Genomic DNA, 120169 nt, shown 5'->3' on the forward strand with positions numbered 1-120169 from the left:
TGATGTTACTAGACTCCCATCTCCCATCAGCCTCAGTCAGCACAGCAATTGGCCAGGGATGATGGGCGTTGAGTCCCAACAACATAGATGGCAACACATTCCCACCTCCTGCTTCTTCTGAAGCACCAAATGTATTTTTAGTTAGATGGCTTTGGTGCCCAGGACCTGGGTTTGGGGTGATGGTTGCATTTTCCAGTTAAGAAATATTGAAGCTTGTACATAATTTTATTCCAAGCAGAACAATAAAAGGCTTTTTTATTAAACAACCCCAAAGTGTTTTGAGCCCTTTATAGTACAAAATAAGGGTGTGGATGGTGTGGGATATAATTTATATAAAGAATTTTCATTTGTTTAGAAACGCTTTAATACACAAAACTACACAGTAAAAAACAAAGAAAATGACAAAGCTAAAAGTAGAAAAATACATTGTAACACAATTATATTTTTTCCTAGACACTTCATAATATAGTCAACCTTTTTTTCTACTAAACATTGTAACAGCTTGTGGCATTTTATAGAACAGAAAAACAGAGCTGGGAGCAAAACCGTTTCTTTTGGAGTAGCCTATTATTGATTTGCTTTATAACTAATCATGATCCCAACAATCTAAGATAGTCTTTACTTGGAACACTTGATATGCTGTTGAATTGTAGCATTTTAGACTCCAGGGACAATAAAATAAAATAACACTCTAGCTTAGGAAATCAGTATGTACCAAGAGGAACCAGCTTTCATTATTAAAGACTCTGGATTCAAGTTAATTCTAAACAGTAAGACAAATTTAGGCTGCAATCCTAACCAAATCTTTTCAGAAGCAAGTCCCATTAAATTCAGTGGGGCTTACTCCCAGATAAGTGGAGTTAGGATTACAGCCTTAGATGAGTTTCTTGTGGTGACAGAGAATGCAGTCCAAAGCAATCTTATTATTTATTTGCAAATTCAGTACTGTTATCAATATAAAAAAGTGAAACCAACAGTCACTAAAATTTGAGTATTTGTCTAATAAATATTTTAGCATTAAAAAGAGAACACATATCCTGATGGTGCATCAATTAAACCAACCTCCATGCTGCCTGTTGTTGTTTTTTCACATCATATGAAGACAGTTTATTCCAACAGTACTACAAGTCACCAGCAGGTGGTGCTGATCAAAAAGAAATTATGGCAACAATGTGATGCTATCCCACTTTAAAAATATACATATAAAACACAAAATCATTTGGTCAAAGTTTTGTTCCAAAAATAAAAAAAAAAAAACAAATGCAGCATTCCCTCAACGCTATTTCCAGGATAGAAAGTTGTTCAGTTAGCCCTTTCCAGATTTAGGGGCAAGACAAGTAAATTTTCTGTGTAAACAAACTAGGAAGCAGTATATAATGGCAGAAAGTAAAATTTCAAAATTTAAACACATTGCATTGTATCCAATTGTGCTATTCAGCTGATGGTAAGGCTTTGGTCAGTATACTGGAGTGGTCAGCTATTATTTCCCCTTCCTAAATCTGCTCCAGAAAACTCAGGAACCCCCCCAGAGCAGATTTTTTTTGGGGGGGGGGGCGTTGCAGAGGAAGTGGGAATAAGGATTTCCCTGTTTGGCTGACAGAAATCTGACTGAGCAACCCTGTTGGATGCAATCCTTAATAGTAGTTTTCCCCTCAAAGACTAATTTATGAATGCCCATTCCATGTTTACTGTATCTGTTGTTATTAATCATCAAAATATATACAATTTACATGTATATATTGCAGAGTATATCCATACATGCAGCAGACATACTTTCATAGATGGGATTCTTTTTAAAAATGCAGCAATCTTTACTTTCCCTCATTCTGACCCTAGGAGCAGAAACCATATTTACAATTTTTCATGGGTTGCAATAGGCAGCACTTTTATGTATAATCCTGAATACCACCATGTCCGGAAAGCAACACGGGTGTCACACCTCAGAAGGTCTAAGAGAATTAAGATTCCCTCTCTTCGGGATGTGTATAGATTTGTTCCAGTTGGCACTTCAGACAAGAAACACACACACACACACACACACACACACACACGGAAGCACCCACTAAAGTGTGATCACCGTTCCGTCCTCCTCAATGCCTCCTTTGGGAATAACCAAGCTATGACGAGGATCAGTTTTTAAGGAACTCAGAATTTTGTGAATATTGCCGTTGCTTTCTCGTCCCAAGCTGTTGTTGAGTACCAGGTCCCTCTGTAGTCTTTGGCTAAGACTGCTGCCGTTAATTCGGGAAAGGCTACCAGAAGGAAGGCTGTGCGATTTCGGAATGGGCTGTGGCTCCAGACAGCCCTCAATTACAATGTCAGCATCCTCGTCACTCTCCATTTCATCAGGGTGGAAGTTCTGCAGGACATGAGAAGAAGGCAAACTGTGATGACTTGCAGTGCTGTCTGTAGACTGGCCAGAACTCCCAGACATCCGACTGCTTCTGATAATATTGTTCCTTTGGTTTGCTGGCTTGACTGTGATGATAAGATTATGGCTATTGGCGATCATCATGTCCGTTACCTGATCAAGAGTTTTCCCGGCCACTTCTATGCCATTCACTTCCAGGACTTCATCGTTGACAGCCAACAAGCCTGTACTCTCAGCTAAACCACCAGGAACCATCCGAGAGATGAAAATGCCAGGTACCTTTTCCAGCCCATGAGGAGTTACTCTGACACTGGTCCCATCACGAATGTAGAACCCTAGTGGCTTCTCACACCCATGTCGATACAATCTCACTCTCCTATGAGTTTCAGGTAGGATGTCTACATCAATGATGGAAGACACGGGTCTAAAATCCTGAGGCATGCTGATATTAACGTGGGGGCGTCTGCGAAGGTTGTCATTCCGGAGGGTCACCAGAGCTTTCTTTTTCCTGGTTAAGGTGTTTGAACCAAAGTTACCGTAATCTGCTTCATCTGAGAAGAGAGGAGAAGAAGAGTTGAATTTCACATGCCACTTGAGCCATAAACTCTTTCCAGCAAGCAATGGAATTTCATTTCCAGCATTTATAAAATGTAGTCATTTGCCCATGCTGCAAACTGTTCTTGCTTTGAACATCTTTCTCCTCCCCACCCAACATTTCAGGGATTTCAACTTCCATCAGTCCCAGCCAGCATAAACTGTTGCTAGCAACAAACCATAATTTATAAGAGTTTTTATGAGATTGGAGGAGAACGTGGGCTGCTGCTGTGCAATGCAGAAGCAGCCCTTGTTGTGTGTTATCTGTAGATAAGAACAGTTAATGAATTTTTACATCAGGTTATGTTGCAAATACACCTACGAAGAAATCTGTCAGGCAGAAATTCCCAAAATTAAATAGGATTTCTCAGATGAGAGATGAATACAGTGGTATCTCGGGTTAAGAACTTAATTCGTTCTGGAGGTCTGTTCTTAACCTGAAACCGTTCTTAAGCTGAGATACCACTTTAGCTAATAGGGCCTCCCGCTGCTGCCGCTGCACAATTTCTGTTCTCATCCTGAAGCAAAATTCTTAACCCGAGGTACTATTTCTGGGTTAGCAGAGTCTGTAACCTAATCGTCTGTAACCCGAGGTACCACTGTTACTTTGCAGACGCATCATGGAGGGACATTTGTTATTATTAAATATATTTTACAGACTTCTTTCTCAAGTGGACCTAAGGCAACATAGCAACATACAACAGTATACAAATATACATTATATGAAAAAAAAATAAGGAAGAAAGTCGCATCCATATAATATGCCAAAGCTATTTAAGTTGGGTATATATGCTGAGCAAACCAATTGCCAGGCCTTTGGGAGGGGCTGGAGAGTGCGATGAGCTATTTAGCTGTGATTATTCACAGCCTGATATGTTGCTTGATTTTGTTTATTTTAATAAAGATTTTAATAGCATGTGTACTTGAGCTTGTTTTTATTGCACTGTTCTAATTATCTTGTTTATGTTCTACCCTGGGACTATTTGGTGATGGGCAGATTACAAAATCCCATCAGTAAGAACTGGTGGGAGCTCAGGTTTTCCTGGCAAAGGGAGATATTTCTCCTCCCATAAATATCTCTTCGAAAAGACACCTAATGGTGACAACCTGGGCATCTCGCCAAGCACATCTTTAAGGAAGCAAATATCCTATTTCCCATGCCGCCTAGGAGGAGGATTGGCAGAAATTGCAGAAAGGGATAAAGGTATATAGAACCAGGAGCAGGGGATGGCAATGGCTACTTTTCTGTGCCCAGTGGTTTGTTAGTTCAGGGTAGGAGAGTGAATCAATAAACCCAGGCTACTTGGAACCCACACTATACCAATCATGCCCCAGAGCAGCTCATTGGCAAGGTTGGTGGTATCAGAAGCAACAGTGTGGCTACTATGTGTCAGGGACTGGCTGGACTTGGGAGTGGTGGGTGGCACCAACAGGGAAATCTCCAAGTGAAATGCCAGAGGAAGAAGGCTCAGAGCCAGGGGATTGGTAGTGAGACACTGAGGAGAGGTTAAAGGAAGCAGTCAGTGAGCGGGAAGAGCCAGTGATAGAGAGCAGTTCAGAATCTGAAGCTAAGGCAGAGGAGAGGCGGGGCAAGAGGCTGCTGAAGAATCTAGGGAGCCTCCCTCTCCTGCTGCGACAAGCTCCCCTCCTCCTTGGTCTCCAAGAACATGCAGAATAATGAGGAAGGCTGAACAGAGACCAGAAGTGTGCAGGTGCAGTTTGAGACTGCTTGGGAAATATCTGGGAGAGGAGGAGCCTTAGAAAGAGTGGAAGGCAGGGACCTTCAGTCCTGGCAACTGCTCCACAGGGGCAAGGCATGCTGGGAAGTGTTGTATGCCGTTTCCTGGAATAAAGAGTTAACTTCACTGACAACGGAGCCTTGTGTTTCTCATGCTGACCTGCATCTGACTCCTGCCCTGACACTCTGAACCCAGTTCTGCCTTCACTCAAGTTAATCGGAAGGTGGTCTTCAGAAGAAAAATGGGAGTTATGCAAACAGGAGAAGACTTGTGGACTATGTAAGCATGGTTTAGGAAACCATGATTTAAAACAATTCAATCAGAGCTAAGCAAGAATGGAAAGTGGTGGCGAAAATTCTACAGCATAGCTCACACACTCCGCGGTCTTAAATACGGTTCTGGAAAGCCCAGGAAATTGGGCAAGCATGAGGCTAAGCAGGAAGACACCACTTGTGTTTTCAATTTCTAAAAGGTACAGTATGTTATTAGACGTGCAGGCAAAAAGTAATCAAAGTCTTTCAACCAGGGCAGAGCTAAGAAAACTGGGGCCCCCTCCCCAGGAGCCTGGCATCAAAAAGTATGTCAAGCACAAGGCAGCATGGGCAGGCATTTCCTGTTACTGCTCCCTAGTTTCCTTGATGCCAAAAATGAGCCATGAGTGCCAGGACAAGTTATAGCAACTGGTTGTGTGGGTGGAGTTGATGAATTGATGACTACTTGCAAAGCTGCTTTGATTTATGGCTCCAGTTAAGCAACCATGAGGTTGGGACACGTCTGTGCCGCCTCCTGTGTGTGGTCGGAATAGCCAATGCAAGTTACTGTTTTATCTCTACAGCGTTTGGAAAAGAAAAAGCTATTTGTTTTAACTCACTCAACCTCCTCAGCTGCATTCTGCTTATCTTTTGAGTCATTCTTCTGAAAGCGACTTTTCTAAGAGTTTCACATTAAAACAGCACACACAAACAAATGTTTGGAGGAACCCAAAGACTGATAATGTTCCTTCCAAGATTTCCTGAGCACAGAGTGTTAGAAAAATAGGATGACACCTTCTAGCAAACTGGGATTTCCTTTTCTTCTTGCTACTTCTTTTTAAAAGCTTCACATATTCTGGTCATGACATACAATTATGCATGTGTGCATTTCATTAATTAATTAATTAATTAACCAACCAACCAACCAACCAACCAACCCTATTTCGGGGTGGGGAGATCCAGTACATAGGTAAAGAATACCTTCAATATTAAACTTAAAAGTCCCCTAAGTCTAAGTAGTCTTTTCATTTTAAGAAAAGTCATGAGGGGCAACCTATACAAATGAATGTTAAATATGGAGCATCTGGTCTTAGGAGGAAAACAGGTATACTTTGAGCAAGGTATTATAGACAACCATCACCACCAGACAAAATCCCTATAACCAGAAGCGCCACTCCCATTGCTTGGACAGCTGCTTTTTATAGGAACTGCCTGCCAGATGAAATACCAAAGTGTAGCCAGATAAGATTATGTAAACAAGCAAGATTCCACAGAGAACCAGACTGCCAGACTCCTATAGGAAGAATTCATTTTGGAGTTTGCATTTCTAGTCTGCATACACTCCTAGGGTATTATTTCTTCTGGGAACTGTGCAACTTTAGTTGACAGCTCTGGAAACTACATCAAAGACAGAATTACTTCCACTAAGGAGAACAGCACTTCAGGCAACTTTGGGAAGGAAGCCAACTCCTCATTAAGAGCATTTGGGGTGCCCCTCAACCCAAAAAAAATCTGAATTACTGAATGCAGAAGTAAACAGAAGGATAACTTAAAACTGGGGAGGGCTTTAAGCCTTCACTTCATCACCCAAGACAACTTTTCAGTGATTTATTTATTTTTAAAGCCTTAAAAATCTGCACCACGTGGCATGTCCTACAGAGAAACATACACAAGTGGTTTCGGAAAGTGATAAAATCCTGGCCGGGGAACTTACTCCAATGTTTGTTATAAAATGATGGAACACGCAGAGATACAGAAGGATTCAAAAAGGAAACAGATATATCGTGAACTCTGACTTGGGCTGCTTCCTTTACTCAACTCAGATACAAGTGAGCAAGTTGGATAAGGCAAGAAAGAAAAACACAATGCAATGCCCAACCAAAACCTACTTGTGCTGCAGTCAAGCACAGCAATGAAACAAACAAATGCTAAAGTAAATTGGGCTGAGTTTATTGTTTGAAAGGCTGCTATGCTTTTGGGGTTAAAGTAACCTGTTTTTACAATCCTACCCAGTTAACCCCTGGGGAGGGGAATCTGTGCTGCAAGTTCAAACAAAAAATCCTGGCAGATCAAATTTTGTACACAAGAAAGTCTTGTGGTTTTTTCTTCACATGCACTGTACTAAGGGTTTATTATTATTATTATTATTATTATTATTATTATTATTATTTTGTTAAACAGTGACGCTGATGTTCTGGTTATCTCAGAAACTGTCCCCTCTTCTGTTCATTCTATCTTGAATTCCAATTCTTGGCTCTTTTGCCCTGATCATCCAATGAAAGAGGTGCTCCTTTAACTTACTTACTTTTTCCTCTTCCACCTTTTTGACCTCCAATATGGCTAAGCATTAAGAACTAAATGTAAATAAGCTGAAATACACACACACACACACACACACACACACAACCAACCAACCAACCAACCAATGAAATCAAGTCAGCAGCAACTGAGTTATCCAGCTGATGAGAGTAGGCCAAAAACCTGAGTTCAGCACACAAATTCACAGCTCAAAAAGTGATAATGGGTTAACCTAAAATAAAGCAACTGCTCGCCTTGATATGTATAGGCTCTCATCTGGTCTATGAGAACCAGCAGGTGGTTTTTTTAAACAGAGGAATGCTAAGTAATTTTTTTTACTTTTACTTGAGCTATTTTAATTGCATCAGGAAAGCTAAACTAAATTGCATTAGGAAAGCTAAACCTAATCCCTTTCTATATACACAGACAGCATTTCAGACTTCCAAACATTTGAGAAAAACAGTATTCGCTGATATTCCAGTCGTGCTCTCTGTAGCTCCAGTTGGTGACCACCAGGGGTCATTGCTCAGCTTCTATGATTTTCCAGTGCAGTATTGGGAATTGTTAAGGGAAGGGATGGGGAGAATGTAGATTTGGTTCTCATTACCTAATCAAAATGAACTGAGGCACAGCTATCTTTCAAAATGTGCACTTTTCCAAACTGCAGTGCTGTTCTTCGAGAAAGTATTTTGCAGAAAAATGTGTACTGTGTTGGGGGGGGGGGGAATAATTTATCAGTAAAAAATAACAAAAATGCCTCATATTTGAGAAAATTGCTTGCAAAAATGTGTGTATTCGGAGAAATACACAGTAAATTGCTGGCATTTTTTTTTTTTGCAATTAAAAAAACAACAACTTCTGAACTAAGCTGAGAATGTGGAAAAATAAAGATTGAGGGGAGGTGGGGATGTGTCAGAGAGAAAAATCAAACCTAGCATATAGATACGGATGTAGATTTTACTTATAAGACTGCTGCTCTTATGAGTGAAAAGCAGACTGGTACTTTCTTTTGCAGGCTAAAAGCACAGCAGGCTGCTGAAGAAGGGACCCTCATGTCTCCTTTGCCAGTCTGTTGCCTTTCCAGAATGGGTGCAGAGGAAGAGAAGCTGAGCAGGCTGCCAACAGAGGCAGAGTGCTTTGCCCTCCGTGTGCCAGCTTGCTCAGTCGCCTGAAGAGAATTCCTGGGTTGGCACTGGCGACCAGACAAGGAGTTCAATGCAAGGGCTTCAGTAAAGGGGCAATTGGCATCAACACTTCCCTTCTCCCTTTCACTGCCTTCACTTGATTCCTCAAAAGTGTTCATCCACATGGGCCATCAGTCTCAAATCTGTGGTGTTGGATTATACAGAACTAGAGATAAAAGGTTTGTGGGAATGGAAAGCAATATATGGAAACAATGCAAGGGGAATAATCCACTAGTTATGGTTTTCATGGGGGGAGGGGAGCATGTCCCTAATCTGTAGTTTCCTGGAATTTTGTGGAAGGGAAACAATATTTCAGAGACTCGTCCACAATTATGGTGGATAGTGATACCAGATAGTGCATAGCAGCTATTCTGTGCCATGAGCATCTCTCAACAGTGAACTGCCATGTATAAAAACATTGTCAACTGTAGCATATACAGGTGAAACTCGAAAAATTAGAATATCGTGGAAAAGTTCTTTTATTTCAGCAATCACAATTATAACAAATAAAGGCTTGACATATCTCGCTTTGCATGTCATGAGTCTTATCTCACATATTAGTTTCACCTTTTAAGTTGAATTACTGAAATAAATGAACTTTTCCACGATATTCTAATTTTTCGAGTTTCACCTGTACAGTCCAGCTGCATTGCAGGGAGCTGCTTCTACTTTGAATGTCTTTCTTCCATATCTGCCTATTTAAGGGTGGGCAGGAATAGCCACATTGATATTTTGGGGTTCAAGACAGGTAGCGCTTCCTTGACTGGAGCCCTTAACATCTTCCTCTGCAGTACGAAGTGTTGGCTACTAGAAAGAATAATCAGGAGGTGCTTATCAGGGACACAGAAGGCTGTCATGCAGGCAGTTCTAGTTTTTGTCTTTCTGAGGGGGGCAGAGAGAATGCATTCATGACTATTTCCTTTTCCTGTCAGTTAAACAAAAGGAGTGAGAGTGGCCCCCCACTTCTCTGGAAGATTTGTCACTATCTCCCTAGTGAAAGTACATCCAAAATAAGCAGGCTGCTGTGCTGGGGAATCCCACAGCTCTGTTAAAGGAAAACATCCAGTTTAGTAAACTCAGTTGACACCAGGCAGCTTCCAAACAAACAGCTGCGAGTGGTTTTCTGCAAGTCTGTTAAGCCTGACACATGACATTCCAAATCAGCTCTCCTTGAATTCCCAGAGCCTGGCATTACCCAAGTATCAAAGCCTCCCCAATAGCTGGCTGAGTTACTGGTGTAGTATCGTGTGCCCTGTTCCTACTGAAGCAGAGAAGCATTTCCAGGGCTTGGTGGATTTTGCACACACGATGGAAAATCAAAATTAAAAAGCGGAAGCTAGCAGCACAACTCTGTGGTCCTTAACCCCTTTGTGTGCTAACTAGCAGTCGTGAATTGTTATGTTTGACTGCAATCTCCCACATATTTCAATTGGTTCCTGGCCTTATTTCTTATCGGTAAAAAGAGCATAAAACAGGTGCTCAAGAAAGAGTTGTGCATGGGATGGTCCCATTTACCTATGGCTCTGGTCTCACCTATTATGCAGCCTCACACTCAGATTACCTCCGGGGGCGGGGGGGATAGTTACCCAGGCTTGGCCTAGATATGTGGGAAAGTAATTCTCATGAATCTCCAGCGCTTACAAGTACAGTCGTACTTTGCAAGTTGAACCGAATCCGTTCCGGAAGTCCGTTCAACTTCAAAAACGTTCGGAAACCAAAGCACAGCTTCTGGTTGGCTGCAGGAACCTCCTGCAGCCAATTGGAAGGCCCGTCACACATTCAGGTTCCAAAGAACATTTGCAACCTGGAACACTCACTTCCATGTTGGTGGCGTTTGGGAGCCAAAACAGACGAGTACCAGGGCGTTCGGGACCCAAGGTACGACTGTAATAGACTTTCAGCCCGAAATAAAATATGAGGTCTCTCTCCAGCACCCAAAAGGAGGGACATGATTTCTAGTTTCCAGCGTATCATATTCCAGCATTACAATGCAACATTCATTAGGCGGTTAAAGGGAACTGTGACCTTTCACATAAGAAGAGCTTTGCTGGATCAGGCCATTGGCTCATCTAGTCCAGCATCTTGTTGTTGGTGGCCAGCCAGATGGCTGTGGTAAATCTGAAAGCAGAACTTGAGGGCAAAACCACTCTCCCCATTTGTGATTCCCAGCAACTGGCAGATTGTGACAGTTTTTAAATTTAGGTAGTGAATTGATGCATGTGTGGCAGAAAGAATTCCTCCCCCCCCCCCCCAATAAAAGATACTTTAAAACTGCAATCTTAAGCACACTTGCCTAGAAATCAGCCTCACTGAACACAGTGGAATGTCTATCTAAAGGTGCATAGAATTGCACTGCAAAAGCTAAAATTAACAATATTTTTTTAAAGAAAAAGCCTGAAGAAATCAGCTTCTCACTTTGAGCTTAACTGGAATGTGGTTACAAGAAAATCTAAAGCTTATGCTTTGGGATGTATACTTGATATTAAACCAGAGTTTCCCAAACTTGGGTCTCCAAACTATTTTTTGGACTACAACTCACATCATCCCTGACCACTAGTCCTGGTACCCAGGGATGATGGGAGTTGTAGTCCAAAAACAGCTACAGACCCCAGTTTGGGAAACCCTGTGTTCAACAAATAAAATGCAGCAAAGAGCAAGGATTCCCTGGGAATTTTTTTGACCGGCTTTGGAATACTGTGCTGTAGCTGTTCCAGGTCATAAAGGAAAAACATAATCAGCCACCGAGAGTTTTCTAGCCTAGACAATAAGCTGGCAAATATCACCAGTGGAAAGGTACTCCACATCTGTGAATCTAAACAAAAAGGCATCCGAATAAGAGTGCGTGATACAAGAAACCTCAACACTCTTTCATGTTCCGACCTTTGGGAGCATTGCTGGATAAGATTTTAAGTTAGTCACAAGATAAACACCAATCGGGGTCAGAACACAGCTGCATACTCTCTTTAATCAGTTCTGCACAGTTGCAATCCAGGATATCACGATCTTTTCCAAACTGGCAGGCCAACACGTCCACCTGTACACCAGAAGGAAGAACAGCACTTTGCTCCTAACCGACACACGGGCCGAGGCTCTTATTTAACCGCCTGTGTCAAGATGGAACAGGAATTCATTCCATCGGCTTGTGTACCTCAGCTTCGGATCCCAGCCACTCAGTTCACATGCCACAGAGATACTCCAGAGGCCGGTTGGTGGGAGTGCCATGAATTACTTCAGAGCAGCCCTGCAGGGCATAACAAGGAGTGGCACCAAGGAGTTCCACAGGAGACTCATAGACAGTCATGCCTTGTTAGGAAAAAAGGCTGGTGCAACCTAGGGCCTTTAAGACAGGGTGTGTGTAGAGAATGAGAGAACAGGAAATTAACAGCATTTAAAGAAACAAGGGCCACAAAGTCAACACCGAAGGAGGGACATCCACCTTGCCTGTGCTGCACCTCCATGATCTAAGCAGAGTTCCCCTCTTTTAAAAATTGGGTAAGTTCTGAACCAAGACCTTGGCAGCAACAGTGTCCAGTCCACAAAGCATTATTCCCACATGGCACCATCCTTGTCAACCTGCCAGGACAGTATTGCACAAAGACAGGACGAGGCTAACGATTTAAAGGTGATCATTTGTGTCTGGCTGGCTGTAGCAATTCAAAATTATTCCTGGATTCAGTTATCTTTTATTTTCTACCTCTAATCTACAACATGTAACAACAAAGACTCAACAGTGTCTGGCAAGGAAACATGTTTTTGTTCATGAAAATAATGCAATAGACACCCCCCTAAAAAAATATATATATTTGAACCACTTTATGGTCCTGACTCAACTTTTTCTGCTCTTTTAGAGGCAGCAGTCTTTTGTGTTAGGTCACACCCCCGGCAGCAGTCATTTACTGACTGGTGCCCTTGGCACTTTCTCAAAATGCCAAAGGTGCCCCGAGACCCAAAAATGTTGGTGACCACTGCCTTAAAACAGCAGCCAAAGTGGAATGAGATATGAGCCAATGTTTCATGAAACAGCAGCCAAGGCTATCCATCAATGAGATAGTGCACCCTAGAGCAAAATACTTCTTGGACCTACTTGATTTTGGCTACTGATAAAAAAATTTGCAATGTCAATTAATGTCTGTGTTCTACTATACAGAATGCTGTAAGATTCACATCATTCCCAGAACAGAACTCAGCAGTAGGTCGGTTTCCCTTTAAATTGTGCCAATCAGCTTACAGCACAATGCCCAAAGATAGCAGACAGTAAACCCATTGCTAAGCCAAGTTTTGAATTTTGCCATAACCATTGAAATATATTCAGATATAGAAAAGCTTACATCTGGAAGCACCAGAAAAAAACAAAGGATTTATTCAGTATTTAATACTGTGACAGCCTTCCCCAGCATGTCTGAGGCTGATAGCAGTTGTTGCCATCATGATAGCACCAGGCTGAGGAAGGTCGGATCTTTGTGAGAAACACTATAAAGGGTTAGTTTCACTGCAGGAGGAAAATGCACAACCATCCTTGTAGCAAAAATGTCTGGAATGTACAATATAACCAGTTTAAACTGAAATATCCTCTTCTCCAAGGGCAACACATCTATTATATATATTAGACAACTCAAATACATTCTAGTCTGGAATGGATCATTTTAGAACCAGTTTTAGAACTGTAATCCTACGTAAAGCAACAATCACAACAGGAACAGCAGGATTTAAAATAGTTTTTTTTTGTGAAATTACCATGGTGTTTTGCTCCACCGAAAGCAGAGCAAGGTAGTTCAAACAACACCCCCAAGGTGGGAAGGAAGGGAGAGAGACGAAGGAGAATAGGAAGACTTAAATATTGTTTTAAAGCTGCAATAAAAAGAGACTAGAGAATCATTGTTCTCAGCTGACCCTGAGAGCAGGTCAAGAAACAACATGCTTATGCTACAAAGAAGAAGACAGGGGTTAAAAATTAAAGAAGCATCTTAAGGTAAAGAGAAGCTAGACAATGGAATCAGGTAGATAGGGATCACATAGAATTCCTCCTTTGTGGGGGTTTTAAGAAACAGAAAAAGGTTGTGCCAGCAACAGTTTAGGAATAATCTTTGGTCACTAAAGACCACTTTTAAAAAAACAAAAAATTAAGAGGATTCATCAGAAACATTCTTTTTGGAACTCACTGGCTTTTATAGCTGTTCCCATCCTGTGCATGAACTCATTGTGCTGCAGAAAAAATAATTGGAACCAACCGTTCTTTAGCTATGATAAATTGGTGGGTTGTTTAAACCATGGTGTCGTGTTAAATCTGTTTCCTGGTTCAGATGTGAGCCCTGCTAGTACTAACCAGGCTATAAAACTGGTTTAATGGCCTGAGATAGTTAGTATATCTTTAGTATATGCATGTAATCCTCAGCCATTTTCCTCCTAAGCCAAAACCATACACTAGCATATAAATATAAAGTGGGCGCACACATAGGGTGAAACTACTTGCAGGTATCTAGACAAGAATTGCTCCTGTTTGTTGCATTAAAAGGCAAAACGAGGGTAAAAGGATGCTATTTCATGGTGAGACTAAACATATGTAACGTTATTTTACATGATGAAATTGTTGAACATGGCAACAAATTCATTTTTTTACAAACTTTATATATATTGTGGTTTTTATGTTGATATTTTCTGTGAACCACTCTGAGACCTCCAGGTATAGGGCGGTATACAAATTCAATTAATAATAATAATATTTTTTAAAAAACATCAATTTAAAAAATCAATAATCATTTGTAGTGGCAGGCAAGCTTCACACTTGGTGTGTGTCAGAGAAAAAGTAAAAGCATTCTGAAATGATTGTATAACTTATAGTATGTGATAATTTACAAAGATTCCTGGGGGTGGTAGGCCCCCTATGGCCTGCAGGCCCTTGCGCACCCCACAGCCCTGTACAGCCTATGTTGGAGAGGCAAGGGAAGCAGGGAAACCACTTAACTATGGTTTGCTCACAGTGTCAGTGTAATACTTTGTCACGGTTAATGCAAACCATAGTTTGACAACCCGTTCCAAGCCACAGTCTACATCTTGTTTGCTGCTCTGACTTTGAATGGAAAATGAACCACAGTTAAGTGTTGCCCTTGCAGAGTCTGGAAAGTAGCTATTCATAGCTGAAAACATGATCTTGGAGATGCAACATTTGATCCAAATGCAAGGAAAACAACACCCCAGACTCGAAACAAAATAAAAAAAATTCCTTCCAGTAGCACCTTAGAGACCAACTAAATTTGTTATTGGTATGAGCTTTTGTGTTCATACCAATAACAAACTTTGTTGGTCTTTAAGGTGCTACTGGAAGGAATTTTTTTATTTTGTTTCGACTACGGCAGACCAACACGGCTACCTACCTGTAACTAGCACTACCTGTAACTCTAGCACTGTTAGGGTTTGCTTCTAGGCTTGTTGCATGGAGATCATAAGCTTATTTAAAGAAAACCCAATAGCGCTGAGGCACTAAATAATATGCCTGCTTGGGCAAAACATAGTCCGGGTGTGGGTGGGTGTGAAATCAAGTGACTGGTGTACAGAGCACTGCTGTACAATATTTCTTGGTAGCATGCATGATGCGGTTTATTTTTCCAGTGAGGTATTGTATGCTTGGGAAAACATGCAGGACTTGTTTGCTTTTACACTTCTGCAGTCAAAGGCCAGGGCAGCATAAACATGCCACAGTTCCCATTTACTCCCTTCCCCAAATGATAGCACAACACAATTTAAGCTGAGCACTGCTCTTCTGATTGCTACATTAATTAAAACGTGCCCATGCCCCATTCTGATCCAGCACCCTGAGCAAAATGCAGTCACAGCGGCATCCTCCCGCCCTTTGCCACTTTGACAGAGTAGGAAGACTAGTCACATTTCTGCAGAGCCCACCACCATTCCTCAATAATTAAAGCTTCTACTTCCAAATCCTGCCCACCCCTTAAGAACCAGGAAATGCACAAGTGGCTCAACTAACTCTGGAACTCTGTAGTCTTATACTAAAGAGCTCTTAGGTTTTTTTGGAGGTGGGGGTGGGGGCAGTGCATGGAACCGCTGCTGCAGTTGGTGGGCTGGCTTAAAAGCAAAAGGTTAGCAGTTCAGCTGGCAAAAACCTTGGCACATAACTGACCAGGCAGCGCTTATTATATAGTTTTATTGATTTCAGCACTACTGGACCAGTAGAATGGTGAAATGGTGAATTCTGAAGTGCAGGAGTGCATCGTGACAGTTCCCAGAGCCACACCCAAAAGGAGTCCAAAAATGCAGACAGCTGTGTTGAGCCATTATATTATACACCAGCCAAAGGGCAACAGTACATAACAAAATACTTAATTTTTAAGGTTCAGAGTAACTGCAATTAGGCAGTGTTTTCTGGGAATAAGTTCAGTTGAATCTGTGGTGCTGACTTTGGACCCTCCCTGTGGGATAAACAGCTATGTGATTTTTAAAAGGCATCTGAAGGCAGCTCACCTATTCAGGGAAGTTTTTAGTGCGTGGTGTTGTATTGTGTTTTTACTGTTTTTTTGTTGCAAGCTGCCCAGAGTGGGTGGGGCAGCCCAGTCAAATGAGTGGCATATAAATAAATAAATAGATAAAGTATTATTATTATTAATTATTATTGTAGTAGTAGTAGTAAACACCTTGAGCTTTAACAAAAGATATTCAGGCAGCTGAAATGCAACCTCCCTAGCTTTTAATTAGAAATGCAAATGAGATTGCAAACAAACACTGTCATTTAAACGGCTAGTGTGAGGCGGGAGCCCATCAATAGGAAAGGAAAGTTGTGCTGAACCTCTGATTATTTTCCTCATAGTCCAATTTCCTCTATGCTAATCTATCATAAATGAAGCTGAAAGCCTCATTATATCTCATTCACTCGCCACAGCAAGGACACTACACCTCTGGCAGGATAAATCATTGAAAAAAGAGTCCCCAGAGTTGTGCTTGCCTGCGTTCCCTCTCCACTACATCACTGCAGAAGCAGCAGCTGTGATTAGGAATTAGAGGCAAAGGATTGCTCCCACCCCCATAGCAAGGCCACAGCAAGTTATTCTGTTACAGTTGCCGGATCTGAACTGTGGGAGACATCACTTCTGTTGTTCTAGACTATATAGTGCCTGAAACTTTCCAGGAATATTATTACCATATTCTACAGCAAGTAGGAAGTTAACACCGATATCACACCACATGCAATATTGCTACATCCTTGGTAATAACAGGACTGACAATCTGACAAAAAAAAGCACATTCATGTTCACTACCACCAATAAGATCTGGCTGTGTGAATTAGTCCAATACAAAGGGGATGTTACAGCTACCGTATTTTTTGCACCACAACACTCACCTTTTTCTCCTAGAAAGTAAGGGGAAATGTCTGTGCGTGTTATGGAGGGAATGCCTACGGGTGGCATGCCTACAGATTTTCCTCCTCTAAAAACTATGTGCGTGTTATGGTCGGGTGCGTGTTATAGAGTGAAAAATACGGTATATATCTTCCAAGCAACTAATGTACCTCTAAACAGCAATAGTCTGTTTGCTTCCCACCCCCACCCCCAATCTCGACACATGTATCGCCATGGGTGGGGTATAAATATAATCATCATATTTAAGACTACAGCCAGGAAATTCAGTTCTTGCCTTATCATATAAACTAGGAATTATAACTTGCATGAACCCCTAGCTGCCTCTGTTGTCAATATAGGAAATATCTGAATAAAATTTTGTGCCGATAATGGAGAAATACAGCTGGAAACCCATGGGGTGGGGATTCCCCATTCGAACCAGCACGAGGCTACAAGAAGACTCAAAGGATAAATAACTGGCCAAACAACAATATAGACATACTTCCAAACAGGTGAGGTATCATTACTGAATACCAGTAAAGATTAACAAGAACAGAACTGCTTACACAAAGAGAATATTACCCAAGGTAGGCTGGCATATTTAGGGATGCAAGGAAATGTGAGTCACCTGGAACTGGTTCTGGAAAAAGGAATGTGGTCTAGTTTTGTAGGAATTTTTACAGAGGAAGCTGCCATCATTAGAAAGGATGCTATTCCAGTGCCAGAAGAAAATATCTGGAAGATCAGGACTTTAAATGCTTTCAAAATGGGAGTTTGAAAATGTTTTTCTGTACAGTGAGTCTCCCCCAAAACAAACACACACCACTAGGGAAATGCCAGGAGCAATCAGACCCAATGGGGTGGGAGTGGCAGCACATTTATCCCCCACAGTTTAATGGAAATGGTATAGAGAAAAGCCTCACAGAAGCATTTCAAGAATCTCATGGTAGGGATACAGTCCAGCTCAAGCAGCATAGCCCACTCAGGTGTGGGAAGGAGAGGCAGGGATGTTCAAGCAAGGGCACAGTCCAATTCTCATCCTGGGTAAATTTCCCAGTTGGAGCCACAGTGGATAGCAATACCATCTAATCACAAACACATTGGTAGGATTTCCTGTTGGCTTTCAGGGCATCTACGGCACCACCTTATTCATGCCTGACTGCTGTGTGGAGAGAACTGCAACTGAGGCTTCAACAGCCGTACCTGCTAGACTGTATCCTCCCCTCCCTGGACTCCAATCAGTTGTGCTCCTAATCATAAGAAATGATATGGCTGTTCACGTATTATTTATTGCATGCATGTCCCTAGGAATTTTTTTTTTTTTTTGAGGAGGCAGTCAATACTCCAAATAAACAAACACATACAATCTCCATGTATCTCGCATGAGAATATAGTTCAAGTATTTCTGGTAGAGGAGTTCACCGATGGCTCTTTCATCCAGCAGAGGCTTCTGAGAATGAAATCAGGGAGGTGATATTCTCATTTGCCTTTCCTTGTGCAGCTCCCCAATCTATTCTGCAGGGCTGGGGATCCCCAGAACTGGAGATCCCCACTGTTGCATAGGGAGACGATGCAAAATGTTGCATCTTCCATTCACAGAAGCCTTTGCTAGATTTAAGAACCTCCAATTAACAGAAGGGACCACACGGGATACAGCACAGATTTATTAGCAAATACGTGCTTTTGGTTTGTGTTTTCGTTTTTAAAAAAAGGAAAGCAAAACAAAGCAAAGCAAAGCAAAACAAAACAAAACAAAACAAAACAAAACAAAACAAAACAAAAAGCCGCCAATGATTCCCTGAACTTCTAAACAAGGACAGACAATGTGCTACTTTTACATCAACCATCTTTGTCTTCCAGGTCTTTAAAACTGAAAGCTTTTAGAGAACCCTACCCATATACTGTACAGCAGGCATTGGCCTAAAAATTATTAGATATTTCATATATACTCCCCATTTCTCCAATGAGTGCAGGGTGGCATACAAGATCCACCCCTCCTTTTTAACTCCCAACACCCCTGTGAGGTAGGCTAGAGAATTAATGACTGGGCCAAAGGGCATCCAAGTAAGCTTCAAAGCTGCATGGGAACAGTGGCCCTACCTGGACAAAGATGTCCTCTGAGCCCCTCCGTGTCACTGCACCACTTTCTTCTGCTACCATGGCAACTACCTCCCCCTCTTTCAAGCAGAGTGGTGATGGGGAGATTGAACAAATGGGTTCCCTTTTGGGGGGTTTTCAAGGAAGGTGGAAGCCAAGGAAAGCAGATCTGCTTTCTCCCTTCTCTGCCTAGTAATGGGGTAGAGAGGATGGGCAGGTCCAATTTTTGTTTTGTTTAGTGGAAGAAAAAGAAAGAAAACATGGAAGCATTCCTTTTCATCCCTGCTGCCTTGGGTTATTATGAGGCACAAAGGGACCGAAGAGATTTGTTCCCTTCCTGTTACCAGCTCAGTCTTTCCTCCTTCTTGCCTTATCAGGTAGCTGCAATGTCAGAGACTTGGGGGGGGGGGGTTAAAGAGAGAGAGAAGAAGGCACACTGTTCCCACCAGTCAGCCACCTTCATGGCCCAGAGCCACGGCATTCTGGGAAATGAAGATAGCAGGTGCTACTGTCTGGAACTTTTTTGACTCCACAGCAGCACACCCGCTCTGTAAAAAGAAAAAGGGAAAAGGCTGCTGCAGTGGCATAGCGTGGGGGGTGCAGGGGGGCCCGACCGCACCGGGCGCAACATCGGGGGGGGGGCGCTCGCACTCGCAGCTCTCTGCCCCTACCTGGCTCACTCACTCTCTCTCACTGCAGTGCTGGCTGTGCGAATCCGATCTGAGCCGCCGGGTCGCCGCCCACTGTGGAGGGGAGGGTGCCAGGCGTGCGGTGCGGTGCGGAGAGAGAGCAAGGGACTATCTGGGGGAGGGACAGTGCAGCGGGGGGGGGGGGCGCAAATTAATTGCCTTGCCCCAGGTGTTGACAACCCACGCTACGCCACTGGGCTGCTGCTGACATCGTGCTCACTTTTGCCTCCACTCAGGCCGCAGGGTCCTTTATTTGTGAGTTGTAGTCCAACTCTATAGAGGCAATGCTAAGTGAGAATTTGAACTGGGGTCTCCCCAGTCCAAGTCCAACACTATAACCACCAAAAGAGGGAGGAGTAAGAGAGAAATATCACCTTCTTATCTGCCCTGGTTATGTAACAGGGAGACTGGATCAAAAGAAGTAGTAATACTTTGTGGAAAACGAAGATGACAAAACCAAACTAAATTGGGAGGACAGGCAAAGGAAATCAAGAAATCTCTTATTCAGAAGTGTTGATGACTCCTCTTTTCTTTGTCTGTTGCCCAGCCTGTTTTCTATCCTGGATTAAATCTTCCATTTATGTCACTTCAGAAATAAAGATTGACAAATGATAAAAGCAATCGTGCGCATGAAATGTATTTACAGCATATTTTGGGAGGCGCTATTGCGCCACAACAGGAACTCAAAACACACACACACACAATTACACTTCATGTCCCTTCCCCTCCATCACTGGATTTTCCAGCTGGGTTTGCGTCTAAGGTAATTGGCAGCAGAGCAACTCAAATGTGAGGAATTGTGGCCATGCCCTAGCCATGTTTGCCTGAACCAAGCTGGTAATCTAGCCAAGGTGCTTCCCAAACCTAGTTCTGTGCCATGCTTTCCTGACAAGTGTGCTAAGTGGGGCATCCCATCATGATATTCTTTTCTCCCTCTAGGTCATACTGTTGGGAAAAGGCTGTGTTGGTGAGGGGGGCGGGGAATCATGCCACTTCTCTACCAGACAGAAGAACGACCACCAAGGCTAATGGCAGACCACAGAAAATAAAGAGATGTACAGTTCATAGTGGAGTGATGAGCATGCCCAAAGGTGTGTGGAGTTTGCAGCTCCCACCTGAGAACTGCACTAGGAAAGAGGGAGGCTTTTGGTACTCCCGTCAAGTCAGCCACTAACCCGGGCTAACTTGGAGAGCTCACCACATCGGACGCCTACAGTTTCCGAAGCCAAGTTGTTAAGAGATATGATGCAAAACAAACAGGGGAAGCTGAAGTAAGTGATTTTGAGGAACACTTGGTGCAGCAAAGCCCATTAGGGCAGAAAAACAGGCTTTTGAGTGGAAACTATGGAAGCGTGTCAACATTATTGTGTAATATTATTAATGTTAGCTAATACTCGTGCTGGAATCATCACAATCCCGTGAAAAACAACTTGAGCAACTCACATAGAATATTTAAAAATACAACCCACGCTACAAAAGGTTAAAATCAATCCATAAATCAAAACCTATATATATTAGAATTGAGAATTGCGTAGCTATTTAAAACCCCTGGCTGATAATCCAGTTAGTCTTGCTCAAAATAAACTCAATGAAACAAAGTTATCCACTAGTTTCAATAGGTACTTGAAGTACGGTTGACACAGGATCCGTCTCCTTATCATTTGCACTCAGTGAACAATAGTAGGAATTCTTGCTGTGTATTTATTTCAAATCACTCTTCATCGAAAATGAGCTTTTAAAAGTAGAACACAAAGAAAGATAAAATTTCAGAAACATTACAGCAGGACAATAAAATACAACAGAATTAAGAAGAATAAAACCACCCAACCACCTAAAACATATCAAACGAAAATCAGCTAGAGTAACGTAGAAGTTCTTGCAATTATGGGGGCAGTTCATCTCAACAGAACTCAAGGCACAACAGATCCGTTCAAGCAGAAAGCAAGATATTTCACAGCAGCATTTGGAAAATAAAATAAAAATAAAACAATGTGGTGTTAGATAAAATTTCAATGACTGTACGCAGAAATAAGGTACAGGCTGTTTGGTATAGTAGTCTAAGACACTCAGTCCTCTTCCACTGGCTCTCAACTTGTTCCATATATAAATATAACCACAGTTAAATAAATTAGTTATGTAAGGGCAGCTGTGAAAATATTTGGGTTGATTGTTGGTCTTTAAAAACTGAAAATGTACTTTAAAAAAGAAGTACCCATTCAAGTTTCCTGAATGGCTTGTGGGAGGGGGGGTGAGCTACCCCCTTTGCATGTGATCGGTTGTCTTTTGGTTAATACAGAGAATTTTCTGCTTCATTCTCTGGGGAAGGTTCAAACATTAACAAATGGCTCTTTTGTTTTTTAAAAAATCTACAGTCACCACGTCATGCCAAAACATTTTTATGTTTCCCACCAGCAACGCTGACCTGTGCCAGGCAGAGCTCTGGGAAAATATGGTATATGAAAAGAAGAAAAGCTCATTGTTGCCACAGAACCAGCTGAGGATGCATAAAACTTTAGTTGACCGTACAAAACCCTGAAAATAACACTCACGGCCACAAGGAGTCCGGAGATAACTTTTATTATCAAAATTCAGCACAGTGTTAAGAGAAAAACCGAGTCCTAGCTCACTCTTTCTAATGGGCTGAATACCTAATAAAACTTTTGGGAAAGCGAGAACCAGGCCAAAATATAACTAATGCCTGTAGCCACAGGGGATCCTGCAGACACAGATATACAGTCAGGTCCCAACGCTCACGTGGGCAGATTCCAGCTTAACTATTTTCCTCCATGGAGGAATGCTCTTAAAAATTAGTTGTAATGCAAAACCCATGTGGATTTTGTACAGATGATCTGACAGCAAGGCACTAGACTCCTGCTCCACACATATTATAAACATTTCCTCACATTTTTCTCTGCAGCCGAAAAATTGCTCCGATCAGCAACATTCTACCATTAGTAGCACCCTGGAGCTGGCACTCCAAGTACACTTACTCCCAGGATGCAGTGAGTAACCTGATACATTCAAAAAAGTGTTTTTGAAAGAGGGTTACAGAGCTGTGGGTTATTAGAACCATAGATGGTTCAACGAAGCACAATTAGTCTATTTTTTAAAAAGAAGTGCCCTGAAAGATCTAGAGAGCAGGAATTAAGTTTTAATATTACTCAAGAGGCTGAAGCAAATAAATTATGCCTATAAGGTAAAGATAAAGGACCTCGGACGATTAAGTCCAGTCAAATGCAACTATGGGGTGCGGCGCTCATCTCACTTTTCAGGTTGAGGGAGCCGGTGTTTGTCCGCAGACAGCTTTTCAGGTCATGTGGTCAGGATAACTAAACTGCTACTGGCACACGGAGGACCGTGCTAAGTGCCAGAGCGAACAGAAATGCCATTTATCTTCCCGCTATTTATCTACTTGCACTGTATGCTTTCGAACTGCTAGGTTGGCAGAAGCTGGGACAGAGCAACGGGAGCTCATCTCGTCACGGGAATCAAACCGCCAACCTTCCAACTGGCAAGCCCAAGAGGATCAGTGGTTTAGACTACAGCGCCACCCTGGTAAATTACCTAAATTATGTCTATAGCACAGAGAAAGCAAAAATTGCTCCACTGAAGTAGCCACTGAAGTAGCAGAATATTATTTTGGCACTTAATAAGGCAGAACAGGGCCAAGGATGAACACTCAGAGGTCCTGAACCCCAAACCGAGCCATAGAGAGAAGTGATGCTTGGCCAGTTCAGAGATTTAAAGAGGAGTGAAAGTGGGGGTGTCAGCTGTAGTAACAGGATCTGCTTTGGGGAGGGGACCTTAGGCAGTCCACCCACCCTTTAGCACCCCCCAAAAACACTAGTTGTTGATCAGAGAGTTCAGACCATGACATTTGCAATTGTCAAATATTTAAGATAAGACCCTGTTACTCTGAAGAAAGAACATTCTCTAAAATGCAGAGAGAGATACTTTGGACTGAATGAAGGTTCAAGGTCATTTTCACAGAAATGTGGTCTTTATACAATATGTCCTGGTGCAGCCATTACCTACAGAAGCTGAACAGACCCTTGTTCAGGATATAATGGCAGTGTGGGAGATGCTGAGCAACAGGGAACAATGACAACAGCAGCAAAACAACAACACCCTAATCAGACAAAGGGATGCAATTTATATGTTTCGCAGCTGAATTGAGCACAGCATAGCAAGCTATTATAAATCAGTAACTTCATCCCGCTCAGCACAGCAAAGTCACTCGCTGACCTCTAGAGGCCCCCAAAAAGCTGCAAGCAGGGCAAAGATTAATGCATAAAACGAGGCTCCAAGCATCCTGCTAGGCCACATAAACCATAAGAGAAAAGTAGGAACATATGTTAGTGCAATTAAAATCCATTTTGCCCTAATGGATAAGATTTCAGCTTCCCAGACTTACGTAAAGCAAAACACCAAAGCTTGCAAGACTGTCATTGTGGTTTGCAAGCCAGAGTCGTCGGCTTAAGAAGAGATGAGAGCTTCAAGTTCCCAAGGAAAATGGAGTTTGCAATGCCAAAAGCTGGGGTGGAGAATGGGGCCAGTTAGGTATGTTGGCAAAAGTCCTAGGCCTAGCTGTCCACCCTGCTTGGTCCAGTGGTTTATCAAGCACTACTCTCACTGCCACATCGTCAGCACATGCGCACACACACACACGTTGCTAGGATACTCAGCCAGTCTTCACCTACCACAAGCCTCCAATCATACTGCCACAAGCTCCCACTGGATAGCTCAGTTGGTTAGCCCATGTTGCTGATAACACGAAGGTTGCAGGTTCGTGCTCCATATGGGACAGCTGTGTATCCCTGCATTGCAGGGGGATGGACTAGATCAGTGTTTCCGGAACTTGGGTCTCCCAGCTGTTTTTGGACTACAACTCCCATCATCCCTAGCTAGCAGGGCCAGTGGTAAGGGATGATGGGAACTGTTGTTCAAAAACAGCTGGAGACCCAGGTTTGGGAAACACTTTAATAGATGATCCTTTGATCCTACAATTCTAGGATTCTATGCTATTCCGCCCAACCATTTCATGTCCTTTGGCTGTAGCTGCAGTGGATGCAAGATTCTGGTGTCTTCACACTTCAGCACATCTTAAACAGATCCCAGGATATGTCACACGCCACCCCAAGTGCGCTTGAAAGTATCCAGCACCAAACATGCGGTTTTAATTGCAAATCAAATCAACTGGAGAATTCAGCTTCTTTTAAAAGGAAGAGAGAGCATTCCAAAATGGTTACTGGAACGCAGCCAAAACAGTCTGCTGAAGTCCCAATTCAGAAATCGAAAACAAGAATCAAGGTGGCAACTTTGAGTTGTGCCTTGCGGTGGGAAGACGAGTCAGTTCAATGTTAATGAAGAGTATAGAATTTAAGACATATAAAAAGCGTGGTGCACATACTGGTCAACCATAAACTCTCCAGATTGTGAAAGTAAATCTTTTGATATGTATCAAGAAAGTAGTGCTTAAAAAAACAAACTCAACATTTCTCCTCAACACTGAAAAAAATGTTTAGATACATTTGTTCTACAAATTATAAAACCTAATCCAAGATTAGGATAAACCAAGTCTTTCCTTTTCAGTGCAGTGTCAACAAGCAAGTAATTCGAGTGCATTGCTACCTTGACATAATTTTAAAACAATTATTCAGAATACCTGGATTTACACAGGCATGTTTTCCCCCTAATGTCTTTTTTCGCCTGCTCCAATTCACATTCAGGTTCTAGAACATAAATGTCTCAGCTAAAAATGCTCATCACAACTTATCATTATTTTCCTAAAGACTCCACCAGATTTGAGGTGGTGGCAGTGGCAAAAAAGAAAAGAAGTTATAAAGAGGTGTACAAATAAATTTATATGTTTACTTCAGGGTAATAGTATTCTTTGCTGCTTACCCACCCAGGCTGTTTTTCTAGTCTCAGCTTCGTCAACCCTTCCACGTCATCTACATTCCTATTCACCAGTGTACGTGGCTACTTCACATAGCTTTGTTTTTAAAGAAGGCAAGTTTCAAGTCCTCATGATTATATGGGGGGAAAGCTGAAACTGGGTGGACAGGTTATGAGGATATATTTATTCAGTGCCTCATGCCCCTCTCCTGTTTCCTTCTGCCTTCCCATTATGTCCCAGTCCCTGCCCCCCAAACTCCACCTTTTGAAACTTCCCAGTTCCTCTTACTGGTGACCTTCCAGGCTCACTCTGGTTGCAGCAGTCACACACACACACACCTCTGGTGGTTAATGAATGGCTAAATCAATGTCCAACAAAAGCGAGTCACTAGGCCTCACCACTCAACATCCCTTCAAGATTAAGAGCTCCGTAGCCTCAAAGAGGATTACAGGACAGTTCTTTGGAAAGCCAAGCAGCAGCATCCGAGGAACGGCTACAGATAAATCGATGCTGCACACTGAAACAGTTCAGAATCGCTACCTGTAATCAAATGCCCTATTATCTTTTTTGTGCTTTCTGCTGATAGAAAACAAGGTATTTTGGGCTGGGCTGCAGCTTCCATTCTGAAAGATCACAGAAAGCCTTGCAAAAACACCTTCCAGTCTAAGCTTGTTTAAGCGCAGCGAAGGCAACAGATCTCCTCCTGCACCCTTTAGACCAGCAAGAATCTAGTACAGCTACACACCCTTGGCTAAAAGCATGCCTGTTCAAGCCCAGACACTTAGACATAGCCTACTTTTTAAAAAGTGTGCACTTCATAATAGTCAGATGAGTGCCAGCTGGCTGATTTACCCCGATCCACCAGGCCGGATCCACCAGCCTTGCTGCCGGAGGCTGAAGAGTCATCCTTTTGTGCAAACGATTAAAGCTTTCATGTGTTTAGTTACACAAGTTTAACAATTACCCAGAAACCTTGTAAGCCCATCTACACACAAGCAGCTAAAACTCAACCCCGGAGGTTGCTGTCATGCTGTCCTATAATACTGTTTCATGCTCTTGAATGTTCTTTCCCTTATATTATCCAAACCACCCTGTATCCTAATCCACTTCAAGTACTGAATTTACATGAACAGTTTTGCTTAGATGGTCTCCAGGCCACTGGAACGGATGCTTGCACCAGACTGAGCAACAACAGAATACCAGGGTCACTGCAGAGGCCATTGGTTTTTTCAAGATAAAGGTAAAGGGACTCCTGACCATTAATTCTAGTTGTGGCCGACTCTGGGGCTGTGGCGCTCATCTTGCTTTACTGGCCGAGGGAGTCGGCGTACAGCTTCCGGGTCATGTGGCCAGCATGACTAAGCCACTTCTGGCGAACCAGAGCAGTGCACGGAAACGCCGTTTACCTTCCCACTGGAGTGGTACCTATTTATCTACTTGCACTTTGATGTGCTTTTGAACTGCTAGGTTGGCAGGAGCAGGGACCGAGCAACGGGAGCTCACCCCGTCGTGGGGATTCGAACCGCCAACCTTCTGATCGGCAAGTCCTAGGCTCTGTGTTTTTCAAGATAGACAGAGTGAATACAGCAGCTTTGATATGAACTGGCTGAGAAAGCACAGTGCACACACCCTTTAATCTGCATGTATCACCGATGGTCAAAGCAAGATTTGCACACAAGTGAATGGCTTAGTTTCCCCAGATTAGGTTTTCCTAAAACAGTCTTTCACTTTCACTAACGGAGAAGAATCATCCAAAGAACAAACACACTTCTACTGTTTATTTTATTTCTATCCTGCCTGTTTCCCCATCCCCTCATTTTCTCCTCACAACAACCTTCCAAGATAGGAAAGATAGCCACCTCAGCTCAGTCAGAGAGGGAGGTTCATTGCAAAGCAGAGATTTGAACTAGGGTCTCTCTCCCCCCCCCCCCCGAGCTGGCCCAATGCTCTAACCACTATACTACACTACTGTGCTTCTTACCGTTTATGACTCCTAGCTTAGTGGAAAGCCTGGAACAGGTATCTTTCTGCAGCCCAGGGGCCACATTCCCTCATAAACAGACTCCCAGGGGCCACATGCCAGTGGTATGCACAACAAGAGGCAAACGTTTCATCCAGGCTATATTCCAGCTATAAAGAAGTTTTCTACCCAACCGTCCTCTGCCCCTTGCACATCTCTCCATCCTGGTAAGACAGGGGCATTAACACATTTCAAAGACACATTCCAGCCAGGGAAATGCTTTAAGAGGAGGAAGGGGGCTTGAGAGTTTTAAAGGCCAGGCAGAGAGGTATGGAGGGCTGCATTCAACGCATCCCAAATTAATATGTAGAAAGCCAGACCTGGGTCAGTACAGTAGCTGGGGGGGGGGGGTGGGCTAGCCAGCCAGGGTGTTGTTTTGCCCTGGGTGAAGCCTCCAGAGGGGCACCATTCAGGCACCCAGTCTCTGTGAGAGAGTATGCAAATGCAAGTGGGGTGGGTGCGTGCCAAACTGGGTCTTTGACTCTGGTGAAAGAAAGCCTAGTTTTGCCCCTGCATGGCATCCCTTCCACCTCTACAATTCTATGATTTCCTCATTCCAGAAACTGGGGGGGGGGGGTTCCCTCTCTGAGGCACCAATGTTATTTCAAGTCGCTGCAGAGTAGAAATTGCACTACCACATAGTAGTAGGACATAGGAGAACTCTGAAAACGAGTTCTCCCTACTTTAATGTGAGTATGAATGAAACAATACATTGTTTGCTGCAGGTTGTCAAAAGTTCGACATTTTCCCTCAAACAGGGCATCAATTTAAGCCCTAGCAGACTTTCGGGACAAGGTGCTTACAAACATTTCTCCTGCCCACGGGAAATCACTTTGCACCCCAAGTTAAAATGGCTGCCCCTGAGGCAACTAGATTGATACAAGTGGAGGAGCTTTGTCAGATAGCCTTAAGCCAAGCACAGTACCGTATTGGCCCAAATGTAAGCCGCACTTTAACTTTTCACTGTCAGAATTTGGGGGGGAAGTGTGGCTTATTCGGGCCAATATGGTATATAAAGTTTCCCTCTAACTGTGGTTGCGCAAATGACAGGACACCTCTGAAGATGGTTTGTCTTGTTTAGATTTTGGACTGGTCCTAAACCAATCAGAGATCTGTATTGATCAGAGAGAGAAATATATTATTTAGGAGATTAGCAACTGAAAGGGTTCCATTTCTGCAAAATTTCTCCAATGGGGGATGATCTAGTACACGGTGAAGTACGTAAGTCAAGGGGGTTTGGCTGTAGGTCTCTCTAGGGATTAGTACAGAGCTAACTTTTGGGATTTTGCTTGAATGCAACACACATATGAGCAGAAAACACATCAGACCTAGAGACAGCCCTAAAAACAAAATACTAGCATGGATTTAGTTGTGCAATGCTGGAGATAAGATTTGGGATTCTTAAGAGGTCCATGTAACCCCCGTGAGCAAGATCTGAAAAACAGATGTGCTTTTTATTAACAGAAAAACAGCAAGCAGACACACATTCCCTGTTCCTGATCACCGTAGTTGTTCTTAAAGGAATGTGCTTCACCTGGGGGATAAAGAATCTAGCAGACATTCATTAACCCATGCATTTTGATGGCAGCTTTGAACAAATAAAGACTCCAGGCCTGTCACAATAGTAATTGACTCCTGGCTTTGTAATCCTTCAGAGAACCAGCCAGCAAAACCCTTTGCCTGGTACTGATGCTCACAACGCCTCTTGCTGGGGAAAGCTTTGGTCCAAGAAAGTGCAGCCATGAAAAGGCAAGATAAGCAGGAGAGAGAGAGAGAGAATCAAATCCACAAGACTAAAGAAAAGTCAGAAAATGAGCAGAAAAGAATGCAACGAAGGAAGGAACAGTTTTACAGCACAAGGCTATCCTTTAAAATTGAAACCAATACCCCCCTTTTGTTCCCATAAAGTTAGAACATGCAAAAAGCAGATTTGCATCTATTTACTCATATCATAGTTTGTTATTTCACTTTAATGAAGTTTATTGCTTGTTCCCTTTTAAAAAAGTGCCCTCATTTTTATAAAAATCAAAATCTTGCACAGAGACCATCAAACAGTTTCTCTTAGTTTAGCGATGCTTGCTACGATAAAAAGTTTGAGAAACCTCACCCAAAGCATTTCAGCTGAGAGAACTAGATTTAACAGTTTGAAAAAGTTTCAGGAACTATCTTTCGACATTTACAAAAACGAGGAGCTTGATACAAGCCATTTGCCATCACTATATTCCTATTTAGACACAGGCCAGTGCCTTCACCACAAGGAATATGCATGCACAGCTGAACCCAAGGCTAAAATCAAAACAATTTTGTTCAAACCTGGGTTGAATTACTTACATTGCTAGTGGAATGCAGTTCTGGGTTGTAACCCCAGCGGAGCTGGGATAAGTTGCCAGTAATGATATATTTAGAAAGACATCCATAAAGTCTGCTTTTTGAGATAGCCTTTCATCCTTTATCTTGACAAAGGAACCTGTGCAGAATGATCTGTTGGTTCTGTTGCCTGCTGGCTGATACCGGGAGCCCTGCATTATATTGTTTACATTACACTGAAGCACAAGGAAGGTGGAATCTCTATCTACTATTCATGGTAGAAATTCAGTGAGGAGGGGACACAAATTCACTTTGTGAGGTCTGCAGCAGATGAGAATGATGCAACTTAAACCTATGTTAAACCACAGTGGAATACAGTGGTACCTCAGGTTACATACGCTTCAGGTTACAGACTCCGCTAACCCAGAAATAGTACCTCAGGTTAAGATCTTTGCTTCAGGATGAGAATAGAAATCGTGCTCTGGCGGCGCGGCAGCGCCAGGAGGCCCCATTAGCTAAAGTGGTGCTTCAGGTTAAGAACAGTTTCAGGTTAAGAATGGACCTCCGGAAGGAATTAAGTATGGAACCAGAGGTACCACTGTATAACTAGGTGCCATTTTTAAATGAAATTTGTTGTTGTTTATTTCATTTTTATACTTTATATTTTAAAGAACACATCTCAAAGTGGTTTGCAACATATTAAGACATCAAATAAACAATCCAGAACAGAAGAAATTCAAGCTTCAAGGAAAATATTCCGGATCCTTCTCTAAGTGACGTTTTGCTTTCCCCAGCTGCCAGCCTGGCATCCAGAGCTCTCTGTGGTCGCAATTTGACCCACGCCAGTCGCAAAATGCACCCGGCGCCTGGCTAATTTCTAATGCTGCACAGGAGAGATTGCATGTTTAATGAACCCCGTGTTCTTCACTGCAATAAGGTGTTAAGATGTGGTGATTGTGCAAATGCAGGAATTCATGGGGACTCATTCAATGACCCACTTCCCTATATTCATTTAAAATGGGGTCTGCACCAAGTGTCTTTTCTGGGCATTTGAAATTGCTCCCAGCAAGCCTGTATGAAGTAACTGCCAAATGTAAACATGAAGGCCCAGAATCAAGCTCCTTAGCGAAACTTTTCAAAATCCTTTCAAGTTTTCAAAATATATTTGGCTCTAGTTGTTTATTTAGTCATTTGGTTTTGGAACAACTGTAAATCCACAATCTTGAAACAATAATTTAAGCACAATAGCTACAGTTATATGGCCCTTGCATATTTTCATTTGTTTACCCCGTCATAAATATCTAAAAGAACACAGAATATACTCTTCTAAAGGTCAGATGTGAAACATGTTCAAACTTAAATACCTAGTGGATGTTAGTGATACAGATGATTATGTACAACATGAATGTGGAAGGAGTAAGGTAAATTAGGCTGAATAGTGTATTATGTGCTCTTAAACTAGAGATATGAGATGAGACAAATGAACTCTTTTCAAATCAGGGCCTTTTGATAGCTAAAAGGGAGTGGAGGAGTTCGTGGCTAGCTGCCAGTCTTGCTAACACTCTTACACAGCTGGCTTAAGCATGCATTTACTTTAAACCATTGTAGGTGGTTTATCAAATGAAATTATTTGCTTCAAAACTGAAGAGGCCATGTTCCTATCTGTTCCTATCTGTTCCTCCCCACAAAATGAGAAGAAAAAAAGACACAACTCATGCCAAACACATTTGGCTGCTTTCAAAGGAAGAGATGACATATATTGTTGTCTTTCAGGGAGTAAAAGGAAGTAAAAAAAGAGATGTCTCCTCAAGCCAGGTGGAGAACTCCAAGGATTCATCTCCAACGCAAACTTTTAACTGGAGCTGGTTCCAAAGGACCCACCATTTTGTAGAAGAGCTTCCAGGCAATTAAAAGAAAGTCTGCTGTACACTGTACATTGTTGGGCAGTGTTCTCGAAGCTACAAACATGAATCTGACCAAACTGCGGGTGGCAGTGGAAGACAGGAGTGCCTGGCGTGCTCTGGTCCATGGGGTCACGAAGAGTCGGACACGACTAAACGACTAAACAACAACAACTACAACTACAACTGCTGTACACTCCTCAGGGGTCAGGCCTATTCATACAGGTGTGGCTGATCAAAATGTGGTCTACAGCACATATAAACAAAAGCACCAGCCAGAAACTTTAAAGAAAATAAATGAGCAATCACAAACACAATGAACTCCAAAATACTTCACCAGACTCTAGCCTTTTAAAAAAGCATGCACACAAACAGTACACTGAAAGCCCATTCAAGTGCCCCCCTTTTAGGCAACAGCTCTGCCAGATTACAGTGTTTTACAAATCTACTTTATCCTCACACTCACTCTGCGGTAGAGGTTAAGCCAAGAGCAGTGCTAGAAACTCAGATACATAAACTAGGCAGCAAATGGCTCCTTAAACCAGGATTACAGTCACCAAAATAAAATGCCTAGTTGCCATCAAGGATCCCCAGGCATGCACCTCCCAATGATGGAGATGTCAGGCACCATACTGGTGCCTGGGCATCTTCACATGGTCGCAAGTGGCTGATAGCCAGGTGCAAAATGCACATGGCACCTGGCAAATTTCGAACACTGGCAGAGAGATTCAGTTCCAATACGTTTTATCCCAGGGGCCTACACAGGACTCCCTTTAACAAGGGGCAATGCAAAGCTACAAATTATCTACCCAGAAGAGTAAGAGGCAAGTTGCCTAAGATTTAACTTCAACCTGCTCTGCCAATCTGTCGGTTATAAAAGCCAGAAGCACTTTAATGAGGACTCACGTTGTCATCACGGCATTTGAGCGCTGTTTAAAAGTGACCGCGGCTCAGGAGGAAAGGGACAGCGTGTTTTATCATCATAAACAGGGCCACGGTTTTTTAAGAAAACCCTTCAGGCCTGGCTCACCAATAAAACTATAGTAAAAACACACAGCAACTTGCCAGAAAGCACTAGGAGAGGCACACTCAAAAGAAAATGGGAAGCAAGATTAAGTTTGCAGAGTGTGTGCCCATGGCTTTGCAAGCGAGATGTGAGCAGTAGTTGATCCACTGACGGCTGGCCGTTGTCAATCTACAGAAGAAGACACAAGGATTTCAGGAAGAAGATTCCAGCCACCCAACAGCGTCAAGTGCATGTAGCCGTGCTCTGAAAGGCCAGTGTGGATTGCGTGGGAAGAGGGAAATGGAATGTGTAATTTACTAGTGCAGGGACTGCTGACGACAGTTGTTTTGTTACCCTCCCTCCCTGCGCAGCAATTCAGAGCTTGGTATGATGAACGCTGCCGACACACCGCATGCAGTACAGGCAGGAAAATAAATTCCCCCACAGAAGCTTTATGTTTGGATTTTGGCAGTGGCCTCTGGACAGACATCTGCTTGAGAAAGGCCCATACACAAATAAGGGGAGTTATGTCGACGCAGCTAGCATAGGCTCAAGAGGAAGAGGCAGGCAGGGTGTGGAGTCTGGTGTCACAGGGAACTCCCAGCCGGGTAGGTTCACTCCTCAATCTGCCAGGTAGCAGAGAAAATTGTGCCATTAGCAGCAGCATACCTACAGAGCAGTAAAACTGGATTTTCCCATTCTTTCAATACACACTTCTAGGCAAAGTGGGCATTTTTCCAGGTTTTGGAAAGTGATTCGTTGAGTTCAGAACGAAGGATTGGTAGCTATGTGTGGCTACCTTTGAAGATGACTCGGAAACTACAACTAATCCAGACTGCGGCAGCTACACTGATGACTGGGGGCAGAAGCAGGGGCTGTATAACACTGGTCCTAAAGGATCTACACTGGCTTGTGGTACGTTTCTGGGCACAATTCAAAGTGTTGGTGCTGAGCTGTAAAGCCCTAAATGGCCTCAGCACTGTATAGCTGAAGGAGCATCTCCATCGTTCAGCCCAGACACTGAGGTCTAGCTCCAAGGGCCTTCTGGCAGCTCCCTCACTGTGAGAAGTGAGGTCACAGGGAACCAAACAGAGGGCCTTCTCGGTAGTGGCACCCCACCTGCGGAACGCCCTCCCATCAGATGTCAAGGAGATAAAGAACTACACAACTTTTAGAAGACAGCTCTATATTGAGAAGCTTTTGATGTTTGATGTTTTATTATGTTTTTATATGTTTTGGAAGCTGTCCAGAATAGCCGGGGCAACCCAGACAGATGGGTGGGGTATCAAATAAATCCTCATCCTCATCTAATTTGGACTAATGAAGGGTGATATCCAACCATGTCAATGCACTTACATGACAAATCTTCCCCTTCCTCTCCTCCCCCTGCTGCCCCATCCTGGCAATATCTGCTCTGGGCTTCCCCCACAACCCTCTGGAGCAGATCTGGGGTGCATGTAGGGGAAGGAGAGGGAGCGAAAGCCCTGTTGCACAAGCAGAAGTCCTTGTGCAGGCTGACTAGCTCCCCGACTGATTTAACAATCAATCCCTCTTTCCCAGGGAATTCTGGGAACTGCTGTTCTGTGAGGGGAGCAAGGGTTTCCTAACAGCTACCAGCACCTTTACAAAAACTACAGTTCACAGAGCTCTTTTGAGAAAAGCCAAGACTGTTTGAAGTGGTATGATACTGTTTTAAATGTATAGTGCAGATGGGGTCCCGGTTTGTTTCCTGAACAGGGATTTGAACCTGCCTCTCTCCCCAGTCTAACTTCAATCTGCTACATCACACTGGCTGTCCACATTGCCAGTGTAACTTATTATCATGAAAGAAATGGGGAGTGGAGGAGTAAGTAGGTTCACAAAAGGTCTACTGCATTTGTAATCATCACCTACTTTAGGCTCAAAACTTAATGGGAAGCTCTACAGTGCACTGTAGTAAATTATTATCAAATCCTACTCTATCCCTCAGTTAAGGCCTGGAATAAGAGAACAAAAGGTTCAGATTCAGAGTATTAGAACACTAAAGGATGTAGTGAGAGATCTTTCAATATAGGGGAAAAGAGTGACAAGGCAGCAAATTAAATTATGGGCTAATGTAAAAGAGAAATGATTGGTATATGGACAGAGAAAGCTTCTCTCCAGTGTGAGACAGACCTGTGTACCTCTCAGGTAAAATCTTATATTTTGTGAGCTGCCCTCAACAAATATTTTAAAAATCGAAGGTGTGTAACTGTTGCTCAGATACTGCTGGGGAGGGGGGGGGGGTTAGGGAGAAATGTAGAAAGTACCCAAGTCATGCAACTGACAGATGGCCAAATTAGCTCACATGTCCTGGGAAGTACCTGGGTTAAAAAGCTTAGGCTAGTTACCCCAGGTACGGGAGCCGTTAGACGCCAAGAAACAGGATGATGATGTAATGAAAATAAAAGGATGAGACGCTTTTGTTCTGAGCCTCCTTAACCTAGGTGGTTCTATTTATATATGCAGCAAAATTATAACATAAAACTTCTTACTGCAAGAACCTAACGAGAAAAGAGAAAGTTGTGGGGAACCATGACTCCGTGCACAGCGTTAATCCGACAAAAAGCCAGTTTGGACAGCAGCAGAGGGGGAAAGAGAGAGTAAAGGAGCCATATTTACATAATACACAGTGACTGCGGCATGTCTGTGTAAGGGAGAGTTCACGGTAGGACAAGAACCTAAGCAAAACAATAGCCTAAAACTGTGCTATGACCCAGTGTAGTGTGGTGGTTGGAGTCTTGGACTCTTGATTGGAAGATCAGGGTTCAAATCGCTGATCTGCCACGAAGCTCACTGGCTGGCCTTGGCCCAGTCACCGTCTCTCAGTCTACTGTACCTCACAAGGTTGTTGCTCAGATAGAACAGGGTGGGAGGGAGGCAATGCACACCCCCTTGGATATATATAAAACAGAATAATAATATAAGGAATAGAGCACTAGAAGAAGCTGACAAGTTATCTGAAAAATAGCAGCAGTCTTCACAGACTTCCCCATGTCTTCTCCTTACCGAGAAGAGATGAAAACAGAAAAAAGCGTCTTGATTTTCAAAGAGAGAAAATCTGTAATAAATTGGATTAAGGAGCATTAGTCACTCCTGGATGCTTCTCAAACAGTGCCTGACTTCTGAAGACTTTGCCATTCACAAAACTCATGTATATAAATGCCGAGCCTTATTGGGCAAGAAGGGGGAAGGTTGTTTCTTACAGCACACGCTGTTAAAAAGGATGCAAAGGCTCTCCCCGCCGCCTTCACGGTGCTCAGAAATGGCTGTAATTTTAACTACCGTTGTTAGTACAAGATACGAGACTATTAAGGGTGCAACACAATGCAAATTCAGCACTAACCATGTTCATAGTTTCCGTCTGAGGCAGCATTTAAAAGCCTAACCCCTCTCCCGCCTCCTAGGCAGCATCTTCCAAGCAAAACTTCCCGTCGCAACTCTGAAGTCAAAATATCTCTAACCAAGGATATTTACATTATGAGGAAAGCACTCAAGATCTTACAAGGGGCTGAGGAAAAGAAGATGGGAGGAGGAATGGAAAGCACACTGCTGCAAACGTGTCCTCTTCTCTCCAGACTCAGCTCCTTGAGCTCCTTGGTGGCTTTGCTGTCGCAACTGAGCGCCATCCATTTACATGACACCCGTGTGGTTGCCAGAGGAGGCAGGAGGAAAGAGGGCTGTAATTGAAGCCACCAAAAATAACCCATTGGCAAAAAGGCACTAGTTATTTCCTGCAGGCCCCCTTCAGCAATTCCCATGGCCATAATTCAAGGGACAGTTTTGCCAACACACCAAAAGCAAGGGTTGCTTTCTCCCTCGCAGTGAGGGGGTGGGAAGATTGCAGGCCGGCACAGAAATCTGAGAGAAAACAAAAAAATCACAGCAATGGGCCCGTTTAGCCCACACCACCAGCAACAAAAGGACAATGCAACAAGTTGCTCCATCCCTGTCCGAGCCCTTCCAAACATCTCGTTCCCTCCATGAGATAATTCAGCTAGAGTGGCTAGCCTGAGTCAGCAGGCTAATAGCAACAACAGCCTGCCAATTATGAAATGCTGGCTTAAGCCTTGCAATAACTATCCTTTTGTGGAGAGTGTGAGACTTAGAGACTGATAAGATATTCCAGATAAAACATTTTTCTTAAGCACTGCCAAAGTGAACCGTAGAGGGGGAAGGATGTCTCCACTCGATTTTCGGTGTGCCTGGGGTGAGGAACTGTCCCCCTACAGATGTTGCAAATCCCATCACCCGAAACCATTGGCCATGTTGGTTGGAGCAGATTTGAGCTTGGATTCCAAGGACATCTGCATGACCATGGGCTCCCTAGCCAACAAAAGTGCAAACACACTCACACTGCACACCATGTTGCCTAAGGACTGAAGCAAACACACATGGCTGCAAAGTTTCATCTACCCTGGAAATTAAGAGAGTCAAACGCACCAGAACCAGGAAATCCAAGAACTTTCTTCTGGGTTTGCATCCCATGTTGATGGAGGATTGGAAACACAATGGATAAGTATTTAGCAATTTGGATCCACTACAGTAAGCCCACAACTTACGCACATTTAACTTTTTTGCATTCAGCTTTATGTACGTGGCAAAAAATTTAAAAGGGACCGGGCTCTGGAAAAAAACAACTTGGGGCAATCCTACCTGCTATTGAGCCCAATGTGTTTTGACTACAGTGGTGCCTCGCAAGACGAAATTAATTCGTACTGCGAGTTTTTTCGTCTTGTGAATTTTTCGTCTTGCGAAGCACGGTTTCCCATAGGAAATGCATTGACGGTTTCCCATAGGAATGCATTGACGGTTTTAAGAAAAAGGCGCAAGACGTTTTCGTCTTGCGAAGCAAGCCCATAGGGAAATTCATCTTGTGAAGCAACTCAAAAAACAAAAAACTCTTTCATCTTGCGAGTTTTTCGTCTTGCGAGGCATTCGTCTTGCGAGGTACCACTGTATATGCGATTTTGGCTTTAGGTGCAATTCCAGAATGTAATCTGTGTGTACATTGTGGGCTTATCATACCCAATAGAGCTGAACTTGAGCCCTTTGATTTGTTCAATGGTTCATTTTCCCTCTATTAGAAACAAAGCAAAGTAGCAGTTCTTAAAATAGTGTATTTTCTTCTATGGCAAAGAAAATATACAAGTCAAAGGAAGGGATGGATCCTACTTCCACCATCACATGACGCTCACCTGGCATTGCAAAAGCTTCCTGTTAACTAAAGCACTAGAAATCTAAATAGATTCTAAGCATTCCAGAGTGGTAGACCCTCTTATGAAAGTCCTCAATATGGCGGTTGTGGCCTCTTCATCTGCTTACTGAAGCCTGCTTTGAGAAAGGCAGCAGCTCCCATCCCACATGCCTAAGTTACATTGTGAACCAGCTGCTAACTTGCCAAAATCACCTGAGCTGGGAGAAACAATATTTTTAAAAAGCCAACTAGATATTACAATGGCATGGTCAATTATTAGAAAACAGAATATGCTAGATTCCTATTGGGTGGGGGCAGGGAGTTTGAAGCACAACATGAATAAAAGGCAGGCCTGAGCCCAAATCTCTCAGGAAAGACTTTTCTGACTAAATTGAGAATCCCCCATCCCCTGCAAAACAACAAGAATTTTGTGGAGATTTTCAATCCTTCCCTAAAGAATCTTTGGTGAAATGTCCACCCCTCTTTCACCACCCATGCATTATGGTTACATCTGTGAATCACATTCTAATATTATTTTATTATCACCATTGAAGGAAGCAGTGGGCTTGGCCCCTACTTCTTCCTCTTTGATAGCCTACTGCTCCCTTCCCTTCATCCATTTGAATTCATAAGAGTCTTATCGTTTTGTTTAATGCTGAGTCAGCCAAACTTTCTCAGAAGAGAGCTTTCCGAGGAAAAACAATTGGAAAATTTAATATCTTTCTCCTCACCCCCATAAGAATATTTGGCAAAACATTTCACAACCCACAAAACAGCATTGAAGGTTTTTGAGAGGCAAAAGGTTTTTGGCTCAGCTCTAGGTAGGGGATGTCAAACCCTTCCCCCTCCAGCCTTTCCTTTAGTAGTGATTACTTTTAAATCAAAGTTCAAGGAGAGAAAAGCAATGTTGGTGGGGTGAGGTGTGGGGAGAAGATGGGGCTTCAGAAGCAAGTGCAGCCTGGGAGAGTTCACCACCATATTCTGCATTTTAAAAACTCCCCACCCTCCATTTTATAGGAATTCTATACAATTCTTAACATGTGTCTGCAATCTCATATTTCTCTCACACACAACTGTTGTTGTTTCATTCTGCTAAGTTACTGAACTGAAGAATCTGCAAAGCAAGTTTTGAGAAAAGCTTTACAGATCAGCATGAAAGGAGGAGGGGGGAATATAGGCAGACACAGAGAGAAATGTTTTAAACAAGTGTGTGGTGGCTTTTTTGTATTTCTCCAGTCAATAACGTCCTGTATTTTAAGCATGGAAAATGAAATTCCTGAATAATAAATCTTGGTCATTCAGAGGCAGAAAAATAATTCATGACTGCCATTTGAAAGTGCAGCTGAAGCACAGCAAGGCTGTTGCATTCCATTTATAATTGTGCATTAGCTTTGATAGAAGTTTGTGTCCTTAGAATCTCAGAGAGCCAATATACAGAAAGAACCACCACCAAGACTCTTGGTAGTAAAGGAGTGAGACCCTAGACAGCCCTTTAAAGAAAGTGTTTTTTGCAAACAACCCTGTGGCAATATTGGTCCTTCAGAGGTACCGCTATCGGGGTGGGGTGGGGAGTTTCTGAATTGTTTTGAAAATTTAAAATGTGAAAATCCTTAGTGGCAAGTGATGCAATACATTACCACAAGGTGAAATAGTGATTGTTGTACCTTTGAAGGTGTACGACTTGCTCACAGATGTGAAAGCCAAGGAAAAACCAACAGAAAAATATATTTTTTTAAAGTAGTCCTCCACATTTCCCCCCTTTTTTTCTTGGCATCTATAGACTTTCCGGCATCTTTCTAGCAGTACTTGGTTATGCCAGAAACTCCTGCCACCTGGGAAGAGACCATGCTGCTCACCACAGCAGCATGAGAAGAAGGAGGCATGTCCTGGGATTCTCCCACATAGCCTCAGACTTCAAACATTACTGAGCAGCACAGGAAGGGGCTCGCATGCTGGAAGGCAATGTCAGAAGAGACAGTTGGGGATGGGGGTGGTGGACTGCATCCTACTCCATATGCAGCTATTGAAAGAGGCAAGGCCTGGTCTAGATGAAAGCAGTGGCAAAACCTCAACTAGGAACCCTACATGCACTCCAGTCATTAAGCATTTGCTAGCATCATGATGAAAAGACTATCTCCACATGTTGTCTGCACCATTTATTCCAAGGATAGCGTTAGCGGGTGGTTAATTCAAAAGTATTTACTACATTTCCTGTGTTAAGTTTCTAATTTTAGCAGGGAGGAGTTTTTTGTTTTTGTTTTAAAGAAAACACCAAAGGCACTGCATGACTACTTCTGCAGATAATTCCCGCAGCAGCAGCACATAACACAAAAAACTTTTCCTAACCTAGTGCTTTGCCAGATGTTTGGGGTTGTGCTGGCTCAAGCTGGTAGTCCAAGGATGTGGTATGAACCAGGGGGGAGACTGATCAAACGTGTTCCCATATCTCACAGGAGCAGCTATGAGGAAGCAACCTCAATGAATTAAGTATAAGTAATTATAGCTTCAATCTTTTGTTCATGAGGCTGGCTGGCTGAATTATTCCCATTGCTACTTTGCAAACTACAGAGACACATGATATTTCAACATATGCAAGAATTTTTTCCTTCAAAACTGGTGGCTGGGGGATGACGGCAGTGGCATTGCGTGGCTTGCCAGTGCCCGGGGCCGTGCAGGGCTTGGTGGGGGGGGGGGGGGAGGGAAACGGATGGAATATGCATGCACATTAAACTGCCTAATGGCATCTGTGTCCTGTGTCACCCAGGAGTTCGTGGCCACAAAGATCAGAAAAGAAGTTCCAAAGTCTGGAGGTGTCACTTCCTGGTTTGCATGAAGAAGCTGTTTCCAATGGAGCCCAGTGAAAGCTGTATTGAGGCAGCACTCAGTGTTGAGATTTTGCACCCCAGCAATTCTGCGCCTGGGGCAACCACTCCTGCGCTCTCCCCAGCTATGCCACTGTAAGACACTGATAACCTTCAAAGAAATACACTCCCCTAAGCAGAAGCTTCCTGGGCTCAATGAGGTTGTCAATTAAGAGTGGCTCAATTGGGATGCGGGTGGCGCTATGGTCTAAACCACAGAGCATAGGGCTTGCCGATCAGAAGGTCGGCGGTTTGACTCCCTGCAATGGGGTGAGCTCCCGTTGCTCAGTCCCAGCTCCTGCCAACCTAGCAGTTCGAAAGCACACCAAAAAGTGCAAGTTACCTTCCCCAGCGGGAAGGTAAACGGTGTTTCCGTGCGCTGCTCTGGTTCAACCTAGCAAGTAGATAAATAGGTACCTCTCCAGCGGGAAGGTAAATGGTGTTTCTGTGCGCTGCTGTGGTTCGCCAGAAGCGGCTTAGTCATGCTGACTACATGACCTGGAACCTGTACTCCGGCTCCCTTGGCCAGTAAAGCGAGATGAGCGCCGCAACCCCAGAGTTGTTTGCGACTGGACTTAACTGTCAGGGGTCCTTTACCTTTACCAATTATTTAAACTATTGCCTTCATTAAGATGACAGCCCGAAGTATATATGCTAAAAGAGAAAAAGAGCAACAAGATGTACGATATTCTGTGTTGCCAGATCTTAAAAGGGACAACTGTCTGGATTTACAATTTCTCTTTTTATCACCGTTAACTGTGCTGCCCATAAAAGGCATCCACCTTGGTCAGTTCAACTCTGGCAAATCTCATGATGCTGAATAATCTTGTTGGCCATGAATACCACATAATTCGGATTCAAACATGCAGAACAAAGAGCACACAGGGCAGCCCAGAAGTGGCTGTGATGTTTGTAATTATCTGCTTGTAAGGTTGCTGTAGAACTAGGCTTGTCACCACTTCCTTTTTTATAACTAATACACAAGATTAAGCAGGTAAAGCTTTCCCAAAAACTATACCACCATGCCAGAAAAAGTTTTCACCTGCACAATGTCTGGGTCAGGTGTTGTTAGAGAAGGGCTTCCTGAACTTGGGTCTCTAGCTGTTTTTTGGACTACAACTCCCGCCATCCCTAGATAGCAGGACCAGCAATCAGGAATGATGGGAATTGTAGTTCAAAAACAGCTGGAGAGAGACCCAAAATTGGAAAGCCCTGTGTCAGACATTGGAGTGAGAACAGTACACAAAGGGGGTCTTGGTAACCCTTCCATGTGATATGACAGTTCCCCACAGACAGCTTCCTTTCAATTGCCTTTTTACACAGCACACAGTACACAGCTGGAGGGGGTGGGGGTAACCTCACAAACAAGTGATCTTGCCTCCCTGCACTGGGAAGGTGTTTTATTAATAGCCGGCAAGTCTAGATCCAAGCTTGCTTTGTAATTAGCATACCAAGGTGACCAGAAAAATTATACAGTATAGAAATTCTCAGGTTTCATAACACAGAGAAGCCAGGATCAAAGAAGAGGAACAAGGTCTCACACATGTTCAAGGGGACATCTCCCTTTCTTCCCTTGACCTATGCAACATAAAGACCTTTGTGGAAGACCTCTGCAATAGCATCCTATTTGTGTTTGTTTGGGGGTTTTTTGAGATGGGAGGTTGTCAAGCAACTGCTATTAAGAAAAGTGTACCTGAAGCCTCTACCGGACATGTGCTTTTGGGATCTCAGCTAGAAGGAATAAGAAGCAAGATTTGTGCATTCAATTATTTTATCAATCTTTCTTTTAGTTTAACATAGATCAGGAAGTAAAGACGTGCGTTCAGAAGAAGAAAAGTTTCCCACATTGCTATCCCAATTATGAGGTCATAAATTTCTCATGCAGCAGACACCTCTCTCTATAGGAAAAGTTTTTGATCCAACTGATATTAAATTGCAGAGTTACAAGAGCAAAACATCCCAAGCAGTCTTGTCTAGAGAACAAGGATATTAGCTGATGGCCTAGTCCTTAAAACCACTTCTCCGAAAAGCAATTGGGAAATATCTATTTCAGCTGAGGAAAATTAAGTCAACAGAATTAGTGCTTGCCTTTTATTGACTGTTTGGTGTTCAATTATGCAAGCATTCCCTTAAAATTGGTCATCCAGATTTCTCCTCCAGGCTACTGTGAAAAACAAAGCACCTGTACACTGTTATCAATGCTTGAAATAGACAACTAGGAGAAGCTAATGAAACCGACTGTAAACTGGTGTGCTGGTTGCCAGAACACATTACTGAATCACCCTCTCTCTGAATGTGTGTGCATGTATATGAGTGTGTGTCTATATCTATATTTAAATACCCACACCTAGGTTGCCTGACCACTACAGTACTTCTGGATTCTCCCAGCACACTGTGGATATCCACTTTGTATGGCATGCCAGTAATGCAGCCCCCACACTACCAAGGGCTTTACTTCTTCTATATTCAAAACTGGCTCCCATTGGACATCTAAGGACACTTTCAGATTGATCTGAACAACAGGAACAGGAAACATTCTTTCAACACTGCCAATCCCAGCAGTGCAAACATGTCGGGTTCCTCACCCCACGCTCTCCTCTGATGATGATGAGCCGACAAGTGTGAGAACAGCCAGAGAGTCCACACCCAGCTTGTATCCTACAGTGAGCATGGAAAGGGCTGGGGAAAACATTTTTATAGAAATACTTCCTTTGCTCAGTTTGGTACTGCAGTTCTCTCTTTTTTTAAAAAAAATGTGCTGCCAGAAAACATCCCTCATCCATAACACCACAGGTTGAACACAAGAAGTATCAGTTTGCACTTAAAACATTGCTCTTTGCTTGCGGGTAATCGTCAGTTACCATTAGTAGCCTGAAGCCATCTGCTGTGGCTTTGCCTAAAGAGCAAAGTTATCTTGGCCTGGCCGGTACCTGGGACAGGATACACCTAGGAACTATTCCAAGCTGTGACAGGTCAAGAAATCCATAAATGGGATAAGAAAGAGGATGTGAAAAACAGCTTGCAGCACCCAATGTAGTATAAAACTTACTTTAAGCAGCTTATGCAGAGATTCTAGTATTTGCATCGATTTAGGACTGTTTAAGCGCTCATTGTGCTGAAAGACTGACAACTGTGTTTGGGATAAACTAGCTGGCCAACATGAGTTGTGGGAGGCAGTGGAAGACAGGAGTGCCTGGCCTGCTCTGGTCCATGGGGTCACGAAGAGTCGGACACGAGTAAATGACTAAACAACAACAACAACAAGCTGGCAACAAAGGGTGGAGGGAGGAGAGAAGGAAAAAGGAAGGAAAGGAGAAGCATCTGAAACAAGTGGAGCGGTTTTTGTACATTGGCCTTGGAAGCAGATGATGGATGCTGCGCATTTCAGCGACCCAACTTGCACCTGTCTGCCTACCAGCCAGTGATCTGACAGAGCCTCCCTATCGTCACCAATGCACTGACTGAAAAATCTCCTTGTGATAATCTAAAAAAAGAGGAATGACCTGCATCACAGCCTGCCTAGGTGGAAGCAAACCAGAATCAAAGGTGTACAGAGACCCAGTTTTTTCTACCCTTAGCAGAGGCCAATGGAGGAGGGCTCACTTATTCCCTGTATTATTTGCATGCCTCCTGCTCTTATTCCCAAGGCTCATGGCGGATTTTTACATTTCATTCTTTATTATCACAGTGAGGGAAAACATCTCTCCCATTTTGCAGGGGGGAAGTGAGGGGACAAAGACTTAAGGGCATAGGATGGGTCCAAGGCCACCCAAACTAGCTCAAGAGGGATTTAAACCCAGGCCCAAGTGCCACATTATATTCGCTTCTCCACCTGTGGGGGAAAAACAAAACAAAACTAAAAATGCTTCCCTTTTGATTAGCAGCACTGATGGCTCAGCATGCTTAGCAGAAAGAAGCCTAGAGCAGAACAGCTGTGCCCTTGATGTTTAAGAGAGAGGGATACTAGTCCAAGATGGCAATCTAGCCACAACCTGTTCAACCAGAGTGCCAAAAACGACGACGACAAGGTGGTGATGTGCATTGCAGAGAAACACCCACTTGCTGTGCAGTCCTGGAGTCCTCTAACCCCAGACACAAAGAGAAAACTGCCTATTGCAGGCATGTGGAAAGTACCTGCCCTTCAACACACACACACACACACCAAACGCCAAAGTTTAATAGGTTCTGTATTTGAAGCTGTAATGTTGGGACACTGCAGCTGTAATATTATAATGGCTTGTAAGGGAATAGGAAAGTGGAACAGAGGAAGATACATTTTATTTTCCCCCAACCAAGCAGATTTAATATTGGCAATGGATTATTTTTAAGTATAACATTCCGCCTCTTCCAAAACATGATTATCAAACCCAGGAGTGTTTATATTCTGGGCTCTACAGCAATGAAGTTACTTTCTCCAACCACTCCCTTTCTGCATTTTTTTTTAAATGGGAACATTGTAACAATTCCATGTCAGGTCATCTGGTTCTAAACTTGCCAGTCCCCTATTTAAGATGTAGCAACCCCTTTTATTTTATTTTATTTTATTTTATTTTATTTTATTTACAAAGGAGACTTGATACACACACATACACACAGGTAAATTTGAACTTGTGCTGGCATAGGAAAATTAGATAGAATTTCTTCTGATTCAAGGTTTGCTTATAAATTCAAAGCTAAGGGCCCATTTGCCAACACAGACACATACCTGTATTAGTCATTTGTGACTAAGGTACAGAATCCAGGAAAATGGTACCCAATCCAGCACCCTATGTATCATCATATAATAAAACTGCAATGGTTTTGGACCAATAGAAACCTTTGCACACTCCAGTTGCAGAAAGTCTGACTCCCCTACATCAAAATCAATCTGTATGAGTAAAGACTGACATCATCATCATTTTACTTGTATGCTGCCTTTCCATAGTTAAAACAATGCTCAAGGCAGCTTACAATATGAAAATATTTACATAATTACAAATATAGCAAAGTAGTCATAAAAATAAATAAAACACATTAAAAACTACATAACCAAACTGAACAATTTCCACATAAAGATACAAAAAGTTAACATCAGTAACAACAGCAAAAACTTCCAATGAAACTACTCCCCAAACACCCCAGTCCTTGCTGGGCAGCAGTGGCGGCAGCAGCAGCAGCAGACCCTTTGAGGCCTGTCAGGCCCCTCGCTGCACGATGCCAGTCTCGCAACATCTGAGCATTTGTGAGAAGCTCCCCAGAGTGATTTGTCTTGTTTGTTATTCCTGCTATTTCTACTCTATTCTGTTTTAAGAGTTTATTCTCCATTGTGCTGCTTCATTTTTCTTACTACATTAGTTATTTCAAGGCTGTCTGCCTTTGGCTCTGTTTCAAAGTCACTTGCTTCTTAAGCAAGCTTTGGAACACAGCAGCTTAAATATGCTTCAGCAATCCTGTTTCGAACGGCTAACATGCTTTAAACTGCAATCCTATATGGCTGGTGTGGCGATCACACAAGGTCCCCGGATGTTTCACTGTCTATTGATCCCTGTGCCACCACTTTATTTCTTGCTGCCGCCACGCAGGCCCTACCTGGTAAAATACTGAGTCCAGTCAGGGTTAAATTGGAACATAAACTTCTGTTTATTTATTGCAGTTTAACAAGCGTGTGGTTTCATAAACGGTCTCAATCAATTACAGTCATGGGGTGCCTATCCAGACCTATAACTTCTGCTACCTGCTCTCACTCACTAAACCACCTCTCAGATATTTACTTGTCTTCCTAGCTCCTAACTGTTCCAGACTCAGCTTATTTCACTACACTAACTCAACCTACCCACAGACTCTATCCCAATTCACTCCCACTCCACCCAACTCCCAACGAACTCCCCCTCTTCGCCCCTCCCAGAGCTGGTTTTATAGTCCCTCTGACTCCACCCCCCGGGTTCTGATTGGGTAACCTGTTTAACTATTTCACCTCCAGCACTCTCATATGTTAACGTCACCGCTGGGAGTATGGCCTATTGAACTCGGTGCCCTTTATTTCTCAGTGTATATATATATATATATATATATATATATATATATATAAGATTGGCCTGTTACTTAATAAATTTTAAGAACAGATAAATTAGGCAATCGAACCATGCTTAGTAGGGACTGCTAATGCAGAAGAGAGCAAAACAGAGTCTCCGTATATGGTTCTTTCCTCTGGTAGAAAAGAGACACCTGTTAAAAATAAGAGAGTCCTAGCATACATTTTGCTCCCAAATATTATGGCTGCAGGGAGAAGTTGGAGTACTGGCAGGCTTGAATTCCCACCCCCATCTCTCATGAGCTGATGCACAGTGAAAGAAGCAAAACAAATCTCGTTGGCTGGGCATCCAACCTTCTTTGATCTTCAGCCATTATTTCAGATTTCTTAAGGGCCAACTTACATTTTCTACATATAAAGGAAGGACTTTCCAAACAGTAATACATGAGCAGCATCTCTAACAATAGCTTGCTGCTTGTCATATTAATGAAAGGAATATGCAAATTATTTTGAGTGCATGCTATTAAAATATGCTGATGCACTGCAGTCTTTTGTGCCTCGTTGCGATATATTTCTGCTATTTCCCTAACAACAACTTACCCACCCCACTCAAATATCTAGGTCGAGGAGCCAATACAAACAGGATTCTACTCTCCACAGGGGTTTTCAAAATCTAAAAATCAGTAAGAAAAAATGAGGAGTTTATGTTTTCAGCAGATGGGTGATCATTTAATCTTACCTTGCTTTTGTATAAAAATCCTAAGCAGCGGGTTTGCGCTTGTAACAGCCTTGAAGAAGTTGTCGTCGTTATTAATAGGAAGAAGATCTCCATGTATATCGGCATAACCAATCATCACCTCCATGTTGGATATGTGGTGGATGTGAAGAATCAGTTTGTAGAAGTCTTCAAATTTCCCTGGTTTGAAACGATCCAGGGAAAACCTTCGAAATTCTGCACCAAACTGGAATCAAGGGGAAAAGAGGAGATGAATGGGTGTCAGGGTTTTTAAGGTGACAGAAGCTTTCAAATTTCACATCTGCTGTTCTTATTCTTAAGTAGCTTATGTGCTCTTCAAACTGCAACCTTATAATTGTACAGGATATTAAGATCATGGAAGAGGTCAGTTGTTTTTTAAATTTAATTCAAACACTGTACTAGACCGTGCTTTGCACTAGCTGTAGCTTAGAATTCCAAACCATGGTTTGAACTTCTAAAGCACTATTCTTTCTGGACTTATAATGTCCTTGGGACAGCAAATTTCTCAAGGCAGACAGATGGCTGTAACTATGGTTTGTCAATTCCAAACATCACACCAAACCAGTTAGAACAAATTTGCTTATTCTCTCCTTCCTCCTGTCAAAAGCAGACAACCCTGTCAGTGTTCCTTTGCCTACAGTTGCTTTGAACATGTCAACCAAAATGCAATGCTTCTGTTTTCTCCTGCTACTTACTATACCTCATAATTTCAGCAAATTGCTCTTGAAAGGTTTCCCAGAAGTTCATTTTAAATTGATTCTTTTTTACTTCCCTAATTTGACCAACAATTGGGAAATCCAGAGGCCCACTCTGCAAGATCAGTTCCTGCCAGGTTTTTGAGGGACATAAGAACTCTGGTTCTCCATTTACTGATGAAAACAGAATCCTCAATGACATAGATTTCTGAAGTTGAAGAGGCCTTGGACTCCCAAGACTGTTGATGACCATAAAGTACTCTGCAAGCCTACAAAGCCCACAGCATATTCCCCTCTGTGAAGATTGCCTGTGCAAGAGAGTTCCTTGCAATGGAACTTGCTCACATAACCGATGCCTGGAAAAAAGCCTCAGGAGCTTTAAAGCAACATGCAGGGCTCCTTGAAATCCCTGAGCAGTGCTTTGAAGTCCTGACATTGGGACTTCAAAGCACCCAGTTATCTTATAGCATTGTGACACCAGATAATTGATGGGTGGGCAGCTTCACTCACCTGTCAAGTTTGGACTGTGGCACCAGGGCCTGAAAAATATCTGGTTCATGGACCCAAAAGGCTCCCCACCTGTGGGCGTACATCCTTCCAAATATGTTGGAAGTCAGTTCCACTGAAGTCACTAGGTGACATTTGAGACAGTTTCCCTGAATGATAGTCATGCAAACAACACAGATGTGGAACACACTAGGTTAATTTAATGAGGGGGAAATTGGGTGGAATTAAATTGTTCTTAACAAACACTAAATTCAGTTCAGGCATTTTAATATTCATGTAGCCCTAAGAGACTTGGAAGAAAGTCTACAAAGATAATTTCCATGTTCATTGCCTTGGCTATATTTGAAACTGTTAACTGGGATGCTGATAAGCACCCTCAGCTCATTGCAAAAGGAAGCTTCTACATGGAAATTAGGAGATGTCAAGCATCAGCAAACTGTTACTCAAGTGAACAAGTAATTCATGGAGTCAGAGCTGGAGAAGTACCGTATTTTTCCATGTATAAGACTAGGTTTTCCCCCTAAAAAATAATGTCAAAAATTAGGGGGCGTCTTATACACTGATAGTGCCACGGGTGGACTGGCGATTGGTTGTTGCCGCAAAAATAGAGGGAGTCTTATAGATGGAAAAATACGGTATATTAGTCTTTAGCTGTCAAGGACTCTGATTTTAAGTTATGAATCACTAAGAAACAAGTCAGTAAAAGGGAAAAGATTTGATGAAATATTGCCAATCCGAACACTGCAGATAAATCTTTCCACAGCCATGCATGCAGAAGGGTTGTGTATGGTGCAAACAGCAGTGTCAAAGGGGGGGGGGGGGATCCAGCAACGCCAATTTTGTTGTTTCTTTCTTGTAAACTGCCTTGTATATGGTAATATAGAAAGGAGGTATACAAATTAAAAGTGAAATGAAATGAGTTTAGAGGCGGAACCCTAGTGAACGGACTTGTGCATTCATTCATTTATTTATTTAATATACTGTCCTATGCCTGGAGGTCTCAGGGTGGCTCACAGAACAAAATCAACCTATAAAACCACAAAATATATAATCAAAATAAAAACAACCCAATAACACCTTTGTAACGATTCTCCTTTGTAACGTTTATACAGTACAGTATATTAAGTACAGTAATTAAGAGTTTGTCCTTTGACTTCTGCATCTCATTGTCATTGGAAGCAACTCATCTCACATAAAATCACAATCATACAACATGTGTCCAAATGTGAGAAATGAAAGCTTTTTTTTTTTTATACAACTCTTCCTATCTGAAGAGTTTTAGGGAAATGTTTTTTGGTTTTTTTTTTAAGAGTTCTGTGAAGCCTGGAAAGCTTGCTTACCATTACTGTACAATGAAACTTGGTTAAATAAATAAATAAAGCAATACAAGTCTCATTCTTTTGGGCAGACACAATTGTAACCCTTCATAAGAACCTAGAAATTAAGAAGTCAGGTCAACCGATGGAGTAAATATTTAGAGGTTTGCATCCAAACACACATGCGGAGGCAGAGACATAGCTAGGTGACCTTGCACCCCTGGCAAAACTGTCCACGGACAACTTAGCTCTTCTTTCTGCCTCTCCTCCAACGCGCCCCCCTTCCACCCATTCAATCCACCCTCTATTTAAAACCCTTTCCTATAAGGCATTAATCAATATTTATATTTACAGACATATTTTTAGCCGATTTTGTGCCCTCCCCATCGCCTGTGCCCGTGGTGGGGTGCCAACCTCACCACCCCCTAGCTATGGCCCTGTGTGGAGGTCACAAAGCCCCCCTCCCACTTTACAAAGTCTGATGCAGAGACTTAGCAGAACCATAGCAGAAATGACCAATTTGGCTTGAAGGGTTTTCATAAAGGCTGCAAGCTAAAAATAAAAAGCAAGCGAGAACACAGTGGCCTGTTAAGTTAACCACCCCTCTTCAGGCTACATACTTTTGGATCCCAACTGTTTCATTTTTCATTTTTTTATTTTAAAAAGGTTATTTCCATTCCCTTCTTCCCTAATTAAAGGCTGGTGAGCAGCAATGATATATTACTAAGCAGTACACTGGGTAGTAGAAGAAATAGGATACCTCACAGTTGGTATTGATCTCTAAAGGCCTTTTCCAGACTAGTCTCCTCAACTGCTTTGAACCTTCCTATCACTAGAGTGCTAAATGGCTTTTAGAAGGGTGTTCTGTAGCCTATCACCCAGGCTACACTAAGACAGCAGCCAGAACAATCCTTCATTATGGGAACCTAATCTACTTATTAGAGCAGTTTTTGAACAATGAAGTACAGTAATCTACTTTGGCCTACTTGCCTAACGCAAACATCTCGGCTGACATCGCAAAGCTAAAAGCAAGGGAAGAAAGGGCAATACGGGGTTGACGGTAATTTAGGCTGACAGTGCTGCGAGAACGGTGACTAACAAAATAGTATTACACATGCTTGCTCTTCAAACAATGACCCCTCGTTCTAAGAATCTCCCTCAATATTAGTCACCGTCTGGTCGATTTGCAGATACAAGCAGCAAAAGATGTCTAAGGAACCAACCTGTCCTAGCACAACAGGGAATCTCATCTATTCCCATATTAAAATCAACGTCAGGGACGATACAAAGGGTAGAGAAGGTACGAAGGAAAATTCTCTGTTTCATGTGATATGAATGCCAGTTGTCAAATGGTTTTGATGGTTTTGATACAACAATCTGCATGTGCAAATGATGCTAATTGTTTTAACTTTTTTAAAAAAAGGATTTACAGAGAAACTAAAATTTGGGCACAATACGTAACCTTAGTAAACTGATTAGAAGGTCAGAAAGAACCAGATTGGGAAATGCTACAGCTCCAAAATTTAAGGAGGGTGTGTGTGTCATTTAAAATGCCTTCCAAAATTACAAGCTACTAAATCTGTTAAACATTGTCTCAAAAATCGTGTTCAAGCTTCTTTCTGAATAAGCTCATATACTGGGCTGAATTCAGCATTAGAAATTAGCCGGGCAGAAGGCACAATTTGCGACTGGCATGGGTCCAATTGCGACCACGTGGAGATCACATAATGCCAGCTTGGCGACTGGGGAAAGCAAAATGTCACTTAGAGAAGGATCTGAAATATTTCCCTTGGAGCTTGAATTTGTTTTATTTCTGATTGTTTTCTGTGATGTTTTAATGTGTTGTAAACCGCTTTCAGATTTGTTCTTTAAAATATAAAGTGGTATAAAAATGAAATAAATAACAACAAATTTCACTGGGAAAAGGTACCTGTGTGTGTGTGTGTATACCCCCCACTCATCTGGCTGGGTTTCCCCAGCCACTCTGGAAGGCTCCCAACAGAATATTAAAAACACGGTAAAACATCAAACATTAAAAGCTTCCCTAAACATTCCATTATGGTGACCATAACCTAGGTTTAAGTTGCCATTTGGTGATTAACTTATATAGCTGAGTTTCTAACACTAGGGCTGAAGAAATATTCTCTCAAAAGAACAGCAGGCTTTAGGCAAAGGGCTTCTTATTTAGTCATTTAATTGGCAAATATGCCAAGGAACCCAAGTAGCTTTTATGCAGCCTTCATGGAGTTCATGACAGCCTTTGACAGAATGGACCAAAAACAGATTTATGGTTTAAACTGTGAAACACAAGCTCTTCATGGATCCAGCAATGGGTTTACTAGAGATATCTAGTTGACCATTGTGAGAAATAGGAGGCTCTATTAAAAGAGCCGTCGATCTGCTTCAATGGGGCTCTTAGGTATCTGAAAGCACAGGGGGGATAGTCCAGCTTCCTAGAAATTTTTTTCCAGTTAGTGTGTGCACAACACAGATATTTGATGGACTTATTCCTATTATATTAGTGGCACACTCAAAAATACAACATGCAGAACATTTTCTAGCAGCACACATGTTGTAATGAAGCACCCATATTTACTCTGGCAGATGATATACTTTTGTCATCATGAAGAGAAGGTGGTTTGCGATGACTCCTCAGAAATTATGACATGGCCTGCCAAGAGGAACAGTGAAATGCCAATTATACTAAACTACCGAGTTATTTCTGGAGCTCATGCGATGTACCACAAATGGTTGTGCAATGGTCAGGAGTGAGGGCAAGTTAGAAGCTACAATTTTCTTAGCAACTGGTTTTCAGAAACAAGGTACTTTGAATACTCCTCTAACTGCAGCAAAAGGTGAACATTTCCAAATCTTTTATAAGCAATTGTGGGTTTTTTATAATAATAATAAAAAATAGATTTTGAAAGGTGAAAATTGAATTTCATTTGTTCTGAAGATCCCTGCTGGAGTTGCCTTCAAGAACCCTGGCAGCATATATGAGTGCTGAAGTTGCGTGTTTACGTCAATAAAGCCCATATTCTCACAGCTGTTTTCAATATTATTTCAAGTTATGTAAAGAAGTGCTGCATTTTTATGAGAATAAAATGCACTCGCTTGACATGGACCCACAAAACCCAAAGAGCTGGTGCCATTAGTAGTCACCAAAATTATTGTGGGAGAAGCCTGCCAGAAGTTAGTGGGACTGATTCACTACAGTCACTTGATTTTAACTATATAACACATATTGGGGGAAATTACTTCCATGCGTCAACATGAAGCATTCTGCATAAGGCCTTTTTAGCATTAGAAGACTGTAAAATATGCCATCTCAGAACAGAGAAGTGTTGGTACATCTAGAAGGCACTGAAGTAGAATTTTTTACAACGTTATGTATTGTACTGCAAAATTTATGCTGGAGCAAGGGAGACTCTTGTTTTGAATTTGTTAACAGATCTATCTAAACTTGCTGCCAAATCAAGTGAGAATGACTGAGTAGCAAGATTTGTAGAAACACAAACTGAGAATGAAGCAGGACACTAGCTAAACTTATGAACATGGAGGAGAGATTTCCACAAACAAGGTGTGATGTCTGACAAAAACCTCCTGACAACAGAGAGGTGAAATAACCCCACACTGCTCCCGACACATCAACTCATCATAGTTTCTACAGCACTGTTGTTGTTGTTGTTGTTGTTGTTGTTTAGTCGTTTAGTTGTGTCCGACTCTTCGTGACCCCATGGACCAGAGTACGCCAGGCACTCCTGTCTTCCACTGCCTCCCGCAGTTTGGTTTAACTCATGTTGGTAGCTTCGAGAACACTGTCCAATCATCTTGTCCTCTGTCGTCCCCTTCTCCTTGTGCCCTCCATCTTTCCCAACATCAGAGTCTTTTCCAGAGAGTCTTCTCTTCTCATGAGATGGCCAAGGTATTGGAGCCTCAGCTTCATGATTTGTCCTTCCAGTGAGCACTCAGGGCTGATTTCCTTAAGAATGGATACGTTTGATCTTCTTGCCGTCCATGGGACTCTCAAGAGTCTCCTCCAGCACCATAATTCAAAAGCATCAATTCTTCGGCGATCAGCCTTCTTTATGGTCCAGCTTTCACTTCCATACATCACTACTGGGAATTCTACAGCACTAGTAACCAACGTTTCTGGAAAGAGCCCTACAAGTAAAGCCCAATGTATGAGGCATGACTTACCGTACACAAATGCCACCTCATACATTTAATCTCTGAGAGAACCATCTTCCTCATGACACTGGTTACAGTGTCTTCACTTATTAACACTTCCTAGTTGGTTGCCATTATTAAAAGACTTGAGGCTTATAAGCAAGAGGACATGTTTAAAATATGCTCCTCATGCCGGAGGGGAACATAAAAATTCAGGCCAAAATTGCTCGCACAATGATTGTTTAGGCAATTCCACAACAATCCAGAAACCCAAGAAATTCAGAACTGACTGACTGAAATCTGGCACCATGTCTTCATTTATGAACAGCAGCAATATAAACAATGTGGTTTATTTTTTATGTCTGGATCCCATTCCTTATGGTTTGAATAATCAACTTATTGTTGCTGTTTTTAAAATGCAATGTTGTTTTAAAAAGGATTTCCATCAGTTACCAGTGAAATGACTGCATTGCAGGGGGTTGAACTTGTGGCCCCTTCCAAATCTACAATTCTATGATAGCCAAAGGTTTTGTATTTCTGGCAGCACATCATTGATGAAACACTGAGGGAGGAAAGATTGCTCAAAACTGTTGCTATCTATTTAATCCTGAGTCTGACACCACACAAACTTTAAAAGGCAATGGCTATCTCCCAAATGTTTTAAGTAGTTCAGGCTAAATACCTTTTTGGGGATTTGAATTCGAAAGCTATTGTAGTTGAGAATGCATTTTATTTCACTTTGTTTAAAAAAGAAGTTTAAATTACTAGAAGTTCAAGAAAGTACCGTATTTTTCGCCCCATAGGACGCACTTTTTCCCCTCCAAAAATGAAGGGGAAATGTGTGTGCGTCCTATGGGGCGAATGCAGGCTTTCGCTGAAGCCGGGAGAGCGAGAGGCATCGGTGCACACCGACCCCTCTCGCTCTCCAGGCTTCAGGAAGGTCTCCGCAAGCCTTGCAAGCCCTGTGGGAGTTCCCACAGGCTCACAAGGCTTGCGGGCAGCAGCCTGCCGCCCGAAGCACGGGGAACCCTCCGGAGGACTCCCCGTGCTTCGGGCGAGTGTCCCCAAGCCTGGCGCGCCCGACGGGAGGTCCCGCCGAGCGCGCGAGGCTTGGGGCGGCAGCCTCCTGCCCGAAGCACGGGGAGCCCTCCGGAGGACTCCCCGTGCTTCGGGGGCGTGTCCGCAAGCCTTGCGCGCCCGACGGGAGGTCCCGCCGAGCGCGCGAGGCTTGGGGCGGCAGCCTCCCGCCCGAAGCACGGGGAGCCCTCCGGAGGACTCCCCGTGCTTCGGGGGCGTGTCCGCAAGCCTTGCGCGCCCGACGGGAGGTCCCGCCGAGCGCGCGAGGCTTGGGGCGGCAACCTCCCGCCCGAAGCACGGGGAGCCCTCCGGAGGACTCCCCGTGCTTCGGGGGCGTGTCCGCAAGCCTTGCGCGCCCGACGGGAGGTCCCGCCGAGCACGCGAGGCTTGGGGCGGCAGCCTCCCGCCCGAAGCACGGGGAGCCCTCCGGAGGACTCCCCGTGCTTCGGGGGCGTGTCCGCAAGCCTTGCGCGCCCGACGGGAGGTCCCGCCGAGCGCGCGAGGCTTGGGGCGGCAGCCTCCCGCCCGAAGCACGGGGAGCCCTCCGGAGGACTCCCCGTGCTTCGGGGGCGTGTCCGCAAGCCTTGCGCGCCCGACGGGAGGTTCCGCCGAGCGCGCGAGGCTTGGGGCAGCAGCCTCCCGCCCGAAGCACGGGGAGCCCTCCGGAGGGCTCCCCTTGCTTCTGGCGGGTGTCCGCAAGGCTTGGGGCGGCAGCCGCAGCTGAGGGGGGGAAATAAATTTTTTTTATTCATTTCCCCCCCCAAAAACCGAGGTGCGTCCTATGGGCCGGTGCGCCCTATAGGACGAAAAATACGGTATACATACTTTCCAAAGTTGCCTACAGAGAAGGAATATAGGCTGGGTAATGGGAGACACTTACAAATGTATCATCAGCATGGTAATAGTTCAAAAATTAGGGTATAAATTAGCAGGCTCTACTAGCTTATTCACGATAATACACTATCAAGCAAGACAAGACACAAGCTTTCTCAGTGTTCCTCCACTCTAGTGATTGTTGTTCATAGGACAGAACTGCCAAATGGCTAACTGATTTCAGCATGTGTCAGAAATCCAAACTACTGCAGAGAGCCAACAATATCCACAGTTTAAACCAGAACAATCTAGACATTGTTGCATGGAAGACTTTCCAACCACAGGGAAGAGCTTAATATGTTGCATGAATTGGCACCATAGCGTAATCCAGGGGCAAAACTGATAGGGATGCTTGAGGAACTGGGTTTCTGCAAATTCCAGTTTGAACTGACCTAATCTGCTCCTCATGGGCTAATGTATAAATTAGAACTTAGCTACCCACAGAATTTCACACTTCGCAAAAATATTCCAATACCATTCTCTCAAAGAGATAGATACATAAAGATAAAACTAAAGGTAATGGTAAAGGGACCCCTGACCATTAGGTCCAGTCATGTCCGACTCTGGGGTTGCGGTTCTCATCTCGCTTTATTGGCCGAGGGAGCCAGCGTACAGCTTCCGGGTCATGTGGCCAGCATGACTAAGCCGCTTCTGGTGAACCAGAGCAGCGCACGGAAACACTGTTTACCTTCCCACTGGAGTGGTACCTATTTATCTACTTGCACTTTGACATACTTTCGAACTGCTAGGTGGGCAGGAGCTGGGACCGAGCAACAGGAGCACACTCCGTTGCGGGGATTCGAACCGTCAACCTTCTGATCAGCAAGCCCTAGGCTTTGTGGTCTAACCCACAGCGCCACCCTTAAAACTAAGATTATATGCAGATTAAATGAATGCAGGAACGGGACAGAAAAGACTTATGGCAGGGGTACCCAAACTTTTTTCAAAGAGGGTCAGATTTGACGAAGTGAACATGTGTGAGGGCCAACCGGATTAAATCAACCGGTCCCTGAAACGGACTTTGGACACGCCTGACTTATGGGATAACAAATGCTGAAGTGACGTAGACCAGAAATAGTCTGATTTGCTCATCCCTGCTACCAACACGGTAAGAGGCCCTAGTTATAAAGCGTAGTCCGTTTAAAAAGAAACAAAGAATAGAATAAAATAAAATAGAAGAGTAGAATGGTGTGGAACAAAAGAGGGGCTGGACAGGCACCTTCAGAATTCTACTTCCCTTCTATACCTTACAAAAACAAAATGAAAGCTTGTGGGTTGACAGGTCTTGCACGCTGGGAGTTGGCCTAATTTCAGACATTATCTCCTTCCCATTTCAGATCATCAGTCATATCCCCAAATCAGCAAACAACTTGTCAAATGGAAAACACATCGCGCTAGCAAAACAGGCAGGCATGTGGCAACAGCCCGTTACACCTAAACGTGATTAGAGGCTATTCTGTCACACGGTAGTTATCCTCAGAAGACTAGCTTCTATCAGGTACACCTAGAAATTAATTATTCTAAAGGCATTCTTAAAGGACTTTGGGGGTTTTTTTTGTGTTTTTTTTTGCCGCAGGAGATTCCTCCAAATAGAAACCTACCTGGGTAAAAAAACACAAGGTAATTCTTATGAGGCCCTCTGGTTCTGCCCATTTCAAACAATAATTCCAGCAGAAAGATACAATGACAAAGAGAGGTGTGAGGTGTGTGTGTGTGGGGGGATGTATTTATGTACTCTCAGTTTAAAATTCTACAGGCGATACTTAAATCTTGCCCATTTTCACAATTCCCTTCCTGCATCAGCTAATGTCCAATTAATGCAACACGTTATCTAAAATACTAGCAAAAATCCAATGCCTCAAGAAGCGTGACAGTTCAGCATATTAATTCAGATGTGTATCCCATGTGCTTCTCACAGGAACCTCATTGATGCGTCTGTCCCAAAACTACAAGTGATAGTAGCTTGAAGTGTGGATCAACATTTGAAAAACAACTCACATTTGAACAGGTTATGCCTACCAGACACATTGTTTCAACATCCTTGCAACCAAATTGCATGTTCCAAACAAGAGTTTAACTGAAGCCCAGCTCACAAGGTTGACACAGCTAAGTGTTTTCCTTAGGGCCAGGTGGTACATTACATGCAATATAATGCACCAGCTGGAGACTGGTGGCTCTTTTTAAAGAGGAAACACAGCTTTTGGAGAGAATGGTGTGAAGTAGCAGCAGAATGCTTAATGCTTTCCCTACTGCAGCAAAGTCCCTCCCGCAAAGCAGCTTTTCCCACTGCAGACAGTCAAATGCAAGGATGTGACCGTATGAAACACCTGAAGGGAGCAAAATGGAGAAAGGAAAGGGCACATAAAGAGTTAAATAGGCCCTTCCCACTCCAGATCAACTCTTGCAGAAATACCCCCCCCCCCACCTTTTAAAGGAGGCCATCAGACTACAGTTGCATGAATTTGTATGTACTTATTGAGCCTTTAGGAATATCTATTACTTTGTGAACCTTGAAAATTTCAGAATACATGATTTTATCTTAAAAGAGAATGATGCTTGTAAATCCAAAAAGAACTAGAACAAGAATCTACTAAGATATTTTTTCTGGGAGATCACTTTTAAGAAAGATGTAAATAGTATAGGCACTTTTTTCTTTTTACTATTCTATCTCTCTTTCTCAATAAAATATATTCTGGTAAAAGATATGGAACAGGGGTGGGTGAGGGTGGGGATAGAAAGAGTTAAAAATGCAATGCTATTACTGCTTACCTGCTGAATTCAAACTCGGTTATGCAAAATCTCTCCAGATTTCCCATGCATCTGATGAAATCTGATTCAGCGGGTAAGTTTGGCAAGGCACAGCAGTGGAACAACAAGAAAAGCTCTCAGACCCCAGGGGAATTAATTGATACAGAATACAATTCAAAATATGGGTCAAAGCAAAAGTGTGGATGAGCCCTTTGTCTGAGTAATTAATGTGAAACAAAACTACCTCCAGCTGCATAGTTTTAAAATCTAATAGCAATTTAAAGAGTGCATTGTATGGCTTACATGTAGGAATGGAAGACCCCTTTTCGACAAGTTACATGTAACTTGTAATTTCTCACTCAAAAAGGACTTTTGCTACAAGTATAGCAGAGTGATGATAAATAAACGCTGGTTCCAACAGTAGCTAGTATGGGAGTTGAACACGCATCCACCCCAACAAAACCCTACACACATTTAGCTTTATGTGAGTTGTAGCACACGCTAAAAAAAAGTGGAAGACATGACTAGTCAAAACTGCTAGAGAACTAGACCTTCCTGATTTTCAGGGTGCTTTAGCTGTTCTGGCCCCACAGAATAAAAGAGTGGAAGAACAAGTCGAGATAATAATCTTTCATTGAACTTGTTAGTGTAAAAGCCCAAGCTGTTCTTGATTGGCTGAATTTAAGCTAGTCTTCTAACCACAGTAGAAACAGATAACCAAAGTCAGGTATAACTAAGCTACTCAACCTTTTATCATCACAGGAAGGCATACAAATACAGGATACATGACTTGCTGGGAAAAAATAGGAGCTGCCATATGGACTAGGAAAGATGCAGTCTTATAGTGCATGCTTTCCGTTGTCCTAGCTGAATTAGATTTTCTATTTAGGAAAAAAGATATAGTTAAAAGATTTGTGCCCTGCCTTTCTTCCACAGAAGTCAAAGAGGTCAAGAATACTCAAACTGGACCCTTTTAAAAAAAGCTATACTTTCACCAGGCAACAAAAAGTTAACAATGATAAAAACGGGAAGTAAAGTAAGGAGGACATTCTACTGATGTGGCAACTGAAACATCCAGACTCTTGGGCCTCCAATGTTGATCTAAATCAGTGGTTTCATAATAAAAATGTGCTCATGCCACACTTGATAAGAAATACATTGGAAAACAAAAGCTGGAGAGCCGCAGGTTTCCCCATCATACTCACAGTTCCAAAATTGCAGCCCAACTGATTGAAATCTTGTGCTGTGGTCTAAACCACAGAGCCTAGGGCTTGCCGATAAGAAGGTCAGCGGTTCGAATCCCCATGATGGGGTTAGCTCCCATTGCTTAGTCCCTGCTCCTGCCAACCTAGCAAGTAGATAAATAGGTACCTCTCCAGCGGGAAGGTAAATGGTGTTTCTGTGTGCTGCTGTGGTTCGCCAGAAGCGGCTTAGTCATGCTGGCCACATGACCAGCTGTATGCCGGCTCCCTCGGCCAATAAAGTGAGATGAGCGCCGCAGCCCCAGAGTCAGCAATGAATGGACCTAATGGTCAGGGATCCCTTTACCTTTACTTTTACAATCTCAAGGGATCTGCAGAGGACAATGCACGAATCTGTAGTCGCTTACCCCAGAACACAAAGTTCATTCCATGACTTAGGAATCTAGAAGTTAGTGACTGAAATCTCTCTCCAAGCATTGCAGTTGTGAAGTATTAATTGCCTCTATCAAGAAGCACTTCAAACCAACATTGATTTTGCCACCTTTCCTTTCCCAGTTCCCAGATAAAAAGGTTCAGGCTGCATACACACAACATCTTATTCGAGAACCAATGGAGACCAAGTACCGTATTTTTCGCTCTATAAGACGCACCAGACCACAAGACGCACCTAGTTTTTGGAGGAAGAAAACAAGAAAAAAAATATTCTGAATCTCAGAAGGCAGAACAGCAAGAGGGATCGCTGCGCAGTGAAAGCAGCAATCTCTCTTGCTGTTCTGGCTTCTGGGATAGCTGCCACAGCCTGCATTTGCTCCATAAGACGCACACACATTTCCCCTTACTTTTTAGGAGGGAAAAAGTGAGTCTTATAGAGCAAAAAATACGGTACTTGTCTATTTCTACACAGCCCATGTACCATCTAGATCTATCGCCTATATTTCGCACCCCAAGAAGTGCTTCCTGAGAAACTGGCTCCATTCTGGAAATAAAAGCTCATTGATTTTGCATTACCCTGCAGTGTGTCCATCTGAAAACAGATGGAGGCAGACTAGGGATGAACCGAGACCTTTTGGTAGTTGAGGCGAACCACAAAATGGTGCTGCCATGCCCTGCCAGGGAAGAAGGGGCGAGTGAATATCCACATCAGGAACAAGGGGTGTGTGTGTGTGAGGGAAATAAATATCTACACCTGGAACAAGGTTGGGAGGAGACCCAAAGTGCCTCCTGTTTGCCAAGAGGCCACAATAGAGGTGGCAACAAATCTAGTCTCCAAGGAGTGCGCTGCAGAAACGACATTTTTTGTGCTACAAACATTCTACCCCTACCAGGTTTGTCATTTCTTCTCCTTTCAAATAAACAAAGTTCCTGATGACATCTGGAGGCCCAGGATGCAGGACTACGCCCACTCATACCCATTTCTTCTAGGCTAAAGCACTGGAGGATAAACAAAAAAACACGAGTTCGCATTCTCAACTTTCTTGTTCCCAGACAGGTTTTCACAAGTCTTGGCGCTTACAACATAAAAGATGAGCTGATCCATTTTTTTTTTTTTTAGGATGACGGCACAGGCATCGGCCGGAAAGAACAGCACACCCCAAGTGGCATTTTGAGCTGCATTTGATCTACAGCAGTCTAGCCAAGTTGGTCAAGATCATGCTTGCAAACAGCTACCCACCTATGGCAGATAAGAATAGCCACTAGGCAGGGAAGTACATGCCACCTGTAAGATGGCTATTTTCTCTTTCAGGCCATCTGGGCTAAGAATAATAAGTTATTTGCAAAACGGAGCTGAGACACACTTGTTCTGTGTGGTTAAACAGCTGCCCACTTCATTAGCAAGACACCCATGTCCACCTAAGTCAGACAGGAAGCGATGGAGAGCAACAGATACCTTAGTAGCTTGACGCATTCTTACAGATGGATCGCCAAGTCCTAATGGGATGTTATTTGTTTATAAATTATGAGCTGCTTTTCCAAGCGCTAAAAAGTGCTGCGTACAAGTCGAAATTCAATAGCAAGAAGCAAATATTCAAACAATACAGCTGAAGCCAAAGTGTTTCCCCTCAGTGCCTACCCTAAGTCACAAAGTGCCCTAAACAAACCTTTCTAAATTTAAGGAAACATCCATTCTTACCCTCTCCCCCTAAAAATAGAAGGCCAAACTAGGCGCAATGGAGACACCATTCATGTGTTCATCCCATTTACATATACAGTGGTACCTCAGGTTACATACGCTTCAGGTTACATACGCTTCAGGTTACAGACTCCACTAACCCAGAAATAGTACCTTGGGTTAAGAACTTTGCTTCAGGATGAGAACAGAAATTGTGCAGCAGCAGCGCGAGGCCCCATTAGCTAAAGTGGTCTTCAGGTTAAGAACAGTTTCAGGTTAAGAACAGACTTCTGGAACGAATTAAGTACGTAACCAGAGGTACCACTGTAAAACAAGAACAGGAACCTGACTTCATAGGTCACCAACACATACACAGGGGTTTTCCTTGGGGTGCCCCCAATGAATTTAGGATTGGGGAAGATTAACTCTTGCCTCCCCAACTGCAGTCTCCAGGAAAATCAGGGGGTGTGAAGGGTTCAACACTCTTGTATACTCAGCTTACTGCTGAATAAAGACCTAAAGATAGACAGACACACTTAATGCATGTGGGGCCATGCACTTTAGAAGAAACACATTTCTGCCAACCATATCTACTTAATGCTGCTTCCAAACAGGATTCTGGAGTAATGATTCCAACACAAGCCCTTTGAATTACTATAGGTTTATTGTTCCAGAACATGAACACCTCCCTCAAGAAGAAAGAAAACTTGATGGGGTGCCCTCTTCTCACAAGAGAGTTATCATATTTGGTATTTTACAGAACTACCATGCTCTACTTAACATTTTGTTTTGGAGATGGAACAGCCCAGTCATATGCATGTCTGGACACAGTCAGATTACTCAGCAGGAAGTGCTACCTACTCCCAGGCGAGTATGCGCAGAATAAAGCTGCAACCCAACCAGTCCAAGTGAGACCGTGAGACTTTCTCATCACCTACTACAAAAATGCTGACTTTGTCTCTCGATTAAATAAGAAATAACTGTTACAGTTTTCCCACAAGTAAGGTAAATTTCAGTGCTAATCCGCCATTTGGCATATGGAAGACCATCTGTTATATACCTGACAAAATTAGTAACATGAACTTAAAAAGACAAATTCCAAATTTCCACAACTCTCAAGGCATCTGCACCAAGCAGTGAAAAGCCTTTTCATCACTGCTGAATATCCACCTTGACATATTTTAAATATAAGCACTATATTTAAGTTTCACATGCCACTCCAAACCAGTGAATGAAACACCACCAACACACAACTATGTGGATTAAAACCATCTGTACTTTAATGATAACAGGCCTCCCGAACTGAAGAAGCCATTTTCTTCTTTACTGGACAGCAGGTTTTGCAATTAAGGATTTCAGAGGCACAAGTTTAAGCACTCAGTGTATGTTTGTCACTTGATGACTTGCATGTGTGTATGGGCCCTGTGCTGATACATCACATCACCACAAATGCGGTTACTTTCAATTCAAGAGAATCATTTCAGACATTCCACTGCAAGTCATCAAGACATACAGCAATTCAGTACAAAGAAGCCTAAACACAACTTTTCTGTAGCAGGGTGTGTGGATCAACACCATCTGGAGGCTTGCAACTACCATCATCCATGACCATGCTGGCTGGGGGCGATGGGAGTTTGGAATCCAACAACATCTGGAGGGCCATAGGTTCCCCATCTCTGGTTGACATTAACGGTCCTGGAGTCTGTGTTCGAAATTAGCCAGGCACCAGGTGCATTTTGCATCTGGCTTTTGACCACTTGCAACCAAGTGAAGATGCCTGGGAGCCAGGATGCCACCTGACACCTCCACCATCTGGGGATCATTGGATCTGGATTGTTTCCACACACTAATAGCCCATTCTGTAGAATTCTATCAGTTATATTTTACATGCACAATCAGAATGAATTTCTGGAACCAAATTGCTTTTTCTGTGCAGTGTGAGCAGGAGCAGGAATCACCATTAGGAAAAAGAGGTAGGACTAGGCCAATATATATGTGGACTGTCCCTGGATCAAGTGGCTTTTCTTCCCAACATTCTTCACCTAGCTCAAGGTTGTCATCTGAACTAGCTAGATGTTTAACTGAGAATTCATCACAGTCAATCCATCATTTGAAAAATAGCAACCTCTGAGCCACCTTGCCCCAAAAAATGGCAACTAGACGTTCTATTTAGGTGACTGTAACCTTGGTTTAAGGAGCCATTTGGTGCCTAGCTTATATATCTGAGTTTCTAACATTGCCTGGAGTAAAGGCTAAGCATCACTGCCAGAAGGGTCGTAGTCAATGAAAGTGTCTGCATGTTGAAGTACTTTCTCATATCAAAGCAGAGGAGGCACACACTTTGGAGATACTTTGTTTATTATGTCCGGCAGCCTCTTTACTTAAATATTTCTCAAGACTCTAGTAAGGAACATTACCTCTGCCTGGAGCAAGACCTGAGAACATGGATGCTAATCGTCACAATCAATCCATTTTCTAGAAATGTAGTTGTGTGGAGTTAATCATCCAAAAGTATGTTACTCTTGGTCAAAACAACATTTTTCCTTAGCTGTCTAACAACCTCTGCCCTGCCTTCCAGGTAAATCTCACAGAGCCTATGTCACAACCTCATGCCATAGATGGTTTTAAAAAAAAACATCCGTAGCATTCTCTCTTCATTAGTCCTGTAGTCATGTCTAATGAGAAAGTATTCCACCACCAAAACGCTCAATATATTATGATTGCTACTCTAATATACAACTTGAGTGTAATTGAGGTAGCAATAACGGTCCTAGGAATCAATGTTAAGTGACAGAATACCATCAGTAGTAACTGATTGTGTAGAGTGTGCTGCTCTACATCTAGTAACCTGTATGTACTTCTGAGTATGACTGGAAAACAAATATTATTACATATCACAGGAGGTATGCTGCTGGTTAATAACTACTTCAGGTACTTGGTCAAACAAATACTATTGAAAAGGAGTTAACATGAATGGTACACCATCAGTGTTGCAACTGTCAAACCTTGCCTTTGAGGGTCTATAAGGTAAAGGTAAAGGACCCCTGACAGTTAAGTCCAGTCACAAATGACTCTGGGGTTGCGACGCTCATCTTGCTTTACAGACTGAGGGAGCCAATGTTTGTCCGCAGTTTTTCCATGTGGTCAGCATGACTAAGCCACTTCTGGCAAAACCAGAGCAGCACATAGAAATGCTGTTTACCTTCCCACCAGAGGGGTACCTATTTATCTACTTGCACTTTGACGTGCTTTCGAACTGCTAGGTTGGCAGGAGCTGGGACAGAACAATGGGAGCTCACACCGTCGCAGGGATCTGAACTGCCGATCTTCCGATTGGCAAGCCCCAGGCTCTGTGGTTTACACCACAGTGCCACCAGCGTCCCTTGAGGGTCTATACTGTATCACTAAAAATGTTACTGTATCATTATGAAGCACTTCCGGTTTAATAGGCAATAACACAAGGCAGCCAAAAGAGTCTGTTACCTATAGACATACTTTATGTGTATATCAGATTGTCTGTATGAATCCCAGCAAACTAGTCTGGCTGACAGGGATTAAGGACTAGTATTTACATATAACACAGCCAATTCATTCCTTCAGAACAGTTCATTCAAAGGATGTTGAGTACAGCTCACACTTCTGACAGCATGGCCTTTCTACTGCCTATTATCAGTGCTTGCACTGCAATGAAGTCTCAGAAGTCTGTGTTCTAAATGTACAATACTAAGGCCGTTAAGAGAAATACAAGATTTATTGGAAAATGAAGGGGAAAGGCAGCCAGCTGGCTATTTCATGCAACTCGGTTGCAGAACATCTGCTCTGTATGCAGATGGTCCAAGGTTCAAATCCCCAGCATCTCCAAGAATGGAACAGAAGTACCTCTGTCAGATGGACCAATGGTCTGGCTGGGTGCAAGGCAGCCTCCCCAGTTCCCTATATTTCACCCAAAGTAAAGTCAAGCACCCATAATTTTGAAACAAAGAAAAGCAACTCATCCCCAACATAAAACATAGAAAGCTACAATACCCAGAGACCTCTGTTGGTTTCACAACAGGGATGGGGAACCTGTGGTTGTCCAGAGGTTGTTGGGTTACAACGCCCATCATCCCTGTCCACTGGCCTTGTTGGCCAACACTGATGGGTGTTAAAGAGTCCAACAAACATGGGCATATCTTAGTGCACCCCCCTTTAAATGACCAAATAAAGTGGGGGAAACAGTGGGGAATTTGTCAGTCAGTGGCAGAACAGGAACTAAAATCCAGCTCTTTCTAATTTCAGCTTGCATTGTCCACAGAAGGACTCCTGCCACCATTTAACATTGATTTAAACATTTTGCTATACAGTGGTACCTTGGGTTAAGTAGATCTGATTATCTATTGTATTTCATTTAACCCATATACATAACCTGTCTACAATCACGGCAAAAGTATACAGTATTTGCTTCCTTACGACATACATTTACAGTTGTACCTCGGGTTAAGAACTTAATTCGTTCCGGAGGTCCGTTCTTAACCTGAAACTGTTCTTAACCTGAAGCACCACTTTAGCTAATGGAGCCTCCTGCTGCTGCTGCACCACTGGAGCCTGATTTCTGTTCTTATCCTGAAGCACTATTTCTGGGTTAGCGGAGTGTGTAACCGGAAGCGTATGTAACCTGAAGCATATGTAGCCTGAAGCGTATGTAACCCGAGGTACTACTGTAAGCTGTTGAGAATACAAAGGCGATGCAACTCCCACCCAGGGGTATTGCTGTGGATCTTACACGCGCAAGGAAAGTTTGGAAGGCAAAGCCAAGAATAAAAGAAAGAAAGAAAAAAAGAATGAGAAATAAATAAAGAAAAGTGGGCGGGAAAGTAAGGTAGCTGTAGGAATACAGATAAGGTGAGGCTAGAGTGGGAAGGATAAAGCCGTCCAGATGTTGGTGGGCTACAATTCCTATCATTCTTCCCCGATTACTGGCCACAATGCCTGGGGATGATGGGAGCTGGAGTCCGGCAACACCTAGAGAGGGCCATGGCTACTCCACTTCTCCGGTGTAGTTCATTAACATACGTCTCACAACCACGCATACGTTTGTCATAGATAAGCTGCCTGGAATGGCACAACTCCTGACAAAAGCAGAGGGCAAATCTGGTCTCATGTTGTTTCAAGGATAGCTGCCTCCCCTGCCTGAACAGGGGCTTTGGGATGTAATGATGCTAAGTTAGGGTTGCCATACGTCCAGAATTTTCCAGATATAGCTGGTATTCAGCCCCCTGAAAGCATCTGGGCAGAAATCACTGCAATGTCCCAGAAAATCCAGACATATGGCAGCCCATGTCAGTAGTTTGACGATTTGCATAAAAAATAGCTCAAAAACTCAAACTTTGCCACCCCCCCCCAAATTGCAGCAACTTTGCAAAAACAAATTGTATCCAGATTTTCACTTTTTAAAATATGGCAACTCTAGCAAACTTGTCATAGCAGGCATGCCATGCAAGCACACAAAAGGGCAAGTCTTCACTATGCTCAAAGGGTTCAAGTACCTTCACTATGATGAAAGACTAAAGTGCTCTTATTAGTCCAAGGGGGGGGGGGGCAGACATAACAGGAATTTACAAAATTATGAATGGTAAGCAAGGATAGACAAAATGCATTCTTACTCCCCCCCCCCATACTACCAGAACTTTGAGTCCCTCGCCAAAATCATCTATCTGTACACATGAAAACAGGAAATGCTATTTCACATACCTAGTTAACTTACGGAATTCACTGCCACAGGATGTGGCGATGGCCACTACATTAGATAGCTTCTAAAATGACAATTCATGACAGGTATCTCTATCAATGGGTACAGTGGTACCTTGGGTTACATACGCTTCAGGTTACAGACTCCGCTAACCCAGAAATAGTACCTCGGGTTAAGAACTTTCCTTCAGGATGAGAACAGAAATTTTGCTCTGGCAGCGCAGCAGCAGCAGGAGGCCCCATTAGCTAAAGTGGTGCTTCAGGTTAAGAACAGTTTCAGGTTAAGAATGGACCTCCGGAACGAATTAAGTACTTAACCCGAGGTACCACTGTATTGGCAATGACAGCTAAATTTAACATCCATTTTGGGAGGCAATATGCCTCTGAATACCAAAGGCTAAGAGCATAAAATGGGGCAAAAGTTGTTGCCTTCACCCCTTACACCTGGTTGGCTGGTTTATGGAACTGATCAGGGACGGGCAACCTGTGGTCCTCCAAATGTTGTTTGACTACATCTCCCATCATTGGCCATGTTGATGGGGGCTAACGGTTGGTGCAGGGTAGGCAAACATCATCTGAGGGCTTGATGGACCTTTGGGTAGATTCAACAAGCCTCTTCTTATGTTATGGTCGCCTCCCATCCCTTGGCTGATTTATCTGAAAACCGGAAGCTCTTGGAACTATGAAGCAGAATTCCAAGCATAGACTTCAGATGCCTGTAATTTATCCCTCATTACAAGCTTACACCTTCGTCCTAGGGCAAGAAAGGCAGGCTTTACTTAAAGGCCTCTTCCAAAAGACAGCAAGGGTGGGGCGGGGCGGACAGATTGAGAGGGTGTAGCAGTGCAAATAGATCCGAATGCACTTAAAAGTCAGAGTTGTGCCCTTTCAGCGGGAAACACCGAAAACGTGAAGACTACGTTTGGTAACGCGCAAGCACTTCCCTCCTCCCCTCACCCCCCCCGCGACGAAGGAAGAGCTGAGAGATCAGGTGGCACCGGGAAAAGGGAGAGGGAGAAAGGGAGTCTACTACTCTCCAAACAAGTTTAAACACGAATTAAAGAGAGCGAGTTCGCAGAGCTCAAGACCTGCAAGGCAGCGACAGGGCCAGGAGCAGATTCAAGAGGGCCAGTATGGGATTTAGCAGCAGGCTGCCTGGCGTTTCTTGAGAAGCCCAGAGGGTTGCATTCAGGGGAGAGAAATAATGCTCTCTTTCCACCCCCCCCCCCCGTGTCTGCAGTCCAGTCGTCCCTTCCCGCGTCCACGGCAATATTTTCAAACCAAAACACAAAGGTTTCGAAGTACTTCCATAAGGAGGAACAATGGGAAACGTTAAGCAGAGGCAGCCGAGCGTTTTGCAGGGACTGGACTCGCTCACTCCCACGCGAGTGGCGATCAAGTTTAACTCGACCGCGAGCGCGTGGGGGAGGAGGGGGATGGGGTGGGGGCTTTGCGGCAACAGCATCCCCCCTCCAATCGGCCCTCCTCTTTTGAGGTTCACTAATCCAGATCGGAGCGAGCCTAACCTGCTTCTCTTTCCACCCCAGCTCCCCCCACCCCACCTCCCGCCGCCCTAGTTGGAAAGCCCTTTTGTTGTGAACGGCCCACCAGCAAGAAACGTGCCGCGATCGCCGCCTGATCCCAGCAAGCCGATGAAGCCAGAGATTAAATATCCAGGCGCCCCCCCAAAGCCACATTGAAACAAAAACAAAATCTGTGGAAAATGTCCAGGCGGAGACGTAAGCCCACCCCTCACGACAAGCGCCCTAGAGATCTCGGGACAAGTTGCTATGGGATACGTCCCCCATGGTGGAGAGAGAAGGGAAAACATGTGTTTCATAGCAAGTCAAGGGGGGGGGGGCTGGCGGGCAGAATATTCCCTTATATTCTTTCATAAATTGACGCAGACACGTTTAAAAGGGAAAAAAGAAGTTGCTGCCGGAGTAAGTTTCTTCCCTCCGGTGGAAAACTAGAGCTATCTCGTTTTTTTCAGACGCAAGACAAAGCATCATAAGGGGAGGGGGCGGGAGGATGCAAGGAGATGGGGGTCTCCATTCATTTTAAAAAGAAGTTAGAGGAGGTGGGGGAAAGGTACTGGAAGGCGTGGGGGAGGGGGGAGGGAGGTTAATCCGGGCTGCAAGTAGCAATTCCTTCTGTCCTTACCTTACTTTTCACTTCCACCGCGCTGTAGCCAAAATACCGCAGACTCTGAGATTTATTAAAGCTCCGATTCATTTTCTCGGCCCCCAGTTTGAAACCCCCCCTTGTCCTTCGCCTCCTCCTCTTCGCCCTCGCTCAACAAGGGCTGGGAAGACCCACCGCCTCCGTGAGAAAGTGCCCCCCGGGCGGCCGCTTGTTGCTGCTGCTCCGACCCTGGAATGTAACTTTCTTTGGAACCGTTCAGCCTCCCGAGATTCTTTTACTTTGTCCCAGCGCGCTAATCAGAACGCCCGCCTAGCTCGCTCTTCGGGCTTCTGTTTGTTACAATCGCTTTCAGCTCGCAACGCGCCTCTGACTCAATAGGAAGGCGGCTGCAGCAGCAAGGACTGGGCCCCGCCTCCATCAGAAACCCTCCCACTTTCAGTCTTCGCCCGTTTCAAAAACCCCAGAGCTGCAGTCATCGCCGTCGCTCATCCTGGCCGCCGGAGGGCGCGCGTTTGCGGATTATGACAGAATAATGATAATATTTGCTTAACTTGCTCAGCTAGCTAGCTGGCTGGCCGGGCGCTCAACAGTGGGCAGTGTCGCACCAAGCTCTGAAAAAGCAACAAACTCTGCTGCGTTAATGAGTATAAAGTCGCTTCCTTTTTTTAAAAAAGTCACATAAAACTTTTTTCTTTGTAATAATGGGTGAATGCAATATGCCCTTTTTCTTCTTCTTCCAGTGAATACGCCAAACTTTCTTTTGGTCATTTTTGCATATGAGGGCGTGCAAGTCCATTAACACTGGAGGATATTTATGCAAGTATGCGCAGGACCAGGATCTTTACAGAAACCACAACCATGTGTAATAAACCAATAAAGATAAACTGCCTTTTTATTTGTTTTTTGCTTTGCAATGGAAGGCGTTGTGCTTCTATACCAGGCACACTGGCCCAAATGTATATTTTCATTGTGAGAGATTTACCCAGAACAACCACAATGTTCTGGTTCCTGCCTCAGATGAATCACTACGTTAGGAAAGTCCTGATATTCTCTATTGGGCATGAGTTTGTTTTTAAAAAAAAAACTACACAAACATATTTTTACTAAACTGGGCATATCCACACTTCCTCTTCTCCTGCTGCTTTCTCCCAAGTAAAACTACTTTTTAGCACTCAGTCGCAGGGCTTATCCATACTTAACTTTTGTATTACTCTTTCCAGACACAGTTCTGCACTTTAAAACTCTTGTGTTGGAGTGTTTTTTTCTTCTACTTTTTGGTCCAGAACTTTCCCTGCAAAAACCTGTTCTTTAAAGCTGAAGCACAATTGGTGTTTTTGACAGATTGCTATTTGCTCTGCTTCAGCTTTAAAGAGTGTGTTTTTCCTGGGAAACTTCTGGAGGGAGGAGGGGGGGGAATCACTCTGACATGGAACTTTATATGGCAATTCGGGTTTTCTCTGGATTGACGCTTGCTCCAATTTAGAGCTAAAGAGCAGTTTTCCCCTTTGAAAGGATCAGGGCAAGGCTTTGTAAGCACAGGACAAGCAGAAGTGTGGGGTATATGGTGACTACAGCTTATCCCCAGAGCGTTGCAGGTTGAGGAATAGTGACAAATATGCACAGTGATTTAAATAAACCTTTTCTTTCTTTTTTATTTATAGCATTGTAGTTGGTGTTAGGCATTCTGATTCTGTATTAAGGCCACAGTCCTATGCCCACTTACTTTAGAGTTAAAGTAAAGGTAAAGATACCCCTGCCCGTACGGGCCAGTCTTGACAGACTCTAGGGTTGTGCGCCCATCTCACTCAAGAGGCCGGGGGCCATCGCTGACGGGAGACACTTCAGGGTCACGTGGCCAGCGTGACATCGCTGCTCTGGCGAGCCGGAGCCGCACACGGAAACGCCATTTACCTTCCTGCTAGTAAGTGGTCCCTATTTATCTACTTGCACCCGGGAGTGCTTTCGAAGTGCTAGGTTGGCAGGCGCTGGGACCGAACAACGGGAGCGCACCCCGCCGCGGGGATTCGAACCGCCGACCTTTCGATCTGCAAGCCCTAGGCGCTGAGGCTTTTACCCACAGCGCCACCCGCGTCCCACTTTAGAGTTATCCCCTCTCAATTCAGTGGGACTGAGGAAACTGAGTAAAACATGCATAGGACTCCACTGAAAAGGTTTGGAACAGCAGAGTCATAAGGAGCTGAAGAAAAAAATGGTCATCGACTCTCTGTAACTGTACATAGATTTCATTACACCAGCCCCGCTAGAGATCAATTACACAAGCCAGCTAACCACATGACAAGCCATACTGCAGAAGCAACCATCCCAGTATGACTCTCAACGTGATATTAACTGTGTTTATGCAGTGGTTTCAAGTAGCTAATCAATTTATTCATTTATTTCCTGGCACGACACATATACATGGTCGCGTGCAAGTTGGACATGCGTACTGTATTTGGGGGGATGCCTGCATTCGTTTCTAGTTTGACCTTCAGCCAACACCTGAGTAGCAGATGCTAAACTAAAGACATTTTATGAAGCTCAACTTCGTGGCACCTGAGATGTTTTCTTTATTTTTGAAAGATCCGAGGCCACATAAGGAGGGAAAACAGTCCTGCAATCATACCAGTCTGACATCCTGACATCCTGCATTCATGTCATGTTCTGGGATGCTGTCTGGGTGAAGCTATTGTTTTCACATTCCATCATTAGCCAGAAGGAAGTGAGAAGACAAGCCTTAGCAGCCTTGTTAATTAAGAGCCATCTCCAATGGAAGATTTTGCAACTTTATTAGTCTGAGAAATGGTGCCACAAGCAGGGTGACATCACTGCTATTCAACCTATAGCATAACAACAACAATAATGGATTTTAGATTTCTTATCCACCATTCACCATAAGGTCCCTGGGTGGTTCACAGCCATGTAAAAATAGAATATTAAAATCATGTAAAACCATTTACAAACAGAAGAATAATATTCTTAAATCACCCACAGAACCCATTAGGTCCTCTTTTTAGCCTAATATCATTGCTATCTGCTTACGCCTATGCATCTTTACTCAGAAGTCCCACTTTTTTCAATGGAAGTGCAGTTAGAATTGAGTCGCCCAAAGCACAGTTCAGTCTGTTCAAGCATGATCTGTTGATATTTCTTAGTGTTTCATAAAAAAGTAAAAGTTAAATTGGTATTTTGATCTATTCTCTCAGAAACAAGTTCATTCTGTTGTTCTCCATACTATATCGAAGGTTATTTACTGTCATTAGGCACCCACCCAAAGCCATAAGCCAAGTGTAAACAATAGTAGTCTGATATCTTGAACCTAAATTCCATCAGCAACTGGAATTATCACCAGGTCATTGCTTCCATCATTCATTTCCTCCACAGTGATGTCTTCAGCTCCCATTATGTTTATTTATTCAGCCATTTCCTAGCTATTTGTTGTGATTTTAATCAGCTAGAGATTTCGCATTTCTTCCATATCTTAGAGACACTTCAGTAATGGTTAACTTTTTTGGGTAGACGTTATTACCGCTTTGATCCTGAGTTGACTGGACTGTGGAGAAGAAAATATAAATTTGTGGTCACAGCGGTGACACCAAAAGAGAAATTTCACAAAAGGACAAAGTGTGGGTGAGCTTTTTTTCTCATTGGTTAGATTTCTGAAAGAGAAATAATAATGTTATATTATATTATATATTAAGGCTCCAATTCTAAACACATTTCCTCCATGGTTTAGTTCTGAAGGAGTGAGCAAGCTTAGGACTGCAACCTGATTAAATTTTTCAGTTTATATTTCATTCAGAAATGCAAAAAGTGCATTTCTTTCATATAGCTACAAGAGTCCAGGAATGGGGGAGTGAGCTGTTTGTCACCTACCTCCCCCTTGGGACTGCTGATACTTGTGGGTAGTAGAAGTTTACTAATCTTAAAGTCTCACAGAACCCCTTAGCCAGTTTAGAATAGAATCCTGTTTGTAAAAGGTAAAAGGTAAAGACCGCCGGACGGTTAAGTCCAGTCAAAGGTGACTAGAGTATGGCACTCATCTTGCTTTTAGGCCAAGGGAGCCAGCGTTTTTCCACAGACAGCTTTCTGGGTCATGTGGCCAGCAGAACTAAACTGCTTCTGGCGCAACAGAACACCATGATGAGTGCCAGAGCACATGGAAATGCCGTTTACCTTCCCACTGCAGTGGTACCTATTTATTTACTTGCACTGGTGTGCTTTTGAACTGCTAGATTGGCAGGAGCTGGGACAGAGCGATGGGAGCTCACCCTGTCGCAGGGATTCGAATGGCTGACCTTCTGATTGGAAGCCCAAGAGGCCCAGTGGTTTAGACGACATCCTGTTTGAACTGGCTCCTTGGCTTGGATATTTGAGTAGAGTGGGTATATTCTGGGTATATGATCATATAAAAAATTCCTTAGATGTGAAATAAATACCCGAAGAGGGCTTTTTTTGGCTTCCGAAAAAAGTTCGCAAACCAGAACACTTACTTCCAGGTTTGCAGTGTTTGGGTTCCAAGCTGTTTGAGTACCAAGGCGTTTGAGAACCAAGGTACCACTGTATATTTCTTCAGTGCAAATTTGAAAACAAACAGGATTTAATACATTTTCACTTTCAATATGGTACTAAGAGGAAGCTTAGTGGAGAAACACCCCGTTTCTAATGTAATTACAGTGGTACCTCGGGTTACATACGCTTCAGGTTACATACGCTTCAGGTTACATACGCTTCAGGTTACAGACTCTGCTAACCCAGAAATAGTGCTTCAGGTTAAGAACCTTGCTTCAGGGTGAGAACAGAAATCGTGCTCCGGTGGCGCAGCAGCAGCAGGAGGCCCCATTAGTTAAAGTGGTGCTTCAGATTAAGAACAGTTTCAGGTTAAGAACGGACCTTTGGAGCAGTGGCCTAGCGTGGGGGGTGCAGGGGGGGCCGGCCGCACCGGGCACAACATTTGGGGGGGGGGGCGCGTTCGCACTCGCAGCTCTCTGCCCCTACCTGACTCACTCACTCTCTCTCACTGCAGTGCTGGCTGTGCGAATCCGATCCGAGCCACCGGGTCGCCGCCCACTGTGGAGGGGAGGGTGCCAGGCATGCGGTGCGGTGCAGAGAGAGAGCGAGGGACTATCTGGGGGAGGGACAGTGCAGGGGGGGGGCGCAAATTACTTGCCTTGCCCTGGGTTAGGGGGCGCAAATTACTTGCCTTGCCCTGGGTGCTGACAACCCACGCTACACCACTGCTCTGGAACAAATTAAGTACTTAACCCGAGGTACCACTGTATAGGCTTAAAGACAATGGCAATAAGCAATGGCAAATCTTCTACCAAGCAAATTGATCTTGTGTGCAGACCTTCAGATAAAGCCACACCTTGTACTTTAATCTTCTTGGTCATTTCAGGCTTTGCAATCACAAGTGGCCCCTTGAGAAAATATACTGTTAGACTTTGTTATTCTTGGGACTGCAAGCAATCACTGAGGATACCACATCTCATCTGGAGGCTATTGTTTCCTGCTTTCTTATAAAACTCTCCTGTGTATTTTGATGGCTTGTAAAAATGGAAAAACATTCTTATTTCTGCACAACCATTACAGCATTCCTGAATGCACTTGCTCCAATCAGTTCATTCTTGGTGAACACAACAGAATGGCAGCAGTATACATTTAGTGTTGTGACATCATTCCTTAATGTGTTTCCATTTAATGTGTCCAAACCTTATAAATTATTTGGTGAACCAATAAACAGTTTCCATTAGCAGTTCTGGTTTAGATCCTGTGGATTTTTATGGACAAGTTGGCTTAGGAAGTTATATCTATTTTCATCATTAAAAACAAATAAAATGAGAACCTCATTATAGCACAGTGATTCAATGGAGTTCATTCCTTCTTGATAGAGTTCTTCTTATGTTGATATCTACAGTACTTTTATAAGGATCTGGCTGGCTCTCTGGTACAATTGCTGGTAAAATGCAATTGTTTCACCATAAATATCATCTAGTATTTATATCAAGTCTTGTTCATGTAGAAGCTTCAGTTAATTTTACCAGGTAATATATTTTTCTAAATGTTCCTAGAAATCACTGCATACTAAGCTGAAATCCTTTAAAATTTAACTCTTTGGCTGTATAAACCTGAGCTTTCTTCTAAAGCCAATGGAGGTTCTTCAAAGCTAGTAGCCAGAGTTTTCATCCCTTAAGACTCAAAACTGGTTAGCAAATTGAACTTGAAAATGAAAAATTAAGTAGAGCTCTTTGACATTTATGCTTGAAAGCCACAAGCCTGATAAATTACTTTGCTTTCTGTTATCGTTTTAAGCTAAGTTTATATTACTTCCAAATAATGGACACTTTAACATAAAATGGTGCATTGATTTCCCATAAAGTACCAATAAATTTTTAACAGTGTAAATCTCTTGGGCTTACCAACTGGTCTGAGAAAGCTTAATTTGTCAAATCTTTGAGAGCAATACTTTTCTCTGAATATATCATATTCCTAGGGTTGTGTGAAACTAAACATAGGCTCAGCCTTATCCAACTGCCAGGCAAGAACACGTACTCAGACAATATTATGATATCTCAGCACAAATTTATTCATTGTAAGCAGTAATCTTAATTATGTAGGTACCTGCAGAAATAATGGCAAACATAAATCACAAGGGCACCTGAAGCTGCTTTTTGGATATGTGGATGTGCTGCCCCACTTGCAGGAGCAAAATTTCTGAAGCTCATTTTAGCTCCATTTCTACTCTAACAAGTCCATGCTGGCATTGTCCATATCCACTGATCTGAAGGTGTCAAAATAGGTCACAACATAGAATGGAAGGTTCAATATCTTTTTTTTTTTACAGCCTGTTAACCTGCTGCTATGGGACGCGGGTGGCGCTGTAGGTAAAACCTCAGCGCCTAGGACTTGCTGATCGCATGGTCGATGGTTTGAATCCCCACGGCGGGGTGCGCTCCCGCCGTTCGGTCCCAGTGCCTGCCAACATAGCAGTTCAAAAGCACCTCCGGGGGCAAGTAGATAAATAGGGACCGCTTACCAGCGGGAAGGTAAACGGCGTTCCGTGTGCTGCGCTGGCTCGCCAGATGCAGCTTGTCACGCTGGCCACGTGACCCGGAAGTGTCTGCGGACAGCGCTGGCTCCCGGCCTATAGAGTGAGATGAGCGCACAACCCTAGAGTCTGGCAAGACTGGCCCAAACGGGCAGGGGTACCTTTACCTTTACTAACCTGCTGCCATATCTTCTGCTGGCCCAGAGAATTCTGAAGACATATGTTACATGTGTACAGCTGAAGCTAAGGACGTTTGAAGGAAAGGATAAGTCACATTAGGGTGCTGGGGTAGGGATGGAGGAACCATGGTACTATTTTCCAAATGATTTTTCCTATGAAGCTGGTTTTTTGTTCTCTGGTGGAAATAAGCAGATACCCATAACGGAGCCATTATGTTTTCTGTCCACGTAGAAAGCAACAATTTGCAGTGGGAAGAGGAGTTCTGACTGGGATAAAGGGGATGAGGTTGTCCCCCACCTCCATGGTCCTGTTCCAATGTCCCTTAGCTGCTTTTAGGATTGTAGAAAAAAATGTGGGAAAGCCCATCTCCCATCATCATAGCCATTTGGGCCCAACAACCAAAGGAGTATTTGATTGTATTTGATTTTCCAGCTTAACAAGTTCTTAACTAACCATTGCAATGTGCAACCAATTATTATTTGCAGTGTTTAACTAACAGGAAAAAATGTAGGTGATCATCCTGTTTCTTTCCTCCTTGCGCTAACGATTCAGGCGGCGTTGATTTCTTTAAGATTTTCCTTAAGGTGCTTCTCTTAAAAGTTATGTCATAACCCTATAGATCACTTCTTTCTTGTGCTTAAGGATTATTTCCATGAGCCAAGGCTAAAGAAGATCAAACCCATTGTTCTAGTCAGCACTGCAAGTAAATGAAGACAAAATATTTTCCCAGAACGGCCTAATTTTATTGCATTCCAGAGTCATGTGTGCAAGGCAGGGTTAACATCTGTTCAGCAGCAGTTAATGCTGGCATGTACATTCCATTTGACTATCTAGCTGAGCTCAGGATATAAGTTTGGAATTGTGAATATGCCAGGTAGCAAGATATCTCAAGGATAATTTGAAACCACTAACCTACAGGCTGTTTTCTCTGCTGCTCTGCAGCAAGGGAGTCAGTTTAGCTTGCTGCTGCATGATATTGTATGAGTTATATAGATTCCAATATTTAGCAGACTGTATTCCTCATTCGATTTGGGATTGAAGTTCTACACAGAAGTAGGCAGACACTACCAGCAATTGATTTTAACACTCTTTATAGCATCCAGGAATACTGTATGTTGTCTGCTTAATAATTCAGACCAGTGTAGCCACACTGTGCAGTAGTAAAGCTCTTGGAAATGAAAATGAGACCTACAAACAAATACTGTAAGACATTTCAGAGATTTCCGTCCAGACACTGCTTGCAACTGCCGAATCCAGGCTATGTCTGGGAAATTCCGGATGTATGGCAGCCCTACCAATGAAAGCCTTTTGGTACTTTCCCTGCATGAAGAATTCATCGAAGAATAACACTCACCGGAACCACAAAATACAGTGACACCTATATATAATATTATTTCTTGTTCCAAATTTGTTTTTGGCCTCTTTGGCCTTTTATTATTTATTTCAATGCAAACATTCCCATACTGAATAATAATACTATAATACCTCTCCAGGCATATCCTTATACAAAAGAAGATCAAACAAATATCATACCAAATATATTGGTGGAGCAATTGTAAGTGATTTTGACTTTAACGCAGCGGCAGAGAGCTCTGATCTTGTTCGGTCAGTCAGGGCGGGAGGTGTTTAACTTTCCCACACACTGTTTCCCAAACGTAAATCACCCCTTAGAGCTGCTGTTAAGGCCCTCCAGTGGGGGAAAAACACTGGTATGAAAGGAATACTGAAGCAGGGAGGTCAGAGCTATGAGCCTTTGAGTAAGAAAAGCATACTGGACTATGGGTTGTGATCCAGCAGGGCCCATTCTTAAATTCTTGTGATCTATTATTATAGTTCACGTTATTGATAGGTACAATAATATTGTTATAATAATTATTGTACTACTACTACAGACTTCTGAAAAATAACTTGTATTCACCCAGTATTCATGCTCAGACCACCCTGTGACAGTGGGCGTTGGGTGGGTTTAATATATAAAATAACTTTTACTGATGCTCTTAAAAACACAGTAACTTTATTTTCTTAAATGTGCATCAGAAAAATCCCTCCACCTCTCCTCTCCATCCTCTTTTACCTACACTTTTGATGTGTTCTTTTGTGCAGGCAGAACATGACTGATGGGTATCTGAGGTCACTCCTGAAGCTAGATTTCAAGATAACAATGCAAGGCTGGAGACTGGCTTGAGCACAGTTGTATTGTGGGGAGTGATAGAAGCTTTTGGGCTCCAGATTTCAGTGGTTACTCAGTTCTGGGAAGTTCTTTGTTCTGCCCACATGGTTAATTGGGGAAATCTGCAGAATGGGGGATGGCAGAACCATTATTGTCAGGCATTGTTGACAGGCTATTAGACAAGGTTATTTTGGTTACTGTAATCTTCCATCACATGTTCAGAAATCCAAGGGAAAACATGCTACTTTTGACGAAAGAAGTACTGTACTTTCATAAACAAATAAGTAGCAGCTTCTTTAGAGTCATTCTAATATTGACCTCTATTTCCACTCCAATTCTAACCTTTACACTATGATCTCACAACATTACTAAAGCACATGCTGTCTTGTGTTTGGTGGTTTGTTTTCTTTTTCTGGATTCTTACAGAAGCAGTTGGGTGAAAATGGAATTATTCCTAGAAATAAATAATATATATATATATATATATATGCTTTCGTAGATTTTCACGGGTACAGGAATGCAGGTTTTGGTGTCCTCGGGTGTCTTCCCGTGTAAAAGTTGGGGTGTCTAGGCGACGTTTCGACGAGGTCTCACTCGTCATCTTCAGGCTGGTGCTTTCGGCTTCTTGTTACTGGAACAGAGCAGGATCTCAGTGTTTGAGTTCCTATAAATACTGTTGAGGAGGTGTGGTGTATAACCTCCTCTCTGCCCAGAACATTGGAGGCTATACACCACACCTCCTCAACAGTATTTATAGGAACTCAAACACTGAGATCCTGCTCTGTTCCAGTAACAAGAAGCCGAAAGCACCAGCCTGAAGATGACGAGTGAGACCTCGTCGAAACGTCGCCTAGACACCCCAACTTTTACACGGGAAGACACCCGAGGACACCAAAACCTGCATATATATATATATATATATATATATATATATATATATATAATTTCTAGTAGCAAGTCAAGCTTGGCCCTGTAGTAAATAATAATAATAGTAATAATAATATTTTCAAGCTAGTCAACTTGATTTTTTTCTTATGATGAGCTCTCAGGCTTTTCCAAATCTGCTTTTAGTTAAGATAAGCTAGGGTGGTTGGTATCCTGTGCCAGGAATGAAAGGCTTAGCTGTTGTGCTTACATGTGGTTTTACTATCTGCTGCTTTGTTTTTAATGAGATAAATATTGTATTTTATTGGTTTCAATGGTATAGTTAATAATGTTTTATTTTATTGCTTTGACTTTTTCTTATAAGCTGCTTTGGGATGATTTCTGATTCTGAAATGTGACATGCTTAAAATCAATCAATATAGAAAAGAATCGTATTACTACCACTATTATATGGTGAAGCATAAAGGGGAGTGGAGGACGAAGTCAGGTAAGGTTGGAAATGCTAGAGTGATGTCACTGGCTGTCCTGCCCTAAATATACTTCCAGCCACCACTGGGAACTGACTGAGGAGCAGGTCTGGTTGAAGAATGTCGGCATAACTACAGTATGACTCAACAGAGCACTTCATTTGCATGAACTGATATAATCAGCTATTGCAGCCTGCCACAGAGTCAGGACTGGGCCATGGGTAACAGTCAGGAGAATGTCAGAAGCCAGGAGCCTGGAGCTGGCAGGGACCAAGATCACAGGTCGAACCAGGAGGCAGGAATGTGCAACAAGTCAGGAGTCAGGTCTAAAACCCCACAAAGCCAGGAATTTGGAAGCTAAGATTGATGCCTCAACAGACATGCCCAATACCACACCCAAGGAATACAGAGAGATAAATCACAAACTAAACAACTCTGTATGTGGTATACAAAAATTCATTAACAATAATGTACGACATTTTGACACCTTCTAATACATGAAATCTTATATAATATGTACAATGCCAAAATAATAACACGCGCAATTTAGTATCTGAAAGACAAAATGTCCAAATATTCCTGAAATAAGTCCATGAGTGGTCACTGGAAGGACAAATCGTGAAGCTGAGGCTCCAATACTTCGGCCACCTCATGAGAAGAGAAGACTCCCTGGAAAAGACCCTGATGTTGGGAAAGATTGAGGGCACAAGGAGAAGGGGACAACAGAGGATGAGATGGTTGGACAGTGTTCTTGAAGCCACAAACATGAGTCTGACCAAACTGCAGGAGGCAGTGGAAGACAGGAGTGCCTGGCGTGCTCTGGTCCATGGGGCCATGAAGAGTCGGACACGACTAAACGACTAAACAACAACAACAAATATATTATTTAAGAGTTGCTGTATTAACAGACATGCAACCAGCAATTAAGTTGGTGCAATGTCACAAATCGTGCTTGCATACAACTTACCCTTCATGCATCCAAGCTTTTTTTGCCTGATGCTTGAGGCCCAAATCCAGAGAGGGAGGACTAAGTGCTTGGTACCAAAGATGCTACACATTCTGGTCCTGCATTGCCTTTTGAAGCATCTGAGCCTTACTGTAATGTTAGAGGAATCCTCCCGTGAGTTGACTTATGCCTTTTTAATATTACACACCCCAGCTTGGTAGTTGAAGCATAGCAGTGCCTGTCAGCACTATAACAGGCTGCCATTGCTGCCTGCTTTCCTCAACATGCAGTTGGGAAGAGAGGAAAGTTTTGTATATTTGGCTGCAGCAAGGTATTTGCCCCTAGGTCAGACAGTAGTGATGTATGGAAGTGAGAGCTGGACCATAAAGCAGGCTGATCGCCGAAGAATTGATGCTTTTGAATTATGGTGCTGGAGGAGACTCTTGAGAGTCCCATGGACTGCAAGAAGATCAGACCTATCCATTCTGAAGGAAATCAGCCCTGAGTGCTCACTGGAAGAACAGATCCTGAAGCTGAGGCTCCAATACTTTGGCCACCTCATGAGAAGAGAAGACTCCCTGGAAAAGACCCTGATGTTGGGAAAGATGGAGGGCACAAGGAGAAGGGGACGACAGAGGACGAGATGGTTAGACAGTGTTCTCGAAGCTACAAACATGAGTCTGACCAAACTGCGGGTGGCAGTGGAAGACAGGAGTGCCTGGTGTGCTCTGGTCCATGGGGTCACGAAGAGTTGGACACGACTAAACGACTAAACAACAACAACAACAACAGATTGTTTTGGGACCTTGGGTTGTTCCATTTAGAAGCATTTACATTTAAAGACACATTCCGAGCTGGAAGTATCCATGTTTTGCAATATACACAAGGATTAAGGACAAACGAATCAGCCCCACTTCCAGCAGACTGCATAACATAAGCATTTCTTTAAGAATACAGTTTCTTCTTTCAGGATCATATGGGAAAGATATCAGGGGTTTTTTTTTGTGGGGTTGTTTTTTTTTTAAAGAAAGTCTAATGGTTCCTGTATAATTTCCCAAAGATTTCCTGTTCAAATTCCTCCTTTTCCAGAGCTGCCTTTATTTGAAAGCAACGTCTCCATTGTGCATGAACTCTTTCACCTCTGACTTCAGTACAATACAGAAACTCTAGAAATCAATGTCTTCCTGCCATTCAAACGCTCAGTTTATTAACTCCTGGCATGCTGTGCATGAAGGTACTCTTAGGATCTGGAGATAATGTAGCTCTCTTTATTATCCACTGGAAGTTCAATCTTTTAAAAGTACTTATTACTTCCTAGAGGAACAGTAATTTTAGAACAGTAAAAGCAGTTGTTACATGGGAAACATTCCATATGCAGGCTGTATTCTGTGTTCTTCTATCTAATTCATTATTCAGTTGGAAATAAACCTGGAGTCCCATAGAATTATCTGGAAACATTAGATGCTGCAGTATTATTAAAGATGACTTGCTAAGCAGCTGGATCACACCAACCCTGTTGACCATTTAAGGTGGCTAGACCCAGGTTGGGACCCACAATGCTTTGCAGTCATTGTACTGCCAGCTTCCAGTGTTCTGGCCAATGAGAAGAAATGTATTGGGATGACTGCCAAGCACCTGACATTTAAGATATTTTATTTAAAAATAAAGCTTATTTTATTAATGTATCTGTACGCATTTTAATTTAGGCTGCTGCTTCTCCTGATGGTAAGATCAAGCATAGCCACATGAGTCTATTCAGAATGTGATGATGATGACCAGTGTTTTCCCCCTAAGAAAAATAGGTGCCAGAACTCACCATGAAGTTGTTACAGTAAGTCACTGGGCAGCCCTGAACAGATGCCGGTTTGACAACAGCCGTGTTCCCCTATCAAATGTGCCTTAACATTATAGAAACAGCACATCATCTCCACCTGAGCATCCTGTAATAACTGACACAAGAAGTTGCAGATTATTTACCTGATGTATACCATAAGGAAATACAGTGGTACCTCGGGTTACATATGCTTCAGGTTACATACACTTCAGGTTACAGACTCCGCTAACCCAGAAATACTACGAACTTTGCTTCAGGATGAGAACAGAAAACGCACGGTGGCAGTGTGGTGGCAGCAGGAGGCCCCATTAGCTAAAGAGGTACCTCAGGTTAAGAATAGTTTCAGGTTAAGAACGGACCTCCGGAATGAATTAAGTTCTTAACCTGAGGTACCACTGTAAATGTATGTCATACGTTTTCTTTTGCTGTGATTGTAGACAGGTTATGTATATGGGTTAAATGAAATACAATAGATAAATCAGATCTAGGTGAGGGATGGCCAGTGACCTTGCACAAACCAGCCCCTTTTATGGGACCACACAAGTTCTAAGTGTCTCATTGCTGTGTCACACTAAGGCCCAGCGCATACGCAGCAGTCGCTGCACTGTAGCTAAGTCTGGGCTTCGACCCAGAGCGGGCATGAGCAGACAAGCTGTACCCTTGCCTTGATACAGGGGCCCTTATGCCAGATCTCAGTAACTTACTCCCCAGCACGCAAAAGCTAGTCATTTCCCTCACCCCCCTTCACTATTCAGGACTCAGCCAAGAAACGGAGAAGGAATAAATAACAACTAGATGATTGCGAGCCAAGCTGTATGCAGCTGCAACGAAGCTGTTGCAGCTGATAATTGATTTATCAGTCAAACAAAGGGTGCCTGCTGTTAAAAGGCAACAGTTTACATGGCAACTGGCAGAGTTTCGCCTCTTCTCTGCTCTGCCTTCGGGTTCTTGATGAGCACAAGCTCGCCTCCTAGCCAGAATGCAAGTTCAATACATAGTAGCAGGCCATTCATCACTCTGGAGACAGTGTATGTAATCTTTCTTTCAAAGCTGAAAAGGAGCGGGAACCTCACATCTGGAAACCTCCTATTTCAGTGCTATCAGGAATTCAGCCAAGAGGGCAGATGGGCTGAAGCTGCCAAGAGGTCTTTGAAAACCAGCTATGAGGAAGCAAAATGGATAGCTAGTTAGATCTCCAGGTCACTGCTCTGCATCAAGCCTTAAGTAAACACCAGGGAGCAGTCCAGAAATGCCGACTGTACAATTAACATGGGCCAAAACTAAAATCCCTGAGTGCCCTGTTCTCCTCCTGCAGGAGGCTACTTCGTCCCAGCACATGTTCCCTGTTGTTCCCAGTTTATTGCCTAACTGCAGCACTTTACAAAACAAAAAACGAAACAAAAAGATGCATTCTACAGTGGTGTGATATAACATGATTGCAGGGAGATAAATTGGGAGCCAGGTGCTTGCTGACGAAATCGCACAATCATTCCACAAGGAACAATGCCAGAGCATACATTTTCTCAGGGCGAGTGCAGCATCTACTACCAGCTGAGGTCTGGCATCTACCCTGCTTATTCAAATGATATATTCTGCATAAAGCTAAAAAATCATGGTCCATGGCAGTGCTATTTTTTTTTCTAGAAAAAGAGGTGCCGGAGTTCACCATGAGCTTCTCCCTTGCTCTTTGATAATGGCAACGGAGCCCATCTGAGAGGTGCCGGAACTGAGTTCTGGCGAGTTCTGGCTGAAAATAAAGCCCTGGTCCATAGCCTTTTGAACCATGCGATGTTCCCAGTGCTGCACATAACACCTAGGAAACCTCCATGGCGGGGAATTCCCCCCCCCCAAAAAAAATTATCTTCAGCTTTGTAAAAAAAAGAAGGAAGGCTAATTCATTAAATGTTTGATTTAGTGGTGAACCTGCTTTGGAGAGGGTCAGGGAAAGCACAAGTTGTTCACTGTGATTACGGGAATGAAGAAGCTGCTTCAGAGGAAGAGAGGATTGCCCCACAGCGAGTATCAACCTGTTTTAGAATTTCACATCTTCGCCTCCCCTCCCCTCTCTGTTCACCCAAGACTAACCTGTTTGCTTACTTTTCACAGGCAGCAGCCTATCTGTTCAGCAACAACTGGGGAGGAAAATAAAGTCTGTCTGCCACCTACAGACAAGCTGGGTATTTCAAACAGTTTCCGACATAGCTGGTTCTTAAGATGCCACCTCCCTGAAAAGGTAGTGGCCAAATTTATCTAGTTACGAGAACAAGCGGCTGCAAATGTAAAGGAATGTTTAGATCTTAACCAAATATTGGGAGGAAGGTTTCTGAACTACAACTACCATCAGCCCCAGCCAGCACATGGCCAGTAGCCTGGGATTATGGGAGTTGAAATTCAGCAGCTTTGGAGGTCCAGAGGTTCCCCATACCTTAAGAAGAGGTAGGATGACCATCTGCCAGGGATGCTGTAGTACAGCGGTTCCCAATTGGCAGTTTGTGGACCCCACGTAACCCACCGGGTCCATGGCACAAACCCATCAACTGTCCAGGACATCCCATTGGGGGGGGGGCGTGCTGTGACATGAGAGCCTGGTACCCAAAAACACACAAGGTTGTGGCACCCCAAAATGGGGCACCATACTCTCAGGTGGGTCTCATGTGACTCATTGTGGGAGTGCGGCTTGGGAGCCAAATGTCCTGGTTTTGCCCTGAGACATGTTGGAGGGTATGGTGGCACCATTCACATAACAAAAATGACTGCAGAGATATCAGCGTTTTCAAAAGTAGGAGGTTCATGGCCTGGCTTTTGAAAAACAGGGCATCCGCAGAACTGGTAACCATTGCTGTACAGTGGTACCTCGGGTTAAGTACTTAATTCGTTCCGAAGGTCCGTTCTTAACCTGAAACTGTTCTTAACCTGAAGCACCACTTTAGCTAATGGGGCCTCCTGCTCGGGTTACATACACTTCAGGTTACATACGCTTCAGGTTACAGACTCCGCTAACCCAGAAATAGTACTTCAGGTTAAGAACTTTGCTTCAGGATGAGAACAGAAACCGCACAGCAGCAGCATGGCAGCAGCAGGAGGCACCATTAGCTTCAAGTGCTTCAAGTTAAGAACAGTTTCAGGTTAAGAACAGACCTCCAGAACGAATTAAGTACTTAACCCGAGGTACCACTGTACAGCAATGGTTACCAGTTCTGCGGATGCCCTGTTTTTCAAAAGCCAAGCCATGAACCTCCTACTTTTGAAAACGCTGATATCTCTGCAGTCATTTTTGTTATGTGAATGGTGCCACCATACCCTCCAACATGTCTCAGGGCAAAACCAGGACATTTGTCTCCCAAGCGTATGTAACCTGAAGTGTATGTAACCCGAGCAGGAGTACTTAACCCGAGGTACCACTGTACGCACCATTCAGTCTCTTCTCATACACATACTTCTCATACACATACAAACATAAAACAGCAAGTGTGTGCTTCTGAAAAAAAGGAGACTGCCCATCAACCCCCTTTACTCCAGACCCTGTATGAATAAATCACAATGAAATAGTAACACACAGCAAGCATTCTAAACCTAAAGCATTCACAACAAATAATCATCTAGCCTTTTCTTGATTATCTCCAAGGAACGTTTCACAACCTCCTGGTCCTTATTGTGTGGCCAAACTGCTCTTTCTAATTCAAGCAGGGAATAAGTGCTAACATGAAAAATACTTAACCCCAGCAGGAGTTCATAGGTTGCACAAGCCGTAGGCATCAAAGAATATTTGTGTGGGAAATCATATTGCAAATTCTGATTCTCCCTCTAGCCCGTAGGTGGCATAGTTCGACTGTCTGTGTTCTGCAAAAGCCAGATTGGAAAAATGGCAAGAAGAGATGAGGAGAACGGAATAAACAGTCTGTAACTGAACTTCTTTTTCACTCAGGAATGCGAGCTTCATCCTCAAATCTCATACGGCAGAACGTTAACTGGTGGGAATGATAACAGCTTTCAGATGGGCTCCACTCAATGCCAGCAATGGCATCCAATCAATTGCAGCCTGTCCCAAAGGTAGAAGGAAAACAAGCACACAATCCCATACAATGCAGCCTTTCTGGCCTTCACAGGGGAAAAGAAAATAAGTACTCTGGGAAATGAAACATGAAATGTAACACAGATGGAGATTCTGAATAGAGGAAAATAAAAGGATTCTCCTGGAAGAAACTAGCAGAAACGGAATGATGTTATAACTGCATATTAGCATCTCATGGCAGGTGTAGTGTAGTGGTGTCCTCCCGATGTTGTTGTGCAGCAACCCCCATCATCTCTGACCATTGGCCATGCTGGATGGGGATCATGGGAGATGGGAGTCCAAGAATATCTGAAAATCATGGCTACCCAAGTTTTATGGTATCACAGGTATGACTGTATCTGGCAATCAGTTTTCACCTTCCCCACCCCTGGTGTTTCCCTGGACTGGACAAAAAGACAGAAGGATCTGTCCCTGTAGATTCTGGATTCTATTCTCATTACCCTCTTAAACCCATGGCAGATGCAGTTTTGGGTTAATATATGCTGACTTGGCAGCCACATGGCCATGAGCTGAGCAGGTTGTGTGACACATGCTCTGAAGTCAGTTCAGATCAGCTTTTGGCAGTCGATTGCAGCTGCACCTTTCAAGTGGCTGCTTCTGAGTTGCAAATAAACCATTGTTAGAGGCAGCACCTAATATTCTGAAGGCAGGGAGCATAAAAAGAGGCTACTTTCGATTGCCTCATAAATCCTCCGACTAGCAGTATTCAGAAAGCATCTTCTCCAGTGCCCAAATACATTTTATGGGATCCGTAATTGTGACGGAAATATCTTCCACCTATAAATCTGATTTTATTGTTGTGAATGGCTGAAAACCAGCAAGCAAATCCTGTGAAAGAAATAAACCTGTGATGAGTTCAGAAAATGTTGCTGGCAGGTATGCCATTGGCTCAACCCAGGGTAGTGTGGCTGAATATTCTCAGGGAGGAACAAAAACTAGAGTTGCCACATGCTCATGAGAAATGTGGGAATAGTCCATTTTAGTTCTCCAATAAGCTCTAAAGATGGTTTTAGCTTTAAATTTCACATAACAAACTGAATAATGATAATGGCTTGATCCACTATTAAAAACTATGTAGTTGTTATGACTATTAACCCTGAGGTTAGCAAAACCCACACATCTAACTTATGCAATTTTGATGTATGCCATTTTTTCAACTGTTTGTTGGCTTGGATGGAGCAGATATCTAGTCCATGTGGCAAATCCCCAGCTGATTTAAAACTAGTCATGCAAAATTCCTGCTGCTGTGAACTTGCTGTGAATAGGCTTGTCTCCATGGCTTTGCCTCAAAGCAAGGCTGATAAGAGTTTGGAATTTGCCCCAAAGAAGGCTAAAATAATATTTCTTAGTGGACTAGGATGACTGGTATAACTCTCGTTTTATAGGAGCTGTTAGAAGTTACAGTAGATCCTTGATGCAAGCATGTTTGGAATGGGAAAGCCATCAGAGTTTGGAGAAGATGACACTGACCCTTCTCTCCCCCCCCACCCCACACCCTGCAGCTAAGAGAAGGGGCCTAGTGCAAATCATGTATGTATGAAAGGGGGGAAAGCAGTTTGGGGAAACAAAGAGCTTCAAGCAGGGATCTGAAAGTTAGCTGAATCCTGTGCAGGGTGAAAAGATCTTGGGAGGACTGTACACGCTGGTTGGCTCTGCTTAAGGTCTACCTGTCTGTTTGTAAACAATGCAGTTATGAATAAACCATAAATATCCTCTTTCAAAGGTAGCCAAATCAATTCCAGGTAGCCTCTAGGATCTCTCACTACTTGGGAGAGTGGGAAGCAAGTCATACTTCCCACTATAGATTTGGATTCAGGCCTATTCATATATTAAGCAGCACACCCAAACGACTGTTATTACTTATTCATTTGCATAGCACTTAATTGCCAAAGTGGCTTCCAAGCAGTTTACAGGCATAACACCAATTACTAAAAAATTATAAGCACACGTAATTAAAATATGCAGTAAAGCAACTCAATCAAAACATGAAAACAAGCACCCACATCTTAACATCCAAAAAGTGCAATAAACAAATCCCATTAAAACAGCAGAAGTTAAAACAGTCAAAACACTGTTTTTAACTGTTCAGGTCATGCAGACAAATGCTAGGGAGCTATGGGACCATTAACGCTCCCCAAGCTGCATCCTTTAGCAGATATCCCCAACCATTTGGAGATTGTATCTTGCTGTCAAACTTTCACCAGTATGACTCTGACCTTAAAAGGCCTCTTGGACACACAGTTTCTCTTACATGAAGAGTAGCCATGCCATTAAATGTGATCTTATAATCTCATTGCTAAAGGAATGAAGATACCAACATGAGTTTGACCAAACTGTGGGAGGCAGTGGAAGACAGGAGTGCCTGGCGTGCTCTGGTTCACGGAGTCACCAAAAGTCGGACACGATTAAATGACAAAACAACAAAGGAATGAATGCATGTTGGAAAAAACAGTATTAGCTTCCATAAAAGTCATTCTACTCTTAGCTAGAAAATGCTGCCGCCTTGCAAGTGATAGTCTGGTCTTCCCCATTAATAAGAAATCCAATTTCCTTAGCGCTGGCTAGAATTGTATTTTAGCAAGATAGCCTGCCAACATTTCCCGCTGATAGCCTCATAATGTGAACATTTTTACCATATTTTGATTGCACAGTTTAACAATATTTTGATTGGGATTTACAGGTCGACAGTATTATGGAGCGAAAAGTGTTTTCCTGACTTGTCACACGTCTTTTTGTGGACTTTGGCACTTTGGATACTTCATAATAAAACAGGGCATTGTGGAGGCCCAAATTTGCAGTTGGCAGTGTTAAAGCTACCTTTGTAATCTAAACTCCAACCCATCTGGATATCTGCAGCAACGGTCCCCAAAGCTAATAAAACAAACAGCAGTTATGCAGGAAATGATATCAGTAACAGCCCGAGGAGGCCATACCTCATGCCGGGTTGCTGGAAGTTCATCAGGGATTCTGATGGTCTTTGTACAATAACAAAGGCTTGCTGCCTTTTGTTTTAGTAATACATGAAAAAGTAGTGCCCTTGGTGACATGGTTGATCTTTGCCAGCAAGAAAACAAGGAGTGGAGAACGGATTGGAAATATTGCAGAACAACAGAGGGCAGGGGAAGATCTAGTCAGCTTTGATGTGGAGCAGATGTACCTCAGCATTCCACAGGAAGAGAGTGTCTGAGGCCCCTCCGAAAGCAACCAGGAAGCAACAGACACATCCCAGCAAACATTTTAAATAAGCTTGAACACAGGAGCTTTCCATTCAAAGCTTTCCATTTGAAAAACAAAACTCGAAAAGATTTTTTTAAAAGCTCCAACGCCAACTCAAGATGGAGATGTATGGTACATTCAACATTAAAGGGAAAATTGCAATATTGTATGTGTGTGAAAGCATTGCAAGAATCAGAAGAGTCTATGTGGTACTTCTTATGGTTTTCCCCACTCCTGTAATTAATCAAGGGGACGCGGGTGGCACTGTGGTCTAAACCACTGAGCCTCTTGGGCTTGCTGATCAGAAGGTTGGCAGTTCGAATCCCCGCAACGGAGTGAGCTCCCATTGCTCTGTCCCAGCTCCTGCCAACATAGCAGTTCGAAAGCACATCAAAGTGCAAGTAGATAAATAGGTACTGCTGCGGTGGGAAGGTAAACAGCGTTTTCGTGCACTCTGGCTTCTGTCATGGTCCTCTGTGCACCAGTAGCGGTTTAGTCATGCTGGCCACATGACTCAGGATACTGTCTGTGGACAAACACTGGCTCCCTCAGCCTGAAAGCGAGATGAGCGCCACAACCCCATAGTCACCTTTGACTAGACTTACTCATCCAGGGGTCCTTTTACCTTAATTAATCGAGTGTTATGTACTGAGTTGAATAGGATCCAAAGTGCAGCAGTCTGATTGGTCCTAGAACAATAGGATCCAAAATGCAGCCATCTGATTGGCCCTAGAACAATAGGATTCAGAATGCAGCAGTCTGATTGGTCCTAGAGCAATGCAGCAGTATGATTGGTCTGCAGGAGCCACCCAATCCGGCTCCAGATGGAAGTGAATCCACAACCTGATTGATCTACAGGAGAATTCCGGAATTAGCCAATCACGTGCAGCCCATTGTGTAAATAATGTATATAAAGCAGATACTTTGAGGGGACATTCATTCTTCCTCCTCACCACTATGAGCTGAATAAAGAGCATGAAATTCACTCTTGACTCTGAGTATATTTCATCAAGACAGAACAGTTTTAGCACAGAGCAGAAGAAACTCATGTGGATAGTTCATTCCCTTAACCCAGGAATGAGGAAACCTGTGGTCCTCCAGATATTTTTTTGGAAGGGTGGGGGGACTACATCATCCCTCACCATTAGCCATGCTGGTGGGGGTTGCTGGAAGCTGGAGTTCAACAACACCTGAAGGGCCAAGAGCTGCTCACCCCTGCCTTAATCTGATGTGGTGGTACATTTTTTGCTCCTTTAAACACATGCTAAGTTCACTCCCTTGAAAGGTTGTGGACTCTCCTTCCTTGGAGGTTTTTAAGCACAGGTTGGATGGTCATCTGCCGTGGATGCTTTAGTTGAGATTCCTGCATTGCAGGGGGTTGGGCTAGATGATCCTCCAACTTTATAATTCTATGATTCTATGTATAAGATTCACTGCTGAACAACTTTTCCAGTGATAGACAAAAAAGAAAAGAAAAATAAGTTCTAGTCTATTTCAGGCACATGATTGTTTTCATAGCAACGAATTATTTGTGCTCTTAAATTCTCCATTAAATTGAATTTGAAATATACAAAACAGCCATGGCCCAGTGAAACTGTAATTGTCTCCAGCCTCTTACAAATATTTGCAGAAACAACCACTCAAATCCCCTGGAAGCCTCATTAAAATAGGACACTATCATCTTCTAGGTGAGAATATCAGTGCAGTAGAAAAGCTTTCAAGATGGATTTTTTTATTTTTTAAAAAAGATTACTTTGGGTGCCTATCTGACTCTGTATTTTTGATCAATAGGGTCACTGCTTTGGTCTTCTCCACCAGAAGCAAGTGAGGCAGTAAAGATTGACATGGCAATTACAGAGGAATGCAGCCATGGCAACTGGAGTTGTCTGCAAATTTCTGAAGTTTCAGTTGAAAACAAGAAAAGATACAAAGAAGTGGATTATCGAACCATTTGCACAGAAGGCAGTGGGCTTCCACTCATCTGTTAAGAGTACAGTACCATGGTACCTCGGGTTACGAACTTAATTCATTCCGGAGGTCCGTTCTGAACCCAAAACTGTTCTTAACCTGAGGTGCGCTTTTGCTAATGGGGCCTCCCCCGCTGCCAGCGCGCAATTTCCGTTCTCATCCTGGGGCTAAGTTCGCAACCTGAGGTAACTACTTCAGGGTTAGTGGAGTTTGTAACCTGAAGCGTTTGTAACCCAAAGCCTTTGTAACCTGAGGTACCACTGTACACTGGCTCAAACGGACCCCCTCATTACATATTGTAAGGCACCGGGCAAAAACATTCCTCTTCTCCCAGGTCTTTGGCTAATGAAGCAATCTATGGCTTTTTACACCATGGTATTGTTTTTGCTTGTTACTATGTTATGTATTTTTGTGTTTTTATATTGTAAACTGCCCTGGGATCCTCAGATGAGGGGTGATATAGAAATAATAATAATAATAATCTGAAAATAAGGCTGCAATCCTATGCCCATTCCCTGGGAGCAATTCAGTGGGACTTGCTTCTGAGTAGACATGAATGAGATTGGGGTGATGGGCAGGGTGCTGGGAGCCATCTTGGCTCTGCTGATGCCTTTGCACTGTGCAGCCTTCCCCGCTGCCTCATGCTTCCCCCTCTCAATAAGCAGCTACTACTCACCTGCCAAGAAGTTAGGCAAGTGCCTCTGCCCCACCATGTTGTCTGCTACTAGGTAACACCATCTTGTATATTCTTAGTACCATTACTAGACATTCCCCCTTTCCTGTAACCAGAGGCAGAGTTTGACGAAGGGTGAAAGAGGTGCAGGAGGAGATAACTTGGGGGGGGGGCAGTCATTCTTGACTGTGTCCCTCCACCTTCAGAGGTGCAGCACACACATTACTCAGAGTGTGCTTAATGAAAGGAAGCAGTGGGCAGCAGAGCTGTCTTTCCCATTGGTGTTAGTGGTTCGTTGTGCCAGGGCGTTGGCCTCTCAGGGGCACCCCAGCGAGTGGGGGAGCTGCGCGGCTTTGCCGACAGCCTCCCCTTTCCCTGCACACCTGCCAACTGTGCCCTGCCAACTATATGGAAGCGGGCATGCTTTCTTCCCAAGTCTCCGAAGGAGGAGAGCGATCTCCATGGGGGGGGGGGGAGGAGGCTGCGAAAGGCTGGCGAAAGGTGGCGCGCAGCCTTCCTGGGCGCCCCGAGGCCAGAGAGCATGTCCGCCAGCACATTTTCCTGCTTGATCGGGGCGGTGAGGGAGGCAGAGGACATTTTCTACTACCCCCTCCCTTGTTTTAGAGTTGCGGGGGGGGGGGCACGAGAGGGATCTTTGCACCACGACGCTGGATATGCTTAAGACTGCCCTGGTGGGCGGTGTGTGTAATCCCCTTGCAATGATGTTATTCTCCCATCCAATAGCTTTAAATCATCTTGGGAGAACAACATATGGTGGTCCTAGCCGAGACTTGAGGACCTGGAATTTCTTTGTCATAAGACCATGTTTAATTTTCAATAAACAATGCACTGGGGAACTGACACACAGGAAGCTCCCTCTGAGTGCTCCAGCTGCTTGAAATGTAAGGCTCCTCAACACTATGGAGGAGCATTCAAATTGTGATACTTCTTGGCTCGTAAAGCTTTCAGTGCTTTGCTTTGCTGAGAGCAACACAACTTGGATGAAACCCATATTAGTTTCCTAAAAAGGAGAATTGGATAATTTATCTGTTTTTCACACAGGTTTCTTATAATTATAAGGTTTTCCCACCTCCCACCCCCCGCCATCCTTGGACAACTCTGAGAGAAAACGAGGAAGTGTTACTGCATTACATTTTGGATGACCAGAAGAAGGGATTGAAGAGATTAGCTTGAGCAGCAGTCTGCCAGTAAGCCGCTTTCCAAGGGAGATGAGACTGGCAGTCCTCCTGGAGGTAAACAACACTGGTACTTGCTATTGTCGGTTTTAAAAACTCAGTTGGCTACAACTTAGCTACGGTTATAAGGGATTCACTAGAAGTTTGCACTGGACGGCTTCCACTAATCGGAACATTTGTGGCGAGATAGCAGTATTCATACCTCCAGGGAAAGATTGGCGAGATACCCAGATCAACTGTGCCTATATTACAGAGAGGAACTCTCCATCACTTCTTAGCTAGCTCTGGCCTCTAGAGGGAGTAAAAGCTAACTTCTGGAATGGAAATGATCAGGGTTATCACCATTCCTTCCCTTCATGAAATTGTGCTTTGCATGTGGATGTGCTAGGCCCCAAAACAGGATCAGGAATGTAACTGAAAGTGCGGAAGGCAAAGTGTACATATTTCTTACTTTCAGGGGTTTATGGCAGCTTTTCAGGTAGTGGAGAAGAAGGGGACTTTATTTCTTTAAAAAAAGCAATTCCTACATCTTCTCCTCCCCCTTGAATTATTTTTAAACTTGAGTAGTGGCTACAAAGGATGAACTGATACACACTTCAGAGTACGCTCCTGGTTCTTCCTTGAAGTTTAAATCACATGACTTCAGATGACTGACAGGTGGGCTCCCTTGTCCACCTGTCAAAGTTGTCTGTGGAAAGTTGGCCACTTCCAGATCTGACCCTGTAGCTGGTTTCAATTCCTTACCCTTCGATTAAAACCTTTGCTGCTGTATTTCGTTTAAGGCAAAAACTTTGTGTATGTTAACAAAACTGAAGTTGGTTACTAATTCCGTGTTTGCACGAAAGTTCAAAACACTGTTATAATCAGTAAATATGTGATGTCCTCAGAGGACAACAACAAATATGGAACTGGGTGTGTGCACACCATGATGAGCTTTAGGCGATCTCAAATCTTACCTCTGTACCTGCAGGGGGAGTGTCCTCTTTAAAAAGGAATTTAATTATGCATGCTGTGGAAAACACAACAGCTTTGATTGGAGAAAATTGTTGCAGATCTCAGAGGAGGTAGAACCCCCGGTCACGGAGATATATGATATAGGGGAGATCAAAACTTAATTGGAGGATCATTGACACATATATTTTAGTTCTTAAAAACAACAACAGAAGTTTAGTCTGCCATCTTGATTCAAATCGTGTTCAGTTGTATCCAAACACAGACAAAAACCAGGCCCATGATCTTAGGGACTATCATGCAAAAATTGGTTATGATGGATTGTAGCCAATGCTAGCCCTACTCTGAGTATACCCATTGAAATTAATGAACATGACCAACTTAGGTCCATTAATTTCAATGGGTCTGCTCAGAGTAAAACTGAGTTGGATACAACCTGCCATCTTAAGAGGTGTCCAAATGAAAACCAAACAACCAACTTTGCAAAATATATAAGACCTAAGGCATAGTAACTAGTGAGTGATAAGTCGCCACAAGTAATAACAAATGATCATCTTCTTCCCGAGAGTTGCTAACTTTTTTCTGGGTGGGGCTCCTGTGCCTTGAACAAGTAGTAAAATGATGATGAAAAATTCAATTGATCAAGTTTTCTACATTGTTGTATCTGCAGGCCAGGAGAGGCAGCATCTACTCCACAAGATCCTTGCCAGGAAATAGCCGGCAATGTTCCATCAGCCATTAATACCACAGGGCACAATGCTCTATTGTTTTAGAACATGCTGCTGCAAATTAATATCAATTGCTGATTATTAAGATTGACATTCCAACCCCAAACATATGTGCCAGTATAGTTGCAAGCTGCTTTGGCATCATGACATCCTTTGCAAAGTTGTGCAAAGTATCCTAGCCATACCCACAAAGGCTCAGCAAATCCTGGCACATATGCTACCAATTCAATGTTGTTGATTCAGCCTCGTCTGCCATATTAGCTAGAAGCAGGCAGCAGAATTAACATATGCTTTGTGGGTACTGGATGTGTAGAGATCAGAAGATCCAAGCCACATCACCAGGTGGTTAACAACTGATGAGTAGAAACTGGAAATATGAAAACAAATCTTATAGGGCCAGATTTAAGTAAGTTCTTGCACTAACAGAAGCCAGCATGAGTCCTGCTAATGCAGTGGGACTTTCCTCCCCATTCCTCCTTCCAGGCTTCCTCCTCCCAGAACAGCACATGGTTTGGGGGTTGGTGGAGATAGAAATTCTTGTATTGATGGAACGATCTCTTTAGAGCAGGGATAGGCAATCTAAAGCCCGGGGGCCGGATGCGGCCCAATTGCCTTCTAAATCCGGCCCGTGGATGGTCTGGGAATCAGTGTGTTTTTACCTGAGTAGAATGTGTGCTTTGATTTAAAATGCATCTCTGGGTTATTTGTGGGGCATAGGAATTCGTTCATTATTATTTTTTCAAAATATAGTCCGGCCCACCACATGGTCTGAGGGACGGTGGACCGGCCTACGGCTGAAAAAGGTTGCTGACCCCTGCTTTAGAGCAATGTTGAATTCCACCTAGGGTACCTCAACACAGCTGGTATTGAGAGGTTACCTAATAAATATTACAGTGCCTTTAACAAATAAACTCCTGATTGTTTGATGCTTAAATGATTTGTCAAAGGAAGGACTCCTGACTACAGTAATATTGAGATGCTGTGTATACTTTGAGAAGTTTCCCATCTGTATTTTGCTTAAATCACCCCATCCTCAGCTGTCTCGTTACTGTGAAACCTCACCAGTATCGTCTTCAAGCAGTTAGTCATGTTAAAGCCTTGATATCATAAGAAGTATAATTTATCCTATACAGTGGTACCTCGGGTTACATACGCCTCAGGTTACATACGCTTCAGGTTACATATGCTTCAGGTTACAAACTCCGCTAACCCAGAAATAGTGCTTCAGGTTAAGAACTTTGCTTCAGGATGAGAACAGAAATCGTGCTCCGGCGGCGCGGCAGCAGCAGGAGACCCCATTAGCTAAAGTGGTGCTTAAGGTTAAGAACAGTTTCAGGTTAAGAACGGACCTCTGGAATGAATTAAGTACTTAACCCGAGGTACCACTGTACATTTAAAACACCAGTTACTAAAGAACCAATCACACAAAATGTTCTAGGCTTCCTGGTTTTAAAACTCCTCCTGTGCCTATCAACTTGGGATTGTTTTACTTGGCATTTAAATTCTAAAGTTCTCTTAAAGGTCAGATTTATTTTTATTTGAAAAGGACTTGCATTGGCATGTCCATTGTTACATAATTTTTTAAAAATTGAAACAGAAAGGTGAAATGACAACCTCTCCCATTGGCATAAGCCAAAAACAGACCTAAAGAGAATAGATTAAACATATTCCCCAATAACCTCTCAACACAGTACCCAGTGGAACAATAACAATAGAATAGGAACCTGAAAATCAGAGAAAGAGGCTACACATTTCCCATCCGTGGTCTAGTGTGTTGTTGTTGAGTTCTATAGAGGAAACACCTGAAGCTTGTCAATACCAGCCCCAGAGTCTTGAGCTTATGACTTTGGAGAAACATCCATAATATCTTTACTTTTAAGTTTAAGAATGAGAAGGAAGTTAACTTGATGTCAAAGCTTAAGATAAGAAGCTATGTTTGAATCCAGTAATTCAGTAGCATTGCTCTACCCTAGCTTTGCTATTCCTGTTTGCGGTTCCAGTACCATGAAAACACCTATGTTTTACATAGCCATGCAGTTTTATAAGGACAGGGCCAGCCTAAGACATTTTGCTGCTTGAAGTGAAGCAGCAAAAGGCACCTCCTTTTATTCAAGGTGCATAGGTAAAGGTAAAGGGACCCCTGACCATTAGGTTCAGTCGTGGCCGACTCTGGGGTTGCGGCGCTCATCTCGCTTTTATTCCATGTCAGTAGCGAATCCACTTGTTCTTTTTTCTTCCTCTTCTTTCCAACCCCCTTTCTGTCTTTGCTGCCCTCTTTCTTTTGCCCCCTCCCTCAGGCTACTATTGTAAGGGCTCCACCAGGCGACCTGTTTACTGAGTGTTCATCCTGATTTGCTTGCACAAAGCTCACATGACTGTTGGGCGATGTCTGGTCTTTATGGAGCGTTTGTGGGGAGTTTATATGACCATGAGCATCCACCCCAATTTGATGGATTAGGAGTCTACTGAGTCACGAGAAGAAATAGGTACAAGGCATGCAATGTGAGTAGGGATGCGGGTGGCGCTGTGGGTTAAACCACAGAACCTAGGACTTGCCGATCAAAAGATCCGCAGTTCGAATCCCCGCGACGGGGTGAGCTCCCATTGCTCGGTCCCTGCTCCTGCCAACCTAGCAGTTTGAAAGCACATCAAAGTGCAAGTAGATAAATAGGTACCACTCCGGTGGGAAGGTAAACTGTGTTTCCGGGCGCTGCTCTGTTTCGCCAGAAGCAGCTAAGTCATGCTGGCCACATGACCCGGAAGCTGTACGCCTGCTCCCTCGGCCAATAAAGCGAGATGAGCACCGTAACCCCAGCGTCGGCCACGACTGGACCTAATGGTCAGGGGTCCCTTTACCTTTATGGAATGCGAGTAGCAGAGAGCCCTCACTCATCTGCCACCCGAGGCCAGCATCTACATTTTGCCTAATGAGAGAGCCAGTCTTTATGAGCTTGCAAGGGACATTTCACAATGCATCTGACACTAAGCTGTTTGTTATCAGTCTTAGTGCAAATGTATCTTGATGTAAAGAAACAAAGAAGCTAGCTGCCTGTGTTTTGTGCCCTTTTAACACTCATAAAGCCTTTTTTAAAAGGGGTGAGAAGCTAAAACCGCTTGATGGATGGGAAAACAAAGCGGCCTGCCCATTATACCAGCTCTGTCATCATCAGGATTCCATCTGCTTCTAATGAGGTAGCCGATAAGAAGCAACAGCTTGCTCAAGTAAAGCAAAGTTTTTTGCACTCAGCGGCCTCGTTTGATGCATGATGTTTTGCTTTTGACATTTGTTCACTCTGTTCAGCTACGGATGCAGTGCACTCAGTTACTGCCCAGCAACAGAGCTGCTAAGTGGCCTTCCTGGCAGATTGTTCTGTTTAATGCACTTTTTATTCCCTCAAAGGTGTGTAATCAAGGCTTGCTCTAATGCTTCCTATGCTGAAGTTAAACTGAAACTCAGAACATAATGTATTTTTACCAGCCAGCATCCGGAAAAGAAAAGAAAATACTAGGAGGACTTATTACAGGGAGAAGCCCTGCCACTTACTATCCTTTCATGTATTTATAGATGAACATTTAAAGAAATAAACAGCATGAGGGTGGAGTGATAATGGTTCTTGATCCTTCTATGGATTTTGATCCTGGATTTCCAGAGTGCCCTCATATCCTCTGATCTTAGGAGGTTGTGGTGGCGGCAAGTTGGACTTTGGTATTGTCCATATGCTGGCAACACCCAGCTCGCAGTTTGTTTATTGTCTAACTGGCTCTTAAGTAGTGTCTGTCTGTGACTGTTGGGAATGAGTTGATGGAAACTCAAGCTAGAGCAAGAGATCCAGGGTGGAAGAAAGGTGCTCTCAAGTTGTCCATGCCAGCATTTGGGGCACTCAGCAACGTTACAGGGTTGTGATATAGTCCATAGCCTAAGTGGATCTTTGGCTTTCAATAGGAGAGGAGACATATGCTGAAAAAGGAGGAGGAAATAAATCCATAAAGCTTGGGAGAATATGTGAAACAAACTCTCCACAAGAAGGGACATTATTACATAAAGAAGCCTGTGTCTAAATCTGCTGACATACATAAATGTTTCCTTGTTACTAGAATCCAAACCCGCTCCTTAGGGCACCCAGGAATTGCTTTTATCTTTCTCACATTATTAGTGTAGAACTTATTGTGAGAGCCACATATTATTCATCCTTTCAAGCCTTCATCTTTACATCACTGCAGGGGGCTGGACTAGGTGATCCTCAGGGTCCCTGCCAACTCTACAATTCTATGATCATGGTAGTTTGTAGCTAGCAAACACCCACCTTGGACAGTCCTATCAGGTTGCTTCCAGGATCTTGAGGAGGTCATCTTGTTGAGCTGCCCTGCCACAGGCCAACCATTCCTATTTGATCACTCCTACTGGAGTGGAAGTCTTGGGTTTATATTTCCAGATCTCTCTTTGTCCCTTAAAACCTCTGGGACAGCCCCCAGCAGTTATGTTCTTCCTTTCCTTCCCTGTAAGACTTCTTGTCCCTGATACTTATGCTTTTTCTGTTTATAAATCTATGTGCTCTACTCCCTCTTAGAGATCAATGCTCTTCTGTTGTCCACCTGCAGAACTTTCATGTATACCATACTTGGTTATTGCTGAAGATTTTCTGGCATTGGTACATGGTGGGGTTCTCATCCCAATCGTACGTCCTCCTCACAAAAGACTGAAGTGAGGGTGGCTGGGGGCTCCCCTGGTTGCTCAACTTCACAGTCTCACAATTCTTCTCAATTCCATGTGGTGAGAAGAAGGATGTAGATGGGGGGGGGGGGGGAAGAAAACACAATGAAAAACTGCAGTTGCAAGAGTGGCCTTTTGATGGTGCTGCCAGAGGGAGAGGGAGCCAGTGTCACTACAGACTTTGGGATAGCAGTCCAGGGACCCAATAGCCAGGAGGACCCCCCAGATGCAACAGCAGCCATATAAGGAGTCCCCACCTTAAGACTGCTAAATTCAGAGTCTAATATTACCAAGTCACACCAGTGGCTACAGTGGGGATTGAAAACATGTGGCTCTCCAGGTTTTGTGGATAGAAGTGTTGCCACTTCTATCATCTCTGAACATCAACCACACAGGCCAGGCCTGATGGGAGTTGAAGTCCAACAATATCTGGGGAGCTACAGGTTCCACATCCCTGGACTACAAGGTAACTCATGCAGGTTTGGGTCCACTATCTTCCCAGGCCATTGATGGCATCTCTTTCTGCCCTTGAGCACACTTAGGTTAATCCAATGCTTGCTCTTCTCTCTGTAGGGACTTTAATTTACAGTGCCGCACCGAGACTTTTACTGCATTGCAGTTCTCCCTTTGATCAGTGAATTATCCCCTTAATTAGTCTATGAATATTAATAACTGCTAAGTACATTGAAGGCAGGTGTCCTGGCACTGCATTTGTTGCTTCTGGAGAATAATGCTTGTTTCGTGGAAACAAAAGGAGGATTTTTGTGTGTGGGAACAATGCCCACTTCTGCAGCACGTGCCCTTGGAGAACCAGGATGCTATGTCATTTGGCCACATTTTGAATGGACAAGAGCACCAAGAAATAGAATGTGGAGTCACGAGTTCTTAAGAGTTGTAAAGTCTCTCAGTTCCACAGAGGGGTCTTTTTCTTTCTTTTGGCAGCAGGGAGTAGGGTGTGTGTGTGGAGGAGAATATGACGCAAATCCTAACAACAACTGACTCCAAAACAAGACATTTGTGTTTCTTATTGTTTCCTGAAAACCAGCAGAAATATAGGACTAACCACTTTCTGAGGGCTACAACAACAACAACAACAACTGACAATAGTTCTGAGGTACCAAAGGGAAGAGTTCTGAAGGTCTTTCTGGAACCCAGGCCTGTATTAGGGAGAGAAGGCATGTGTCTATTGTGACAACACTGCCTGAAACTATGGGTTGTATTCATAGAATCATCCAACTAAGTTTTTACTCAGCGTAGAGCCATTGAAATTAATGAACATGACTTACTTAGGTCCATTCATTTCAGTGCGTCTGCTCTGAATAAAATCTGATTGAATACCACCCCATATCATCACCATTATCTCTGGAAATGAGGACTACCAGCAGAGCAGGGCAAGGCTGATGATGAAGCAAGAACATTTGTATAGAAGCCCAGATGTCCGTGGAGGGGCAATATGGATCCCAATCATCATCAGACTGACCACTTGGCCTAGTCCATGCTTCAGGCAGTCTTGGACCAAAATAACTACAAGAGGAATTGCTGGACTTGAACCCGAAAGCCTGGTCATCCTAAACTGGGGAGAAAGGATCTATGAAAAATGGAAAAACCACAGTTGTGGTGAACTCCTCAGGCAGACCCGAGATGGCATTATACTGTCGTATCACTACATTGGACGTGCCAATGAAGTTTAATGAAAGCTGCAACCCTATACACAGCTGAGAGTAAATCTCAGCTTTCTTCTGAGTAGACATGCCTAGTTTTGTTCTGTAAGCTTCTTGACAGCTCGTGCTACGGCACTAGGGCTGTAGTAGCTTCTGTGAATTCTCGGTGCTTGCTGATTTATCTTTTTCTTTGATTAAAGGTTTATATTCCTGGGTTCAAAATCTCAGCTCAGCCCTGATGCTCACAGCAAAACACATGCATACCTATTCAATAGTAAGTCCCATTGAACTCAATGGGTCTGAGTCCAGCCATAAGAACAACAACAACATATTCCAATCACTTGGAAAAGTTATCTTTTACAAGTCACTATCCCTCTGCATAACTTCTTAAAGTTTTTGAGTCTTGCTTGAAACTGGATAACCCAATGCATACCAACTTTAAAGGTAAAAGGTAAAGGTACCCCTGCCCGTACGGGCCAGTCTTGACAGACTCTAGGGTTGTGCACTCATCTCACTCTATAGGCCGGGAGCCAGTGCTGTCCGCAGACACTTCCGGGTCACGTGGCCAGCATGACAAGCTGCATCTGGCGAGCCAGCACAGCACACGGAACGCCGTTTACCTTCCCGCTGGTAAGCGGTATCTATTTATCTACTTGCACCCGGGGGTGCTTTTGAACTGCTAGGTTGGCAGGCCTGGGACCAAACGACGGGAGCGCACCCTGCTGCGGGGATTCGAACCGCCGACCATGCGATCGGCAAGTCCTAGGCGCTGAGCTTTTACCCACAGTGCCACCCTCGTCCCGTTATACCAACTTTAGCTCCTTGTAAAAAGAGAGGATAGAATACAGACATGATAAATCAATAAGATTATACCTAGTGGCCAATCCACAATCTTTTGATGATCTATATCCTTTTGTAGTGGGTAGTAAGAAGAAATGCAGAGAGAGATTTAATGCCACTGGGAAGCATATTGCAGCCGTCTATGAATCCAGCTTTAATTTTTCTCAAGGCTTCTTGCCAATTAAAGTCTAGATTGATTACTATATATGCTGTGTAACTACAGGATAAACAGAAAAAGGCACAGCAATGATTAAGCCAGGAAGTTCATGGAAGCCATTCATTACAATGCACCAAATTGGTCTCTGGGCCTCTGTTCTGCTCTGTTTGCAATTATTAAAAACTGCATAACGCTACCACACCATGATTACTCCCAGGTACAATGACAGATGCCGTAGAAATACAAGAGCCCGTTGATTTCCTTCAGCCTCATTTGCAACCAGGAAACCAAACAATTAAATTGACTTGGATGAGAAAAAGAAGAGCGTACATGCCATAAAACCACCCCACTGTGTTGCAAAGCTGTCTGCAGCTGCTACAACTTTTTTATACTTTTACTGTCTGAAAAGTTTGTGCATCATAAATAAGCTCCGATTGATTTAAAAGTGCAGTTAATGTGACGGCACCCACATTTTAAATTTGCTTTAGTTATTCTGCCCAGGGAAATTTTTAAAAAACCTGGTTTTGTGGCTTGCAAGTTCTTTTGTTTGCTTTGATGTGTATAGCAGACAACGCCCCCCCCCCCTTTACAAGCAATTTCTCTAGTGCTGATTGAGATCCGTGGACAACCTCAGACAGTTGCCCAGGCACAGGCAATACCCATAATCAAATAAGGAAAAAGGCACATATAGGAATTCATAAGTAGTTCAAGTGATGGGGAGAGTGAATGCCACCACCATGCCTCTATAGAACAGGGATGCATTTATTTCCAAAGATGTAAATGTGGATGAAGTAATAGTAGTAGTATTCAACAGCTGGGTGCTACAGCCCTGCATTCAACTAAGAGGAAATGTAAAATGTAAAATGCTAAATCATTTGTGAAGCCATTCATTCTAATTGGGGCCCATGACAGATATGGAAACTAGGATTATTTCTTACATCAGTGGTGGCCAGCCTTTTTTTGCCTGAGGGCTACACTGAACCATGTTCAACACTCTGACGCCAAAGTGGGCATGGCCAATTTTCTTTTTTTAAAAAATAATGACAAATGGGGTGCCTTGGGAGGTCATTGAAACCTTCTAACATTATGGAATCACAGAAGAGGAGCCATGGAAGTACTCAGCAAAAAGGAAAAAAGAGCATTTTTTAAATAATTAAAAGAATGAATTAAAAATAGACAGTTCTTCTTTCTTGGATCCCTGTGTGTAGGGCCTACATGGTGATTTATTAAACTGGCACCATATATAATTTGCTTAATAATGAGATCTAATTGCTAAATTGCAATCTCCCCAACCTTGTACATCTGTTGCAGAAGGCTAAGAAGTTGCGCATTCAACATGCTGCCAGCCAATCTGTTCTCATTAGTGGGGTATGAAGTATTTTCCTCACTGCCCAATCCATCACGTGCATCCAGTTGCCTCTCACTAACAAAACTGCCCAGACTTGTGGCAACCTTGTTATTTGCTATGCAAAAGCCATGAACCAATGCAGCCCCAGGGCTGAGTCTCACAACCTAATCAGCCTGGCCAGCACCTACCATAGAGAATGTCTGTCTGACTGTCTGTCTATATTGGCCTAGAGCAGTGCTGGCCTATTGCAAGGCAGTAATCCAGTGTCACTTCCTTCTGTAGCGGCGTGCCAAGAGCAGACCTGGGCTGAATCCTGCGCTTGTCACCAGCTGGACATGTCACCATGGTCTGGTCTTAAAGTTAGCATGACTGATTTTTTACTCAGGGCTACTATGTAGTCATCAGCGCCTGAATTAACATGTAAAGGAACCGTATTAAACCAAGACAGACCATGGATTCATCTAGCTCAGTATGTGTCAAGGGGCTGTCAGGAGAATGCTGGACACTGGAACAGCGATCTCCTTCATGGCTTCTTGATCATGCCTGGCCTGAGACTCTTTGTTTGTGGTGCATCCACTCTGGGAAGACTTGGCATGCTAATGCAAATGGGTCGTCTATGCATCAGGGATCATTTTGTGAAGACCCACCATTCTGTTTCATTTTGTTTGAATTTCATTCGTTTACTTAGAGATTTCCATTTTGTCCTTGTAACGCCCATGCACTGCTCATCCAATCTATTCTATCCAATGACAGTAGGACAGCATTGGATAAAAACCCATCCACTTCCAGCTGCTTCACATCTGGGATGCAGATCTCCCAAACATCTGGCTGTCAGGGAGCCAGGATTCTCCCTGGGGACTTTTATTTACCCATGAGATTTTTATTTTAAAGACACTCGCAGAAAAAGATTAGGCCACGTTTTAAAGCCAGTTGAAAAATTCATTACGAAGAGTCATAAAATATGAGCAGAAGCCCAGCGAAGACTGTAATATTAATATTATCATTGCAAGTTGGAACACATGAAAATTTCATGGGCTGATTTCAGGGAGGGAAGTGGACTCAGAGGGCTTCTTCATATTGTGATCCTTTAAGAAACCAAAGGACAGCCCCCCTCATTACCTGAAGAATCCTTTTTGGGGTGGGGGAAGGAGGAAGGTAAAGAAGAGTGGGGATCTCAGGGACAAAGCAACCCTCCCTATTTCATAATGACATAATGATGATGTCATTTACTGAGGGCAGCATGCTTTTCTCAAAGGAAACCTTCCAATTAAGCTAAGCTTTGGAATAGGTAGATTGCATTGGCAAGCATGTGTAAGTGTCAAACAGGCATTTAAATTTTTTAAAATCCCGAAGTCCTTTCATTACGACCTTCAGAAATGAGCAAGCTTTTGAGTCAACCAGAGCTCTTCATTAGACTGAACGTTATGCTGTGCAGGTGGGAGTAAAGCTATGGTGTCTGCCACTGGCCAAAAAAGTCCATTTTTGATGTACAGTTTTAGAAATGGTGTGGCTATGGGGTTCTCATGAAGCACGCTTGCACTACAGTACTTGCTTGGAGGGGTGTGTGTGCCATGTGGCACTTGCCATTTTAGCTCACTTTCCCCATGCTGCAATACTAGAGACACGGAAAATGAGCACCCCCACATCCCAGATCATTTCTCCCAGAATGATAGCAATTGGGTTGGTTTTAGCTTTTGAAGGGGGGATTGAGTCTTGCTGATGGCTGATTTTGTGTCTTTTTCCCCGCCAAGTTGAATTATGTCTTTGTCCTCTTTTTCCAGGACACATCCTGTTTTTCATGGGCATGTAAAACAAGAGTTGTCATAGCCATCCATAGTTAAAAATAGAAGTCGGCAAATGTGCCCTCTTTTTTGTTCTTCAGAATATGGCAACCCTAGTTTTGCTCATATTGTTGAACTGTTGCTGGTGTGGCATCATTGTTTTATTACTGAACTGCTGTAGGTGATTTTTTGCCCCACCCCCCAGGCCACCATGGATAGGCTGGATTTGAATCTGGGTTTGGTGGGAACCCAGAAGGCTTTGCAACGGCCAATGGGGTGGAGCAATGGTCAACAAAACAGTGAGGTTCCAAAAGGACAGGGAAGCCATGCGCCGGGCCACAAACCTCGCCCACCTCTGGACAGAGTGAGCAGCCGTTAGATTCAATGGCGCATTAGACTCAAGTAAATACGGCATTTATTTAGAGGCTGCCCTTCAGAGTGGTTTCTCTCAGAGCCACTCTCTACGTGTGAAAAACAATGATGTATATATTAAAAACATCGCAAATCATAAAGCAATAAAACAGGCTCTGAAGCACAATGACACATCTACAAATCATCACCCCAGGAGATAAAAACAGACTAAAATAATGCAAATGTAAAAAAAAGAAAAGAAAAAGCAGAGAGCAAAAGCAGAGCATTAAAAAGACCAGAAGCAGGAAAGTATCATATTGTTACAAAATGTGGGTACCACCCGTTCCTTGGCCTAGCGGTGGCAAGATCCCAAGGGGCTCCATGTGCTCACCCAGGGTCTTGTGTTCCAGCGAGAATCAAGGCAGGTGGAGACTGCCGTAGTTTTAAGAAATATGACTTATTCCCCTATTTACACCTGAGTTTGGAAGGAAGGAGTCCAGATCTTACAGCATGGTCCTCTCAAGAGTGCAACACTGGAGTCCAAGGCATCTCTTCCAGCCTGCCTCCAGGCAGCCTGCCTAAGATGGATTTCCCTCTCTGTTCTCTACCTTCTTCTTCCCAGCACACCTTGCTAAAAACTCTCATTTCCTGTCACTTCACACCCAGTTACCTGGCAACCTTCTGTTTGCCCAGCCCCAAGAATTCCTCTCAGTTGGGCCATCAATACCTTTTGTCAAGATAACGCTTCTATCTATCCTAGGTCTAGGCCTTGGCTTGGAAAGGAAGCTTAGTCTGTATTCCCCCCCCCCCAACTCGATTGCAATCTTCGCTTCAGTACTCCAAATAATTAAAATCCTATTGTTTATTAATTTCTAAGGTTTGGAGGCATCTCACCCACAGACCTATAACACCATTTATTTAACTTTTGTGCTCCGTTTTGAGGTTTCAAGGGTAGAGGAGGTTGTTGTTGAGCCTACTTTTTTTGAGCCCCAGGAACAGCACAGCCTCTTTCCCACCCCTCCGCTTCATACAATTATGGACAAGAGGAGTTTTGCATTCAACTTGCCCACTCTGTTTGTATTGGAGGCTATTATTTTACCTGTTTTCCAATGGTGGAACAGGATTAAGGAGACTAAAAATAATTTCTAAATGGCACTTGAGCGGTAAACACTACAATGAGAGGGGGGGGGGACTCAGTATGCATGATTTTTTTAAAAAAAGCACTAATTCACATTCAGAAGGGAGCCTGCTGGCTTCCTAGAAAACATGGAACATATGAACTGAAGTAGGAAATAAGATGGGGAGTATATGGGCAAAGGCACTTACAGATTTTTTTAAGGCAGGGTGGAAGGTGTCTCCTCTATGTACTAAGGCAGCAGAGAGTGAAAAGGAAACTGAAGGAAGGTTGTTTTTGTCCTAGTTTGGGACAGATGCATACCGTCCATCTAAATCACATCCAACACATGTTTAAAGCACATGAATGCCCCCCAAATAATGCTGGTTACTGGAGTTTCCTGCAGCCAATTGGAAGCTGCGCCTTGGTTTCCGAACGTTTTGGAAGTTGAACGGACTTCCGGAGTGGATTCCATTCGACTTCTGAGATACCACTGTACAAGGAAAACAGAGCTTAGTCGTTATACAGAAAAGAAATAAAAATGGTGGCTGCATTTGAAGCACATCCAACACACATTTATAGCATGCTATAAACTCATTCTTATTGGCACCATTAGCCATTGAGAATGAAAGATAGCATATGTTGTTGTTGCTGGCATCCGCCTTTCTCATGGAGTGCACCTCCAGGGGTGAAGTCAAATCGCTGCATTAGCAGCACAAAAATGACTTCTCTTGGGCGCAAGCCTGGGCCGTATGTATGGAGGTCCTGAACTGTCCAAACACCCCCCTCAGCCTTGCTGTTCTTGTCCAAAGGAAAGCAGAGCACTACTTTTGGCACCAGCTTGTCTGCAGGAGTTGCTGGAAGGAGGCATACAAAACACTATCCAACCATCTTAGAGATAATATATATGTCAGGGGCATTAAGAGAAAAGTGTTTATTTGATTGTTGCCTCTCACTCTTCCCTTTTTCCTCACCCACTTTATGTTTTGGCCCTGTGGTAAAGAAATCTCCAAGTCATTTAGAATGTTTTAAAATCTCTCATTATAACATAATGTCCTCAGCTTTCCTTTCATATACTGGAGGGAATCCAAGAAATTTGTTGGGTTCTTTTGTCAGGCAAAACAATATGAGGGAAATAAGACTCAAGCAGATCAAATGAGCAGTGAAAAACCCTAAAAAACAACAACAAAAGCTGACATAAAAGTCTGGCAGGAAATGTTTTGCAGTTCATTAAAAAAGAAAACCAAATAAATATTCTAAAAGCTTTTCAGAAGAAAGCCATTTACATTTTCTAAAATAGCAAAATATTATGTTGCACAGTTCTGCCTGAAAAATAGGCAATGCATTCTAAGTAGACGAGATGGAAAAAATAATCCACTTAGAGATTTCAGTAAATAAAATATCCTTTTAGAAAAAAATAAATCGTGTCAAAGGAGAATGAATAGACTAGGGGCATACCAGAAATTTGTTCTTAAAGCCAGCCATACTGTATGTATATTTTCCATACAATGAGTTTGAAAAACAAAGGAACCCTTTTTGATATACAAACTCTCTTAAGAAGCCAGAGAAAGAAAGACCCAAAGAATATAGAAGAATAACAATGCAAGTGAAAACACACATAAAAAATGGCTGTGTTTGTTAGTTCAGACGAAGGGTATGAATTGCCTTCCTTCCAAGTTATTTCATACCGCAGACAGTTTTCAAGACGGTTGTTTTCTTCCTGGGGCTGGCCATCTCATTAACAGTGTCATGTTTCATTTTCCCACTCAGAAACATCTTAACCACTTGCCCCCACCACCTGGAAGTGGGCAGGCAAAATAAATATTTTAAAAACTCATAAACATAGACTGTTGATGTCCTCTGCAGACTGGTTCATTTAAAAGAGGGCATCAGTGGTAGCACCAGGCAGAATAGTGGGATAGGAATGCATAGAAGGGGCAAATCATGTTCTGGGAAGAGTGGAAGGTTTGTCTCATGCATCGAATTTCTGAGACAGAAAATAGCTGTATATTTCACATGAATGCTCTCATCCTAAACATATTTTCTTTGAAGGAAGTCTTATTAATCTTGAGGGAATTAACTTCCAAGTAGGCATTCCAGACCCTCCAAGTGTCCCTATTTCCAGGGGCAGTCCTGGATTTACAGAAGCCGTCCCAGTTTCTGATTTTATCCCAGAATGTCCCGCTTTTCCTTAGGACGTCCTTATTTTCATCAAAATGTTGGAAGGTATGAAGCAAATATGATACTGATAAGTTCTGAAGATGTGTACACATCAGAGCGCATCCAATTCAGTGTGTTTGGATATGGTTGCTGCAACTGAGCAACGCTCAGGGATATATTTTGCATAATTATTTCTAGTCAGTTGGTTTGATGTTCCGGAAACTTGTTAAATAAACCTTGTTCTGTTGCTTATAGGTTTAGTTCACAGCACTACAGTATATAAACAGTTCTTGAAGGCGGAGATGGGCTAGACATTCTCCATCTCTGGTTTCAAAACTACTGGGGTCAGCATTATTTTTGCTGCTGCCTAGATTGTGTTCTTGTATATTTTTATTGTGAATTGTCAATGGATTGTTTAATTTTATTGAATTGTATCCAATGAGAGTCCAATTCAGAGTAAAGCCATTAAAGTCTAATAGACATGACTAACTTTGGTTCATTGATTTAGATGGGTTTACTCTGAGTGGAACTTAGTTTCATACAACATATTGTAGGTTTATTCATTTGAGATGTTTTCATTAGCCTAATGTTATTTTGTTGTGTCTTGTAATTGTCCTTTGTTTTAAACTCCTTTTTAATATTGTGGGGTTTGGTTTTTTTAGATTGCTGTGAGCCATTTTGAGCATGATTTGCCATGGAAAGTAGCATACAACTAAAATGACGATGATGAGAAGAATCCACAAAGTGTTCACCTTGTTGGGATTACACTCCTCCCGTGCTGCAGATACGTGGGTTTGCTTTTCATCCCCCTGTTCCGACACACCTAAGATATTGGTGGTGGCTGAGGTAGAGGGAAATACAACGGTGGTTCCACTGCCTTACACTTTGCCCTGCTAGCCTGGAATCGGCAGGGCCAGAGCAACACTATTGCGTTCCTTTGTCTGTTTCCTTTTTTGCTTTGTTTTTAAATTAGCGTTTTGCCCTCCTATTTGAAACAATATTAAATCATGGTATGAACCAACGATGATCCCAGCATCTGCATCCCACAAGCAGGAGGTTGCAGTTGCCCAGATGATCCTCCAGAGCCCAGCGCCATAGCCAAAGCAAACAAAGACTATAATTCAGCCATTCATCATCCCTTACGCGTGAGTGGTTTTCAGTCAACAAGCTTATCCTACCTTACTTAAACCAAGTGTCCTTTGGGCATTGCTAGGAGAAGTCTAAGCTCTTTCAGCAAGAGCAAGTTGACTGCTTAAGAATAAGACTTGAGGGGTGAAAGGTTGGCTTGGGTTAAGCCCTGTGACATGACACTTAACTGGCATGACTCAGGATGCCCCCCAAAATTCCCCACATGTATCCTTTGTCATATAATGGCTCATACGTCTAAGTCCACACTTTGTTAAGGGGGAAAAGGCCCTTTCATATTCCATGATCAGCTTTTCCTGTAACGGGGCGAACATTGCATCCCGTTATGGGGATTCGAACCGCTGACCTTCTGATCTGCAAGCCCTAGGTTCTGTGGTTTAGACCACAGTGCCACCTGTGTGGAGCCAAATGCAAAAGTGGATAGAGTCTGAAGAAGTGGGAAGGTCCAAATATGTGGCTCTCACTTCTGCATCGTAGGCTACATTGCTGAGAAATTGCAGCCAGAGGTTTTTGCACATATGCAAACACATCTCTCCATCTCTCCAAGCAAGCAAGAGGCGTTGCCACAATTCAGTGACACATTCTAGCACTTGAGGATGACATAGCCTGTGAATGCTATGCCCTGGGGAGGCTGGATGCCCTGGAGAAAGTCCTCAGGGCTGGATAGAGAGGCCTGGAGGTCTGCACCTAACCACCCCTCCTTACAAGAAAGCTGCAGGATTATAGCCACTATCGCACTCAAGAATTATTCTCTCTCATGCATGTCCTTTTTTACACAATCACAGATTTTTTTAAAGAAAGAAAACCAAAAAATCCACTCATTGTTTATATTTAGGCACCTGGTAGCCTAGAGCAAGGACGTGGGTGGTGCTGTGGGTTAAACCACAGAGCCTAGGACTTGCCGATCAGAAGGTCGGTGGTTCGAATCCCCGTGACGGGGTGAGCTCCCGTTGCTCGGTCCCTGCTCCTTCCACCCTAGCAGTTCGAAAGCACGTCAAAGTGCAAGTAGATAAATAGGTACCACTCCGGCGGGAAGGTAAACGGCGTTTCTGTGCGCTGCTCTGGTTCACCAGAAATGGCTTTGTCATGCTGGCCACATGACCCGGAAGCTGTACGCCGGCTCCCTCAGCCAATAAAGCGAGATGAGCGCCGCAACCCCAGAGTTGGTCACGACTGGACCTAATGGTCAGGGGTCCCTTTAGCCTAGAGCAGGGCTGGCAAAGCTGTGGCCCCCTCCAGATACCATTGGACTCCAACTCACATCAGTCCCAGCCAGCATGCCCAATGGTCAGAGATGATGGAAGTTGTAGCCCAAAGGCATATGGCCTACATCTCAAAAACAAAAATACTAGTGTGGATTGAGCTAGTCCTGCTGCTCACTAAACAATGTTTCACTTCTTTTCCTGTCGTACTCTCCTTGTTGGGGGTCCCTTTGGAGCCCCCTCTGCAAATGGCTCCTTGTGGCATGATGTAATTTTTTAAAGGATGCAGTGAAAATGCAGGTGCAGCTAATGGGAGCAAACTGATTGTGCCTCATTATCTCCTGGAGTCTCTGACAAAAAAGGGGCAAGGGGACTTTCACGGCTGTGTTCTATGGTGTAATTACACAACAATGCCCCATTAAAGGCTTCACTTTATAACAGCAACGTTCTCTTCTAAATCAGATTATTGTTACGATTAGCCGTCCATTTAAAGAGATAAATACCGGTAATTAGGGTGTTCCTCATGATGGATTGTTATTAATAGGTGGCAGATGCTCAGTGATACTCCTGTTGGCAGCTTCCTAGACAATTATTTTCATTAACGCCAACAATATTTTCTTGCAACACAAACAAAAAAAGATATACCCAACCATGCAGACTAATCAAAATATTATAGCATTTTTTTATGTTCTTGATTGTGTTTCTGGATGCTGTTCAGACCAATACTATATATTCAAGAGTCAAATAATAGAATACAGAAGATACTCCCTTTATGCTTACATGTACTCCAACTATCATCCCCTTTTAATATATATAAAAACCACTGACGGTTTTTATTTTCTAGCAATTGCCCCAGGTAAACCACTGTCCTGATTTTGCCTTTGGGAGGTTATGAAGGATCACTGAGAATCTACCACATCTCTCCTGCGGAAATGCCATTCTTGGTTTTTCACAACAGGGAAGGAAAGCATTTTCTCTCTCAGGGGCCACACAGGGGAAAGTAAGGGGGGCAGGTTTTAGGATTGATTGGCATTCTTGTCTTCATTGGACCATCTGGGTGCATCACTTCCTCTCTTTCTCTTTGTGCTTCCCCCTTCCATCTCTCCATCCAACTAGGCTTTACTCCCCTTTCACCAATCCAATAAAAGAGGTCAGAGCTGATTGCATGCATTTGCCTCTTTCCATCACTCCATCCATTTTGGCTCTATCCATTTCTGTTCCCCCAACTCTCCTCTCCAGGCCTCTGTTTCCTGTGGCTCACTGCAGGGGGTTTTCTGTTCTGGGATCACTGCGCATGCCTCCTTCTATACCTCTGATGCACACCCACGCCTTAGAAGAAGCAGAAGCAATTCCCCAAAGGATGGAGGTGGGTTTGCAGTATCTGGAGAGCTGCATGAACTTAGGGCGGAGACTTTGGGTATTTGACCACTGCTCTAGATCAATGTCTGAAGGAATCGAGAGAGATGCCAGGGTGGGGGGTGGGGAGAAGAGGCCCAAGGAGGATGACCAGGATGACCAGGAGCCTGGAAATCAAGTCCTTTGCAGAATAGTTGACAGAGCTGAGTATGTTTAGCTTGGAGATCCTACATCATGCAATGCTTTGACCTTCCAAGTCCCCATGCACCTTCCAAAATGTTTTATTCTGTGCTGCTATTCTGTAACAACTACAACCAGGTCCATTACTGGAGTAAACATAATAAAAGTGGGGAGTTTTTTTGAGGGGGGGGTAGAGAAAGAAACAAGTAGTTTACTAGAACAGCAGACACACCAGCAGAGAAGTGGGGCTTGTTTGTGGGGTTTTCAGGCACATTCTGAACTGGAGTCATTCTCACACAGCCATAAAGCACTGCTTTATCAAAACTGTCAGGATGCCTTATCCAGAAAGCCATGCTATGGACGAAAAACAATAAATCCAAATAAACCCCATCTCTAGCTATTATTGTTGGAACAGTATTTGCATCCTCCTCTAAGGGAGAGCCATGTTTTAAAATACTGGGAGACCAAGTTTCTGGAGTCTTCCAGTAGCGTAATAATAATAATAATGGCTGACAGAATTCCATAATAGACTGAAATGGGCCTGCCGCCTCTCAGCATTTACAAGTGCTCTCAGCTTGTGGAGATAAAATTGTCAGAGTAGCTTTAGCAGTAGCAATGACTGAAGTATCTGGGGGAATAATGAGAGATAGTCTCTAGAGAATTGAATATGCACTTTCCACAATATGGTAAATATTTGCTGGCCATAAGATCAGTTTTGGGGATGGCTCATTTTTTTAGGCCAAGATTTGTGGAATGCTCTCCCCAGGGAGGCTCACCTGGTGCTTTCATTATACATCGTTAGGCAATATGTGAAAACAGTCCTCTTCAATCAGGCCTTGGGCTGATTAATATTCTAGGGCCTTTTAAATGTGTTGGTGGGAGGGGAGAGAATTGTTTCATTTTAACTAAAACTAGTACAGCTTTTAGCCCCTACTTTTATCTTGTGACCTGCCCTGAGATCTTCAGATGAACGGTGGTATATAATAATATATACCACTCATAATATATATGAGAGCCAGTGTGGTGTAGTGGTTAAGAGCGGTAGTCTCATAATCTGGTGAACCGGGTTCGCGTCTCCGCTCCTCCACATGCAGCTGCTGGGTGACCTTGGGCAGTCACACTTCTTTGAAGTCTCTCAGCCCCACTCACCTCACAGAGTGTTTGTTGTGGGGGAGGAAGGGAAAGGAGAATGTTAGCCGCTTTGAGACTCCTTAAAGGGAGTGAAAGGTGGGATATCAAATCCAAACTCTAATAATAATAATAATAATAATAATAATAATTTGACTTTATTTTTTCTTTTTATAAAGTGAAGGGAGGGATGTGAGAAGGCACTGATTTCTGTTCTGACCTGTGTTGCTCGCATGCAGTGCTGTCTCAGTTCTGCTGCAGTTTGGCCTCCAAGAAAAACAGGGTTCCTTGTCATGCTGTCTGCTGTGATGGAATTTTACACCCTTAATTACATTAATGAATTACAAAATGAATTAGGTGGTTTGAAGCTGACTTATTTCACACAGATCATATTTAAGATCTGTTAGGTTTGGACAGTACAACTAGCTGCAGTAGTTCCTTTCCAAAGGGAGTGAAAACTTTCAAACTCCTCCTTGCAGCAGAAGCAGCAGGAGAAGCGAAACAGCCTACAACACACTGAGGCTCATTCTCATCTAGTCCTGGGCCCCATGAAGGGAACATGTAGTGCAGACTTTGGCATTTCCTATGTCTACTGCATCACTCTGGTTGACCTTTTATTTTAGAGGTTTGAATTCAGACTTACTTAGAGTAGCCCCACTGGAAACCATGGGTCTATGCTAAGTCTGATTCAACCCCATAGTTCAAAGCACATGGCAGATCAGATGCTCTGTGACTTGCTGCAATTAGAGGCACAATTAATCAGAAGCAGGGGAAGGGAAAACCACGCTGGTCTGTGCCAACCTCGCTAGAATCATCACAATTCAGGCTTCTGGACTAGCTGCTTTTACACTTGCAGTTGATGGCATTTCTGGCTCCTGATTATGAAGGGTATGAATGCCGCTGTGATGTTTCTGGGAAAAAGCCAGAACAATATCCCAGCTTGCTTTGGCTTTGTTCAACAACTGGTAGCAATGTTGCCACGAGGGCTTACTTGGAAGCTTTGAAGGCAAAAAATGAAATGGAAAGTTGGAACATGCTGTTCAGTAAACAAAAATCCTCTCTGTGTTTCTGGGTTGTTCAGCATAGCAGGATAACCATCTGTGTTGCTAGGGAGAATCTTACAAACAAAAAAACTGCAAAGCAGGGTGGGGGGAGCCCCCCCAGTTTTTCTCCTCCCCCCTGCAAGACTCTTATCAACAAAGCAGCTCATAGTTCTCAATGGGTTGGTTTTTTTGCTAAGTTTTCTTTGTGCGTTGCAGATTTGTAATACCAGGAAGCCCAGATAATTTTAGTTTCTTCATATTTTAGACAATTTAGCTAAACAATATATTGCTTCTGCTTCAGAAAATGCATTATTCTTGACACTCTGCTTGACGGGAACTATTGGAGGCTTTCCCAACAGTTTCAGAAATGAATTTGGAATATTTTTCATGGATGTTAGACTTTCATCCCATCACACCGAAAAGTTGATATGGACAGGCAGGCAGCAAATTGAGTGTGGCCGAGACAGCCATTGACATTTGGATCTTATCCACCCCAGATGGCTTGTGAAAGCTACTCTTCTCCCTTAGCCACAGCGGCTCTACTGCAAAATGGACATGTTCTAAGTTTAAAATTCAGTTGCTGATCCACTTAACTTCAATACATGGAACGGGGAAGGAGGTACCATCTTGTCCTTTGCCTGAGGTGGCAAAATGTCTAGGACCAGCCCTACGAGTTAATAAGGTTCTTTTAGGTACAATTTTAATCTGTGTGCCATTTTTTAGGGATAAGGCATTGGGAACCAGTCACCTATACCTGTTTGTATGCAGTTGAACTGAAACTGGATTTCCATTTCCCACAAGTATGCCATTTAGGAAAGAAGGCATTCTCCCATTGTGCTTTCATATCCTGTCCAGCAATTCCTAGAAGGCACATATATCTATTGCCTGTGCATGTGCGGCATTTTGCATGTGCGGCAATTATTTTTGAAATAAGCAGATTACTAAGGGCCTCTCCAGACTGCTTTTTTAATGATATATTTTGCAACATGTCATTGATACAATAATAGAGCATTAGTGGTGGATTTCCAGTGGACCATCCACACACCTGTTTGCTTTATTAGTTGTACACTCGTGCACTATAACACAACAAAAGTGTGACAACTCCTCCATTTGCCCCCCCATTCCCCTCCCAAAAATTGTGGTGTGAAAAGTTGCAGGATCTTAGCAGGAAGTTATGGGATAGACACTGATTGACAACGTAAAAGTATGTCTGCCTTGAAACATTTGCAGGTGCAAACAGTATTGAAAGGGGATCACATGTAACTGCCCCAATACCATTATGAGCACAAATCATATTGAATGCAGAGTAAAAAGAACATCTGGAGGAACCACAATTATGCGCTAGGAATGCATGCGAAGGGCAAAGTCCGTTGCCTGTGTAAGAAAGGGCAAGACAACCGATCTGTGTTCATAACATATTCTGCGGTGTTCAAACAAGGCGAAGAAGGAAATAACTTTGCCATGTGTCTTCCCCTCTTCCTGAAATGATAGTCCCTTTTCTGCCCACCAAGGTTTCCCAACACTCAATTATTTTACAGCTAGAAGCAGTTGTCTTGAATTTTAAAAACTTCTAGCCGAACTTCAAATATGTACCAGGTTTTGAAAGTAATCCCTCTTGGGGGCCATATGCGAAAATTACTTAAACCTCCCTGATGTTTTTCCTGGAGATGAAAGCAATCATATTTCTTATGTCCATTTGTTTCCTGTCCTTCCTGCCGGTAGCATAGAGCAATCTAGGAAAGTTAGTGTCTTTGCCCTCCAGGTCTCCAAATGAACTTCAGAGCTGGTGGAGGGTGGGAGGGAACTGGACATGGGTTTTGCACATCCAGCCCAACACCCTGGTCCTTAGCCCACCTGCTGCTCTCTCCAGATGTTCTTGGCTTCCAACACCTATCAGCCCCAGCCAACATCTGGAAGCCACCAGGTTGGTGGCTACTGCTCTAGGCAGTGCCCCATACTGGGGAGTTTTGCTGGCACTTCTTCTGATTTTAAATTTTTTGAAAAGAGAAAAGATTTTGCCTGGTTACAAAAAAAGGTGAAATACATTTCAGTCCCAGTCAATGTTTAAGTGAGCAATGCTTAAATTTTACCTGGATTGCAGCCAATCTGTTTGGCTCACAGTGAAGGCTCATGGAAGGTGGAGAAAAGCTGCAGCTGGTTAAATAGAGAGGGAAGCAGTGAATAACATCATGAACAGAGCCACAAAACCAAATCTTTCCCATTCTCTCTACTGGCACCTTATATAACTGGTTGAGCCAAATGAGGCCTTTGCTTTAAGTCTCCTGTTTGGCATTCTATTTGCTTGTAAGCCTGGTTTGTTTGCAATAAAACAACTCCCTTGTATATTGAAATGTCATAGAGGCATGTGTGGTATGCACATTCAGGACACAAACCCATCTTTCAAGTTCAAATAGCAGCATGACTTCAATTGCCATCATCAGAGTTGGGAACATAAAAATGCAAAAAAAGTATTAGCGGTGGTGAAAAGGGGAAAGGAAGAGGCAGTTATCTTTAATTCCAAATTATTTTGGAACCCAGAAGTGTAGACCCACTGGAATCAATGGACTGAACTAACAAGCTGATTTATTTGAAGGGCTCTGCTCTGAATGTGACTAACTTCGATGCTATCCAAAATATATTAGACTTACATTGTATAGAAATGCAAAGGTTAAAAAAAGTTAAAGGTAAAGGACCCCTGGACAGTTAAGTCCAGTCAAAGGCAACTATGGGGTGTGGTGCTCATCTTGCTTCAAGCTGAGGGAGTCAGTATTTGTTCACAGACAGCTTTCCAAGTCATGTGACCAGCATGACTAAACCGCTTCTGGCACAATGGGACACCGTGATGAGTGCCAGAGTGCACACAAACGCCATTTACCTTCCCGTCGCAGCGGTACCTATTTATCTACTTGCACTGGTGTGCTTTTGAACTGCTAGGTTGGCAGAAGCTGGAGCAGAACAACAGGGGCTCACCCCGTTGCAGGGATTTGAACTGCCAACCTTCTGATCGGCAAGCCTAAGAGGCTCAGCGCCACCCGCTCCCCTCATACAAATGTACCTGCTTGTGACTCAGCTAGGATTTACAAAGCCGTAGAAAAGAATATGCTATTGTGCCTTAAAGTAGGGAAAAGCAGAATGGATGGATTCAAGCATATAAAGGTAAAGGGATCCCTGACCATTAGGTCCAGTCGTGGCTGACTCTGGGGTTGCAGCACTCATCTCGCTTTATTGGCCGAGGGAGCTGGCGTACAGCTTCCGGGTCATGTGGCCAGCATGACTAAGCCTCTTCTGGCGAACCAGAGCAGCGCACGGAAACGCCGTTTCCCTTCCCGCCAGAGCGGTACCTATTTATCTACTTGCACTTTGACATGCTTTTGAACTGCTAGGTTGGCAGGAATTCAAGCATATACTGGACCTCAAACGTCTTGCACAAAAAAGAGCTGGAGGGTTTTCTTTTTTTGAAAAGAAAAAGTTGGAGCATTGTCAATGATCACTCTATGGGTTGAAGCACACAAGAGAGATGGCTCCCACTAGAAGGACAGGAGA

At 43.4% G+C, this 120169-nt stretch overlaps 1 protein-coding gene across 1 annotated transcript; it reads right to left on the bottom strand.

The window, feature by feature from the left end:
* Positions 1-206: 206 nt before the first annotated feature.
* On the bottom strand, positions 207-70617 carry PARD6G (par-6 family cell polarity regulator gamma). Its single transcript, XM_083449204.1, has 3 exons — positions 70136-70617; positions 47530-47752; positions 207-2922 (listed from the first exon to the last, which is right to left on the bottom strand). Exons 1-3 carry the CDS (start codon positions 70205-70207, stop codon positions 2063-2065), a joined length of 1155 nt encoding a protein of 384 aa, XP_083305330.1. The 5' UTR covers positions 70208-70617; the 3' UTR covers positions 207-2062.
* Between the last annotated feature and the right edge of the window lie 49552 nt (positions 70618-120169).

This window comes from Podarcis tiliguerta, assembly GCF_965153285.1.
Source record: "Podarcis tiliguerta genome assembly, chromosome: 7".
Classification (NCBI taxonomy): Eukaryota; Metazoa; Chordata; class Lepidosauria; order Squamata; family Lacertidae; genus Podarcis; species Podarcis tiliguerta.

Excerpts from the sequence above, each read along its gene's own strand:
- PARD6G (XM_083449204.1), bottom strand. The coding sequence starts at position 70,207 with ATGAATCGGAGCTTTAATAAATCTCAGAGTCTGCGGTATTTTGGCTAC. Across the intron at positions 47,753-70,135 it reads CGGTGGAAGTGAAAAGTAAG|TTTGGTGCAGAATTTCGAAG; the intron begins GTAAGGACAGAA and ends CCTTGATTCCAG. Across the intron at positions 2,923-47,529 it reads GATTTTTATACAAAAGCAAG|ATGAAGCAGATTACGGTAAC; the intron begins GTAAGATTAAAT and ends CTCTCTTCTCAG.